Here is a 135,822-nt window from a genome sequence, read left to right on the forward strand (position 1 = left end):
TGTTACAGGATGTCAAATGTTAGTGACTCACTTACAATAAATGAAGTGTCCTGAAAAACTGGATACGACTGAATTTGGTGCTTTGTTTTCACAGACTTCTTTCCAAAGATACAACTAACTCTTCTGTCGTCGTCCTCTTCCTCCTTCATCTCCCCGGCGTACCTGGGACACATGAAATACATGCTCAGTGTATCAGACACATTCATGGTATAGATCTGATAAAAGACACATTTAAACATTTAATCCACAGACAACTGATAAAGTTCTGGCTGTCTTATTTAGGTAATTGCAAAGTTATATTTTCCCTGAGCTAAATGATCATAAAAATATCTGTTACTAAAACAGAAACAGAATCCAAACTGACATCTTGAACAATTTATCAAATATTTTGCCCCTTTATGTTAAGACGTCTTAATTAAAAACAGACTAAAGCACATTTTGTAGCTCCAGCCCCATGTAGGAAGCCTCCTGATGATAAGTGGCAGACACTGATCTGAGTTACCCTGCAGTCTGCAGCGTCATGTTGCTTGTTCTCAGGATGTTTAACCTGTAAACTGTCAGTGTGTCTGTGTACACCTAATGTACATTTCAATTAATAAAATAACTTGCATCAGTTTTGTCGTTCGTGGTTTGTTTCCATAAAGTCACGTGTTTCACAAAATAAAAGGATTAACTGAGTTAAATTCTTTATTCAGTAAAGTAAGTCATCAAATTCTTGTCTATTGTTTTGTGCAGTTGAAATTTCATACAGGAATAATAAACGCAGGAGCTTTTAGAACTAGCTTGAAGCAGGATTTTGGAGTTCAGGTGGTTGTTTTCTGGAATCACTAGAGCACATGTGCAACCTAATATATTATATTATATTGAAACACTCAGGTCACCATAATCTCTTGCCTTTACAATGATCTTATTGCACCCCTGACAATAGAAGCATAGCTGGATAATTTAGTGCAGTTTGCCTTTAAACACACCCAGTCACCAGCTCCAGAGGGCAACTATCCCACAAACATGAGCCGCCCTGCCCCTTTTTCACAGCACAGGTTTCAGTTGACTGAGGTCCCTCTCAACACAATAGGGATGGTTCTGGTATTATCTCCAGTGACCTGTGAGCAGTATAGTTTATCATTAATGATACTGTGGAAACATGGAAGATGATTCAAAAGGCCTTTCTATGAGATATGCACATCTTCTCACTCAGCCTTTATAACATTCAACTATAGGAAACATTCTGAGTTTGTTTATACAACATTTCTTACCATAACTATAGATTAATTATTGTATAGTGTCTTTATGACAGACACATTTGTCTGTATGTTTTTCTTGTTCTTTTTCAGCCCATCTCACATTGAAATGTCAATTTTTTCTGGTGTTAAATTGTCGACATAGTTCTTATGCATGTTTAGAGAAAATTGCAATTCAACCATTTGAATGAAACATGTCTGAAGGCAGGGATTGGATGTTTAGGGCGAAGGAGTTTTGTGTCCAGTGGCACCTCCCATTGCAGGTAACAGCATTAACAGGTAACAGTCTGGGCAGGGTGTGTTTATTTGGTGATTTGCAGGTAAAAAGACTTTTGCATAGGAACATGAAAAGTGAAAGTTTTTGACACATTGTTGTGGCAAAACAACCGTTGGATGAGCAATAAAGAGAGTGCGGACCGACTGTCTTCTATGAATATATTTCTTGCAAGAAAGGAGCAAACATAATTGAACACAATTGATCAGAGTCTCCCCATGTTGTTCCCCAGTTGCTCAGCCCCAACTAGGCTGAGGCTGCTACTTATACAGACATGCAAAGTAAATGCAAATAATCATTCACATAATCAGATAATTAAGTCTGTACTTCCCTATTGTTCTACAAAGTGATTCCCTAATAAGGCTGTATTCTAAAACTCTATATTCTTATTCGACAGTTAACCCTCCATCCTGGACGTGCTCTGTTGTACTTGTCCCTTCCTCACACCTAGTGTCCTAAGGAACCTTTCTCCCAGATGCTCTTCACCAACATCCTTGAGAACACTGTGTCCCTTAGTGTCAGACTATACTGGGTCAGGAAGAACATAAACATCAGATATGATTATGAAAAACACAAGTGTTAGTGAACTCTGTGAATCAACCTGTAAATGAAAACCTGTGAAACCGAAAAAACCAAGAATACAGTAAGAAACAGTAACAATGATAATCAGTGAGAATAATCAATCATTAAAACTCATTTTTTCCATTACATTTCCCTCCTCTGGATCATATATTGATCCACAGACTGACCACAACATCAGAAGTACAAATACTGCAACATTTTAATGTACCTCGTCACAAAAGGTCATAGAAATATAGCAGTGCTGTTTTTGCGTAACACAGACATCCCTGAGTGTAAAGCTAAGCAAAGTCAGAGGGAATAATACTCGTATACCTGTAAAATGAATAACAATAAAAAAAATGTACTAATATGGAAAAATCAGAATCACCAATAACTGTTTACATGTGTGTTAATCACCGGTGTTTACATGTCAGACACACTGCAGACTCACACAGTAGAGGCAACTTCCCAATCAGAATCAGAATCGTACATGTCAAGCTCAAGCATCTCAGGCGGAGAGAGGTGTGGTTGATCGATTCGCACATATTAAGCCGAAAAGTTGGAAAATGCCCGCTTGAGCATACACTTCACTCACAACAGGGATCACAATGCACGTGAGAAGGAATAACCCTATGATGACAGTGACTACAGCCATCCCCACAGATCTTAATTTACCAAAGCAACTTAATGAACTCATCCAAGACCAAAGATCCCAACCCTCATAATCATACTTAACATCTCTGGACTGCTGTGTGTGAAGAAGACGATTCAGATGAGAAACCACATCAGTAATGTTATCAAAATCAGATGGGACTAACGTACAACACTCTTGGCCAATTACATGACATAACCCCCCCTGAGCAGCCACTAGGTGGTCTAAGCCCATCCTGTCCTGTAATTCAGAATTAGCCACCATACGCATCAGGTGGGTCAATTGAAGCATGCCATCTGTGACTAGACTAGTTAGATTTTCCAAATCCTGGCCCAAGGCGTCAATGTTATGTGCATTGGCTACCGAACCATACCAAGGTAATATTCCCATAACAAATTTCTGTGATGGTGAAGAACAAAGAGTCTCCCTCTTGTTCCTGCCCCCTGGAACATAATAGTGCGAATAGTACGTGTGGTGGTGGGTCAGATTTTGTACAAGGCGGATACCTGACAGCAGTTTTACCATATGGCAGGTACCACACCAGTCTACTTTGTTACCACATTGCCAGGCATGTTGTGTTAAACTGGGATAACCATCTTCTGAGGGCCAATAGACCTGAGGTGATGGTCTTTTGATAGCTAACTGTACTGTACTGACTGGGTACCTTCTTCTGAAGTACTTATTTTGAGTTTACTGTTCACGTAGAGTCTCTGATAACATTTCTGCATCAGAAATTCCCCACCTCAAAATTTCCTTAAAGCTTCTCCACTTGTACAAGTATTAGCGAACAGGTGTGGACAGCTCTGTGACATCAGTGACTCGAGAAATTTGTGGTTAGTTGCATCACTAGCTCTTTACTTGTGACCTGTAACATTGTCTACTTCAGGACACTTCGCAGGCACATAAAAACACAATGAAATCTCAAGGCGCTCACACATCACTTGTCCTTATTCACCACGTTTCAGAATTGCTCTATTATTCATGCTGGGCAGCTAAAGTTACCTGGAAATACTGTGGCCCATATCCATTTTCATGTTGACTTCCTTTTTTCTAATACGTGATGAGAACTAGGAGGTGATAGCCCTTTGTCCTCTAATCATAAAAGCTCCCTTTCAGCCTGGCATGTTTCCTACACAAAGCCAACTCAGGGATTAGTATGTCTATGAGGAAATTAAGTTCATTTTCCATCAAAATCCATGACCAAAAGGCCTTCCCATCCTCAACAGCTGACAGTTTAAGGAAGATCCAATTATTAACAGTTCGATGAAATTTGTAAGTGCATCCTACTTTGACACAGTCCTATTTCTCAACCTCGCATTCTTACTTGCGGTTTCAGTGGCACTTGTCTTCTGTGCTAGGATGGCCCCTCCCAAGCCTTTATCTCGGGTATTTTTACAGAGGGGAAAAACAAAACACTTAACCTAGAAAGATGGACATGTGTGAAGTCACAGCATATGCTCAGATTTTTGATACCCACAGTGATAAAGAATGGAAAGAGAAAGAAGGAAAATATAAAAATATTAAAGGTAAACTTTTCCTTTTGCCACAAACTGTTGGATGAAGGTGACAAATGATGTTTGAGCATTTTTTACACCAAATGAATAAGTTATATTTATTTTGTCCCATTCACAAAAAAATGCATATTGTCATATACTTATATTCTCATATACTTATATTTGGGATCATCTTGAGCACAAAGGTATGGTGGCCCTGAGAGCTACAACGTTGTAAAACATGCAAATAGACAAATCCAGGTGCAATATTCAGATAATGTGCAGTTCTCAACTTTGTAAAGATGTTTTCTTAATTTTTTAAAGTTGCACTGGAACTTTAAGACCAACAGAGTGTAGATAGATACAGAGTATGTGAAAATCTACTTTAATTAACCTTGTTCAACTCTCTGAGAGCTTTCTGTAGTGAACGTCAGAAATACACTGATCAGCCATAACATTATGATCATTAGCAGTTAAAGTGAATAGCACTGATTATCTTGTTCCAGTGGCACCTGTCAGTGTTTGGGGCATATTAGGCAGCAAGTGAAGCTGATTTGTTGGAATCAAGAAAAACAGGAGAGTACAAGGATCTGAGTGACTTCGACAAGCGCCAAACTGTGATGGTTGAGTGACTGGGTCAGAGCATCTCCCAAACCGTGGGTCTTGTAAAGTCATTTGTGCTTAAAATTTATTTGTACCTTTGTCAAATGGGTGAAAATATTGATATACTGAGAAATACTGTACACTGTATAACTGTATAACTCAATGACACACAGATCTGTGCTCTTTCACACAGTATATCTATGGAAGCCAACAGATTCACGTGCTGTGAACCTCAGCCTATTGCAAATGACTCCTGTGTAAACAGTATTAGGCAGAGCGACATAATGTTATGTGTTATGGCTAAAGGAAAACATTATGAAGTATCAAACTGATAAACCAATGGTAAGTGTGTTTTTTTTAATCTGTTACAAGCCACATGAGCCCAAAGTAGGAGTGTATTAGAGTTAGAACAGAGAAAAGTGTACAATGATTTGCAGATTTGTGGTACTCTCTACTATGAGAGGGAGACAAGAAATAACACACAGTAGCACGTAGCACTGCTGGAAATGGCTGTCTAATTTCAGTGGAAGTTATGGAAACTGTAGATGTGAGAGACAGAAAGACAGACTCTGTGTCATCCATCTATTAATCCATCCATCCATCCATCAGTCCCACCTTCATCCCTCCCTCCTGTCATGTTCTCAGGGCAGCTCTGAGTGCTTGGGGCTTTGGTGGGACAGCCCATCCTCATTTGGGGAATACTGATTGGTTCCCATGCACACTGGACTAAAGCTCAAAAGAATCCAGAACACCTTTTGTGTTTGACTCCCTTGTATACTAAAGTAACTGTAATCCTGCAGTCAATGTCATTAAGATGGGACTGTTGGGAGCTATAAGCTTTTCTTTAGCATTGGTATCTCTAACTCAGGTAAATATCATTTCTATATTAAAACCTGTAAAACTGAGCACAGTAAATTGATGTAATGTGGTATCAAAATATTTACACCATTACTGATTTCATTATTTTTATTTACAGATACCCAGTAGTGCACAAGGTACGTAGACAATGGAAATTTAGTTGGAAATATATTTAGGCCCTTAGCGTGGGTCTGCAAGACTTAAAATATATGTTCATTTCTAAATCAGAATCGATTAACCTAAAGATGTTATAGATATAGTCATTGTGTGTAATTCAAATATGATAAAAAAATATTGGCAACTATGCTCTTTTTTCAAATTGTAGTGATTACCATTTGGTAACTTTCAAATATTGTTTTTTTTTTTTTTTTTCAAACAAAACTCATGTTTTCAGTGTCTTGTATCTCCATCTCTTAAAGGGTGTAACATCTTGTCAGCAAGGCCCTCAGGCCCCTCATCGATTCTGGTAAAATGGGAAGCATATCCTGGGGCAACAAGCTATTTTTTGGACCTTCGAGTGAAAAACAATTTAAGTTTTGCACCGGTTGTGGTGAGTGTTCCACCGACCGTCACAGAGAAGGATGTGCAAGGTCTGCGACCTGGATCCGAGTACACTGTGACTCTTAAAGTCTTCCAGTTCTATTTTGTAATGTGCGTGACTACAGCTGCGGCATCCACAGGTAAAGTTACCTGCATAACCAACAACACAACAAACATATTTACACGTTTAAATCTAAATATCTAACAAAGTCCCAGAAATGTAGTAAGCCCATACATGAAACGAGCTGTATTAAATTTTACTTTAAGCATTCATGCGTCTTTACGCACGGACGCAGCGCTGTTCTACACCTTCCTTACACGACGCTTTCCCCCTGCTCTTCCCTCAGTCCCCGACACATCGCAGATAGACAGTGGCCAGGCGCTGTCCAGTACTTCCATCTTTGTAAAATGGTCTGAGGTACTCTCGGCGCAGTACTACTACCTGCTGGTGCGCTCTCAGGCCACCGGGCAAACGTTGAACTTCACCTACACCAGCACCTCCGCCACAGTGAGAAACCTGCAGCCCTCCACAAACTACGACTGCTACGTTTACACAGCGAACCAGGCAGGCCTGGGAAGAGGGAGCAAAGTCAGGACCATCACGACATGTGAGTGAGCAGTCCCAGTCCATGTGGAGCTTTGGAGACTTTAAGGATGGATGGATGGATGGATGGATGGATGTGATGTCTCTACATTTAACCACAGAAGGGCAAACCATTGCTTATGTTAACTAGACGTTTTGTGGATAGTTTTTATTGGAACTACTTCAGACGAACTAATTTCTTAAAAAGATTATTATTAAAAAATAAATACTTTCAACTGATATATTGTATGATGCCCTGTGACCCTAAAAACAGCAGGTAGATAATAGATGGGTCGATGTTGTATGATGTTTCCCTCTAAGTAAGTCCCTGTATGTTTGTCATCAGTGGTGCCACCTCCGGTGAACATCAATGCAACGCAGACAAGCCGGAGCACAGCAAAGGTGACATGGCAACCAGTGAAGGATGTGCTGTTATACCGGGTCACCATCCAGAACCTTGATCAACCCAGCAGCAGTCCGACTGTGCAGAACGTCACAGATACCCAGATGGATGCACAAGGCATCTTCCCATGTTCCACCTATCTGATATCTGTGTCCTCATTCAGCAAGTTCCTGGTGCCGAGTGAGCCCACAGACTACTTGTACACCACCAACAGTAAGTCCACAGAGTTAAACCAATATCAGTAAGCTGGTGATTAGGATCTAGGTCAGCTATTCTCTTTGAGGCTTTCCTTTCAGACATGCAGAATATGATCCTGAGGGGAAAAGGATTAAGGTGCACAACCTACTTGTTGTCTCATGTAAAATAAACCTGCAAAAAAACAAAATCAGAAGTGGTTTGTTGCCCCTTTTACTGTGTCTTAATTATAAGATATGTGACCTGGAATTGCTCTTAGTTTGTCGCAACATGTTGGCAGTTTATGCGTTCCACCCAGGTAAAAGTCATCAACACATAGTAAGCAATAAATCCTACCTTCATAGAGGGCTCAGTGTTCACTTTTAGAAATGCATTGATTCAACTGTATGGTCATTCTGGGGGCTGTAGTTTGTGCTGCTACTGAAATGAACTGCATAATATAGTGTTCCGGAGCTTCATGGATGGGTTGGACAAAATAATGGAAACGTCTGTTAGTACAGTTCATTGCAACTGCACCACAAATGACGTCTTCAAAATGAATAATACACATCTTTAAACCACGAAAAACTAAACATTATCGCCTTCGAGGGAGGATTTATTGCAGGACGTTATATTACGCAGTATTAGTTTTAGCTTGCTGTTCGTAATAAATTACTATGTTCACTGTCCATTACCCCGAAAATAATATTAACAGAAATAATGTGATATTTGTAACTGGAGCAACATCACGCCTGTGAGTTGAAAAACAGCTGACGACTTTAGAAGTGGGGGAAATATGAATAGATTGATGGTATAGTGTTAAACTGTTTTTAGAAAACTAAAGCACACTCAGTAATGATCTCCACTATGTTGTCCAAAAGGTGGCATTCTCCCATCTTCACAGATTTCCAGCATTTCTATAAAGTGTCTCTCTATTGGACATCCTACTTATGCAGAAAAACAAAACAACACAAAATAACTACTCTAATGTATTGTGTTATTTGCAGAGCTGAAACCAGTCTCATCAGTATCAGTGGACTACTTCTGCACCACTCAGTCTGTTGTGGTGTATTGGTCAGCTGTGTTTGGGGCTGACTCCTATAAGGTCATGGCGACAGACAGTACCGGCACGCAGCTGACCTGCAGCAGCCAGGACCTCAGCTGTGAGCTCACCGGACTGACCTGTGGCCAGAATTACACGGTCAGCGTGACGCCAATATCAGGCAACTGCCAGAACACGATTGATGCCACCTCAGCCATTTTTGAGACTGGTGAGACAAAGACCTAAGACCAATCAGACACAAACATCTATGAATACATATACAAACAAGAAGCTGAAACAAAAACTCACCCACACTGACATCTCCCACAAATGTGAGCTACAGAGATAACATGACTCTTTCACAACCAGCTAACTGAGCTGAACTGTTTGCTTAGGACTTTTGCTAATTATTCCACCAATCATTACGTGCTGAACATGTTGTAAGTATATGTATAATACATGCATCAAATCTGTTTAACTTATATAAAATCAATTCAGGACAAAGAATCTCCTTCACATTGAAAAGTCTGTGCCAGCAGGGTGCAGAGTGCAGAAGTTGATCAGAATCAACACTCAACAGAGGGTTTCTGTTGGTCTTTAAGCCCAAACTGAGAGAACCTAATGGGAATATACAAGTTTTCACATGTCAGAGTTGCATGACTCATGCCAACTAAACTGAAAATGATATGTAAAATCAGTGCTCCTTTAAATCTGAGGTTAGCACATTACAAGCTGAACCTCAGGATAACGTGTCAGCAACGTAACATGAACAGCATGGACAGCATTAAAGACTGACCACAGATGAATAATCATGTGACAAATGTCCCAAATTTGTTTTGATTTTACTTTTTCTCTCAGTTTAGGCTGACTCAGACACAGGCCTTTGATTTATCACTTTTGGTTTTTTTTTATTTAAGAAAAGCAAATTTGAAAAACTACCAAAGATGAGAAGATGCAGCTTTCTAAAAATGCATGGAAATAATAGACTACACTGAAGAAAGTGGAAAAAAATAAGCTCTGGATTCTATTGTGATTTTGCAGAAGCAAATGTCATCTGATTAAACAAATTCTTCACTGCCAATCAGCTGAACAGCATTATGACACTTACGTTTGGATGATGAACACTTTGACCACTCCACCCCATCATCTATATTGTGCAGGCAGTTAATCTGTTCATCTCATATATCGCTCCATTCTGTCAGAGAGATTCTATATCCAACCCCACCTCTGATGCCACATTGTGCACCACTCAGCTGTTGTTGCATGTCAAGTATACAGCCATTTAATACCTGAGAGAAAACCTTAAATAACTCAATCTGGTGATGTAAAACCTTTCTGCAAAAGGTTAAAGATACAAGAAAAAGGAAACGACGTCATGTTTAGCCGTATTTGATTTGGTGTTGTAATCATAAATCTTTTAGTGGGCTTCATGTTCTTGGATTGAAGTTTGATTATCCTCTGAAGACATATACCTGTCCTAAATATTACACATAATCCAAGCAAACTGGTAATTTAATGTAAGACTACTCTGAATATTGGACTGTTAATAAAATAATAAAAATAGTTTGTTTTTACTGCAGGATAAGGATTAAAAATCAGGGATTAGTCATTTAGGAAAATATGTTGACAACTTGTTTTTCCTAGTTTTGTTGGGATGTTTCTATGTTCACATTTATTTGCGTACATCACTAGGTGTCTCCTTCGAAAGCTGGATATCATATTGAGCGCCACTGTCTCTATCATATTGTGCTGTGTTCAGCCCGTTAAGAATGAGCCAGTGTTTGTGGTAAACCTGAAACCTCATGCAGTGAAAAGCAACATTGGAGCATAATCTTTGGTATCAGGGCGTTTTTACCTGAAAAGGGATTTGAGATGCTTGATATTTAACACTATTTACTTGTTTTTTAACCTTTTCTGTCCATCATGTTATCAGCCCATGAATCTATCTGTCTACGTATCTTTAATAGATAGATATCTTTATATCTATTTGTTAATCTAAGGTGGTACTGACGGTGCACATGAGATTTTGAAAACAGGTTTACTCAGTTAAAATGAATGAATAAATAGTGAAATAAATATTTATTTCCTTGTCTCTAAGTGCCCTGTCCGCCCAAGAACCTGACGTTGTTGCGAGATTGTTCCAGTGAAGTTATCGTCTTTTCATGGGAGCGGACAAGGAATACAGACTACTACAGGGCCAAAGCTGTGGACTCCAAGGTATTGTGATCTGGATTAAATTATTGTTCTTATTATTAGTAGTAGTAGTATTATTGAGTACTGTATAGATGGTGAAATTAAAGTTATATTGTGACCGGAAATAAAGGTAAACAGCCAGTGCTAAACTACACTAACCAGCTATTTATGAAATACTGTGTACTTTGTCTGTGCCCAGGGAATAGTCCAGGAGTGCCTGACTTTAGACAACGTGTGTTATTTCACACAAACTGTGTGTGGACGACACTACTTCTTCTCAGTGTATACGGTCTCTGGGGATTGTAGCAGCCAGGTTAGCTCCACTGTTGACATTCGCACAGGTAGGACGGTGCATTCACTCTATAAGGATATATTTACAGTATGAACATGAATGTTATTGGTTATATTTATTTATATAATGTTTGCAGCTTGAAGGTGTTGCAATCTTTGTACGATTGTACCATTAATTATGCTAAAAAAAAACTAAGGAAACACTTAATAGGTCAGTTAATCTCTACGTTTAGGAAGCAAAAGCAAATGTGAATCAGTTTCATCTGCTTTAGTGCAAATGAAGGTGACAACAGGTGCAATGGAGAGGCAGAAGCAAGACAATCCTTAAAAGGTTTTGCATGTGGTGGCCACAGACAATCGCTCTCTCCTTATCCTTCCTGGCTGATTCTTCTAAACCTCTGACGCAGCATGAGGCAGCACCTGCAGCCAATTCAGTGTAGGCAGTTTCTGGATGACGAAGGCCTTGATGCCACTGACTGGCCCTCATATTCCACTGAGCTAAATCCAGTTAAGCACCTTAAGTCTCAGTTCATTCAACACCACCAGACCGTCCAGGAGCTCACTGAAGCCATGATCCAGGTCTGGGCAGGGATCCTCCAGGACATCATGTGCCACTTTGATTTTTAATGTGATTTTGAATACAGCCCTCCATGGGTTGATGATTTTGGTTTCCACTGACTGTTGCTATGTCAGTTTGTTCAAAACAAATTTTAATGCACTTTAGTAAAGATTTTCAACTTAAATAGTTAGTTTATCCAAAACCAGTATGTGACTTAAGTGTTCCCTTAATTTTTGTAACAGGATATTTACTGAGGAGTTGAACCCAGCTCTTAGACAGAGCACTCTGATGAGAGTGCCCTCTACTGGACATTTTTGGTAAAATCCAATAAGGCAGCTATATATCTGGATTGTATTATCCATCCATCCATCCATCCATCCATCTTCTATACCCGCTTTTTCCTTGTTCAGGGTCACGGGGATCTGCTGGAGCCTATCCCAGCTCTCTCTCGGGTGGAAGGCAGGGGTACACCCTGGACAGGTCACCAGTCTGTCGCAGGGCCACATATAGACAGACAAAGACAGACAACCTCACACACTCACACTCACTCCTACGGGCAATTTTAGAGTCACCAATCAACCTAACATGCATGTTTTTTGGACTGTGGGAGGAAACCGGAGTACCCGGAGTAAACGGATTGTATTATCATTAAGTTAAAATACTTCATTTTTATTCCTATTCACAAATTTAAAAACGTTAGTAAAATTTCTCAAAATACAATAATGCCTTTAAATTTTAGGGAGACTGAGAAAAGGTGAGCACACACCTGCTGAGCCCGACTTTGGAGTTATTGTATATGATCAGCAATGAGCTGCAATCATTCCTAGGATTGCTCTTAAGATCCAGTATTATACGTCAAATACATGCCCAGTATTGACCAAGTTATAAAGGCCTGTCCTATTATGATATGATGAATGGAATCTATATTTACCTATATACCTTAGGTTTTGTTGAACTACAAATAAAACATAACATACATTATTCTTTGGCTTCTTTGCCTGTGTCCAGCACCCTGCATTCCCCAGAATTTTCAAACATCAACCAGCTGCCATTCAGACCTTCTGCTCAACAAATGGGACCTTGCGGAGGGGGCTCTACGCTACACTGTGGAGGCCTACGGCAACAAGGGAAACAGCAGCCGCTACAACTGCAGCTCAGTCTCCAATAGTTGTGCTATAGAGGGCATCCAGTGTGGAGAGTCCCTGACCATCTACATCACAGCATTCGATGATGAATGCGCCAGTCCAAAGTCACTGGGGCCTGTGGCTGAGACATGTGAGGATAAGATATTAATTTCTGTTAGATTAGACAAAAGCAGTGGTGGAAAAATCTTCAAATCCCTAATTCAGGATACTCCAATACAAATAAAGTTTTTCAGGAAGAATTACTTATGCCTTATAGCTGAGCATCCTGACTGATCATATTAGTACATATATATGTTATGCATTGCTGTAAATACCGTGGTGGTAAAAATACAATCTTTGTCAAAGAAGGAGGTAAAATAAAATAGATAAAATAGAAATATTTATGTTCCACCTGTTCTCAAAATAGGTTGATGCTTCTTTTTTACTGTTTTATATCATAATGCAACAAGGACTCTGGATTTCTGACTGCTGTTTGAAAAAAAAAAAAAAGAAATCCAACCAGTAACCAATCATCAATAAAGTAACTGGCAGATGAATCAATCGTGACATTAATCATGAGTTCAGGTTCATTATTTATCAAAGACAAAGTCATTTATGTTTGACTAAGTGATGAGATTAAATTGTGGGGTGTCGACTCAAGTCACCAACCTTGAGCTTATCAAATTGGAGGTTTCTCATCCTGGTCTCCTGTCTTTCAGCCCCATGCACGCCACAGAACGTATCAGCAGTGAAGAAATGTGGATCGAATGCTATCACAGTGACCTGGGACCTGTGCAGCGGTGCAATTTTCTACATGGCCATAGTGAAGGACAGCAATAGCATCATTAGCACCTGTAACACCATGGATCTGACCTGCACGATTGAGGGACTGATGTGCAGCACTAACTACACAGTGTACGTCATTGCCTCCAACCTGGAGTGCAACAGCTCTGAGAGCAAGATGGTTGCCACAGAGACAGGTACTGTGACAATGATGGTTTGTCTTCTTTTGGGGTATTTTTCTGTAAAGCCACTAAAGTAACTTCTCAAATTAACTACAGGTGGAAGTAGTTACATTTATTTGCATCAGAAGGAGGTTTTGAGTCATTAAGGATCAAAATATCAGAATCTGAAATGACTGAACAAATCTATGCCCATGATGTATAAAATATCTAATAAGCTGATCAAATTTCAGCAAAGCAAATTATCAGAACATTTCTATATTTATTACTATTATATTTGTCAGTTAAATCAGATTGAATATAACATGATTAAAATAGTTGTTTTATTCTGCATCTTTCCCTCATTCCAGCTGCTTGTCTACCTGACAACATTTCTGCCACCTTGGACTGCACAGCCAGTGAGGCTCTGATTTCATGGCGTGGTCAGCCCAGACTGAACTCCTACACCGCCATCATTGTGGATGAATACCAAGGGCTTCTCAGCTGCAGCTCCGCCACAACCAGCTGCAGGATACCAAACTTGAAATGTGGCAAGCTCTACAGTGTCACTGTCTGCTACCATGACGGTGTCTGCCCCTGCATCCCCTCTAATGCCATCGACTTGGAATCTGGTAGGTCAAGTGTATATTCCAAATTTCTTCTCCTCAGGAAAAAATGACTACAGACTATAAACAGCACAAATAAAATTTAAAAATGGCCCCTGAGACCCCTAAGAGCTCAGAAACCCCCAAAATACACTGTTTTTTGCAGTTGTGGTTTGGGATATATCCCAGTAAACCAACTGGATTTAATCAAATTTGGGTTCAAACTGGTTCTGCAGCAGGGACAGGGACATAAAAATCACAGCATAAGATGTTTTCTCACATACACCTACTGGGATCTAGTGAGGTTATGAAGCAATATAATTAATAAAAAAAACGCTAAAGGGGTGTAGTAAAGACATATGAAGACATCAAAACTCTCAGCTGCTGTCATGTCCATAGCAACATCTGTTTAGCTAGTTATAGTCAGCTCAGGCTACATACAACAGAAGCTAACAAAGTGCACTTTAGACTAAAATTCTGCTCTGATGACAAATTTAAGAAACAAAGTCTCCCCTGGTCTCAGGATAATTCAACATGTAACAACATGTCCTTTCATGTGGTGCCATCCTCAGGCAATAAGGATCTGATAAGTACAAAGATGGTATTCTGTCCATAGTTACTTTCTCTATATAAAATGGGCATCACACCCTTGTTATTTACAGCATGTACATCAGGATCTCAGCCTATCCACATTACTCTAAATACTGTATCTGTATCTACCTCCGAGTGTACGAAGTCACATGGAAAATGTTAGTGTATTTTAACCGACTCCTTTATTCTTCTCTCTGTCTAGTTCCCTGTGGGCCGGCCAATGTGCAGGCCAACGTGGACTGTGGGACAGGTGGACTGACCATCGGCTGGAATGCATCCAGAAATGCAGAAGGCTACATAACCGTGATCTCAGACGGCAACAAGCAGAACTCCTATAACACCACACAGCCAAAGCTGAGCGTTAACACACTGGACTGTGGACTGCAGTACACTGTGAAGGTGTCGTCTTTCAATCGCACCTGTGTCAGTGTCCCCTCAGTCTTACCTGTCAAGGAAGGTACATATGTAGAGCTTTCAGTTTTTTATGTGAAACTAGTTTCTGTCTACTTATTCTGGTTAATAGTAAACGTCTCTACATTTTGATTTATGTGACTTAAAGTGGCCTGATTTCACATTCTCCATTCATTTAAGATAGTATCCAGTGTTGACTTATGAAGTGTGCTTTGTTTTTCATTAATAGCTGTGCAATAAATCCAATATTAATCATTCCCAGATAACTGTGGAAGCTGTTTTGCAGCTCCTCTACAATAATATTAAACATACTGAGCTCATGTGAGATTCTCTCTCCCACAGCCCCATGTGTGCCTACTAATGTGGTGGCTATAAGAAACTGTGGAAATGTGAGTTTTGTGGAACTGTCTTGGCAACTAAGCCGTGGTGCCAAAAACTACTCTGCAGCTGCTTTGGGTAGAGATGGTAGTCGCTTGGCGTGTGTGTCCAATAGGACGTCATGCAGGTTGGAGGGCATAATATGCAGCCAGGTGTACAACATCAGTGTGGCTGCTGTGGATGACACCTGCACCAGCATAGGAAGCCCTGTGGTGCAACGAGCAACAAGTAAAAATTAGCATAAATCACAGTTTGGCAATTCTGAAATATGTGTATCGTCTCGCAGGCCAACTCATACCATCCAAATGCTCTGTGTTGTTCCTCTGCAGCTCCCTGTCCTCCTTCTCAGCTCAGCGCCTCAGTGAACTGTAGCAATAACGCTGCAGTGTTAACCTGGAACAGCAGCCCCAATGCTGTGTCATACGCTGGCAAGGCAGTGAGCACAGACGGACATAACGTGACCTGTTATGCAGGAGCAAAGCTTAGTTGCCAACTGGAGGGTCTGCTCTGTGGCAAGGAGTATGCCTTTACTGTGTCGGCCTCAGATGGAGACTGCTGGAGTCCTGACAGCAAGCCAGTCATCCAGACAACTGGTGAGAGCAAGTGACATCTCTACTTTCCTAAATGCTTTCTCACTAATCCTTCTTTACGTATCCCTGTGTGTAACTATTTTATATCACAAATGTAGCAACAACTGTAAGGATTGTGTACCTGTTTTTGAAGCTCTTCGGCCTCTAGGTGGCCAAAAAACAAAACCAATAAATGCAACTTTAAGTAATACACTAAATACAGGAGCTCTTTCTTACATTTTCAATTAAATGGCTTTGCCTCCCATTTCAGCCCCATGTGCTGTTCAGAATGTGCGCAACACCCTGAACTGTAGCACCAACACACTAACCATCAGCTGGGCACCTAAATCTGTCCCATTAAACTACAGCGCCACCGCCCTGGCCAGAAATGGAACTGCACTTCAGTGCATCACACAGGACTCTAGCTGTATGCTGTCGTTAAAGTGTGGACAGCAGTACACTGTGACAGTCCAAGCCATCAGCAGCACATGTACAGGACAAAGTAGCATCCCAGACATTGTTAATTCTGGTAAGTTTGCCTGTTGGCCTTAAAGCACAAGGTGACACCTGTAAATATAGAAAATATTTTGACTCTTTTCTAATCATTTACTGATGCTTCTTCATCTCTCATGTCTCTCTTTATAACCACCATCATTTCTCTTTCAGTTCCGTGTGTTCCTGTGAACGTCCAGGGCACCGTGGCCTGTTCCACTAACGCATTGCAGGCATCCTGGGATGCAGCTGCTGGTGCAGTTTCCTACATCTCCACATTAAATAGAGTGGGAGATTTCTCCACTTCCTGTATGACAGCTGACCTAAGATGCCTCTTCCCCAGCCTACAGTGTGCTCAGACGTATGTGCTCAGTGTGGTAGCCCTCAGCGACAGGTGTAACAGCTCTAAGAGTGCTATGATCTCAGCAGGAACTGGTAAATTTACATTTACATTCTAAGGTTCCTAACAAATTGACTATTCCCTCCGGTTTGAATGACATTTACTGAGAGCTACAGCGCTTAGCTGTTTCAGGGTACTGCTTACAAAATGTTTGTGACCTGTTCTTAAGATTTGCATAAGTAGAAACCAATAGAAGTCATGAACACAGAGCTACAGACTGAGAAGGGAAAGTCAATGAAAGTATAAACAACCATTTGTGGTTTTGTTCTTTTCATGGGATTTTTTGAAAATTTAAAAATACAGAATAATGCCAGCTTTATCCTATAACCATCACAAAAGTTGAATAATTAGTATTAGTATTTTTTTAGTATTACATAGTATTTTTTTTAATCAACATACTCTGTCATTATTAATTAGTTCAGTTAAGAGATGTTTTTTTCTTTATTGGTCTTTCTGCACAGCACTGCCAGAGATCAGAGATAAAATTAGCATAGTCATAACATTCATCTCCTCCGCCCTTTTCCAGCACCCTGTGACCCTACAAATGTGACCGCTGCCCTGCGCTGCCTCTCTGGTGTGGTGACAGTAACGTGGAGGGCCAGCGCTGGAGCAAATTATTACACAGTCCTTGCTCAGGCCAATGGATACACTGACTCCTGTACTTCCAACAACACGTCCTGTGAGCTGACCCAGCTGCACTGTGGGGAGGACTACACTGTGACTGTGTTGGCAGGAGATGCGAAGTGCAACAGCTCCATACTCGCCAAGACTAATGTAACCACAGGTAAAGAAAGACATGATAGAAGTGAAGAGCCCTCTTTTTTAATTTTCCTTTCCTTTTACTTTGAATACACTGAATAGCCAATGTAAAGGTTGTTAGTGCTGGATATCTTTAAGGTGTTTTTTAATGAATATACAATATGGCTTTTTATCTTGTTGCGAAATCATTTTATGGTGCAATTATTAACCAGAAACTGTAACAACTATATTCACAGTTTTAATTTATAAACATAGTGTTATGCAGAATACTAAAAATGTGGCATAAGGTTGTCAAATTCTAAAAAATAAACAAGCTTAAACATACTGTATCTCACTGGAACGATTCACCCAAAAACTGTTACTAATACGCAGTGTAAATTACTTATGTGCAACAATCCTGTCTTTAGCTCCCTGTGCTCCAGTGATCCAGAACTACACCCTAGACTGTGCTGCCAACAACGCCTTGGTCACCTGGGTTCCGGACATGGATGCTCTAAGTGTCATGGTCAATGCGACCTCCAGTCTGGGACACACAACATCCTGCAGTTCCTCCACCAACAGCAGCTGTGTCCTGGGCAACCTGCTGTGTGGACAAAACTACTCCGTCAAGGCTGCTGCACGAGGAGCTCAATGTTGGAGCAAACCCAGCTCTACCTTTCAGATTCTCACAGGTAGGTTGTAATTTAGATTGTTTTGCTAAAATACTCATGTCAAATGATGGTAATTACTTATTTTTTCTTGCATACAATAGGTAGTTTTTATAGGCTGTTCTGTGTTCATGTTCATTGTGTGTGCACAGTGTTAAGTGCTGACGTGGGAGTTAACTCATGTAATATATCGACCATAGTTTCTCAATTGTGGGGCCAGGCTGTAACTTTTTTTTTTTAAGGTTTTGGTTAAGGTGAGGTGCTCTTACTAATTGTACCATCCCTCATCTAGCGCCTTGTACCCCTGCAAACGTGGAGTATACGTATTCCTGTACGACTGGCATCGCCTTCCTGAGCTGGGATGAGACTTTGGGCAGGAAGAGGTTCTATGCAGAGGCCCAGTCTGGAAACAACACGGCCTCCTGCAGCACCAGCCAGACCGACTGCTCCCTTCCCTCCCTGCTCTGTGGTCGCACGTACAATGTAAAAGTGATAGCTGTGGCTGACCAGTGCAACAGCAGTGTGCCAGGGGTCACACAGCTACAGACAGGTGAGAAGCATCTACAGGGTTACTTCAACCCAAAATATTTTCTGTGGGTTTACTCTCCGGTCCACCTTAATCTAAACCAGTGTATTTATCTTCTTAACTACAAACCAAGTTATTTGTGATCAACTCTTTTTGAATGCAAGAAATATGTGTTTAGATGTTTTTTTTTCCCAATGAAAAAGCTATAATTAATATCTAAATTGGATTAAGAGCTACAAATGTGAGTCGGAGATATTCCTGTGATAATTTAGAAAAAGCATCCAGTTGCATTACTTGCAAGCAAACGTGTGCTTTGCCTTTAAAGCTCAGTGGTGTTTCCCCTCTTGTTTTCCATCAGCCCCTTGTGCTCCAACAAACGTGAGCGCCTCCCTGGTGTGTGACAACAACACGGCAGCAGTAAGCTGGCAACCCAGTTCCATGGCAGTTTCCTACACTGTGACGGCACTTGGCAGGAACGGTGATGTCAAACAGTGCACCACAAATAGTACAAGTTGCTTCCTCCCCAACTTGTACTGTGCCCAGACCTATTTGATCACCGTCACCCCCTACTCCAATGGCTGTAAAGGCTTTGACAGCTACCCACACACCTACATTGCAGGTGGGAAAGACCACAATAACTCCCTTTCACAATTTGCACAATGCCATTACAATATTTAGTACCACTGTCATTTTACAAAGGTAAAGGTAAAAAAACTATGGTTGCTTTCACTTCACAAAGACTGACTGTTCTCCTTTCTTCCTCTTTCTCACAGGCCCTTGCCCTCCCACCAACGTTTATGTGTCCCTGCAGTGTGCTGGTAATGTGGGCCTTGTGACCTGGAACGCTGCACCCTATGCAGATCGGTATGTGGCCACAGCTGTGGATGACCATGAGCACAACTGCACTTCCAACGGAACAAGCTGCTCCCTCACAGACCTCCTCTGTGGAGAGACATCTGTTGTCACAGTGGTCACCATCGACAGAGGCTGCAGGAGCAAACCCAGCTTGCCCTTCACATTTCAGTCAGGTCAGAGAATAACTGCTGATCGTAAAGGGAAAAAACATGTTTCTTTCCAAGAGTTAGATGAGAAGATTGGTACCACACTCTTCACTGTACATCAGATAAGGAGTTAGTGCAAGAAAGCAGTTAGCTTAGCATAAAGACCAGAGCAGGTTCTGTTGAAAGTTTAAAAATACATCCAGCAAAAGTTTAAATATACACATTTAAAACTAGCTAATTAACATATTGCATTCTGACTCAGACAAACTGCTTCATCCTTACACAGACATGACTGCATCTACAAAATAAGTGTATTCATTTAAGGTGCAGTGTGTAAAGTGTAAAAGAGTGGCATCTAGTGGTGAGGCTGCAGAATGCAACACACAGGGCATCTTCTCTATTAAACATAGAACCTTTAATGTAATGGCTCTATATTTAATCTTTTCATTTCCAGTATTTTGAAAGTATCTCTGTCTTCACCCCTCCCTTGCTTTCAGTCATCTGCCCACCCACCACTGTGACTGGAATAACAAACTGCACGAACAATGACATCAAAGTAAAGTGGGACCCAAGTCCCAGAAGTGGTGTTAACTACTTCCTGTACTCTCAAGAAGCTGGCGGCGTCAAAACCAACTACTCCACAATTCAGACATCCTATGTGATCACTGGGCTGCCATGTGGCAAGTCGTATAACCTCACGGTCGCTGCCAGGGACTCTGTGTGCACCAGTGTCCCCAGCAAGCCGGCGCAAACTGAAACAGGTTCATATCTGTGTTGTTGACCTACAGAAACAGATAAAGTAATTTGCACTTTACCAGCAATCAGTGGTAATCCATAATACTGAAGAGTTAAAGGAGTAACACATTTGAGAAGCTTGAAACATTTTTGTCATTTTTGCTTCAGTATTAAATCGATTATCAACTTAGTTGCCTGTAATTTTCAATTGTCTCAATTTAAACTGTTGAACAAATTGTTTAATTAATTGCTTGTTTTATCCCTAACAACAGTTCTCTTGATATAATGCTGGATATTTCTCTTTATCCAATGATATTTATCAATAATTGGAAACATTTTTGTTATACCAGATGGAAAAAAAGCCTTAGCCAGGATTTTAGAAATACAGCCTTGTCTAATGGACACTAGTACAGAGGGCTGTATTTTGATGTAGGTACATAGGACTTGTTTGTCTTCATGTTTTTCACTGGAAAACCAATTCCTTCCACTGTAACCAATAATGTGCTCAGCACATTTGGCATACATATGCATTTTATGTTATATATCTTCCCATGAATTATAAAGCGAATACCTATGTCTTTAAGCTACATTGTACATAGAAGCTGATACTAATGATGGTTTGCTGTGTTTCTGAGGAACACAAAATGATTTGTTCCTAAATTTCTTTCCTGACAGCTCCGTGCCCACCACCCAACCTGACTGTCAATGTCACGTGCGGCACTAACTCAGGAAGGCTGACCTGGGCACCAAGTGCCTACGCTGTCTCCTACACCGCTATAGTGACCAGTACCCAAGGTTCTGTAGATTCCTGTTCTTCCAACACTACAACCTGCTCAGTGAAGCTGGACTGTGGACAACAGTACTCAGCAGTTGTGGTACCTTCCAGTGCGACATGCAACAGCAGCACAGGAGCAACTTTAACATTTAACTCTGGTAATCCAAGCCTGTACCTCGGTTGATGAGATACACTCTCAATGTTTATATAGTTTTGAACGTCAATAGCAATGATGCCTGACGCAGTTAATCTTGCTCCCCCCTCCCACAGCTCCCTGTCTGCCTGACAGGGTGGTAGCAGATGTGAACTGCAGTGTCAACTCCTTTGCTGTGCAGTGGAGGGGAAGCACTGGCAACACTGGGACTTACACTGCAATGGCCATCAGCAGTGATAACACGATTGCAACTTGTAACTCTACCAAGACCAGCTGCACCATCAACAACCTAAAATGTGGCCTCGCCTACAGCGTCCTCGTCACTACAACATCAGTCAACTGTGGCACAATATGGGGCGCAGACTACAAAGTGCAGTCAGGTGCCAGAAGTTCAGATGTTTTCATTAATAAAATAGCTACCAATGGACATTAAATTACTGCTGCGTGGCCACTAGAGGGCGCTGTTGTATTAAGGCATTACAGGCAGTGTAGTAAAAGAGACTTCTGTATTTTTAAGCTTTTAACCATATAACTTCTTTAAAGCAATAGTGTGGAAACACATTTAGAAAGCATGCTTATTCAGAGATTTGAGAATGATGAATACCACTCTTGTCTGTATGGTAAATATTAAGCTACAAACAATAAACTATTTAGCACTTAGACTGGAAACACTGCCTTATAGACCTTACAGTCTATTGTCTGTCATTCATTAATGAATCTAACAATGCACCTATTTATCCCCCCCTTCATCCTCAGCTCCCTGTAAACCAGACAAGGTACTGGTGAACCTGCAGTGCAGCACTAACATGGCATCTGTGACCTGGGGAAGCTCAGGCCCAAACCAGACTCACATGGTGTCAGCGGTGGACAGCAGAGGAGGAATCGCCACCTGCAACTCCAGCATCTCCAACTGCACCTTCACCCGGCTGTCCTGTGGGGAGAGCTACATTGTCAGTGTGGTCGGCTATACAAATTCATGCAACAGCGAACCAGCTATTGCCCAAAGACTTGACACAGGTACAGTCAGAATTTAGCAATGAATAAGCTACTCTACAACAGGCCACTGCACCAGCAAGGTCTTTATTTTTAGACACATTTTACAGATCGAGTCAAAAATAACTGGTGGAACTGGAAGTGACTGTGCCACATATTTCCTTCCTTTTTCCCCCTGACCAGCTCCATGTGCTCCCAGCTACCTCGCAGCACGAGTGGACTGCCAGACGGGCATCACCACAGTCACATGGGACACTGCACGTGGCGCCACATCCTATACTGTCTATGCTCGGGGGAGTCTTGGCTACAACGCTGAATGCAATAGCACAGACACCAACTGTGATTTTCCTAATCTGGCTTGTGGGCAAGACTACAACATTACAGTGGTGGCTCGAAACAATGTATGCGTCAGTTTGATCAGCCAGTCCATCAAAGCCACTACAAGTAAGAAAACACCAACCACACCTGCTCATAAACCAGGGTGTCTGCAGGTCAGATTGATTTAATCTTCAAGTGTTTAAAATAATTTCAAGCCTCCAATAGGCAATAACATTATATATAAAATTTTAAATAATTAGTATTTGGAATAAATGTATTATATAAAATTAACAGCTATGTTTAAAGGGTAACATTTTCCTCTCTGTCAAGGTCCTTGTCCTCACAGTGGTCTGAAGACTGTAGTGGACTGTAACACCAACACGGCCACAGTGTCCTGGACTCCTGGTACTGGCATCCGGTACTACAATGCCTCGGCTGATGCCTTTGCCATCGTACAGCAGCAGACCTGTTCCACCAATGGCTCCTCCTGTAACATCAGCTCTCTGAGCTGTGGAGAGAGTTACAGGGTGAGCGTTATTGGACAAGGACAGAACTGCCCCACTCCTGCCCAGGACTGGCAAATAATCAAGACAGGTAACAACAATTAGTTCAAGAGCCCCTTCATCAGCACCATCATCATCAGCTCAATTACCGTTCAACACGTTGTGAATGTTTTACAAGTTAATGCTACCACTTGTACCTTTAACTAGCTAATTATTTCAGCATTTAACTATTAATTGTGGGTATTTATGTTTTTCTTCTCTTTTGAACAATATCAATTTTTGGTTGTTTAAACTATTTCAGTTATTTCAACTGATAAAAACTACTTTTATCCTCCTCAGCATTTCAAGTTAACTATTTCAACTTCTCCGCTAGGTTGCTAACTAGTGTTAGTCTGCAGGGCATGAGAGATAATCTCAGCATGTCGGAGCTGTTTTTGCAGCATTCAAAACATCAACATGTGCAAATGGTGTTCATAACATTTGTTATTATCATCATATATGCTCTTCTATGTATTATGCATATAAATAATCTGACCATTCTTCATTCATTCCTCCAGGTCCCTGCCCTCCCACCCAACTAAGGGTTAACTTTTCCTGTAATTCAAACGACATACTGGTGTCATGGCAGGCCTCAAAGGGCTCAGTCTCCTACGTTGCCTTTGTGGAGAATGCACAGGGTCAGCGATGGTTCTGCAACACCAGCAGCACCAGCTGCCAGATATCTGCACTGCTCTGTGGACAGCAGTACCAGGTCTATGTTGTTGGTGTTGATGAAAAGTGCACTGGAGCCAGGAGTAACGCTCAAGTGATGCGTACAGGTAGGTATTTAAAGTTACATTTGACTTGTCTATGGCCACTTGAAACTGCATATTTACTCTTAAAGGAGTTAAACCACAATAACTTTACAAAACATTTTAATAGTGATTGATTCAGCAACAAGATTTAAAAACAATTTTTTTTTTTTATTTAAAAGGGACAGCGCATATTAATGAGCATATCAATCTAAACATGCCAGAATTAGCCAAAAGGCTACATTACATCTGTAGTCCCCTGTGAATGAGGAAAGAACATGATGAAATTATGCTCACACATATCCCTCACTTCTTCATTAAAGGATAGCCCCAGGATATTTCAACCTCAGGTCAGCCGGTAGGTTGCCCCAAATGTAGATGCCTAAGTGAACAGAACAACAGTGAGGTCAGAGTCGACTTGCAAGTCTTTGTTATACCTTTTGCTTTAGCAGTTTTTTGATACAGACCATAGGTTCACATTATTTTTGTGATAAGTGTAACTACAGTGTCTCCCTCAAAGAGTCACATTTCTGTGGGGAGGACCAAACCTGTGATCAGCATGTTTCCTCTCTTGCCAGCCCCTTGTGTGCCGCAGAACGTTACCACCAACCTCGACTGTCTGTCTGCTGTCCTCAATGTTACCTGGCAGTCGACAGGTTACTTTGTACAGTTTCGTGCCTCTGTGATGAGCAACAAAGGTTACATCAGCACCTGCACAACCGATAAGTATTACTGTATAGTAAACAATGTCCAGTGTGATCTAACCTACAACATCACAGTGGTGGCCGAGGACAGGATGTGTAACAGCTCCCAGAGTCCCACACAGCAAGTCCTTACAGGTAGGAAAAGCAAATCTGCTTCCAAACAAATAGGAAGTATAAAGGCTACATGTCTATGTGACTTTATGTGAACTGTGTTATTTGAATGTTGCTGCTCTGCAACACCTTGAACAATGTTAGTTTTTTAAAATCGTTGTTCCTTGACCACCATAGGTTTGCCCAATCAATGGTTTAGAAAAGACAAAGTTAGTCTCGATTTTAAGAAAACTAGAAAATCATACATTTGATTTGAAATTGTATTTCTTTTATCTTTTCCGATTTTCTGTCCTAGGGTCTTCCAGCAGTAAGATTTTAACTTGAACTTCTCTTATCCTCACTTTATTTAATTCACTTTAATTATCATCTGCTCTCAGCTCCCTGCCCTCTCCAGTCCTTCCTTCCTGCGGTGAACTGTAGCTCTGGAGTTGTATCTGTAACCTGGAACAACAGTGGGGCAGGAGTTGTGCAGACTGTGTTAGCAGTCGACAAAACAGGCGGTCGACACAACTGCAGCAGCACAGACAGCCGCTGTAATCTCACCACATTGAAATGTGGAACACAGTACAATGTCACTGTCACACCGTCGAGGAATGGGTGTGTGGGCAGAGAAAGCCCCACAAAAGTGATCACAACAGGTGAAGATCAATCATATTTTAGTTTACAATGGTTTTTCTGTAGAAATGTTCTTTTGGACTTTGGTTCTGTTTGTGCTTTCACATAGTCACTATTTCAAAATGGTGCAAAATACAGGAAAGAACAGGAACACAAAGGTATGTCTTAACCTGACCATAGCTGCAAGAGTATGGAAGACTATCTAGTAGAGGATGAAGAAAGTCTATGCACAGCTAAACAGTGGCTGCAGCTTCATATTTACTGTACAGATGTGAAAGTGGTACTGACGTGTGCGTTTAATTCTCTCCCAAAACTGATGAATAAGCATTTTTAGATGTCAAACCCATCTCCAACATATAATTTCAGTTTCATGATTTAATCTGTAGCATACTGTTAAAACACTTGAAATTGACATCCTAATTTCCTAATCTATCACTGTTTCCTTCCAGTTCCCTGTGTACCTCAGGTTTCTAATGTGGAGATCGACTGCCTGACAAACTCAGCCTGGTTAATATACAAGAAGTCTGCCGGGGCTGAAGACTATATGGCCACAGTGACAGACAGCCAGGGTGGCATCCAGACATTTCAATGTAACTCCACATTAAATGGGATGTGCGCGCTGCCGCAGCTGAAGTGCAGCCAGAACCTCACCTTCAGCCTGAAGGCCCGCAACCAGCAATGCCCCAGTGCACCCAGTAATGCTGTCACAACTGAGGCAGGTAGGCGATCTAGACACTGAAAAACAAAAACAAAGCTGTGGCAGACAGAAATGCATTCCTCCTGACTTACTGAACCTGAGAGGAAGTGGAAGAATTCTTCTTTCCTAATACAAAGAGTAAAGTGTAAATGCTTTTGCAGGATGGGAGGGATTACAAATATTTCACCCTGTACGTCAAAGTTTTTTGTCCTTCCCAGCTCCCTGCCCTCCTGCGGCTGTACAAAGTTCAGTGGGCTGTGGTAACAACACAGTCAGCCTCGCCTGGTCAGCTGTCCGTGGGGCAGTAACATACACAGCCACACTGGAGCAGATAAACGGAAGCACCAGCTGCTGCACCACAGCAAACACCAGCTGCAACATCACCAATCTGCCGTGTGGAGAAATGTACATCTTGCTTGTTACGACTGAGGGACGAACCTGCAACAGTTCACAGAGCGAGGGCAAAATCGTCAAGACAGGTATTGTATGTAGAGTATATCTGAGACACAATACATGATAGACTGGTGACGTGTCCAGGGCGTAGCACAAATGTCAGCTGGTATCAGAACCAGCCCCCCTCAACTTTGAATAGGATTAAGCAGTACATGATGGATGGAGTGATCACATACATGACCATACAGAATTGGGAAAGTAGAATTACTACAGCAGTAAAATAAAAACTTTTAAAGTAAATTTCTTTGACCTCTTCTCCTCAGTGCCGTGTGTTCCTCTGAACCTCAAAGCCAATCTGAGCTGCAGCAACAACGTGGCCTCCATGTCGTGGAACTACAGCAAAGGAGGACAGCTTTACAGAGTGAGAGCCGTGGGTCCCGACGGCCATGAGGACCAGTGCATCTCCTACACAAACCGGTGTGATCTAACAGGCCTGCGCTGCGGACAGTACTACACAGCTACTGTAGTAGCAGAAGACATAGACTGCAAGAGCAAACCGAGTGACAGTGTGACAATCAAGACAGGTAAATCTGTATATGGTTATTCTGAAAACCAACAACTTAGTATGTAAAAGTACTATTATTTACATGTTTTCTTACAGAACAAACTCTCCTAACCTACCTACAGGTTATCTCAGACTTCTATGGCAATGGTCACATAATTCTCTATAAATCAAAAACTACACTTTTAAGAAATATGTGTAAAAAAAAAAAAAAAACACCTATTGTCAGTTTCAGCAAGTGAGGCTTGTGTCTATTCCTCTTTATTGTCAAGTGTTATTGCTCATGCTGATGTCAGGTGGTCAAAACAAAAATACAGTAAAGGTTTTTCACAAATTTTAGGACATCCACTGGTTTTTAAAGGAACAGTTTGATATTTGGGGAAATACTTGCTTTATTTTGAGAATTTCACAGGAAGATAAAGACTTGTCTAATAATATAGCTTCCTTCTTTAACCTGTAAAAAATCTAATTGTAAGAACGTTATATTATAGGTGGTAAGCAGTCAACCAGCCAGTTTTCAAGTTGGTCAAGGCATAGTCTGGTTCATATACTGCTTATGCTTTTTTGGTGGTTTCTTTGGGCAGTGCCAGGGTAGCTGTTTCCAATGTTTATGATAATCTTAGCTACCTGGCTGCTACTGCAAGCTTCATATGGTGTAGGGTACAAGCATAACAATAGTGTTGATATTGCCAGAAAACTTTCAGGAAATAATCAAAAATCACTCACAATCCCTAAAATACAATTTCAGTTTTATTTCCTATTCACTTCTAAGTAGAAGTAAAAAGATAAAATCTTTCAGCCTGACACTAATGCTTTTCTCTACCTCTTGTTAACAGTGTCATGCACCCCTGCAAACGTCTCCTCTGTGGTGGACTGTAGGGCCAACTCTCTGATTGTGTCCTGGTCCAGGAGCCCAGGGGCTGACTCCTACATCGCTGAAGTGCAGAACAGCTACGGTCAGACTACAACTTGTCAGGACTCAATGGTGGGCTCCTGCAATGTGACAGGACTGGGCTGCGGTCAGGTCTACCACATCTCAGTGGTCGCCTCTGATGGATACTGCAACAGTCCACCCACTGCTGTGGTAGCCACAGCCTCAGGTAGAAAAGAGAGCCAAGTGTAGCAGAGTACATTTCATCAGCATTTAAATTAACACCTCTTTAAAAACATTTCAGCATGTTAAAGAAAAATACCTAAATGAACAGGGAAAGTGAATTATGTAAACTCAAAATCTATATACTGCAGTTACTTTTATTATTAAGAAGCTTTTTGTAATTTATGTAGAAATATATCTGAAGCATGTTTAAAGTCTATAGTATCATGTTATTTTGCCTGTCCTTTCTCAGTCCCCTGTGAACCAAGAAGTATGAAGGCCGTGTTTGATTGTGACACTAAGATGGCCATGGTGACATGGTTTCCAAGTGATGGGGCTTTGTTGTACAAGGTGACAGCCATCGCCATCTCAGGCCACAATGTCACTTGTGAGACTAACACCACCTTCTGTCACCTGGACAGACTGCTTTGTGGTCACAGCTACTCAGTGTCTGTTAAAGCTCTGGGACAGACATGCAGCAGCATCGCTTATCTGACAGGACAACTGGTCACTGGTGAGGTTTGGCACACGTACTTAATGCTGCTGCATTCTTGCCACATGTACATATCAATAAACAGACTGTGACTAAACATGACTCCACTTTGTCTGGAATTTGAAAATGCCAGACTGGTACTTTGCAGTCACGGGCCTTCCTGAAAATGTGCTGATATTTACTGTTATGATGATAAAATGTGATGTAACAGTGTTCATCTTTCAGTGCTCATCTGCAATAGTCTGGACAATCACAATTATTTTAACAAAGCAAATATAATCATTTATTTATTTTTTACATTATCTATTCATCCATTCTGTCAAGTAAAAACAAAACCATATTTCTTTTATTCCTAGGCCATTTAATGCATTTGTAGTACTCATCATAAGCGGACTGCATGTATTACCTGAATTTACATTCACATTATGTGTTTGCGACCCAGAAAATTAAGGAATAATAAATTTTCTCCATTCTTTTTTGCAGAGCCATGCATCCCTAAACAGATCACTACTCAGTACAGCTTGTCGATCGGCCAGGTGGTGTGGGACCTGACAGCTGGTGCTGATAACTACACAGTGGAGGCAGTAACAGAGCAGGGCCTCTCAGCCTCTTGCATCACCACCGACACCTACTGCGCCTTGTATAACTTAGAATGTGGCCAGGTGTATGACATCAGTGTCACAGCAAATAACTATGTGTGCAAAGGCACATCTGCCTCAAATGAAACAGTTAAAGTTGAAACAGGTGAGGAAACATGTTAATGTAACTTTGATTGATTTGAAGAAACAGTATACTTGCACTTAGTTGGTCGTTAATACTGTTGAAGACTTTCTTTGATGCTGTCTGCATAGATAGTGCCACTACTGAGAGGACTAAAATAATAAGTCTGCTCTGCATCATTACACCTGTTCTGCCTCTTGATATGCCCACAGAGCCCTGCCTGTCTAACAAGGTGGAGGCCAGTGTTCAGTGTCAGCAGAACATTGGGACTGTGTCGTGGGAGGCCAGTTTTGGTGCAGTAGGCTACGAGGCTCATATCGCTGGACGTGATGGACACAGTCTGTCCTGCAGAACTAATGAAACTTTCTGTAATATACAAGGTCTCCGCTGTGGAATTGTCTACTACACAACTGTCATTGCCATTGGAAAGACACGCAACAGCACTGCCTCCACCACGGTTCTGCTGGTCTCAGGTTAGTACCTTTAGACAGTGGTTTCAGTTTAAAAAACAGGCTTAATTCCCTTTCTTAAATTTTGACTTTTACATGGTCTCTGCTGCAAAAATGAATGTGTTGCTGGTAGAAGACTTGAGCATGTGTATTTTAGTACTTTCATGTATGACATTGAATGGGAAAGATTAAAACAGCTCATTTTTTAATCACATGAATTTTTTAATGGACCACTTTCATTCTTTCTGTAGCTCCTTGTGCAGCAGAAAATGTTGTGGCAAACATAAACTGCGACAACAGCACAGCTGAGATCTCGTGGAGCTTAGCCAGGGGGGCCAGCTCCTACATGGTGACTGCTGTATCGGCTGATGGCTACAGAAGCTCATGTGAGACCAGTGGACACCAGTGTGAACTGACTGACTTGGAGTGTGGTCAGACCTATAATGTCAGCCTCGTAACAACCAATGACTACTGCCAAACTGAGACACGCACTAACGTCACCTTCAGCACACGTAAGTTGACCTACATTTCGTTTGAAATTAGGTAAAGGGGAAGTGATCCAGAATTTATTTTTCAGTTAAAGCTGGAATCATAAATTTCTCTTTCATACCAAACGATTTAGTTGGTTTTTCATGATAATAAATTACACATCTTGTCCAGGTCCTTGTAAACCATTGTATGTTGGAGTTGATCTGCAGTGTGGGACAAGCACAGCCAATTTGAACTGGGAGGAAAGAAATGAAGTGGAGCTCTACCTGGCCACTGCCTCCTGCAGCCAGGGAATATCTCTGCAGTGCAACTCCACCAACTCCACCTGCCAGTTCTCCAACTTGGTCTGTGGAGAAACCTACAAACTCTCTGTAACTGCGTATAGTAACAAATGTTACAGTGAAGTCAGCAATACTGTGGAGATTCAGACAGGTATGGGGAATGATCAACTAATTAACTAGTTAAGGAGTTGAACTTTACTTGTTCCAGCCTATGAAGGAAAAAAAAAGTCTTTATGATAGTAAATTGACCACATCTGGGTTTGAGAGTGTTCATTCAAACAAGCAGTGTGAATATGTCAACTTGAGCTTCCAAAAATCTTCAAATGTGCTGTTTTGTCAGGTTAACAGACAAAAACAAAAGCTATTTCATTCTCAATTATATAAAACATATATAGAAAATACTCACATTTAAAAAATTGGTAGCTGCAGATATGTAACATATTTTTCATTTTTGGTTGAAAGGAGACTCATTAAAAAAATAATGACCAATTTCCAGGACTAATAAATTAATTAAACTCTAAAGGAGTCAGCACTGTCAATGTTACCCTGAAGAACCATTGGTTTAATAATGTGATGTCTGTGTCCTTGACTAGAACCGTGCCGGCCGACTGCTCTGACAGTTAACGGGTCTTGTTACAACGAGACGGTGGTGTTGGATTGGCTTGCGGCTAAAGGGGCATTAGTCTATGAGGTGACAGTGGCAGGAGACTTGGGATACATCACATCTTTTGAAACCAATAAGACAATGATAGAGACTGAGCTGCCCTGTGGACACCTTTTTACCTTCACTGTAAAAGCCAGAGATGATCAATGTGACAGCACTGTGAGCTTGCCTAAAACATACAAGACAAGTATGTGACTCATTTATATTTTTGTCAAATCAATTGTGTAGTGGATTCTCAATGATTCCTGATTCATGCACCATTTCCTTAGGGCCCTGTGTTCCAGAGTATGTACAGAGCTCTACACAATGTGAGAACAGTCTAGGCACGGTCAGCTGGGCCAAGAGTGACGGGGCAGAGTCCTACTTGGCCACTGCAACAGGTCAGGATGGCCACTTCCATGTGTGCAATACAAACAATACCAGCTGCACCTGGAACAACCTGCACTGTGGAGAGACGTACACCGTTCGTGTCGTTGCCAATGATCACCGGTGCAGCAGCTGGCCGAGCAACAGCACTACAATACGGACAGGTAAACAAGCCTAAAGACTATGCACACTGAGAAATCAGATTACCCAAGAGCATTAGGTGAAAACCTGGAATGACTGGGGGTGATCCTAGAAATGTAAAGGTTAGAGACATGCAGCAAGACTTCAGTAAATAAATCATAATTAGTGTTATTTTGAAATGATATGGTTAATTATTAAAAATTGATTATTTCTTGGTTTTAAATTGTTAAGAAGAAAAAAGCAAATTGCAATAAAGATTTTATACTACATTAAAAATAAAGAATCAGAAGATTGAAGATTACAAATAACTGTAATTAGCTTCTCTAATCACAACTAAACTTTGTTGTGTTGCGTGGTTGTGTTGTTGTTTTGTTTTAGCACCATGTGTACCACAGAACTTGAAATCGTCAATGAACTGCACTAGAAAGGTGAATATTTTATCTTTTTCTTTCAGCAGTTAAAAAGTTTCTCAAAGTTTCTATTCTGCCTTAGGTCCCACTCTGAAAGAAGCAATACAATTTACACCAATTACTGTTATTATTGTTAAACAAATTAAAATGAAATCTGTTTCTAAGGTGGGATGGCTTACCTGGAATGCCAGTGAAGCAGCAGAGCTCTATATTGTTACTGCAGAGACTAACAGCGGCCACAAAGTGCAGCTCAGCACCAATGACACCTGGACTTTCATTTCTGAGTTTCTGTGTGGCCAGGAGTACTTCCTCTTTGTACAGGCGGTAGACTCTGTGTGCACAAGCCGCCCCAGTCAGCCTTCAAAGCTGAAGTCAGGTAGATTTCTGTTTCATACCCTGAAATATGGGTTTTTAGACTATTTACATTTTTAAACACAGTTCAGCTCAGCTCAGCCAAAGCTTAAATTACTCCGTTTTTTGTAACTGTAAAATTAGTGTACACAACGTTTGAATGACCTACTGCTTTTTTGGAAAGTATTTTACTGTGGAGATGTAGCTGACAACAGGTGATTAATGATCTATTATTAAACCTATTTACAAAACACAATCATAAATTTGTCTCTGAGGGATTTAAGATCTGTAGAGCCTGCAACATTCTCTGTAATATAGGGAGAAATGAAATAGAGGAGTTAAAACAAACAAAATAAAAACTTTACCCCATAAGTTCCACACACAGTTACACATCTGCTTATTATAACAGTAAAGGCTTTCCCGTTTTTACCCAGCCTTTTCTTCTTTCTTGCCTCAGAGCCCTGCAAACCTACTGACATCTCCAGCTTCACAAACTGCCTCTCAAACATTGCTGTGGTGTCGTGGATTGGTTCTGCAGGAGCGGTGTTCTATATCGCCACGCTAACACAGGATGATGGCCAGTCACTGAGCTGCTGGTCTGACAGTGAGCAATGTGGCATGCCCAATATCAAGTGTGGCCAGAACTACACAGTCAGTGTCGTCGCCTCCAACCAGGAGTGTAGCTCTGACCGCAGTCAAGCCAAGACCCTGCAGTCAGGTGAGTTACAAAAACAGGTTATTTAACTTGTAAAGCACAATTATTATTCACTATTCAACTTGATTTTTCCTTGTATCCTACAGACAAGGTGGCTTGAATGTATTTCAAAATAACTAACACCTCTCTTAATCAGTCAGCCAATAAATCTCCAAACAGCAGGCTAAATTTTAGAAAGAACTGAGCCGTTACAATAACTTGCAAAGGGCATTAAATATAGAATTTGAAAGTCTTTTAGAACAAAACAAAACAAAACCAAAAAAACTTATGAATGAATGCTATGGTTTGTTTCATATTATTAATACAAAGGTAATCAACAAACACTTCTTATTTTTCATATTCTTCATACTACCCATATTATTTTTATGTCATATTCAATTTTTATTTAAAACCATAATAGTCATTTTCTTATCACCATTAATGAAGAAAATAATCAGAGATGTCTTTCTTGACAAATGGGACAAATTCTGTGCAAAAGGAGAAATAAGAAATACAAATACAAACTATCCCCGGTCTTACTGTTAACTGTTACTGTTGTTGTAAATAGTTATTTGTGATTTTTTTCTATGCTTGGTGTATTGGACATTTACAATCTGGCACCTTAAAAAGTTGCAAATTAATACTGCTGTGACTTCTTTTAACAATATTTTCACTATAGCATATGATAATCACTTTGCCTTTCTCCAGCACCTTGTGTTCCTACCGGTGTGGATGTGAAGATAGACTGCACCAAAAACCAAGCTATTGTGTCCTGGAATGCCAGCAAGGGGGCTCTGTCTTACAAAGTGACAGCTCAGAGCAGACAAGGAGTCACCTCCTCCTGTGATAGCACAGGTTTGAAGTGTACTCTGACCAACCTGACTTGTGGGCAGTCCTATTCTGTCCAGGTGGTGGCACAAGATAATTTCTGCTCAAGTTTGCCCAGCATAGCTACAAAGTTCAATTCAGGTAGAACTGGAAAAAACACATTTTAACAGAATGTCATAATGCTGCTATGTGAACATGTCCCTGACTTATTGTGTTTCTTCCCTTCCTCTCTCAGTTCCCTGCACACCCAGCAATGGGTCACTGGTTCTAGATTGCTTCACCAACTCAGCCCTCTTGACCTGGTCCTACACTGAGGGTGCCCTGTACTACACGGCAACAGCTGAATCCTCTAGTGGCCATGTTTCCACCTGCAACTCCAACCTTACTAACTGTGAGCTGGAGAACCTGCAGTGTGGTCAGACCTATAATGTGATCATTGTGGGCTCAAATGAGAAGTGCAACAGCCCTCCAAGCACAATGCTGCAGGTTCAATCAGGTAAATGTAAAGGAGCTACCAATGTAAAATAGCAATAACTCACCATTTTCATTATTATTTTTAAAATTTATTTTAAATATACAGCAAAAAGTTGAATGAGAAGAAAAGATTTGTGGAAATATAAGATAGAATAATTTAAAACCTGACCTGCTTGTTTTAAAAGATATGAATGTTTTATGATGAGTATTATGTACATATATTATGAATTATGAATGTATGATGTATGAATATATGAATGTATAAAGTGTGTATAAAAGAGTGTATAAATATAATGAATTATGAAAATATATTATGAATATAATGTACATACAATATTATACTTACACAAACAAATCACTTGGTACCTTTAGTATCTCGCTAAAGTGCACAATTAGTCATTTACGCTGATGTAAAATCTTTTTCTAACATTTCTTCCTCTCACTTCCCTCATTCAGTGCCTTGTCCTCCTGAGAATGTTATGCCCATACTAAATTGCTCTACTAATACGGCACTGGTGACATGGCAGGCCAGCAGGGGAGCTAATTCCTACATTGTTCAAGCCTTCGGCATGGAAGAACACGAAGCTGAATGCAAAACAGACTCACAGTCCTGCGTCCTCACAGACCTCATCTGTGGTTTCACGTACAACATCAGTGTGATCGCCATTAACAACATGTGCAACGTGTCGGAGAGTGCAATTAAACAGCTGCAAGCAGGTATGGATAGGGAACATATATAAGCCTGGCAGCAGGATAGATTGTTATGTTACAAAAGTTATATAGTAGTTGTGTCATGTTTTCACATAGATGCTACTGCTAATAATTACCAGTGAGGGTTCTGTATGGCTGATTAGTGGACCTACATTGCTCCTGACTCATTTTGGAAGATTAACATGCCTCTGTGTCTGTTCAGTACCCTGTGTACCACAGCAGGTGGAAGCCCGGGTGGTTTGTGAATCTGGTGCCGTGGCGGTCTCCTGGGAACCGAGCAAAGGGGCATCATCATACACCACAGTCGCCCAGGGCAAAGGAGGATATGCATCAACGTGTAACAGCAGCGACACAACATGCCTGCTCAACAACTTGCTGTGTAGTCTCAACTATTCCATCACTGTTAGTGCTTCACATGAGACGTGCAGCAGCACTGGAAGCACTGCTGTGAAGATTAGCACATGTAAATATCAAAATTTTATATATCTTAATGATGTTTGTTTTCACATCACTTTCAGACAGAAGTATTGCTTGTTATATTAGAGCTGTAATCCTGCCTTTTTAAATTCATGCCTGTGTGTCTGCAGTGCCATGTGTACCACAAAAAGTAACTGCAAACACAGTGTGCAGTAATGACACAGGCCTGGTGATGTGGGAAGAAGAAGAGGGCACGTCCTCCTATACAGTGAGAGCTTTTGGACCCAATGGTCACAAGACTGGATGTAACAGCACCACAACTAGTTGTCAGCTACCCAGCTTGTATTGTGGTCAGATCTACAACCTGACAGTGACAGCTCAGGATGGACGGTGCAACAACAGGAACGCTTCCCTCAACCTGCAGTCAGGTCAGTGTAAAAAATTATGGTTTAGTCTAGTATAGTATAGTACACACACAAACATGTTTACTACTTTAATTTAGTTAGACTTAAGAAAGAATCCGAACAGATCATTAAACAGTGTTGCTGAGATGTAAATTGTCTCATCTCTTGTACAGTAGATCATTAAGCAAAAATCCCTCATCTGACATCTTACTTGTGGCTTTCCTTTCTTTCTTTCTCCCAGTGCCTTGCAAGCCCACCAGTGTCAAGGCCTCACTACGGTGCAACTCAAACTCTGCTGCAGTGACATGGGAGCCAGCCAGTGGAGCAGTGTCCTACCTAGCGGTGGGTGTCACAGCAGACAGAAGTCGAAAGAGTCAGTGTAACAACACCCTGCCCTACTGTGATCTGACTGACCTGCAGTGTGGACAGACCTACAGTGTGGTTGTGTTTGGCCAGGATGACTCCTGTTCCAGCATGGAGAGCGACAAGGCTTATCTGCGGACAGGTATTGTAAAGGGGGGTTAATATGAACTGGTGCCAGCATTATTTACTGTTATACTGAAATGGGTGAAGTGGCTGGTTCCAGAAGTGTTTTAAAGTTTTTGTTGAGTTTGCCTTAACAAAAGAAAATACAAATCTCCTGGGCATTTTAGCAATACTGCATTAACATGTCCCCTTATTCCCTGTCCCCAGCTCCATGTACACCTCAGAATGTGACCGTCAATGCACAATGTGCTAAAGGGGCCATAGCTGTGTCCTGGTCCCTCAACCCTGATGCCCAGTACTTCCATGTGGTTGCAGTGAGCAACACTGGGGCGAGACTCCACTGTAACACAAGTGAAAGCACTTGCACTATAAACAATCTACCATGTGGACAGAAGTACAACATTACTGTGCTGTCGGTAAGAGATGGCTGTGAGAGCAAACTAAGTGCTGCAGTCGAAGCTTCCTCAGGTAAACTTCAAAGACAAAAATGTGGCTCAAACAGAGCACTCATTTCAGGAACAGGTTTTATATGTATCACCTAAATGTCTTTGCACCTAACACTATGCTTATTCCTTCCCATTTCACTGCGCAGCTCCATGTGCACCCAGGAACACAAAAGGCAGTCTGGACTGTATCTCAAACTCTGCCTGGGTGACGTGGGATGACACAGAAGGAGCACTCAGCTACTTTGTGCAAGCTCAAGAGACCAAAGGGCACAACTCCAGCTGCACTACCAACTCGTCTCCCTGTAAAGTGCCAGATCTGAAATGTGGGATGCTGTACACCTTCTACGTCATAGCCATCAATAAATACTGCCAAAGTAATCGCAGCACCACGTTTGAGCTTGAGACAGGTATTCAACAGAAATCTCCACTCATAAGACACCAACCATGTAGTCATTGCTTCCTTTGAAAAGTTACCTAGTGAGCAATTTACCACTGTATATTTAACACTGAATGAAATGATCCTATATTTCCCAAGATAAGAGTAGAGTAAAAATGGCAAAAAGTGAATGCAAAAAAATTATTTTCTTACTTTTCTATATCCATAATCACCTTGTGACCTAGTGAAGGGGTTTTTGTTGCACCTGACTATCTACAATATAGAATTAGCTCTGTGCTTTCATATGAACCACATTAAATGCATAAAATTCAGCACTGAAACCACAAAGGTCTGGAAGAGGTAAACCTCTACTTTTTAAACTTGTTTTTAAGTTCAGGAAAACAAACTTTTTGGAGTAAATCTTGTAATGGGATATGGCTCGTCCACTAGGTCCTTGTGCTCTGAAATCTGTCAGAGCAGTGGCCGAGTGCTACAACAATACCATCCTGGTTGAATGGGAGCAGACAGTGGATGCACCGCTCTATCTGGTGACCGCAGAAGGCTACGACCAAACCCTCATTTCCTGTAACAGCTCCTCCAACTCATGTGTACTCCAGAATGTCCTCTGTGGCACAGAATACAGCATCATAGTGTCAGCTTCCTCTAATAAGTGCAGCAGCCTCAGAAGTCCACCAAAGAAGATTAAAACAGGTATTTTGAGTTTACTGGGCAATAACCTCAAATATATTACAGATACATTATCGCATATCAGCTTCTTAAAAAAACTCACTCAACACTTAGGGGAATGTTTAAACCTTCCACATGTTGACTGTCTTCCTCAGCTCCCTGTATCCCAGATAATGTGACAGTGGTACCATTATGTCAGGAGAATGGGGCTGCAGTGACATGGAGATATTCCCCTGTTGCCACATCCTACCTGCTGACAGCCACTGGACTGGATGGGCAGGTCACCAGCTACAACACTACACTTAACAACTGCACCTTGAATAATCTGCTCTGTGGGAAGACGTACAACTTAAGCATTACTGCCAGCGGAGACAGCTGCACCAGCAAGCCCAGCACTTCGTCTTTTACAACAGGTACAAATATATTAAGACAGTTGACAGAAAATTCATTGATAACAAGGCTCTTTTTTTGTAAACCTTCCTTAAAAATACCAATGATTTGCTGATTCTGATTCTCAGACAAGAACATTTTACGAACAGGTTTGACTGAAACAAGTGCAAATTTGGCATTATCAGTTTTCTGTCATTGTATAAACAAAGCAATCATCATCATCACATCATCATAACTCACCTTATTCGAACTGTTACTTGCACACATAAAAAGCTAGCTAGCGCTGGAGAAGCTAGCTAGTTGAATCAGAGCCCTGAGAAAAAACTATGCATCATACATCATGATGGAAAAGTACTGCAAAAATGTTTTAATACTGCAATTAATAATCAGTCCTTGGTGTGTGTGGTGATTGTAAAAATGACTTTGTATTGTTCTTGCTGTTACTGTGGTCAATAAAAACATCACTATCACTATGATAAGCATTAATATTATCATAAAAATGTATAAACACCTTTGAATCTCTGACAACACTGCTCTGTCATTCCTCACAGTGCCCTGTAAGCCCGCCGGGCTATCAGTGGATACTGACTGTAAGACCAACTCTGCCATCCTGTCTTGGAATGCAAATGATGGCACCGAGTTGAAGTACTATGGCCAAGCCCAGTCTATTGATGGAAAGGTGCTCTATTGTGAGAGCATGGTTTCTTCATGCACCTTGAAAGGACTGCAATGTGGTGACATATACAATTTCTCCATTAAAGCCTCCAACAGCATCTGCAACAGCTCATTTAGTACACCTCTGAAGGTGGGAGCAGGTAAATATTAAAACTAAAAAGTAAGTCACAGCAGTATGTAATTATAACAACACTTATATTAGTTAAAACTGGATAAATTCATTTCTGCATAGCTAAACTGGGTCTGTGAGAAAGGTGTTTTTGAGTTCTATGTACTTGCAGAAATTATAATTCTTTTAATGAACAACAGGCCGAGAAGTACTATATTAATCAGTTGGCTGTTAGTTCACAGTCATTTGGTCTAATTTTAGCAGTACGATGCTACTCAGAGATCTGAAAACAATTAACTGGGCTTATTCCACTGTTAAAATACTCTCCCCTACCTCCTCAGTTCCTTGTCCTCCTACTGCTGTACGCACCCGCCTGCAGAAGATAAATCAGACTTACTGGATCATGACAACATGGGACAGAGTCAACTGCTCTAATATTGAGTATATGGTGGTGATAACTGGTCAACTCCAAAACAACCCACAGGCCCTGATAGAATTCTATTCTTACTGGCTACCTAGGAGATACTTTGAGTTTCCGATGCCTTGCAGCACAGCTTATAACCTCACAGTACGTGCTAGAAACTCAGCTGGGGCCGGTAAACCTTCCAATGCCCTAACTGGAGTCACAGGTAACTTCACACTGTACTCATTCTTGATTTTATACAAAAGTATTTAGCATTTAGGGTTATTAAATCTGGAGTCTTTATAGCATTAATAGTTAAACACATTTATGGTTAAAACAATATAATGTAGTTGCAAGAAGAGATACTGTATGTTTTCAATACACATTTGTCAAAAGCTTTAAATCTCATTGAGCCCAAAAAGTAGAGAAGTAAAGAATGTTTTACAAACAGAAATGACAATACCATGAAACACAGCTTTGATAATCTAAAATATGTTTTTTCCATGAGAAAATATGATTGTGTGAATCTTTTATAAATGCACATTTTTATTATTTTTATTTTCACTAACAATTGTCTAAACAACCTATATAGACACAGGTCATAGACTTCCCAGTCTACTGGTTAACAAACTTTATCTGTTTCTTTCCCAGCCCCCTGTGCTCCACAGAATGTAAAATACAGTGGTAACAATCGCTCTGCTGTCCTGTCCTGGGATGCGTCTGTGTTTGCCACCAGCTACACAGTTTACAGTGTGTCAGGAGGAGACCCTGTCAAGCTTTGCAACACCACTGGGCTCTCGTGCACACTCACCAACTTCAATCCTAGTGCTACTATAGTGACAGCCAGCAACGCTGTGGGAGAGGGCAGCCCTAACCAAAATATTACAGGTCAGACACACAGGACTTGATTTCATTCACATGTTGGTGATGTTACAAGATTCACTTCCACATTGCATTTTGTTTTGCTTTCAGTTCAGGCATGGGACATATGCACTTTACAGCAATAAAAGTGGCAGATTTGCCATTAAAATCCCTGTTAAGTTTTCAGACTGCCTTCTCAGTAAGAATTTCAACAAAAGCAGCCTTCTCATTTCTAGGCTGCGACCAGGGATTTGGCTGGTTGATGGCTATCAGATCATATCAATCTAGCTACCTAAATAAATGTTGAAAAAGCAGCATATTCCTGTAGATTCATTATATAACAGCTTCATTTTCATTTAATATGTATACATAATTAATTTGAAATTTCAGTTTAATACATTTTTAACACTTATTTATCATCCTCCTCAGGTCCGGTGGGAACTCGCAGAAAGAGAGCTTTGCAGGCCACTGAAGTCTATGCAGCTGAAGGTATATGTAGTGTCATTACACATTGTAATTAACATGAATCTAAGTTTATCAAAGTGGAAGGGCTGGCCTATTAAACAACTGTCCTCACCCAAATCAATGTCTCCCTCAGATCTTGAAACTCCAGAAGTGCTGATTTTAACAGCAAGTGGACTGTCTTTGTATGTGAAGTGGATGACAGTGAATGATGCAACTGAGTACAAACTTGTCATTGAGGAGGAACAGGGAGAGCAGCAGGCTAAAGAGACACCAACAGTGAGAACCGTGAAGGCTAATTTTTATAGAGAGACTGACCTCAAGCCCTGGACCACCTACTGCATCAGGATTGCGGCCAAAAATGCCATCAACCAAAGCAACTACTCCCGGCCAAAGTGCAGAATGACTGGTGCCTCCTAATGAAACAGCACAGATCAATTTAAACACAAACTGGACTCAGCACAAATACAATTATATGGGTTATATATATATATCTATATATATATAGATATATATATATTTGTTTTCAGCTCTAGCATTCATAACAAAACACTTACCAGTTGACTCTCTAAGAACTTTAAAGCAAAGGTATAAAAATAAATTATGATCAAACCTGATGGGAACTTTAGATTTGAATGCTTATGAATCTTTATTAGCAATAGCATACATATAGCAGATTATGATAATCATGGTTGGTATCACAGCGACACGTAGCATTATAGATATCTGTCCGTCTACCAAGGTATTGCTGAAATGATATTTATCAAACATGGTTCTATTTTTGAGGAAAGTTACTAAACTCTCTGGATGGTTTCAAACTAAAAATGTAGAGTAAAGAAATTAACCAATAATTTATCAAGCAATTTCTTAAAAAAACAAACTGTATATTTCTTTACAATGTACTATATGACTTCTCATTTTGTGAACAAAGCTTTTTTAACAATGCCAGAAATGAAGGAATTAAAAAAGTCACAGAAACATTAAAGAACCCCTCTGTAATAACACTGGTGTTGAAAATATTAACTTTTTGAAAAACTCAGTGTCTGCCTGGTTTAATACTCTACATTTATCTAAGGTTGCAAATAATGGTCATTTTCATTATTTCTCAATATAGTGATGGAGAGAGATTCTATGTCCAAAAATAATTAAAACACAGCAAGGAGCCACATCACTGCACTGCCTGCATGGACAAAAGTAGAATAATTTTGGGCAAAGAGAACTCTCTCTTTTACTGGTTATATTGGCCGGTAAGATGTACATAAACTGGTCAAAAGTACTGTGTGGTTTATAGCTTTTAAAATAAATAAATAAAAGTGAAATAAACATAATCTAAGTCAGAAGAAACTCTTTCAGTAAAATATCAGTGGCTGTTACACTTCCATTTGTTATACTGGCCCATTAAAGGTATTTAAACTGGCAAAACAGATTGGGTGGTTTGTAATGTCTAAAATACAACGCACAACAGAGGCAGTTAACGTTAGCTGTCATAACTTTTTGGCAAGAATACTGTATTGTTCTGTTTACACTGTCACTAGAGGTGTTTTTACTAGTAAAAGATACACATCGGAGAGATAATAACCAGATAACTCAAATCCACAAATAAAACTAGCTTAGCTAAGCAAATACAAGTGTGTACAAAACGAGAGCTGCGGACATAAACTCGGTTAACGTTAGCTTACGTTATATGAATTCATGAACATTCAAATAAGAGCCTACTGGACGCGGACACATTAAAACGCTAATAGATGCAGACAGAAGGTAAAAATAAAATAATCCCCACCTTATTGCGATCTCTTACCCTTGACATGGGCTTTCGGCTCCCTCCAGAAAGGTCCAGAGATTAGCTTTCTGTTCGAGTAGCATGCTAACTCCACGTCCCTAGCGAAGCATCTTCCATCCACATCGTTAGCACTGATGCTATCTCAGACCGCTGCAAAGTCTGAATGAGAGACAGCAATAATTTCATACTTTACTAGTGACAGAATGAAATTTGAGTTATAGTTATTTTCAGATACCCGTCTTTGGGGAAAAAAATTCACTAATTACTTTTTACATGACGTTAGCTAACTCCATTAGAGCTAGAACACTCCCGCCCAAATATAACGTTACAACCTACCGTTGGGCTAGCAGTGTCTACGTAATCACCTGTAGGTGACACCCATATACTGGAATTGCTTTTTAACGATTCAAATATTTATATATATTAACATATTTTCACCAAACAGCTATGTTTTTATGTCATTTTCAAATTTAGGTTAAATAACAATAAGCTACATTTGGAAGCATCTCGAATGTAAACGAATGGGCCCACCCGAGCTCCGCCCACAGCGCCGTCTTAATTCGGTAACGTTACTCGGTTTTGTCCGTCCGTAGTCGGAGCGAGGTTAACGTCAACGTTGCTGAATACAACAGACAGATGGAGCCGATGTTCAGTCCTGCGCTTCACAGGCAGAGACACCAGTTTGTTATCGACTTTGTAAGCCGGAACAAACCCAGAAAGGTAGCTAACATCTTAATGAGAAACAGGTTTACTTAAAAAGCCTCAAAGTCAGAGTTTGTTTCAGCGACGAGTAGCTTTTTCACCGCACGCCAGGAAGCTAACGTTAGCGTCCATTATCTTTTTTATCGATAGAGTTAGACTGTTTAGGTTAGTGTAACGTTAGCTTCAAGTTCATTGCTCTGGCTTTCACGTACATCTTGTACCTTTCCTTCTCAGGTGGTGGACTTGGGGTGTAGTGAGTGCAGCCTTCTCAGTAAGCTCAGGTTCCGCCGTGAGATTGAACTTCTGGTTGGAGTGGACATCAACGGTGCCAAAGTGAAGAAACATATGTATGTCCATACATGGAAGGCCCGGCCAGACATCAGTCGTGAAATAATATTTTTCGTTCTCTGATATATAACGTTTTTTTAGTTCTGACGAAAGGTGTTGCAAAACCATGTATTTCATCATGTAATTGTATGCAGAAGTTTGGAATTAATTAATTTATAATTATTATTTTGACTGAAGTGGAGACCAGTAAATACAGCCCCTGTTATTGCTCAAAAACAAACAGTAGTGGCACACTGCATCAGTAGAGGGAAGAATGGATGCCAATACTTACCTGCAAAGTCTGAATGCAAATATGATGCCAACAGTCAAAGAAGCATAACTGAAGAGGGACGCTTCTACAGCAACACAGCAAAATATATCTACAAACTGCTTCAAGAAACACAAGCTGGAGCTTTTAGGAAGGACCCTCACAGCCCATTGTGCATGCAAGACAGCCAAAAATATCTCATATCTCTGCCAAAAGGGGGCTACTAATTACCAATGTAGTATGGTGCCCTGACTTTTATACTTCGTTTTTTTTTAAATATGTATTCTTATAACTTCTTTCAGGCATAGATTAGCTCCTATCTCAACTGAATATCTGCAGCCAAGTTTTGATCAGCTGCACATTGAGTTGTACCAGGGTTCAGTCACACAAAAAGACACGCGCCTCAGAGGATTTGATCTGGTGACCAGTATCGAGCTGTAAGTGACTGTTAATATAATGTCAGACTGTCTTGTTTTTCATCTTTCTGTTTCCCTTTGACATTATTCATCACCATGTGTCTCCCTGGGTTGTCTCCAGCATAGAGCACCTCACTCTTGCTGATGTGGAGTGCTTCTCTGAGGTAGTGTTTGGTTACATGACTCCAGTGGCTGCCATTGTCAGCACCCCAAACTCTGAGTTCAACCCCCTTTTCCCAGGACTGGCTTCAGGTTTCAGGCACCGTGACCACAAATTTGAATGGACCAGAGCAGAATTCAGATCTTGGTACAGTTCATTGCTTTTAAAGATTCATTTTCAGGCTTTTTTGATCAGAGTTTGGAAATTGCTGACAAAGATGGCAGTGAGAGAAGAATGTACAGTTAATGGATAAAATGTACTAAAAACACATTACGCTGTTAAATTTGATTTGTTAAAACTTTTTCCTCCTTAGGGCTCTGAAGGTGTGTTTGAAGTTCGGTTATGAAGTGGAGTTCAGTGGTGTTGGAGAGGCACCATCAGGTCAGCAGGAGCAAGTGGGATTCTGCTCTCAGATTGGTGTGTTTCACCGGCTTGGAGGGAGAGATGGTTTCAGCATGCTTTTGGATGAAGATTCAGAGGATGTGTTTTCATACACACTGGTAAGTAGGTTTATTTTGTATGTTAATGACTCTCACGTTTGTTTCTCAAATGAATCAGATCTCCATAGGTGCTTTCCATCTGCCGTCCATGACTTTTTGTTGTACCATCCATGCTGCTGAGTAGCTTGCTAATATCCTAGAGGACTTTGGATCATGAACTTGAACTCTTATGATTATACTATATTTTGTCTTTAAAGTCATATTCTGAAAAGTACATATTAAGTAACTACTTTTCCTAAGCTCCTCTGAGGGCCATCTACTCCTTACTTTCTTTCACTGTGGACTCTGTGGCAGAACAAATATCACACATCAAACAGTAAAAGTCTCTGTGATAGTCTTTGTATACATCTGGGAGCTGCAATGTTTTAGCCTATATTTGTGTATGTTTCAGTTGCATAGCATTAACTACCCCAGCCTGCGTGACAACAACATCTTGCAGAGGGTTCTGGTGAGTGAGGTGTTGTACCAGGCAGAAAAACTGAAGAGAACGTGGACAGTGGAGGAAACAGATGTGAGGAATGACATCTGTACACTGTACCAGACTGAGCGACAAGGGGAGGCGTGTTTCTCAAAGCAACACGTGCAGACAGGTGAATATTCCTACAGTTGTCAGTCCTAAAAAGTTGGGCGTATGTTTGGTTTGATAATACAGAAACTAGTATTAAACGGAAAAAGACATTAGTAAAGTTCTATAACATTTATAAATGTTTTTTTTTTTCCTCTTAAAGTGCAATAAACTGGAAAACCCAAATCAAATCAGTATTTGGTGTGAACCAGCCTTTGCCTGAAGTGCTTAAAACCTTTTGTACTGTATGTGCTTGTGTGCCTGACTAATAAAAACATGAAATGTGTATAACATGTTTAACTTTCACAGCGGCATGTGGACCTGAGATGCACTGCAACACACTGGAGCAGTGTAGGAGAGGTGTGTTAGTGTATCAGGAATGTGAAGGTGAACAGGTGCTCTGGACAAATGGCCAAGAACGGCAGGAGCCTGGTACATTGCACAGGTGAGTTTATATATAAGCTATACTACGAGCTTTATTCTTATTATTCATATCTTTATTTTATTCTTTCTTTCTTCATTTTGTTTGTGCTGGTAGGTATGTGTCCATACCCCTGGCTGTTCTGTGGGCCTGCAGTCCCAAAGTGAGTGCCCTGAGTGGAAGTCTGAATAATCTGAGACATCTACTGCTTGATGACCCCAGAGTTAAACTGAGCACGGATGGCTCTGCTGTGCTTGTAAATTACGAGGAACAAGGTACTGTTAACATTTAATAAGTTTAGTATGTTTTACTGAATGTGTGAAATGTCTAAAATATTTGAAGGAGAGCAATGTATTGTGTAAAATGTGGTAGTTAGTAGGCAAGTTATTCTAGTGACCTATATATTTTTTTCACATATAATGATGTTGCACAGCATTTTCAGAGCAGAGGTGTCAAAGATGTGCTGATGCCACCTCACATCACACCCACATCAGTCTCACAGTAGTTTTTACTATGGAAGCTCAATTTTTTTTTTTTCAGGAGTATTCTGGTTGAAGTAAGCAGCAGTAATGGTGAATTACAGAAATCATCAAAATATGCTACAGGTCAATAAGATGTGACGCTGTCCCATTGTAGTCTTGGATTAAATCCTTCCATGTAAAATGCAATACTAAGGGTTGTTCAGCAGATGTCGCCATTGTGACAAGTCCTTCATTTGTGTTCTTAGATATTGAAGAAGAGGGTGATGATAATAATGTGGAGGACAGTGGGCATGCAGAGGCCAGCCAGCACTCCCACAGCACTGTGTTAGAGGAAGACTGGGAGACCAATGTTTAACCTGGAGGATGCTCCTTTGTTTTCAGGACAAGTAGGTGACATGTTCAAATGCACAGTAATGAGCGACAGCCTGACAGTCCATGTTAAAATAACTTTTTTTGTTTGTTTGTTTTGAATATGAAACAAATTAAAACTATGAGCTTCTAAAATAGGAGTGTACAAACTTGAAACCACTTAGAAAAACCAAATGTAAATACCACAATAAAACTGAATGTGAGAAAATGCATAGAGTGAATTATATATACATTGTAAGACATTCAATATATGCTGAGGCTTTCAAACCATTTTATTCAACAGTGCAAGGTACACATTTGAAGCATCCAGTACACTTGTTAAAGAAGCAAATGCTGGTCAAAAGAACAAGTCTGTAACAGGAAACACTGAACAGTGTCAGAACAGTGCAGAACATCACTAAACGGGAGAAAACATTTTACAGTTTCATATTGACAACAGCTTCACAGAAGAGAAGAAGCAGCCATGTTTGTAACAACATGATACGTACCAAAATGAACATACCTGTCTCACACAGGTAAAATAATGGTTTTTATCCAAAAAGAAAAATCCAATAATTTGGTTGCCAAAAATCAAGTTGTAGTGTTAACATTTTATCTCCTAACCATAAAACATTTAACAAAAACATGGCAAAATATTAGCAATGAAAGATTTAAAAACAGACAATTATACACTATGGATGTAATTTTCACAGAATATTTAAAACACAGAATATTTAAAACATGACAAAATTTTAAAAACACAAGAACATTGATTTACAGTTACACTCTTTTTGTGCAATACTGGTTTTGAACATCAAGTAATGAGAACAAACTGGTTTCCTACATGCTAAACAGGGAACATGGTTCAATGTGAGATGTTTAGATTAAAACGTAGCACAATACTAAATTAGGAAAAATGTGTCAAGTTCTGTAAGCTAACAAAATGGCATTTTATTCATGCAGAATGTAAAATATTTATACTGAACACTGAAGTATAGTTAAAACACCATACAGTGATGACACTTGTGTGGATATTGATATAACAGGCCAGTTTATCCAGAAGAGGCATTTGTCCTACATCTGCGATGGCTTATGATAGGAGTCCTAAGAGTGCAGACACTGTACAGTGCACTAATTATGTGCCTATGTTCTCATTACATTTAATGCATATGCCTGACAGGGTGCCAAGTAATGACAGTGTATACTTCTGCTAATTTGCTGAGTCTAAGTTGGGCATTTAATTCCCTATTAGGCTAGAAATGCAACTGGCCATGCAGGATTTCAAAACTCTTAGCAGATTTATACTGTTTTAGTTTAGATTTCTATCTGTAGCTTTAATTACTAACGTACCTGATTGCTTGAGCTATGACTGTAGTCACTTCTAACAGTTGATATGATGCTAGGAGATATACACACTCAAAAACTACTGTATTTCTCTGGGTTTTATTGGATACTGTTGCTGTATTGTTTGCATGGCAGTGGATTATCTAACCTAGTCATTCACCATATAGCTCTAAAGCTAAACTACACTATACATCAGTTGCACATACAGTATCAGTCAAACGTCTGGACACAATGGTCTCCTTCAATTCAATGGTAAAGTGTGTCCAAACTTTTGACTCATAGTGTCTGTCAAATTCTTCATATGTCAAAGAATATTTCTTTTGTGTATTGATGTAGGCCTCCCAATCACTGGGTCAGCTTAGATAGATGTAGTTGAGTTAAAAAGCACAGGTATACAACAGATAAGCATGTAAAACACAAAAACTTACATATACCATTTCTAGCATATATGAACATCATAGAAGCCCATATTCTATCAGACAGGTACTGTCCTACAGAGGCAGACAGCAGGAACTACAGAAACAGTGAAGTACAAACCGTATAGCACATGGAAAGGTATTAATACCTTTTACCCCCAGCAAGCCCCGTCACAGAACCTATAATACATAGAAATAGAGATTCTGCACTCTGCATTTGGACCATTGTTAACGAATGTGAGTTGAAAACAGTAATTACAAACTAAATGTGTTTGTTCAGCTTGCCTTTTTAAACATTTGCTCCAGATAAGACACTACTATCATTACTTATAGCTTAAAAGAATCAGTTTTGTATCTGTAAATTAATAATTTAACATGCACTTAATCCTGGCTTTAAATAATAATTCAGTTTATTATTTAAATTATTGATATATGTTTAGAGGTAGTTCAACCACAGCAAATCATATGAATTAATTAACAAATATTGCATTTAGTGAGATCAGCTAGTTAGCTACTCTTAGCAGGGACAAGCTGTTTATTTTCCCTCTGCCCTGACTGCATTTACCTGCAGCCTCCTTTAGTTACATGGAATAAGAAATTCAGTGTGCAGCTTTGCAAAAGCTAGCTCTAAGATTTTAGCTTTAGCTCAGATTAGCTGTGGCTCCCCAGCTAATTTTATTATATTATGTAATAATAGTATGTTATTTAATATACTTTGTGAAGCTGTCGCTTCTTGTTGCAGAGTGCAGACTGCAGCTGCTGTTTGGGCTGGTTGTTAGATCTAATTTCTTCTATTTCTAACAACTGATTTAACTGAAGTTGCACATATACAGCAATATCAAATGTTTTGGCCTCAACTGGATTTTAACCAAATATGATGATGTGTTTTGCCAGAGTAGGGCATAATTATTACTTTCTAAAGCAATCCTCTTATCCTCAAATAAGAACAGGGACCTCTGAGTGAGCAAATTGTCTCGTTTTCTCTTTGCAAGTACCAACATAGAAGATCTTAAACAAGTTCACATATCACATCCATACACTCATCTAAGAAAACAGGACAACTGTTCATACTAATAAACATGGTCTTACCACATAGCATAGACACACAAACACATACACACAGTTCATGTTCACACAACTACTCCTTAAGTCTCACGCCTTACCTGTGGTAAAACAGGAACAGCTGTAGAGTGCTAAAAACTACAGCTTTTTAGCAGCTTACAGGCGAATCTTAAGCAGACTGTCCTGTTTAAGAAGGAAGTCAAATGCAAACACTAAGAGATAAAAGGAATGTATCGAAAGCACGTCATTCTCCTCTTCAGTGCAGATTTCACTTTGTTTTCATGATGCACATGTCCTCCATTAGAAGTTAAAAGTCAATCATTTTCCTCCAGTTCCTAAAAGTTTAAATGGGTTCAGTTTGAATGCTGGGTGACACAAAGTTGAACTGAAAAAGTTAAGGCTAATCTAAACCCAGAGAATGAAGAAGTGGACAGTTTCTCTTAAACACATTAAATGTTTTGAACAATGTTGTCAATGTTTCATTTTCATTAATTCACAGCTGTCTGTGTTTACATTGAGATAACCATTCACCTCTGTCTGTTAAAAATCTGTCAGGAAGCCTCATTCTCATGTATTAGATGAACACAAGATGGCGTTGTTGTAATGCTGATAGTGATCAGGTAAAGTGTGTGCTGTAGGAATGGACACTTAGACAAAACCTCATTTCCAGTTTTTGTGATATAAGTGGCGTTGGTCAGTCACAGAGACTGGAGGTCTAACGTTTTATCACCACCTGCTCATACGCTCCGGCACCAACCCTGGCAGGAAAAGAGGGGATAAAATTAGCTACCATATGTAATGACAGAAGTGGCTATAACAGAGTAGCGCTCATGTAATATAAGGCATGTCATTTCCTGTATTTTTATTCTTGAAATAATGCTTAAAGTTACAATATACACACTGTGCAAAACTAGCTAGTCCTAGCATTAGACTGACTAGCACACCTCCCTCTCCCTGCTCTGTTACAGTCCACTCAGGCCTTCACCCACAGACTCATGTCAACTTGTGCAGAAATTGGGAGCATGAAACTTTAGTGTGAAAAAAGCAGTAGACCAGTAGTGAATTCAAAACTATCTTGATGCATACAAAGTGACTGAAAAATGAAAATAAAATTAATGTGAAATAATCTGAACTTTATCCTCAACCATTTCTATTTGAACAAACAATTTAATATGACTTCAATTCACTGAACATCTCAAGGTTTATGAAGCTCACCTGGTGGGAAGGTGATGGCTTCCGAGAGCTGTGCTTCCCCCAGGCCCGACAAACAAACGCAATCCTTCCTCTGAAACAGACAGTTGTGGTCAGTGCAGAGACCACCAGCATCTTCCAATATGAGGAGCAGTGAGTTGCTAGGCAATCTAAAAATAATCCTGTATTGACAACAGCTTTCTTTTTCTTGCTTTGAGCAGGATGAGACCTTGGATAGGAAAACAATGGCCTACCCAATGTACAATGTTCTGTTATCATGAGAAAACAAAAAACTGTTGGGTTAATTATTGTGTTATGCAAACTTGCTCTGCCCTGAGCACAGTAGCTAGTGCAGTAGCACATGCAGTAGTACTGCACAGCAGGACTGCGACTTAATTATTTTCATTATCAATTCAGCTTTTTTAGATTAATCCTTGTTTGGTTTGATGATTCCTTGTTTGGCAACTATTTCATGAAATGATCAATTGTTTGAGTCGCTTTTCAAGCCACATACACAAAAAACTGGACATCTGACTGTTCATTAAAATTTTAATGGTCTGGATTATTGGTCACATATTTAATAATCTCAGGTCTGAGAAATGTTCCACAAATTTTATAAAATAAAAAAATGCAGTCTGTTAATAGAGGAAACTGATTTGTAGCACTAGGTACATTTTAGGGTCAAAAGTGATCCATCACTTCTTCCTTTTGTCCCTCCCTCCATATTTTTTGAATTTGAATGTCTCTGTGCCTCTATTGCCACCTGTCTCTCTCCTCCCTTCATCTCTCCATCTGTCTCTGTCTACCTTGCTCTTTGCTCCTTCTCACTCACTAACTCTTTTTCCTACCTTCATCTGTTTCTGCCTCTTTCTCCATCTGCCTTTTTCTATCTCCCTCCCTCTCTTCCTCCTCCTTTCTAACTCCATCCCTATCTTTCTCTCTTCCATTTTTTACATTTTTCTCCATCTGTTTCTTTTCCCCTCTCTCTGTCTGTGCCTTCTGCTTCTCCTCCTCATTTGGTCTCTCTCTCTCTTTCTAAATCTGTCTCTCTCCCTCCCATGTCTCTCTTCCCATTTCATCTCTCTTGCTTTCTTTCCCTACCTCCTTCTCTCTCCCCCACCATCTGTGTGTCTGTGTTTACCTTCAGCACTGGAGTCCAGAAGGCTGGGTGTGAAGTCTTGACTCTGGAGAATCTTTTCAACAACATCGTCAGCATCCACTCTCGTGTCATCCATCCTCTTCAGCTGAGACTCCATGGAGTCCTGTTTTACAGGGTGCCTGAGGGGAGGGTATAGGAGAGTCTTTTTGTCTCTTTGACCACTAATGGCTTTCACATAGAACTGAAAATGCTGTCTGTTTGTCATGCTTCTCATTCATTTAGTTCACTTAGTGCTCAGCAGGGATATGGCCAGCTTAGGGAGCTTGGCCTTGCACCAGCCTGCTGTGCTTCCAGTGAATGAATAAGTCCAGCCTCTGGGGCCCTTAGACATGCAACTTGTAGTTGTTCTGCAGTGCAGGACAAAATGTTTGGTGACACAGCTTTTAATTTGTATTCTGACCCACTGGAACAGACTGCCTGAGGATGTGAGAGTGTTGATTTTTTTTTTTTTTTTTACATGTACAGGCAAGATTGTAATCGATCTCATGTAACTTGACAGGAAAATGAAAAGGCAAATTTCCCCAAAATTTCAAACTAAAAACAAGTATGTGAAAAAAGTAAAACATGCTACAGTGTCTAAAATAAAAAGGATATGAGAACTTCAAAGAGGTTGTGTAAAAAAGTGTATATTAGCTCACACACACTTCAAATTTTCATCGAATTTCAGTAGCCCCACTTGATTCAAGGTTGAAGATTTTTTTGATACTACAACTAACGACTTTCACTTTTTATAAAGTGCCTCTATTAAAATCACAAAATGAAACCACAGATTCTCTTCAGTCACTTTGTTGTGTAGCATTTTACAGCATGACAGCTGCTTCCTGAAATGTGACAAATAACTTCCCTAAAATAACTTACTCCTCTAGTTAACACTGCTGGCCGACCTGTGGACTTTTCATTACTCTTCTTTAAATAGGACTGACAATAATTACACATATGTACTTTTCATAAATGATATTTGTTTGCTTTCTTGACTCACCTATTGAGTCGTTCACAGGAAGACGCGCTCCGTACCGGTGTGCCTTGTGGGTTGGTAGTGGTGGCAGTGGGGACTGGGTGTTCAGGCAGAGCAGGACAGGGTCTGGACTCTCTGTCTCGGTCTTCGCTGGGTTCAGGGATGCTTCCGATGCCTGTTGAGGTGCTGCCCACCGAATGGTTTCTTCGATGGCTGAACTCTGACATGCTAGAGGAGCGGGAGTGACCAGTGCTATAGCCTGAGAAAGGTGGGCAATGATTTTAAAAATTATACAATAGCATCATTTTTAAATAATATGCTCTAGAGTTTCCTCATGGGTTCCTTTCAGATTAATGTGCTCATAACTTTCCTTTCTAAAAAGTGATTACAACTCATCACTGATATTTGACCCTCAGCTCGTTATACTCTTCCCTATAGGCTCATGCACCCCATTCGTCAGTAATGTTTGGGTAACTATACTCTGAAAATCATGCAATTATATACTGTGGCATTCAGGAGACTGAGATAAAACTCCAATTTTGCTTTACTAATGGAAGATAAATATAGATTTACTACCCAACAGTAACAAACACTATACAGTATTATTTTTCTGATAAAACCCATTTTGCAAGATTTGCAACTTGCAGTGTGTTCAAAGATTTAGCAGTTCAGTAGAGCTGTGGTGACACTCAAGCACTTAAATGCTATTCATGTCTGTAGTAAGTCATTTAAACCAAGAGACATCAGAGCAGTACAGCTATGGAAGAGCAAACTTCCCACACACTCATACGTGGTTCAAATAAATCTATCAAGAGTTGTATGAGGCAGGAAATACATTTTCAAATTGAGAGTTAGAGGGCCATTAACTTTCTCACGTCATCTCTCCACTTCCTCAGATCTTTTATTACCATCATCTGATCTGCCTCTAATGGAAACTCCAGTCTCAGGTCTGAATTGCTCTGGTTGAGTCTCACAAGAAAATTATTTTAATGTCCTTCTGATTCAAAAGCTCTTCACAGTTTGCCTTTAAACACACATTTTCTCCAGTAAAAATGATTCACTTACCAAGCCAGCTGGTGCAGTTACACACAGTTACACTGCACTTGAAAAAAAATGGTTTGTATGATTGCCTGCCATCCATGCCAGGGCAACAACAGATCTAGAAAAAAAATCTAAATGTTGGTTGTCCCTACCTGAGAGTTTGGACTGTTGGCTGGCGTAACTGGATGTTCGGGAGTGGCCGCAGCCTCCAAGCTCATCAGAAACAACGGGACACTTTCCTTCTCGACTCTCTACAGGATCAAAAAGAACAGACGAAAAATAAAACAGAGGACAAAGGTTTGAAAGCTCTTTGGTAAAAACATGCCCTCATATAGTCAAGAGATATTGAGGCCAAGTGAGCACTGAAACTCATGCTATGTCCTTATAAAACCATGCTCAGCCCTGCTCAAAACACAAAACTGGTTGAGATATAACAGGAACAGCTAAACAATTTGATCCAATATGTTAGTGAAGTGAAAACTGTTGTGGTTTTAAGTCGACCAAAATTGAAACTGCAGCACAAAACCCAACACCACATTTGAAAAGTGTCATGTCAAGATAAGACTGACAAAGTAGGTTATTGGTGTAAAATGTCAGTACATACACCAGAAAAAACTCCCCTATTTTTAAAGAAATAGAAATAAGATTTGACTGAAAATCACACAATAACTCCTGACGGGTTTTGCCCGAAATAACAACAGTATCAGAGTTTACGTGTGGCCACCATTTTAATGTCAAGTAGCCCAAACTGGAAAAAGGCTGAGGTGGCAGAAAGCAAAACATTTCAGAGTTTAAAGGTCTGCAGGAAAGGAAGTAGCCTGCCTCAGCAGCACAACAGAGAATACACAGTTGCAGGATATTAACCCAGACACATGTGAGTCAGAAACTACCAGGCTACTCCTGTTTCTTTCAATATAATGGGGGGGAAGAAAAAAAAAAAAAAAAAAAAATCAGCACATCATATTCCAAATATTCCTCCAAAATATTCTTTATAATATTCTCTAATAGTCTCTACATTAAAAAAAAAATGCAACATTTGAAATTAATGACCCTTTTAACTATTTTCTTTTAAAATGAGCTACAAATGACAATTATCCTACATGTTCTTTTCATACGATTTTTTACACAATCAAAATATTGAAAATTGCCTGCCTTATTCTTTCATTTTTGTGCAACTGAAAAATATATTCAAAGCAAAATTATAAAGACTGCACTTAATTATTAATTTCTAAAAAGTACATTTGAATGTAGATTTAAATGACATATACATCAATAGGCAATGTGATATTATAATAAGATATTAATAAATCTAATATCTCAAGAAGACAGATTTTGAAACAAAAATCCATCTACAAAATAATACACAATTGTTCATAACTGAACTTGAAACGCAGCTACACAGCAAACACACACAACCAGGACACGATGAGCATCACATGCTTTGCACATGCCAACATACAACCCCCCTGACAGACTTGCACACAGTCCTATTTTTAATCATGTAAGAGCCTACAGGGTTAGAGCAGATTGTAGCTAATCTAAAAGAGAACTAGTTTAAATTATACATGAAAGAGCTGCTACACTCTGAAGCTTTCAGGAAGAAGAAGCATTCAACTTCAATATGTTCACACGTGAGTACACACACATAGAATGAGACAAAGAAGGGGAAGAGAAATGCAGCAGAAAGAAGCAGCTGGAAGAGAAACTGTTTGTGGATGCAAGATAAATAACACATAGCACAGCAAAAGTGAATCATGCTATAGAGACCGGTGCGCACACAGGAAGAAAGACATGGGTTTCAGATAATTATCTTCAGTTTTGTATTTTGTCTTGATCCTTGGTCTGATATGTATATAGAAATGAAGGTGATGTAATAATGACATGTAATTAAGTAAGGTTAAGTAAGCCTACTCATTCACAATGTGCAGATGGGATCAATCCAAAATTGGCTGCAGCCTTGTGATACAAACCAGAGTGATGGAAGAGGAATTCTAGGATGATTTCAGGGTAAATCTAGTCCAGCCATTAACAACAGTTTAATGCAGGGAGGAAGAGCGGATACGGAAACAGCAATCTTGTTATTGCATTTGTTAGGGACTCCAAAACTAACTCTGGCTCTGCATGCAATGGTATGGCTGAAATGTACTCTACCAAGTCCCTATACAGTAAATGTTTTGGAAGTCAAATAACATGATTATGCAGAGCAGGGAAGTGTAACGTGGTGTGATTAGTCTCACCCGAGCAGCCTTTCTGTGCATTTCCTCCCCTCCTTTCTTCCAGCAGGCTGTCTCCATCACCCTGGATCCCGATCACTGTAGCTGTGGAGGGAGGCCTGAGAACAGAGGGAAAACAATGAGGCCTTATTTTCCCTTGTATTTCAAATGGTCAGGTTTTTTTTTAATGAATCCTAATTTTAAAAGGTGATACAATGATGATTCAAAATTATTTTCAAATATAGATTATTTGAAAGAAAGACTAATCAGGTCATAAATTTAGAACAATATTCAGCTAAAAAGTATATTTTGTACACATGAATACAAGAAAATGCATCTTTTGGTATAAACATGCAGCTAAATAATTATAGGTCAAAATTTGACCTTAGGGAAAGCAGCATTTATCTCTCTGTATTGACACTGTCTCTGAAATGCATTTTTCTACTAGAAGAACTGGTCCAACAACCTACAATATACCAGTCACTGCTTTTGACATGTGAATGTCTGATATGCTAAAAGTGTTGCGTAACCTTGTGTTGTTTGATTCCCATCAAACTTTCCCAAGGCTGACAATGAGCAGCTGTAAGTACCACACCTTCTGCCAGCACTGCTGGAACCAATCCCAAACAAATGCAGTCAGATTACAGCAGCACATTTGATGCCATAGCTTTGACGAATAACTCAATTAAAATTGATTCATACAAAAACAGAGTAACACGAAGTACAGCTCAATGCTTCAAGTACACACAGATGCTAAGAGACAGCAGAGTAGTTTTAGTTTTACTAATGTACCATAAATATATCAATCTGGGCCAGATCACTGTCGTACACAAGCATGAGAGTGTCATCTTCATTTCAAATGTTTTTAGTTCACTTTGAAAATTAAACTGTTTTTCCAATCCAATAACATTTAAACATTCTCCAGAGTCAAGACCTTCAACAAACAAAACTACAAGTCAGCTGACACCAACCATGATCTAATGCGACACCAGATTTAGCAACATGTTAAAGGTAGAGACAAGTTAGTTTAACTTACGTTTTAAAACAGGGATCCCCTGACATAAGCTGTGTACTAATGACAACCTGCAAAAAGAAAGAGGAAATGCAAAACACAATTAGTTTTGTTCCTTTTCCTCATTTTTCCCTGCTTCGTTCCCCATCGAGAAAAACACCACATGTGTATTCAAAACACTAAGGCACCTTTCCTAAAGAAGGCAAGTCAGGGTGCTGTGGATGCTGTACCATGGCTCACTTACCTTGAGAATGGAGTTATCCTGACGAGTGTTTTTGGTATCGTAGCCTTCCAGCAGACATCTGCGTGTTGTATTCCCTGAGCCAGCAAACTCTGCTAAATTCAGATCTGCAAAACCAAGCTGCAGGACAAAGAATGACATGGTGTGAACTTTGTCTCTTTGTCTCAGGAGACTGATCTTTTGCCACTCAACACTGTGACAATCTCTGACAGTGCTGACGACATAAGAGAAATTTCAGAGAAATTCAACATTAGTAGATATTTAAGTTTTCCAGGATAATACAAGAAAAACAATGGAATTTAAAAAACATAATTATCTACAATCTACAGTTATGAATGAAGACATAAATTACTAATCATTATTAACTTCAGCACATTTTGTTTGTTTATACTTAAATTACTATCAAGTCACATTTTATGACATTAGGATAATTAATGGGTCTCATACTTTTACATATACAATAAAGGTTGAGCTGAGATCCAGAAAACTAAAACTGAGACATATGTACTGTATATCCTTTTACCTAGAGAGACAAGTACAAATATTAACACACCTGGGGACTCTTGTAGTTTTTCATCATTTCTCAAATAAATATTTTCATTTAATCTAGAAAGTTGGGCATGCTCACCGAATAATAACTTTAAAACAGTAAAAGCATGTGACAGTCAGCCAACCTGCAGGCAGTGAAGACCATCTGTTTACCATGGGCTGATTACTGCAAATCTGGGTGACCTAAAGTTGTGCTAGGGGATGGGGTATGGACAACAGACATATGTGAAAAATTACCTTTGCATATGCCTTCCCACCTTTCAGCTCCTGGAGAAGAGAAGCAAAAACATATCAATTAAAATATTAAACAAAGTTCCCAAATGTTACTCATTTCCTTATTTTTGCCACTGCTGCATCTTTATCCTGATTGTTGACATGCAACAGTTCACATAATACTGTACCTTTCTGACAGATACACGACACACACATGGGTCCAGAACACCTGTTCCTGCATTGGCACTCATCTTACAGGGGAAGGAGAAATGCTTCCTCCATCGAACACAATTGGCCTGCACTGCCTCCCTGGAAGAGGAAATCACAGACTTCTTTTAGCACCATTCATGCTGTGGGCTTGAAGACACTTAAACAGCTGAATTTTAGACATGTTAGACAGCTCTGAGGAAAATTTGTATGGGATAGTTTGGACAGACACAGGCAGGGTTTGTGCTTTCATGCTTTATGGAGCTCCATCACTGAAAGGTGTAACTAAGGTCACATCATTAAACTGTCGATGAAAAACCTAATTTTATTAATTCACCATTACATAACAATGAAAACCACTTAGGTTACATGACTACTAGATCCACAATTTCTTACGTCTCATCCCAGCTTTAGGCTACTGATTCAGCTGTTGATATGAGCTTATATGCTTATCCTCAGATTGTCAGGGCACTTAACAAATGAGCTAATTAATTCCAATACTGTTTCCATATGTTGATTCCTTTAACTCCTGAATCCAAAGCTTTATGGGAGCAGATGTGTACTGGCAAAGTGTAACAGAGAAACACACATCCTCCACCAACTAGAGGTTAAAGTGATTGTGAGGTGTAGCCTGCTCTCAGTGAAAGCATGATATTAAGTGAAAGAGAGAGACTGTGTGTGCGTGGGCAGCATTACGATATCCCAGATGGCCTTTCTTTCACTGGCATCCTCTCCTCTCCCACTCACCTAACCAACTCCCTTCTGTCAAGACAGCCCACATGCCATGTATTTTGATCAGCTGTGCTGAATTTGAATTCTCCCCAACACAGTGGAAGTGAATAGGATGCAACAAGTAAAAGATCCTGATAAGGGTTTGCATCTGAAATAATGACAAAAAGGAGACAGAGACTGTGGATACAGGGTGTAAACATTGTGTGTTGATGATATACATGATTTACAGGGTGTTGGCGTCACTGTTGAGACAATTACGTCGACATGACCGAGTATATGTGCAGCCCTGTGTTCTGCAGCACATCCCTGTCTGGCTGTAAATAAGAGCAGCAGATGTGTGACCAATGTCTTACAAATGCTGACTTCATCCTGAGGCTGATACATTTCAGGGAGTGAACTACCAGCCAGCTGGACACTGTGTGCTGCGGGAATTCTGGCTCCAACACATAAATTATACTGTTTGCACCATTTCTTAGCACAGCAACATCCTATTAGGGTGAATGAGCAGGTCTGGTTTTAAGCAAAAAGCAGAGGTCATTGCTCTCATCTCTCCACATGGGTCAAATATCTTGTTACACGACAAGGCAGTTTTTCAGACTTCATACTGACACTGAAACTAATTCTTACACAGAAAACAAATCTATCTGAAATGAATTTGATGTAAGGTTCTCTTGTCTACTTTCAATGATATGACCAAGTCTGAAGTTGCCAATAAAACGTTATAATTGCAAATAAATAAACTTGTGCACCAAGGAAAACTAGTTAGGGGCTGAAACAATGCTGTAATCCTGATGACAAACCACACCAAAGGACAAAGGGCTCATAAAACAACAATCCCCACTTCCCTTAAGCTCACAGCTGGGATCACTCAAACGGAGTCCGAGGTGGAAATCTAGTTTGGGGGTTTCTAACAAATCAAACTAATGCACTATTAAAATGTCATTTAATTACTCTTGAACTGCGGCAAAAAATCTATAGGATATGACATAATAACAGCCAAGGGTTGGAGCGTAAAACACTACTCAGGCAGAACAGGACACTTTAATTAGAGCCAGAAGTGCAATGACTGGGTTATGGGATTAAAAGAACCTCATACTGTCTTTCTTGATTTCATTTAGCTGCAGTGGTTACTCACATATGAGAAAACGCAGAAAGAAACTGTAGCTATATTAAAAACCCTGAATGTCATGACCTTACAAGCATCCAGATTCAGAAAGGCCAACACACACACACACAGATTGTTCTATTTATTCATTTTAAATGAGCTACTTACTGTAGAGCAAACAGAAGCCTTGTTATATAACCAGGGTGAAGCCATCTAATCTCTACAGCCTCCCTCTGAAACAATGTTTTTCCCTTTGTGCAAAGTCCAACACCAGTGGAACTTAAGAGTAAAAGCCCAAAACAGATGACAAAGCAGACAACAATCTTTGCTTTTCTCAACTTAACAGCAATGATCACAGCATCATTATTATTATTCCTTTGTAGTGCTGTAGAAACTGTATATTTTCTAAACAGGTTGCACCACATCACCAAGAAAAAACTCCTATGTGAAAACTGTTTCTGATTCAGATGACACTGGCGTCGGCTGCAGGGCGACACTAAATAACAGATGCAGGGTCATATCTGTTCACACTGAAGGATTTGCTTTTTTAGATTCCTTTAAAAGAACTTACTAATAATTGTCTTAGTTGAGGATAAATATGTTGTTGATTAATCCTTGAATTAATTAGTCAATGGACAGAAAGTTAATCGGCAATCATTTTAATAATAGAATAATCATTTTAGTTGTTTTAAACATGTCAAATATTTGCTGTTTAGGATTTTATGCTTTTCTTTGTCACACATGATAGTAAACAGAATAGCTCAGGATTTAGGGCAATCACAGAGAATGAGACATTTGAAGATATCAACCTGGTGCGAATTACAATGTCTATTATGTAAAAAAACAAAAAACTCAGTGACTCAATCAATCAGTGTTGCAGCCCAACACTCTTCCCATTCATTTACACAGGACCATCAACCAGAAGAAACGGTCTGGAGAGCACTGTCCTCACTTATAGGAGTCTCGTGTTTAGAAACTGAGCCCTGACTGTGCATTTGGACTTAGGTATCTGTTGGCACCAGTTAAAACCAATAACAGGCCCCAAGGCAGACACCTTTCACCTACTTCAATGAGGATCCTATCTAAGTCCAAACCAGGACATAACTGACACAGTACCAGTAAAGGAGTCATATTTAGCTTGAAAGAAGTCCTGTGACAAGTCAGTCAGTTACTCATAGCACAGTAATCAAGTCCACATCCCAGCAGGGAAGTTAGTCTGTGAACTGGAAGCAGATGTCGCCTTGAGCATGAAGAAAAACGAATTAAATTAGTTAATGAGCATTTCACAGCACTAACTGCCCAATATCGAGCTGCTTAGTTTAAAAACCTAAGTTAAAATACGTGTGGCTGACAATAACATTAATGTCAGACTAGTTTCTACTGTCATGTAGCCTGCTAGCTAGTTAGCTAGCTTTCAATGGTCGTTTAAAACGCTTAAGCTCCTGAGACCTTTGAGCTAAAAACAACAGGCATCAGGTGCAGCGAGTGTTTTCGTGACTGCGTTAAAACCAGAGACCCTCACCGAGAAGACTCCTCGGAGAAGCCGCCGTCCAGCAGGCGGACTTTACAGAACAGGACCCCGTTGACAAAGGGGACCGACGACAGCTCGTCCAGCTCAAAATCCACCTTGAACTTGAATTTCTTCTTTTTCATCATCATTAAATCCATGCACAAAATCAGGACTCTCTCGAAGATGCTCCAGTCTCAGCCCGAAGCAAACACTACAGCCCCATTGTGCTGCAGCGCCGTGAAGCTTCTGCTGACAACTCAAGTGACGAAGAAGAGCAACTTCCTGTTGGGATTTTTCAAAACAAAGTTGAAACGTTACAGCGAAAGATTCAACAGGTACAAACATATCTATCATTTTAGTACCTGCACTTGGGTTTCATTTTAGATTTAACTCGTCTTTTTGGTTGCTTAGTGGTTTTAAAGAATCTGCTCATTATTTAGTTTCCCTGTATTTTTAGTAAGTAAAAGACTAGCGTTACAACCGTTTCCATATTTGTTCCGTACAGTTACCATGGTTACAGGTGTTATCGTGATAACCTCTAGCTACGTGAATAAAAAACAAATCATTTTAGTTAATTCACTTGCTAGTTTGCTTACCTTAGCATCAACAATCACTTGCTGTTTAATTAAGAGAATAATTAACTCGATTGTAATGGATGTAATTCAACACATATCGTAGGGTAAGGACTTACTTTCTTTTTTATATAGTTATTTAAAACTTAATAATTTAATGTATCTGTATCTTATGAAAGGAAAATCTGTAACTGTGCAAATGTGAAATCTTCAAATTCTATATGCTAGTCGACATATGTTACATTAATAAATAAGTAACAATGAATATATTCTTCTAATATAAAACATCATATATAATCTATAACTGATAACAAATATAATAATAGCAAATAATAACAAAATAACCGTGTGACTACAAGCATGTCCAAACTGGGGTTTTGTGAAAATATGCTGGAAGATTAGTGTTTGTGTCTGTTCTTTTATTTTGAAGTCAGTGTTTTTTAACGCATGTACATTGAAGTCGGCTCTTTGTTATCAAAGTCGGCTATTTTTTAATTGTTATCAAATGACATCGCCTCCTGTGTCTGTTGCCACCTGGATGTCAGTCTGTGCAACAGCAACACAGACGGACTCGATCACAACAGCTGCTGGTAGATGACGTTTGTCGCCACCCTGTGGTTCAATGAGGACATTGCACCTTCTATGTATTTAATTTGAAAGATTTCCTTTTTATTTATCCGCTATTTTCTTATACATATCATATTTTAAAGTGAAAGGAAAAAAGCATATGCCCAATTGCAAAAACTTAACATGCATGTGGTTACTTGTTTTACCCAACATGCCATTATTTCGTGTAACTGGCCTACTCTGAAGCAGCAGAAGACCCCCACGGTCTCTCTCCGCGTCCACCTCCGTGGAGCCCTAAATAAAGACCTTTGGTTGCCAGGCCCACGCGTAGCCTGGACCCGCTGCCACATTCTTGTGGGCATGACTCATAGATCTGCAACAGATTACTCACGTAAACTTTGTACCATGATGGAGCTCAGTGCGGGACCAGAGCTTTCGTACTGACACTGTTTCCGTCTTTCACAAACAAACATGTTTCCCACAAATAACTGACTACAACGGCCTCATTAACACCAGGTGTAAAAACGCCTGATAGGTTCTACAGCGAAGTCAACTATTTGAAGGAATCTGAAAGAGTCACTTAAGGAAACACACGGTGTTAACAGAGCAGTGTGTCGCTGAAGGGTGTGTCTCTGCGCTGTGGCTGCGCAGTACGAGAGGAGGGTTTCTGAGACGAGCTGAACCGACTCTCTCCTCCCTGTTGCTCAGCGCTACAAACCTACCTCATCTACAAACAGCTTTCTGTAAATTTGCGTTATAAGTTGTCGGATCGTTCGCTGCACCGACTTAAATCTTTTCTACGAGTTGTTTTCCAAGCAGCGCTGCAGGAATCTGTTTGAAACCACACTGGACTATCCAACTGCGTAAAACCAGAAGTGCCAGCCACAGGAATCAGTTTGCGTTTCAGAAGAAGTTTAATTGCCCTTTGTGTGTGTGTGTGTTTGTGTGTGTTTGTGTGTTTAAGTTTTCAGTTCCAGTTTAACCATGTATCAAGCGGTGAGGAAGCTGTTTTTTACGGACTGCTATTGTGCAGAAGATGCGTCGCCAATCTACGAGCAGCTCTTTGCCAAACTGGACACCAACAAGGATGGGAAAGTGGATGTGTCCGAGCTGAAGGCAGGCTTGGCAGCTATGGGCGTGAAAACCACGAAAGAAGCTGCTCAGGTAGAGTCCTGGTTAAACATGCAAACCGTTCAGGCCTTAAGGCGAGGGAAGGTTGGCACAGATACTTCATGTAGTACCGCATTCCTGGAGGAAGTGAGCAGGCTGCAGCCACTTTTTAACCCTAACTTTCCCTGACACTGGCATACTGTACAGAAGTACTGCCCTTAAGTACTGGTACTTTGTTTGCTTTAGTTCTAGACTGTTGCTCTGTATTATTCACTACTAGGATTATGTTAAATTATGTTTAGCACTACCTGTTTAGTACTACAGTACTGTGGAAATGTTTTAGGTAAAAATACACAGAGGATGCCTTTAATATAAAGGACACAATCAATTAAATTGATACAAAGTGCAGTAAACACTGATGCTCAGTGAATGAATATATGAATGAGTGAGGAAAGAAGGTCACTGCTGTGTGAGCAGGTGCTATGAAATATGGGAAACATGCACAGGTGCTGCTTTTTAACAACCAACAGCCGTTTTCAACCAATAGTTACCTTATTAGTCACAATAATTAATATGTTGACATACTCTACTGTTAATGCATTAAAACTGGCATGATATTAAGTTAACTTTTTCTTTATGCACCTTTCCATGCTGTGGATACTCGATTATATTCTGAATCTGGTCAGTAGTGACACAAAGGTTTAGGTTTGCAGAGTTATGCAGTGGTGCAAAGTTATAAAACACATTTAATCAAGTATTGTATTTAAGGATAATTTGAGGTATTTGTATTTTGAGTATTTCTATTTTATTACTACTTCATATTTTGACTTGAGCATTTCAGAGGAAATTATTGTACTTTTTAACTACACCATATTTATTTTATAACTGTAGTTTCTGAATCATATTAATAAAACAAAATACAGTATAATCATAAGACTTCATTGATTCCTGGTGGGAAATTCACAGATTACCCAGCAGTAATTTCACATACAGTGTATCATTAAGGTGATCAGTACAATAAAACATCAATAATTCTGGTCCAATATCGTGATATATATTAACATGAAATGTGGCATTCTGCAGCATGGCTGCTTTTACTTTTGGCACATCAAGTAAATTTTATTTTTTAAAATTTTGAATGCAGGATCTAGTATTTTTGTACTCTGGTGTTTCTACTTTTACTTAAGTAAAAGATTTGAGTACATCTTCCACTACTGGCATTATACACCTGCAGATTAACACCACAACTTTTTGGATCTAGGACAATCCTTCTAAGACGTTACAAATAATAAAAAGTAATGAAAGTCAGAGGGAAATCAATAACAGCAAAGCAGAAAATATAAGATCAAAAGGAAACAGCATAACCTGTGTCTGAGAAAGATAATGACAGATCATTAGGCAGAGAAAAGCACTGTGCACAGGAAGTGAGTTAAGACAGTATGTTATTCTGCCACCAATTGACAAGCAGATGGCAGACATACCTCGGGTCGCTGCAGAGCCGAAACCTCTCCCATCACTCACTAAGGTCAGACACCTTGCATGAGCTCTGGTAGCTGACAGATGCTCCAAGACACTGGATTTGCTAATATTCTGTGTTTCTTGCAGAAAATTGTTTCCTCTGGAGATGAAAACAAAGATGAGGGGCTTGACTTCAACGAGTTTTCCAAGTACCTAAAGGATCATGAGAAGAAATTACTGCTGACCTTCAAGAGCCTGGACAAAAACCAGGATGGTATGGTGCAGTTTTATTATCCAGCAGACTTTATGATTATGGCTCTGACAATGCCTCAAATAGTAAAGTAATTCATGCAGAAAATGTATCTTAAAGAGTCAAACTAAATGGTGGAAATTTTATATACTGTACCATACCTGTAGCAGCTTGTGTCACATGTCGGGACTGCTGTGTTTTTCTGTTTACCAGGTCGAATAGACTTGACGGAGATACAGCAGTCGCTTTCTGATCTGGGGCTGGAAATCACCAAGGACACTGCAGAGAAGATCCTCCAAAGGTGTTTCTACTTTTTTGTAGTAGCTCATAAATTAGGTCCCTTTCTCACTGTGCAACCAAAATATGAGGAAAATGTCACAGACACTGTTTCATTAAAATGTGACCCACAGTGGAAAACCCATAATCTTAAGCTAAAAGTAAAAGTAAAGCAGTTGTTTGTGGTGCTGTTAAAGGTGGGAACCAGTGTGAGGGGCTGATAACCAGTTCAGGCTGATGGTACGTGATAAAGAGCCTGGCAGCAGTATGCTAACACGTTATATTAATAAGGTCATTAATAGGAGAGCGTTTTCTCTTTAACAAAAACAGCTTGGTTAATTCTTAGCTTGGTTAAATTCATTTGTCTTAATATTGCTCCATTGTCACAGTGTCCTAGGTATCCTGGATATTAAATTCATTTCAAAAGGAGCTCACACAGTTAAGACTCTGCTCCCTGCTGACACAAATAAAATAGAAGTTAAATAGCTTAAAGGAACTAAATATAATACAAAAGACATAAGGGTGTGGAAAGAGGCTCAGCTTGTGCCTGTGAATGTAGTAATGAGAGCTACAGTAGAGTTTTTAGTGGAGAGAGTGTGGTCAGACTGAAATGTATAATATTTTCTGCATCTCTTTCATTCAGTGAGTTGGATTTGTTGTGGAGTATTCCTCAGTTTATAGGAAACCCTCTGCAATCTAAAAAGGGACTCGTGAGATGTAAACTTCTCACAATGATTTAAAAGTTTTATTATTAAATATTAGAAAATATCTTTTAAAGCTGCTGTTTAATATATGCAGAGCAGCTGAGACTGTACTTACTGCAGGTGTTTTACTTATTTTAGTTCACTACTTGTCCTCTGGGTTCATAAATGGTAGCTTGGGTGGGATGTTGCAGCACTTTGGGTTTTGATAGTGGTAATGGTATTAACAGTGAATAAATGTTGTCACTCAGAAAGGAAGTTCTGGGATTTACGTGTGTGTGTGTGGGTGTGTTAAGCTTGTGGATGTATTCATTTGTCTTTTTGGCCAGAAACCCAGATGTACTTGGCAGCCTACAATGAAACTGACATTAAATATGTCGTAACGCTTTTTTAAGTGACCACAGACAGAGTGTTGTGCAGTGTTAAAAACGTTTCACCACAAATTAAGAAACAATCCTCTAAATTTCACTGTTCGGCTTGAAGCTTAAACATTTTTCACCTTGTTAGTGTACAACATGAAAACACCTTGAACTGAGTTGGATCCTGTTTACAACTTCATGTAGATTGTTGCTCTGCAGGTTGGTCCAGGTTTGTACATGCAGCTGTACACTGAATTATGGATCTGAATCAACACAGTTTTAAGCTGCAGTTATACAGGCGCACACATGAGAGCGAGATGTAGAAAAAGAAGTAAAGCAGAATGCACATGACTGTGAATCAGGCAAAGATATTTTTGAAAACTACAGTGATGAATGTTTCACTAAGCTTCACTGACAGAAAAGAAACAAAGGATGCACAGTTCAGGAAGGTGACGACTGTAGAGATATGAGACATGGAGAGTTGCATGATGTTCATTTGCATTATTTACTGCATTTATTTTGTATGAGTCCTTGCTTAAAAATATAGATAATATATGTCATGCTTTTTTATTTTTTAACTGTTACAGTGGTTTGGCTGCCTTGTGACCTAATTCATTTGCATGCTCGCTCACCAGTATCAGTTAGCATTAGGCAAATCTCTCTGTCTCTTTCTTCTTCTAACTGAGCAGAAGAGAAGAAGTTATTGTCTGAAAAGCAAAAGGGATTTAGAATGAGAGTCTGCATCATTCCTAATCCAGCAGTCCCTTTTCTCTGGCACAGGCTTTGGTAATAAGATGTGACATTTACCAGATAAATTCAAGATAAACAAATTACTTGCTTACTTAAAGTATGGCCAGGTAAAGATGTGGACTTTGGGGCGATTTGTTGGTTAAACTTTGGTTTGATATTACTGGTTGTTGCAGCTATTCCCATTTTGCAATGTATTTACTGAATATTGCAAAATTCATCTTGCTGTTGTAAAGAAACTGCCCAGTTCAGTTCCAACAAAAGGCCTTTGCAGCTCGTCATCCTTCATCTCTCTTTACTCATGTCACTGTCAGCTCTCTGCTACACTTTATCTAATAAAAACAGAGCAAACATTTAGAAGGAATTGCTTTGATATGAGGCAAAAAGTGGACCCTAGAACTTGAATCTTAATCTTCATCTTCAATCCTCATCTTCTTGGATTGTTGGTTTAGAGTTTAGATAAAAACACAATTCAAAAACTGACCTTGTTTTCTCTCCGTTCCTCTACAGTATTGATGTGGACGGCACCATGACAGTGGACTGGAATGAATGGAAGGAGCATTTTCTGTTTAACCCGGCCACCAACCTGCAGGAGATTATCCGCTACTGGAAGCATGACTCTGTAAATATACTGTCTGTGTCCATGTGTTAGTGTGTATGTGCTAGGGACAGAGCAGTGGCCACACTAAAACATGGACCAAGATATCTGCCACTTACAGCCAAAGATGGAGCCAAAAAAAACTGTGCTCAGATCAGTTTTGTGACACATTTTAGTTAAAATACATGTTTCATGCAGTGATTTCCATTTGGAGTCACATGTTCTCTATAATGAACAGAAGTGCTGTCAAAAGTAAAATGAAGAAAAGTATTTCTTACACAAAGCATTTTCCTTTGGGCCCAATCTGAGCAGGTTTAAGGTGGTGCCTCTGGAAAATAAACCACTAATTAGAAACTCAATTAAAATGAAAAAAGCTTAGGAAAAGCAACCTGAGCCTTCATTGTCCTTTGAGTGTCCCAGGCCTCACTTTAGAACTGCTGCACTAAACAGGGAGGCTGTGAAGGAGAGTTGCCAGCTGATACTAGATTTGGACGAGGAGTTTGGCAAAAGATCAGTACGTCTGCGTCAACAGAATAGACTCATTCATTTCCAGAGAAGAGGTGAGAAAAGGACGGAGAGTGGCAGAGAAGGACTGTGATGAGAAAGGGACTATGAAGAGTTTGAAACTTCTGTAAACCTTTGTAACAGTAGAGGTTTATATTGGAAAAGAGGCTTAGAGGGTGACTATCAACACACAAACCAAATTACTATTCTGGTCTGGTTCTAGAAACACTAGTATCAAAGGAAAGAGTTTAATCTGGTTAAATTACCGAAAGATTTAAATCCTAGTTTTTACTTTTAATGTATAGGTTGAACAATATTGTGACATGTGCAATGATCACATGCCAGAAACAGCCAGTTTCAGTGAATGACAAATCTCTGACGTTTGCGTCTGTTTGCTGGCACAGCATCAGCGATTAGATACACCTGTAGCTGCTAAACCTGGCAGAGATAAGCTAATTTCAGTCTGACCTGCAGGGGGTTTAGCTGTCAGTGGGATCAGGATAGGTCAAGGAGAGAGGAAGTGAGTCTAGAACAGGCTGGAAGTGGGGAGGGTGAGATGAGACTTTGGTGAGACGAAGCAGTGGTTTAGTTACATCTATGGCAGTGAGACCTTCCCATCACCTCCAGCGTTCATACTGAGGGTTATTGGTCTGCTGGTATTCAACATCCCTCACCACAGACTGGATTGGATCTCTAGACCTTCAGTAATTATCTGAGGACTTTATTCCCTGGCTCCTGATCAGTCTGTGAGCCTGTGAGTCTGCAGGGGCACATACTGTGCTGGGACTGTATTGAACTGGACCAATAGCTCTGTCAAAGGCTTGAGATGGCCATGGCTCTGCTGCAGCCTCAGAGGCAGCAACAACAGACAGGCTGGTTTTCCCTTGATTTTGAAGATGATGGGGGGATCTATGACGTGGAGGTGGACATGGTAGGTTCTTTAATTTAGAGTCTCAGGATAGTTTCTAAGGATCAAAACTTGGTTTACGTGTCTTTGTGGTAGAACCAGACCATTGTCAAATATTGGCCTCTGACGTACCAGCCTTCATATGATGAGCATGTGTCCATGCAGTTTTATTTAGCCAGACTGTCTGTTTAATTAGACTGCTGCTGATTCAGACTGTTGAAAGAGAAAAACAGTATTTGTGATTCTGCTGAAACAGTTGGTGCTGTACAGTGATGTAAGTGACCTCAGCAGTGACCTTTTATTATGTAAGATTGCTGAGGAAGACTTGGCATGTGTCCAGTCCTGCTTCTAAATTGAAGAGAAGCTGTGAGCCACATCGTTTTGAGGGTGTGTGGAAATGGTTCTCAAAAGTAGTTTAGGGTTTTAAATCACAGTTGAGGCAGATCTTAGGAACCAAACCACTTATGTTTTGGCATAAGTTTGAGGGTCTACAGGGAACTCAGAAGTTTACATTTATGTTTACAACTGACAAACTGAAGAACCATGTCATTGTGTCTTGGATTTTTGTTGTGATGTAACTATATTGTCTGGTGTGTAGGTGCTGGACATCGGTGATAGTCTTGCTATTCCAGATGAGTTCACAGAGGAGGAGAAGACGAGCGGTCTGTGGTGGAAACAGCTGTCAGCGGGGGGCATGGCAGGCGCTGTGTCCCGTACAGGCACCGCACCACTGGACAGAATGAAGGTCTTCATGCAGGTGTGTTATGGCTTATTATTCCTTATTTTCTTTATTAATCACATTTTAAATAATACTCTGTGTCTCAGCCCAAGTCCAATCACGAGGGAACATAACAAAACATTAGTAAATGTAGAAAAACAGGACAAATTAACTGAGGAAAACAGATAATCTGGACCTAAAAAGGGGGAAAGTGACAACTGTTTATTTTGATGAGGAAACAGGAAGCAGGTAAGAGTCAGGTGACTGGAACAGACGGTCGGGGAAGGAGTCCAGGGACATCTTATGGCTGGATGGGGAAATGACAGCTCTCTGAAGAAACAGAGCAGAGATAGAACCAGAACTGGGATTGAAACACTTCATGTCTGTTATTTGAATTGACTCTTAAAACATGGTTTACTCAAAGCAATGTGAGGTGTTCACCTGGTTTTAGTTTACATGCTGCTTTAAACACATCATAAATATGTTTCCTTCCATAAGACCTTTTTTTTATTTCAAGCTGTTTGTATTTACAGGTTCATGCCTCCAAGAGCAACAAAATCAGCCTGGTCGGTGGTTTCAAGCAAATGTTAAAAGAAGGAGGTGTGATGTCTCTGTGGAGAGGAAATGGTGTTAATGTGCTGAAGATCGCACCAGAGACGGCTATTAAATTCATGGCCTATGAGCAGGTAGATTCACTTCACTTCCTTTATGCCAGTTACAGTGTTTGCCTCAGGTTTAGCTAATCCAAATCAAATGTTGTATATGCTGTTTCATTAGTACAAGAAGTTGCTGTCCAGTGAACCAGGGAAGATCAAGACACACGAGAGGTTCATGGCTGGATCATTGGCTGGAGCCACAGCACAAACAGCCATCTACCCCATGGAGGTGAGCACAGTGGAGACATTTACAGATGCATCTGAGCTCATGGTTTGTTTAATGTCTGCAGATTCTGAGTACTAATAGAGGCATGTTTGTGGCAGACAAAAAATATTGAGGTTGAGGATAGAAATATGTTACTCTGAAGAAACTCAAGACTAAAGATTTGTTGATTTAAATGTGGAAATAACCAGAGCTAGAAAACAAAATTATGATAAAAATCATGATCAGTAATTTTCCAGGTTTACTCAGACTTGCAGCCCTCCTTCTTGCTTGGAACAATAAATAAATAAATTGAAAAAAGTGATGCCTGGTGAAGACCATTGAGTTCATTGAAGGTTTTTGTTCATCCAGGTGATGAAAACTCGTCTGACCCTGCGGAAAACCGGACAGTACTCAGGGATGTTTGACTGTGCCAAGAAAATCCTGAAGAAGGAAGGAGTGAAGGCGTTTTATAAGGGCTACATTCCCAATATTCTGGGCATCATTCCCTACGCTGGGATAGATCTGGCAGTCTATGAGGTTCGTGGTGATGAATCGTCACTTCTCCTTGCTTCTTTAGATCTCACAAACAAATTTTGTTAAACATGATACAACTTACATACATCTTCTTTTTCTCACCAGAGCCTAAAGAACGTCTGGTTGTCCCACTATGCCAAAGACACAGCCAACCCTGGTGTTCTGGTGCTGCTGGGCTGTGGTACCATATCCAGCACGTGTGGCCAACTGGCCAGCTACCCTCTGGCTCTGATCCGCACCAGGATGCAGGCACAAGGTATGGTCAATTTGGATAAAGTTTTAAAGTATAATTTCAAGAATAAAATTTAAAAAAAACCTTACTGTCACAAATCCATAGTGTTGCCACAAGGAGCCAAAACATAAAATATCTTGCTGTTTATATATTCTATATAAATAAGCATTTAACATGACAAGGACCCAGAAATTTCACGAACATCAGTTTCCACTTATCGTTTGATTTTCATGTTCTTTTCTCAGCTTCTGTGGAGGGCTCAGAGCAGCTGCCTATGAGCCAGATGGTGAAGAAGATTGTGGAAAAAGAAGGATTCTTCGGACTTTATCGTGGCATCTTACCAAATTTTATGAAGGTCATACCAGCTGTCAGCATCAGCTATGTGGTGTATGAGTACATGCGGTCTGGCCTGGGTATTCAGAAGTAGGCAGCAGTCATCTGTGAGTGTGTGTCTGTGAGAGTGTAGGAGGATATAGTCATCTTTTTTAAAATTTTTTTATTTCTAAACACTTCCATCATTAGGGAACCTTTCTTGTTAAGCATTTGTTTACCTGTAGGCCACCAAAGGCTGGACTCAAGCTGCTGAAGGTGGCGCCATTGTAGAAGTTTTAAAATGTCTGCTCTGGTTAAATTGTCAAACCATTATAAGAAGTTAATTGTTTGGATTGGTTTGCATGAGCTGATAAAAATACTTCTACAGTGTTTCCAACTGTTAAAGAGTTTGTCCAGGTTGTGTTTACGATATACGCACAGCTTTAGTGCACTGTCCAAAGAGAGAAACAAAAGAGCACTTTTTATTTCAAAACATTTTTGTTGGATTTAATTGTTGGTTTGAGTAGAAATGCCAGTGTCTTATACCAATTTGTTAAGTATGGGTCCTGTTATGCCACTTCACCAGAAAAGTTTGCTCTTCCTCTAGTAGTTGACCAGAAACCATGTTATTGTACCAGTAGTGATCCTCATGGGGAATTCAGGATATCTCATGCTGAAAAACTAATTCTTAGCACATTTTGGTTCTTTTTTTGTTGTCACTATCATCAAAATAGTCAAACCAAAAGCTGAAGTCACACCATTCATTTCCAAACACTCCAATTTAATCCAGCTTCCAAAAATATTGTGTAAGCCGTTCTGTGTGAGTGTCTTCTTAAGGTGCAATACTGTAATTACACATTGGACATTCACCAAGTCTTTTGAGGAGGAACAGAGCTCAGTCAAATGTTGGTGCCTTATAATTTTTTTTTTTTCAGATATCTGTGGATTTCGTTCCCCTTTTCTTGCCTTTCTTTCAAACATTTGGTTAATAGATGCTAGTGTTTACCTTAATAAACTTTTGAATAAAAATGAGATGTGAGTGCATTTACTGTAGCCTAGTATTTTGTAATTGTCTTTACAGTTGCATATCATTTTGAATAAAGTAAGTCCACTGTGATCTTGAAACCCCTTGAATGTTCCGTGTATCATAAACAGGGACCAAGCTTTGGTTGGTTGATGACGTGATTTGACTCCTGAGGACTTAAATACAGTACAGATTACTCCACTTTAAATCTTATGTAATAAAGTTTGATGCCAGTACTCCTGGCTTGAGCTCTCTAATCCCAAGATTGTGAAAAGATACTGTAACTACTACTGCTCTGGAGTAGTATCAGCTATCCAATTCCTGCTGAACAACCTCAACACATTTACAGCATCATTTTGGACTCTGGAAAACTGCTGATTTGAGAAACTATGAAAAGAAACTATCTACATTCTGTAAAAAATAAAAAGAACACTATGTTAAAATGTGCAAGTGCATTTATTGGACGTTCATCTAATATGAACTTTGCAGTCCATTGTATTATTTTGCTTTATGAAAGTAAGAAGAAAGACTTGATCACCAAAATAAAGTGTGATGTCCAGCTTTGCAGTTACATATTTTTATATTAGTTTTAAAAAAACTTCTTTTCTGGGTACAGGCCATTAATTATGAGTGTACCAACAAGAGAAAAACACGCCACAATGGTGAGGACAGAGCGCAGGGCTTTGAACCAGCTGGGGTAAGTAGGGAGCAGAGAGAGATCATAATGCAAAGAGATTCCTAGTCCCATGATAATCATGGTGGCTGCAGGAATAAGGCTGTCGCTCATCAGCATGGCCACCCAGGCCAACAGAGAGGGAACCACACTGTTGGCCAGGTTTATCCAGTCAGGTCTGGCTGGGCTGCTCTCAGGAAGAGCAAATCCCCAGCGAGATCCACCCAGGAAGGACATAATGGAGGCTCCATAGGCTAACTGTGCATAGGCCAACTCTGGGGAAAAGCTCTCAGTCATAGCCATAAACAGAGTAGGGGACACAAAAGGGATCAGCCCTGCGAACCCCAGGTAAAGCGCAGGTTTGGGACTCTCCCACAAGTTCTTCATGTCATAGCGCAGCAGATCCAGCTCCCTGGGTGAGGGTTCAGGCTGTGGTCGCTTCTTCAACCTCACAGCAGACGAGTGGAAATACTGGTTCCTCATTAGAAACGGAGCAACATGGGTCTGAGCCCTGAGGAAGGGCGCTGTCCTCATGAAACCAAGCACACCAGGAGGTTTTAAAAGTCCAGTGTCTCCATCTGTGGAGGACACCCAGCAGGTCTGCAGGGACCCACATACGCCATCAGAAACTCCAGTCACAGCTGATGCCCAGTGGAACAGCTGAGGAGAACAATAAACACCCAAAATTCAAATTCAAATTTACTTGAACACTTTTTGACAAATCGTGCTTTTGGAACTGGGATATAAAAATGGTCTTTTACCTTCTGGGCTACAAATGTGCTTCTTCTGAATGAAACAGAGAGCATCTGAAAAATGAACCCAAAAATGAGGAGTTTAAAAGAAAAAGCTAATTATTATTTCATTTGTGTTTAAACACTGGTCTGTGAAGAGTCAAAGAAAGGTCAGTTAGAATAGCCAAAGTGGTTTTGTTTGACCCACACATATTCAGTTTACCACCACAGACCAGAAAACAAATATTTGAGAATCTGGAACCAGCACAGATCAAATTAATCAAGTTGAGCTTAGAAATGAAAAAACAGCCTACCCACTACAGGGACCAGTCAAACCAGTCTGGCTTTACTGGTTTCATCTCTCTGTTATATTGACATTAGGAAAATGTCTCTGGGGCACCAAACAATCCAAATATGGACAGACAGTGAGTCTGTTCGTACGGCAGAGACTAGCACAACAAACACAACAAGCACAACGTTACACAGACTTACGATATAAACCACAGTCCTGTAAGACAGAAATCACACTCGTCTCAGGTTAAAACCCTCAGACGGCACTCTGCCGTTTATCCACAGGTTCAGTCAGTAGGTCAACCAGCTGGTAACACGCTTGTACGCTGTGTTTTTCATTCCGTGTTCGTCCTGGTCTCTGTAAGGTCTGTTCCGCTACGATACAGCGGGTTCAAATAGAAAATAAAACAGACTTCTGTTATAATATACATATGAACATGAACAAAACTGGTCGCGTTTTGATTTTTTTTTATTTCATCAACATTTTGAAGCTGCTCTGTGATCGATTTGTAGGACTGATATATGGCTTTTTATATTTCAGTGAACAATCATAATTCATTTTTCTGCTGTATCATGAGCTGAAAATGCCACAAATGTTTTTCTATCCATCCAACCGTTCATTCTCAATACCACTTATCCTGGAACCTCCAGGGTCACGGGGGACTGGAGCCAGTCCCAGCTGATATTGGGCAAGAGGTGGGGTAAACGGTGGCCGAGAAACGCGTTTCTCTTTTGCAGCGCGTTTGCCCTTGTCGGCCACCGTAGGGGTACACCCTGGACAGTTCTCAGTCCATCACAGGGCTGACACAAAGATAGACAAACATTCAAACTCGCATTCACATTTATGGGCAATTTAGAGTCACCAGTTAACCCAACCCCAAACTCCATGTCATTGGACTGTGAGAGGAAACCAGAGTACCTGGCAAAACCCCACACAGACAAGGAAAGAACATGTCAACTCCACACAGACACAGAGAGGGCACAGGGTTGACAAATAAAAACTATTTAGCTAACTACATAAGTTAATGATGATGATGATGATGATGATGATAATTAGAATACTAAGTAAACCCACAAAATAGCGGTCACAAGTTTTACAGAAAGATTATCTTTAATAACACATCAGACAATTTTATACTTCATGACAAGGTAAATATTTGTAAATGTGTATTAAACAAAATTGCAAAAACTGTTCTGTACATCAGTGTGTAATTTGGCAAATGATGTATCACATCACTGACACCAAAGGTTTTGACGTTCAAAGACACTGCAACACATTTGTTTACAGCCACTGATTACAGCAGAGTGCATATTGCAATAAAAACTGTTTTTCACTACTTTTGATTCCATTACAAAACTAAAATGCAGCAGTGATGCAACAAAAAACATCTGAAGAAAGAAACTCAGCGTCTTGGTGCAAGGACATATTTGTGTATTATGTCTATGTTTGTCTAAACATATCTCATGGTCACACTTTGCTTTTCATCCATGTATCAAAAATAACCTTAATTTACTGATTTAATGCAAAAAAGTAAACGGTAAACCCTTTAAATAAGAGCTCTGTCATTTCACGTGTTGTTAGATGATTTACACACTGTAATCAGTGAGCTCTAATTACTGTAGCACATAAAACAACAAACTACTGCCATTCTCTAAAAACAGAATAACTACAGGAAAAACAACCAGCTTCAGACTCACATCTGCAATTAAGTCTCAGACATTTCCATCACTCTGAAAGACAAAGAGTAACATTTTAGTAAGATTTTCATCTAGTTCACTCTCAAAATGTAACACTTACACCACCCTGCAAGCAAATACATATAATTATAATATAATAATTTACTAGACACAAGTTTTATGTGATAATAGCAAAAGTACAATAGAGATTATTAGTAATATTTAATTCTTATCTCTGAGTAAATACTGACCCCTCCACAGCAGTCCCCACACAGCGCTCCCAGCAGGCCATTCACTACCTGCACAGCACACAGTGCCATCTGGATTAAACCCATGACCAGCAGCACCGAGAACAGAGACAGATGCCAGGACACAACCCCGGGTGGCTCTAAACACTTTGACCAGGCAGTTTGATTGCCCAGGTAGTCTCTGAGGAGGGAGAGTGAGAAGAGACAGTATGTTTATAATCTATGAACGCTCAGGTTTGGTGAAGCACAGGGTAATAAGTGGGAGAACACAGTAGTTTATAGACACTTTATTAGTCTTTAGTAATGTGCAGTAACTTTATTATTAATTTACTGTACATTAGAATAAAAGAGTGAACTACATCAACAGTAGCAGCAATAACTATGTTTGTTTCTAAGAGCAAAACACTTGAAACATAACAAACAATGTACCCCATAAAAACCACACGCCTCACCATGAGCAGTTTCTTTTGAAACAGCTTTCTACCAAAGAAATAGATCCTTTACGGAAGTAATGAGGGTAAAATGAACCTCTCATTTCTACCCTCCTCCATGCATTGTATATTTACAATTTAGTACATAAGGGTTAAGTGTTTAAATACTTCATCATTTAGTTTGTCTCACCCATTTGAGAAGGGAGTGCCCCACTCTGTCCCGTTGCCATCCATGGAAATCACACACTTAGGCCCATGGTTGATGCCCACAGCAGAAACTATAACCGAGTAACCAGCCCCCAACACACCCACAGCTGCAAACAGGATGGAGCTCAGCATCTGCAGACAGTGCAGAGAATGAAGGAAAGAACCATTAGTCATACTGGGAATCAATACATTTAACACTCTCCCTTTTAACATATTAATCAATGACAACAATGGTGTCTGTGTGCAGAGACCAGGCTGAGGGGCACGAACTGAGCACAGCCCACACAGAGCTCCTGACATGGTGTGAGGGTGTGTTTCTGTGACAGGTTTTTGTTTGCTGATTCTTTCCTCACACACCTACACATTCCTGAAGTATCGATCAGATTTTGCGTCTACAGCAGCACAAAACCTGCTCTGTGTGAGAAACACATGAAACTCCCATCAGAGGAATGTCACTTAGAGTGATGGAAATCTCATCAATTTGTGCGTGTATATGTGTGTACACATTTATTGCTGTGTAAATCATAGTGTGTGTGTATGTGTGTGTGTACACAAAGTGCTTTTGTATTTTTTTTTTCATTTCCATTGATTAGATTTTACAGTTTACAGGTGATGTGTTAACCCAGTAAAGGCTTTCACTTTTTTGTTAATGCTTTAAAAAGGCTTAATATCCTCATTTGTTTTGACCCAATTTTACTGAAAATACTTTTAAGAGAAATAAGTGTAAAGATCTTTTCATTCTCTCTACACATTTTTGCAACAGCTGGTCACTGCAGTTTATAGAGCCACATCTCAGAAAAGAGCAATATATAGATAACATTTATGTCCTTTAATAATATTTAGTATTTTAGCCTTTTTTTTAAACTACTAATGAATTACAGAATCAACTGGTCCATCCTGTTCAATGTCCATAGGCCATTTTTACAGCAGACACTTTAACTTGTAGTAAAAGCACATAAATACCATTAACAGCTGAAAATAATAATTTCTTGATGATGAGAGGTTGAAGGTGAAATGTCTGCTCACCGCAAATCTCCGCCCACAGCTTTCGTTGCCACAGCAACCGCAACAGTCATTGTTCTTCAGACCCAGGAAGACCAGAGCTGGAAAAATCATCTGGTGACAAAACACACACACACACACACACACATATGCACACACAGTTATGTGACTGCTGGGCAGATGATGACTTGCCTGTTCCTTTCCTTTAGGAGGAAATTGAACTAATCCCCCACTGTAAACATTAAGATAAAATATTATATAACTGGTTCCTAAATATCTCATTGGTTCAGGCGTCTCCAATTCTCACCAGGGCTAGCCTCTCTCATTTTGTTGCAAATATGCCCCCAGACACATTTGAAAGGTGCGATAAACTAAAATAAATATATAATGTCTTTAAACTGATTCGTATATTTATTCAAAAGCATTTCTATGATAATGTTTTATTACCAGCATTTTTATGTGAACTGGCTGTACTGTACAAGTTCTAATGTGATCATTTACTCTTTATTGATGAAGCACAACATTATCTAAAAAAGAGCTGAAACAATTAGTTAATTGATTAAATAAATCAATAAAGGAACTTTAATTTAAAGACATTGTTCTTAAAATATTTTTTCTAACATTTTATGGAATGAAGGACTACTAGATTGAGCAGGGAAATGGCAAATTGGTTTATTGAAAACAACTGTCAGTAGCAGCCTTAATATTTTTTTGTTGAGTAGTAATAATAATTCACTGTGTCCCTAAATACACACGGATGCCGATATGACATCAACATTTAGTACGTTTGTTTGAAGTTATTAAAAAAATATGTTGCCAGCGATGATAAACGTAATCCTGTAATGAATGATCACTTATGTAATTGTAAGGTACTGACCAGCACTCCAGATCCCAGAATACCTCCAAAGTACCAGACCTGCTCAGTGATGTTTTCGCTCTCCACAGCCTTTCCACCAGGAAAGAAGAGCAGAATGTTGCACAGCACACACACAATTGACAGAGGCATCAGACTGATCCCCAGACACTTGGCAAAACTGCCTGAACACATTCTGACACTGATTCTTCGGTCTCCTCCACTAAAACTCCACTTAGCTGGTCTTTCAGTTGACGTATCTGGAGCTGACAAGAGATAGATGTTTTAAAGCTGAAGTTTGGACTTTAATCTGGTCCAGTTTGTCCACTCCAAGTCAGGTGAGAATAAAAACGTGTTCACTTTTAGGTCTATATATTGTCAATAACTAAAGCTTCCCACCACCTGCTAATATTTTTTTGGTAGTTTCTTCTAAAAGCTCCGTACTTGAATGATCCTGTCTGCGTCACCTGTCCTGTTTCTGACATATGGTTGCTGCTACAGTTGAGGCTTTATATCTCCTCTCCACCCATTTGCGTGCTCTCACTGCTTCACTTTACAGTAGGCAGCTGCAACACACACACACACACACACACACATACAAAGTGCACATGCACACACTCATGGCTGCATGAAAACACATATGAAGCCATTAATGTAGGATTGTGCACAGGGACACACTAGTGAAGACACAGTGGTTAATGTTCTACCAAGTGTTTTGAGTAAACGGAGACATAAAAGGAAGTGAGAGGCTGTTGGTCGATACAGCAGAGCCTGTACGGGTGATCTGCACCTACATGGGTTTAATGGGTAACAGAAAAATTAAACAATTGAAAATCAAAGAGTATTAAGACAAAAACCACCAGTGTTTTCCCTGATAGGCTGCTGAACAACTTACAACTTAAGAACAAGCAGACGTTTCACACAAATGATCATCATGATCACTCTTGAAGTACATTTGGTGTAAATATAAAACAGTAATGAAAATTTGCCTTTAGTAAAATAATACACAGTTTTTTTTTATCTGAATATGAAAGCTTTAATAAAACAGCATTCATGTGTAGCAGATTCATATTAACATGTCTATAAAATGGAAGTTTAAACATCTAATAGGTCATGTCAACTTCCTGCACTGTGACTGAAAGCTCTAGAAAAACTAATAAAATGACATTGTGTTGAGACTATTGTTTCCAAGGTAAGAAATAAAGTTTGTACCTGTGACAGATCATGATACCTTCCACTGAAACATTAAAAGTGATTCTCACATGTTCTTACAGCTGGAGGGATCTTGATTTGAGCTATTTGTCCCATCTAAAACTACATTTGACGTTTATCTCTGCTGCTGAAACTTCAGCATCCCTTCCATCCATGTAATCTGTGATCTGCTTTTCTGTTCTGCAAACTCAATCGACATCAGCGAAGCCGATGAGAAGTTGAAAGTCCAAAGCGGTTCAACTTAGCCTGGTTTTATAGCCCCGATGGCTGCACCAGTCACCGGTAGTTAAATCAGGATGGATACCGACTTGACTTTCTCCTCTCGTCGGTCTCCGGTGCTGTGTTTACACGGCTGTGTAGCGTCCAGTCAGTCGCTACCGACCGGGATAGGACTGGGTGAGTGTTGGCATGGAGATCTGTACATGATAATCAGCATCTCTGATATAATCTCCCCCTAAAGTATGAAGACAAGGATCATTTTGTGATCAGAGGCGGTTTTTACAAGATTAAACCTTCCCATATAAGTGTAAAATCCAGCCTGACTGCTCACATTCATAGGCTAGCACTGGGTTCAAGTAAGAAAAAATGTGAAGCAGTGACTGTCTTGAAGGTAAGTTAAACACAGTTTTAAATCTGAGGAACTATATAATATGCTGTACAAATTGGCTCAAGGTGTAGTAGATCCAGCTACTCTAGTGAGGCAGTTTTAAGCAATCACCTCAGTCACTCATAGATACGTGTTTGTGTCTAGATGTCCTGAAGCGTGGTGGTAATGCAGCAGATGCTGCAGTTGCCATAGCAGCTGCTCTGGCGGTAACAGAACCATGCAGCACAGGTCTGGGTGGGGATGCATTCTGCTTGTTCTACGATGGAAAGACCGGAGAGATCAGGGGGATTAATGGCAGGTGGAGACCCTTCTCTCACTGCTGCTGTTGTCTTGTTACCTCAGAATGATTAGCTGAGCCTCTCTCTGTATCCTCAGTGGTCGTTCGCCCAGAGCTCAAACCCTGGACTTCATGGAAGGATGTGGTTACACTGCTGAGGCTCCTCCGTTACCTTTTGATGTCTTGAACATCACAGTTCCAGGGGCTGCAGCGTGCTGGTGTGATACCTTACAGCTGTTTGGTAGCCACAAGGTTTGACTTTTTATGAGTGTGTGTGTTTCATGCAACACTACGCTTGAAATAAACATCCTAAGTGAAAACACACTTAGAAGCAGCTGTGTTGAACATAAATCATGGAGATATAAATAAGGACTGAACAAAACACTCAGCGTTAATATAGCAATCTATGGTAGGGTTTCCACACGTTCTTAAAAATATGGGCATATATTTAAAGCAGCATTCTTGAGTAAAATTAATTTGGGACCACTGGCCATATTCTCTCCACGGGGGTCATTTTGAATACTTGACACTACACACAACTTTTTTTGTCAATAATAGCTTAAACTGTACTGCAAAGTCATTTTTCTTTTTCCTCTCCCTTACAACTAGTATTTTACACTAGTTTAGTAGAATAATCATACTTGAAGTAGTGTCCCTGGAAAATAACATCTTTCTCATTTCAGATGCAAAAGTCACATATCAGTCCATCAGTCCTTGTCTCTGGAAACCAGAAACTTTAGATATTATGGCATCTGATGTAGTGTGGTAAATTAGAGTATTATTGGTGACAGCTTGCTAAGCCAAGCAATCTTGCAGTCTAATGTTGAAATGTAGTCAAAAGCAGTTTGTGTTTATTTTAGGACTTTTCCTACATAATACAATCTGTCCAAAACAATACAGTACATGCATGTCACAACAGACGTGCTATTATTCTTTAGATGTTTATGTCATGGCATCAAATTAAAGCACTTTAATAACATTACATCATCAGTGTGACATAACACTAACTTTTAATGTCGATGTTTTAACTGTTGGACATTTGAAATTTTGTAATTACTGTTAATACAATCAAAATATAAAAAGTCTATCAGCAAATACACCAGTTTGTCCAAATGAAAGGCCTATCAGAATGTGTCTGGGAAATGTGAAACTTACTGAGGTAGACCTACAGTATGAATTCTCAGGAAAGCAAATAATACTTTATCCCCACATATCTATTTGGGGATTGTCACGTTTCAGGGGTTATTTAATACTAGGACCAATAATTACACCCACTCTGATACTTCAAGTGCAAAAAGGAAACTTTATTCAAGCAAAGAACCAAAACAAAGCAAGGAGCAAGAATACAGGGCTAGGCAGGAAAAAGGTCAAAACGAAAGGCATGAAAGTCTGGGTCACACACAAGTTAGGGGACTCACCAGGCTACAGGGAGACACGGACATGAACAAGGGGAAACAAAGCATGAAAGTCTGGGTCACACACATGTTAGGGGACTCACCAGACCACGAGGGACACATGAACATGGACAGGGGAATAACACATGATGGTCTGGGTCACACACACATTAGGTGACCCACCAGACCACAGGGAAACATGAACATGAACAGGGGAACAAGACAAGATTAATGCATGAACAAAGGGAACTGGACATGAACATGAGACATGATGAGGAAACTCAGAAAACACATACAAAGAGGAGAAACAGGAAACTCAACTTAACCGAAACAAGGTAGTCCATGAACCAAAATCCAAAAAGGGAAAAGCAACGCAGGCTTAGATCGTGGCAAGTCAAGCAAGGCATTTAGTCAGGCAGGGGACTGTGGTTCGTCTTCGGCAGACAACCCGGCAAGAAACTGTAGTTGAACAAAGGTATATGAAGCAAAAGAACAAAACAAGGCACAGGTGAAACAACTCAAATAATCAGGGCAAAGTAAAGAGAAACAGAACAGGACAAAACTAAATCCGTCATGATCCTTCAAAATAAAGGCACAAAACAGGAAACACAAAATACAGATCATGACAGGGATAAGTGGGGATGAGTGTCCTCATACATTCTCAGATGTATAACAATTAATTGAATGAATGTTATTTTCTCTCTCGTTTAAAACCCGCCTTCAGAAACCAGTTTTAGTCTTCTGAGATTGCATTTCAGAACAATGGGCCACACATCCTGCTCTGTTATGGTTTCTGTGAGGTAATAAGTGCTGGATTCCTCTGCCTTTTCTATAGCTGTCCTTGCAGGAGGTGCTGAGTGGGGCAGTGGAGCTCGCAGAGGTGGGGTTTCCTGTTTCTGAGGTAACAGCCCACCAATGGACAAACTGTGTGGCTGCACTTAAAAATGCTGGGAAAGAACTGGGTGGAGACCTGCTGATGGACAATAAACCACCCAAACATGGACAAGTATTCAGAAACCCTGCCCTGGCCCGTACACTGAAGGTAAGTCCTTGAAACTAAAATAGAAAAAAAAATTAAACACAAAAAATGTTGGCAGATTATGTGAGTAGTATTGTTTTCTGTGAGTGTAGACAGGGTTATATTTATGAAACTATGCTCATTCTGTAGTTTCCTGTCAGTGAGACTGCAAACAAACTCTGGCTGACCTCACTGTGTTTGACTGATTCTGTATTTCTGCACCAAACACTCATTCTTTAGCAATTCAGTAATGCCGGAAAAGTCACACGCATACACATGCACACACACACTCCTAGAAACAACAGCAAAACAATATCTGAGCCCTCACCCTTGCTGACTAATCTTTTCCAAGGCCATTCATTAGTGATGACATTGTGTCACTTCCTTCTGGTGGAAAATCACATGTTCTCACCCATCCTCCTGTCCATTCATGAGCACTGATTGCACTGACACTAATAGTTATGTTAAATGTTTTTTTGTGGCTTGAAAACCTGTGGGTGGCTCGGCAAGTTCAAAAGAGGTTGGATTAAAGTGGTTGATTGATTGAACAGTTGATTGATTGATGGACTGATGTGACGACAGAAACTGGGTGAGGAAGGCAAACCAGCTTTCTATCAGGGCAGAGTAGCCCAAGCCATTGTTGATGTCATCAAACAACATGGAGGAGTCATGACCCTAGAAGACCTGAGCAGCCACGACAGTGAGGTCATCACTCCCATAAGCACAGATTACAAGGTGCAGTCAGTGAACAGAGATGCTGATTGTATCTGTATTTTAATAATGCGGTCAGCAGGGTGAATAACTTGAATGTGTGTTCAGGGTGTGCGTCTGTGGGAGCCTCCTCCTAACAGTCAGGGACTAGCTGCTTTGCTGCTGCTCAACATCCTGGAGAACTTCTCTCTCAAAGGTAAATGCTATGGCACTGAAGAAGCATGCCACTGAGTCTGGGGAAATTTGACTCAGGACACCAACCAAGTGCCAGACTCATTGTGTAGCCAGAGGACATGAATCATGTGTCTGACTCATGTGTATGTCACTACTGGCTCTCATTCACCTCTGGTCACATTCAAAGGCAACGCAGGAATTAGTTGAAAAGATTAAAAACTCCACATAGTCATTCTTTTAGTTTGCTAATTTCAGGGGGCGATATCGGATACTCAAGTCAGATAAGAAACAAACAATATAGATGACATGTTGATCTTGCAAATGACACAAAATTATATAAATGTAGTTATGTACAGTATACATCATGTACATTTCTGAAATTTTCTTTTTATGTCTAAATAAGTAGAGGAGGAAATAATTTCATCACAATAAATGTGTAAACTTTGAGCACCATGGAATTTGATTTGCACAAATTTATTGGCACTGAAAATTAAACCATTTTTGTGTGTGTGTGTGTGTGTGTGTGTGTGTGTGTGTAGCTTTAGGCCATAACAGCTCTGACTATATCCATGTTTTGGTGGAGGCTGTGCGTCTGGCACAGACAGACGCTCTGTGTTACCTGGGGGATCCGGACCATGTAACCCTGCCTGTGGATACCTTACTGGAAAAGACCTACAGCCACCAGCAAGCCCAACACATCAGCATGGACAGGTGTGTGTTTCAGTGTTTTTGTTGGTACCAGTGTGTACCAGTTGTGCTCTGTTGATTTTAGATAGCACTGTAGACCTTTACCTCTACTCCAACCTCTAAACCAGGCCCTTCATGCCTTCTTCCTCCTAAACTGTTACATGTGTGTGTGTGTTTTGGCAAGAATGTGTGGTTGCTGGCCAGTACTGTAGACTTTGGACTTTAGGCCTTTATCAGTTGCAAGACAAATAGACTATAAAAATGTAAAACATCATAATGATCTCTTAACATACACACAAACATAACTCATCGTGAGTGATTCAACTAAAAGTACCGTAAATTAAATATGAATTGAAATCCAGTCTCTCAGAGAAAACATGGTAAATATTTACATAAACATATTACACCAGGTGACAGAGAAAACAAGTGAAAACAGGAAATTACAGACAGTTTACACAAACTGCAATAATATGATTACCGTAAAACCTTACATGCAACTGTTCCTTAGTGAGAACAAACAGGGTTTAAACACAGAGCCCTCTTGCTGTGAGGTGACAGGTAACCACTGCATCACCATGCCACTCTAGTGTGTATTCTGCTTCTGAGGTACCATGTTTGCCTTTTGCTTTGAGCCAGAAATGATTGATTGAGGTCTCATCGCCCTCATGTCAAGACTTTGAAGAATTTTGAGTCAGTTTTCTGCTGCATAATTTAGTTGGTGAGTTGACACAGGGCCTGTTGTGTTGTTTTCTCCATTCGTTGTTTTTGTCATATACATTTGTTTTCTCTGTGTGTGTGTGTTTGTGGCAGGGCCATGGAGGGAGTGAAGCCTGGCCTGATGACAGGAAGTGACACGGTCTATTTCTGTGTGATTGACAGCCAGGGGAACGCCTGCTCATTTGTGAACAGTAACTACATGGGCTTTGGTAGCGGGCTGGTCCCTAAAGATTGTGGATTCTCACTACAGGTCTGATGGGTTCAAAAGAGTGTGTGTGTGTGTGAGACTCCCAAGTTCAATGTGATGTTTGGTAATATTTACTGACAGCTTGACGTTAATAAAGAAGCATTATTTTATTATGCTGTTTTGCATATTAATGCTGCTGTATCTTAAAAGAAAAGGAATGAATGGTCTATGTGTGTGCTTGTGTTTTTGTGTGTGTTTATGAAAAGCACAGGACTAACTGGAAAGGCTGATTTATGCCTTTATATGTAATGATGGAAACTCTATGTCCTTCACAGAATCGTGGTGCCAACTTTTCTCTGCGTCATAACCATGTTAACTGTGTTGCTGGGGGGAAACGACCATATCACACTATAATCCCTGCACTCCTCACTGACTCTGCAGCCAAATCACAAAAACCAAGACTGCTTGCTGCACTTGGGGTGATGGGAGCTTTTATGCAACCACAAGGACATGTCCAAGTATGCAGTACTCAAGAATAGATGGATTTCAAGCATGACGTGTAGCAAATAAAAGACTTTTGTTTTTAATGTTATTGCTGTCTTGTTATTGTTTTTTTTATTATATGACTAATTAAGTAAAGCAAAGGGGGGCTGGATATTAGTCACATTAGTTGCCAGACTGACCTGAATGTAACTTGATGGTTGTGGTTCAGCCTTAATTGTGTAATGAGTGGTGTTTTTGTGTTTAGGTGTTGTTGAACATGTTGGAGTTTGGGATGAATCCTCAACAGGCTCTGGATGCACCAAGAGTCTACGTACATTATGACAACAAAAGTATGTACAGTATAAACCCAGCACACACCCACTGTCAGCTACAGTTGAACATTATGTCCTAATATTTGTGTTGTAAATGTGTGCTTAGCCAAAATGATGGTGGTACAATATACTTCCTGTTGCTCTAGTCACTGATTAGAGAAGTTACTCAGACATTAATTTCATTTCATTATAATCCTTCATATATTAGAAAACTGTGGTATAAATATGATTTGTATTCATTTAAAATAGCTCTATCTAATGATGAGCTCTTATCTGGCTGTATGCTATTCTGCCTACAATCATGTTAAACAGATTTATTTTCAAATGAAGCATTATAAAATACTAATATAGCATTTTATAATAATTATAGCAGCACTATATTTAGAAGAAAAGTTATACTTAAACACTAAAGTGCTTCATTTATAGGCCATGAATGCCTTGACATGTATGTGCATACTTCATTATGTTCACGGTGGTGGTTATATGGTAGTTAGATCAACTATTTAAGATTCATTTTGTTTTGCTGTCAAATAATATGTATTTTAATGGGGTTTGTATAAAAGCAGTATAGTGTATAAAGAACTTTTTTAATCAAAGTCATATTCTGCTCTGGTGTTGGTGTCTACTTAGCTGATGAGTGGTGTGTTAATCTGGAGGAGGGGGTCGACCAGGAGGTAGCAGAGGAACTGAGAAGACGCGGCCACAAAGTCAACTGGCCGGTCACAGGTACACGATTTCATCAGTTACTGATACAGAAACTGTCAGAGTTTTCGCTCAGTCACCTACAAGTCAAGGGTTTATTTTTACTTTGTTCATTGGTGGCGTCACGCAGGATGATCTAATAAATAGGTGTTGCCTACTTAAACATTAACATGTTACATGAATTATTTTACTGTTTTATAATAACGGCCATGAACAAATGAAATGTTGGCTGAAACAACTGTCAGCAATTAAGTGATATAAGTCCGCAGTGCCCATAAACCCTGGGACTTCCTGTTGCAAATGGGATGTTCTCATTTGTTCCTCTTCCCCACACCCGTTGTTCTGTGTGTGTTAAATTACTCGTTGGCTTTAATGAAGTGCTTGAATATCTTGTGAATTAGCTGTCAGCTGTCATTCTGGAGAAACGTTTCATGCCACATGGGATTTAAGTTATGCCACTACTCATTTCTTCTGCTAATCATTAACAAGACATTTTTATATAAAGAGGTTAACTGTTAATCACTGTGTGAATCTTTATTACTGCCAACCTTGAGGAGCAGGATTACTACTTACCGATGCATTTGAGGCACTAGGTAGACATTTTAAGTATCTGTGCAATACAGAAAAACACTGCGCTGCATAGTCAGCTGATTGGGCTGATTTATCAGCCTTTACCCACATGATATTAGCATGTTAGTGAGACTCAGAACATTTTAAAACAAATGTTGTTTTCTGTGCATAATAGTGACATGTGGGAGGGGTTTAATTTTAATTTATGCTTGCATTGAAACATACAGGCCACAAGAGATCTCAGTTTGGGCGGGGACAGATCATCACTGTGGGGGATTGGTGGAACCCGTCGGGCTCTCTCACTGATCATTCAGCCAGTGTACTGTGGGCAGGATCAGACTCCAGAGCTGATGGATGTGCTCAGGGATACTAGACATAGGTAACCTCTCATCAGTAGAGCACAGATCTAGTGGTTTCTTCTGTTAAAGGGAGTTTTCTCTCCACAGCTACCAAGTGCTTGCTCATAAGAGATTTGTTGGGTTTCTACGTAAAGTGCCTTGAGATAATTTTATTGTAATTGTTACTCTACAAATAAAATTGAATTGAATTGAATTGAATTGAACACACCTGATCCAGGTAATCAGCAGTTGGTATGTCAGGGATAGTTGGAAAACAAGCAGGGCAGTGGATCTCGAGGACTGGGGCTGGATATTCCTAGTGTACACAGACCTTTTTTCTTCAGCTTCATTATTTAATCAAGTTTAATATGTTCTCCCACGCATGTGAATTTAAACTGTGCTTCATATTTCATAGTTCCTGAGGGAGTCATTAGCTTACAGTTCATAAGTTCCCCAGCAGCTTTAAGATATATATGTAATCTAATGTACTGTGTTGTTTACTTTAATCTAGAACAGTAAATAGGAAAGTAAATCTTTGTGTAAGCACAAGACTCACAGATACCCTTCCTCAACTCTGGCCTTTGATTAAGATGACCGTTTCAATCTGTTTAATTAGTAGCTGCTGATCTGGTGACCTTGAGAAATTATTATTATTACAGATATATCCAATTTTTACCCTGGACAAATTTTATGATACAAACTGACTTTAGATAATGTGATAATGTAATGTGAATGTCAGTGTTTTATTTCCACTCAAATTCCTTTTGCATTGTTTGCTTACATTGGAAAGTGATCTGAGTTTTGTGATGCTAAATAAAATATGCTACCAATGACACATACAGTTTATTTAGCTGTTGGCAAACAGCCTGCTGCTCCTGAACCCAGCACACACATTATAAATACAGACATACAGCTGTTAAATATGATGTAAATCATTTGTACATACTCACTCAAACATGCTTTTACTTCAGCACCAATCTGTCAACATAAAAACATGATGTTGGACTTTGGTTCACTGTTGATCTCCTTACAGCTCCAAACCCTCCCTGGTACCAGCCCTCTACCTCTATAAAGCACCATGTGTTCTGTCACCCAAACACACACACTCTCCTTTTCATAATCTTCCTTCATTTGCCTGGTCAGTGCCAGATTACGGCTTGGTTTATATGCATACCAGCTGGATTATGAAGCAGTGAACATTCAGGGTCCCTGAAGCCCACATACATAGTCTTTCTTTCTGACAAAGCACTAATAGAAGTCATGTTGTGCCCTAATGCCCTACACAGTGTTAGACCCCTAGGCGTGGCACCCCCGGTGTAAAGTGAAGCTTTTTGAAATGAGATTTAATTTGTGAAATGTTTTGTAAAAAAGGAAATATTGGCAAACACCTTCATTCTGAGTCCAACAAAACAATGAAGAGCTAAGATGACTTGCTCTCAACTGATTTTCTCTATCCAAAAATAAGATATACATGACATACAGAGTTTTGCCTAAACTAGCAAAAATGCAAGATACAGGAAAAAAACATGTCAAATAAAACACTCAACCCCTACAATAACTCCCCCAACTCAGGGGTTTATAATGTGACTACTGTTTACACTATTTACAGGGCAAATAACAGCAACAAAGCACAGCATGGTAGCTAGTGGTCCAGAGGATGTGAAAAGTCTCCCAGAGGTTGAGAGGAGCTGGTCTTTAAGCACCTGTGCCAGGAGAAGGAACCAATCAGCTTCTGGGAAAACACACACACTCTAATCATCCACTGAAACTGTTGCACCTGTGGACTATTACAAATTCACACACATGCTCACACAGAGAGACATCCACAGATCACACATAGGAGAAATTAAAGTGCAACAAACCACAAAATAAGCCACAAATATGAACGAGGTCTTAACATTGGACCTACTGAGCTGTTGTATCAGCCTGTTTTTAGAGGAAACTTCTATGAGACACTTGGATGTATCGGTTCTTTTCACATCTGACTCCACTGTTATTGTCCAATGAAAAGTCTATTTTTGCCATTTTTAAATAATTGACATGAAATACATGATACTTTAATGTAGAGTATTAAAAACAATCTTAAATATTTTGGGTGTAGATTCTTTCATAGCCCATTTAGCACTGAACATTGCATCATTATTAGCAGCAGTTCACAAAATTTCTTATTTATAAATATTTATATTTTGAGGATGATAAGATTTTAATTTATGTGGTACCTTTTGTACAGAGTAGTTCAAAACAGGCTGAACTTTGGGTCTTTTGGTTAAAAAATAACTTAAATTATCATTAGACTAGAATTGTTGCCAGCCAATCAGCTAATCAAGTAATAATTTAATTCTTTGGGCTTTCGTTTGAGTTTCGACTCTAGGAGGCATGGCATAAGTGTCCTGGTGATGTCACTGGACTAAATGTTATGTTATAATTTAAATAATCTTTAGTTTCTGCTCTGATGCAGATATTGTACTCTGTGCACACAAAATAGGATACATACTCACACACACACACGCACACACGCATACACACACACACACGCACGCACACACACACACACGCACACACACACACACACACACACATGCCGTCACTTATTTTTGTTTCCTGCCTCCCCAGCTGCTCTGACCCTTCCCTGCCCTCTTTCTCTCTCTGCTCTCCTTGGCCCATTCCAGTTCTCTCCTCTCCTCTCCTCCCTGCGGTTGTGTGTGTTTTTTGGTGAACGATGTGTTGTTCGGTGGGATTCGCCAGGTCTCTGGGTCTGGCTCTGCTGCCACTGGCACTCTGCTGTATCTTGGCCAACCTGCTCCTGCTGTTTCCTATGGGAGAAATCGCCTACATCCAGCAGGACCGCCTGGCCAGCTACATCTGGTACTTTGGTGGACTGGGAGGTGGAGGACTACTGGTGGGTAAAAAATAACAGTTATGATGAACTTTCTTCTGCTTTAATTAGAAGATCAACTGCTCCAATTAGCTAGTTAGTTAATTAGTTCTGTTATATTTTTAGATTTTTTTGTAGGTTTTGTTCTAATACCTACTTTTTTAGCTTTAACTTATGGGTTTTTTAATATTTTTTGTTTACTTTTAAAGTCTTTTTTCCTCCTTCGCCACTGAAAGAACTGTAGATGAAAACAAGCACTAACTGAAAGCAAGTTATAATCTCCGTTTCCTTTGTTATTCAGTGGCAGTAAAGACCGACACTGGTACATGTTGGTCTAATTGTGAGCGTGTGCTTATAAGCAGAGTGATGCCACTTTGTTGTTCTCAGATTGTATTTGTTTTGCACAACAAATGCAGTTTATAAGTCAGTAAGAGTTTAGCTTGTTTTCTATTTATAGACTTATTTGGCGGTCATGTGCTGTATACAACAAGGTTGGAATCATAGAAACATGATTTAAGATTATATGCCAGTTGTTTCCTCCTTAACACCAGTCATTCCGAGTGTGTTTGCAGCTGTTCACTGAGAACAATGTCGTATTGTGCGAATTCATAGTTAATCCGTCTGCTCTACGTGCTGCTGATCTGATGGGTTTATGCTCCGGCTGAGCAGAAAGGAGTCGTTCTTTTAGTTAGTCTTTTTCTTAGTTTGGTTTTAAGGAGGAACAGAGGGCGGATTGTGTTTGCCGAGACAAGATTAATGCTGTTGACAGGCAGAGCACTTGTGCTGGTTACTGCTTCACTCTATAATATTTAGATACTAGTTGTAATTGTTTGCTTGTAGCATATAAAGATGAGAGTAATAAGGTGCTCAGAACATGTTTGCACATAATTCTGTATTTTACACACAACATGTTTACCACTTCACTCATGGAGAATAAACACAGTTGAACTGTTAATTTCTACAGAGATGTAGTGTCAGAAACATTCATGCTGCAATGATTTGCTATGTGTAGAACTTTATTCATAGCAATGATGATTCAGCGGGGAAATGGGAGAGCAGTCATTTTAAAATTAAAAGAGGATGTGAAACTGTTCAGATACTTTGTTTAGTCAAGTTACAAGACCTGAAAACTGAAAAGTCCCTTTTACAGGGCAGAGCTTATTTTTTAAGGGACAGGGTTGAGTGAACTGCGCTCCCCCTTTTAGTGATACTGATCAGTGTGAAATGTTCTTTCTTCATTAAGCTGCTGTAAATGACATTTCCTACAAATGGACGGATTATCTGCCATGACTTAATGGATGGTCTTTAATGTGAAACATTTTCAATATAGGAAAATTCTGAATTTGTAACAACATTAAACTGGAGCAGCAGCACATAGCAGAACACAAAGCCTCTTTCTTTGAGGTTCATTACAGGGGAATTTAGAAATAACGTCCTTTCCTCGCCTTTTTTTTTTATCTTTGGGCTTTTCCTTTCTTTGTGGAAATGACAGAAGACTAAAGAGTCAAAGAGCAAACTAAAGCCCTCTAAGGAAAATCTATCTTTAACTCCCTCCCTTCCTCTCCCTCATTCTTCCCTCCCTCACTTCCTTTCTAACTGTGCACTTCTCTCTGCATTGGATGTCCCTATCTCTCCATCTCTGCTGGTGCACATTGCTTAAGGGGGACATCCAGGATGTGTATCCCTATGATCCTTGCATGTGTGTCACTGTGTGAAACCTTGGGAACTTCCCTCGCTCTGTTATGATATGATTTAAAGTTCAACCACTGGGAGAGATGAGAGGAGGAGAGGAAAAGGGGAGGGAGACAATAGTAAAGTAAAAAGTAGGACTCTAAAACAAATAGATGTATAATCAGTGTGAGTTGAGTTGAGGATTGCAAAATATTTTTTCTAATCTAATCTAATTATTTCTAGTGTGTATTGACTGTTGATAAAGATGTTCACTTATTTAATTACAGTTTCTTTGAGTAATATCCAATTTGAACAATATTTTTTAATTTAGAAGAAAAAGAAAAAATGACTGTGGCAGCATTTATTTGTAGCGACCTGAGTACAAGGGCAAAACAGCAAAATGTGACTGAAACAACACAGGTCAAGCTTCTTAATAATCCTTGTTGGTTTTCTTAGCAGTTGCCTTCTGTAATGGATAAAACTAGAATAAAACAAGAATCAAATGTATTGTTCAGAAACCATGAAATATTTTCTGTGTTTTCTAGATGTTGGTTCCAGCTGTTGTCTTCATCACTCTGGGAAAATGTAACTGCTGCTGGAATGAGAGCTTAATGGTATGGAACTAAGCAAACTATGAATTACACACAATGCATGTGTGCTAAACTACATCTGCAACATTTCAGGTTTGGTTGCTTATTTTTTTTTTTTTTGATGGGGTTGGGTCTGGAACCAAAACTCTCTTTTTCTTTACCCTCTGCTTGAAGAATAAAACTGTACAGTTGTCATTAAACCAGCTAACACTGTGGAATGCTAATTCTAATCCTGCTATGGTAATTCAACAAGGGTCCCATTGTTAGATAACACTTGACAGAGTAATCTTGGCTCACCCCATTCAAGCCACGTGCACAGCTGCAGTTGTGTGTGTGTGTTTAGCAGCTGCCTCTATAAAAACATTCACAGAGACAAATGGGCAGTGACACAAACATCCACAATCACTTCCAAATGTGTACGTTCATCTTTCAAACCATTTTCTATGTTTGTGTTCCTCTCTAGATGTGCGGGTCAGTCTTGGCAGCTGTGGTCGGCCTGGTGGGGTCTGGTTACTGTTTTGTTGTATCAGGGTTTACCTTGGTTCAGGGTCCTCAGTGCTTCACCAATAATGGATGGACATACCCCTTTGCTGACGAGGGGGGCAGGTGAGGAGATATTCTACCATCGTGTATGTGGCGTTAATAAATCACACACAATTAATACTTTTGCCAATTCATTCATCATGTTGCCACATGTAGAAGACTGAGAGCACAAGGACATTTCAAGGATTGTCTGCAGCCCATTTCAGTTCACCATAACTATGCATTAGATACTGACCTGTTGATTCAATAGATCCTAAATATCGGGTTAAGTCAATGTGCATGTAACAGAAACATGCACATGTAATAGTGTTTCTGCTTTGTAATCTTGCTTTGCCATGTTATTCATTTTACCACCAACATGTGACAACTTTGCTTTTCTTTGTTTTATATTATATTTGACCTGTACCATGTCTCTCATTTTCATGTATTGGTCCATGTTGTTGTGTGTTATTGTCCACTAATGTCATTTTTCAAAGCGTCTAGTTAGTTTCTTTCTCTTGTATTAAGAAAGACCGTAACACATGTAGTAGTGGAAAAGTCAGCAGCCTCTTTTTGCCTCTACCTCTGTCTGTGATTCACCCTCTGCACTGATGTGTTTCAGGTATCTGTTACAGCCAGAGAAATGGTCAAGTTGCCGTCAGCCGCTCAACATCGTGGAGTGGAACGTGACCCTGCTGTGTATTTTATTGGGTTTGGCTGTGCTAGAGTTTATCATCTGTCTCTTACAGCTGGGGAGCGGTTTAGTCAATGCCGTGTGCCGACCATGCTGCTACAAACAGCAGTATAGCCTTAATGCTTAGGGAAGCACACAGACACACACAGAAAGACGCACCTGCATGTAGACTCACCAGCACAGACATAGTGTACGTGCAGGTGAACACACAGAACTTCACACAATCCAGCCTCACTGCCCAGTGCCCTGTGTGAGTATAATACAACACACAGTTAATGTTTAGACAAACATGCACTGTCACAAATGCCTACAATATGTGTACTATATGTAATCACTGCATAAAACTGTCAAGCTTTCCGGTTGCCCAGTGGCACAGTCACTATGCAGTCACTGATGACACCAGGATGTTTGTCCATAATCATATAAGTGTGTGTGTGTCCTGTATACACTGTATGGAGAGGAGGATCTACTATACTGGGTAGGGTGTTAAAGAGGCTCAGCAGACCAACACGAACACATAGCAAATAACTGACGCATGCTTGATCATAATAATTCATTAAAGTGCATGAAGGAAGTTGTCACACAATAGTATGTTCAACATCTTTCTATCTTCAAAAACAGATGTGTCCTTAAGGATTTGTTTTTATTGTGAAAGATGTAGAAAAAGAAAAAGTACTGTCACTCTGCTTAGGTGACAGTTCAATAAATCTGGTATTCTGATAGTCAAGGTTCCCACTTTCTTTATCATTATTTTATGCTGTACACTTACAGTTGTATACTTCCATAACCCCATAAACAACTACACTACCAATGTTATCAAATGAACAGGAGAACAAACTGGGCATGGATAGAGGTGATAATGACATTTCATTGCCATTCTTGTTTTTGACAAAAATGTTAATGATTTTTTTAAAAAGTGCCATTTTGTCTGTTAGCATTATCATCATGAAGCAATATCAACATTACTTTTCTGTTCAGTATTAGTTTTGTTGTTCCAACATTTGTACATTGTATAGGATCATTTATGCATTACAACATTTTTGTCTCTGTCTTTGTACAGTTGTTTCCTATTTTTAGAGCATTTTGTGTCAGTTGTTTTCTTTTGGTCTTTCAGATGCTAGTTTAGCATTAACAGACATTTTATATATATATTTTAGTGACATATTTTTATAATGTGCATTTGTGCAACCTTGAATAAAAAAGATTTTTTTCCATTTTATAACTCCAGTTTGATTATATTGGGGTGATCTTACAGAAAACCTAAAAATGTCAGTATATTCTCAGTATGCTCTCCTCCACAGAATTATTTGCCAACTCATCTGATATCAAATTTCTGTTCTATTTCTTAGTTTTGGCCCCTCTCCTTCTAGAGGAGAAGGGTAACTGACACAAATTCAATATTAGCTTATGTGTCATAGGTCATACTGTAGGTTTGTGTGTGTGTGTGTGTGTGTGTGTGTGTGTGTGTGTGTTTGTGTGTGCAGCCTGGTGTGTTGTAACCAATTCCTGCACTAGAGTTTGGTCCTGGAGTTTCCAGAGTTGCCTGTTAGCCCATATCATATCAGTATGCAGAATAAATGTGGCCTCTGACCCTCTTAGCCCAGCTCATTACAAATCATGTTTCAGCAAATGATATTATGAAATTTCAATAACGAAATTTCCTTTTTTCATCCATAGTGAATTATGAGTAAACTGAGTAAATTGAAGAAATTCATACATTTGAGTAATTAGGCCACTTGGTTTGGTTAGACTAATTTAGTGGATCAGGTCGAAACATATGTCACAAAGTAGGACAGGACACAGGCTAAACATGAGCTTGTTAGCTGCATACCCACACACACAGAAAATGTGACGTAGATCAATGCATTTTTTCAGCTAATCAGCCAATGTCACCCCTTGATATATGCTTTCTGTCAACTAGAAACAAGAAGATTTTTAACAGTTTGTTGCACAAATCTGTGCAAGGTTACGTAGCTTGAGTCTGATCTCGCCACTCTTATGCAAGTCTAACCTGTTGATCAAGCAGATTGTCAGGTTTCTGATAGGTTGGATCAAACACTGTCTGATGGTCAATGACCCCTCTGCCCTACTTGGTTATTCCCAATCTTTTTTTTCAACTCAGGGAGTATAAAGACACAGACGGTCTAAAATCTCAGACACAGAAAGGTACCTGTCTGGTGACTGCACTGTCTGTCTTCATCGTTGTGACCTACAGGACTACTTCTCAGAATTAAAGACTCATCTTCTTGTCAGTTTTTTTTGGACCTACTTCTAGCTTATGAAGTGCCAGCAGCATATTATCAAAATGCATTGGTTGGAGTTGAGGATGGTGTTGCTGCTGTGTTGGGCAGCACTATGTGTGTCTACGACAAGAAGAGAGTATTTTATCAAGATAGAAGAGGTTTCTTGGAACTACGCTCCAACTGGAATGAACATCATTCAAAACCACACACTGCAGGAGGATGAGTAAGTACATGTAAAGAACATTCCTTAAGGTCTATCCCAGCTGGGGTTTGTTCAGAACACAGCACAGCGGAACACAATATCTCCATATTGGCCTGCGTATGAACACAAGCTTTATTTTATAACTGTGACAATGCATTTAACAGCTAATCCAATGGTTCATGTATCTTAAGACATAGAATCATTTTCTCAACATAACAGGAACACTTAATCTTTCAGGTTTACCAATTCTGTACTACCTAATTTAAAGACACAGTTTTATTTGGAAAGCAGTGTGTTTCTTTTTATTTTATTAAATCTGCTCTCTGTGCAAACAGCCTTTTGACTAATTTTTATTTAAAATAATTTATTTTTACTTTTGTACAAATCCTAAAACATGTGCTCAGCATTAAGTGGTACTTTTAAAGACGTGATTTGATTTGATGCATGCAAATACACAAATATACATGAATATTTACTTCTCTGCACATGCATCATTATATATACAGCAACATTAAGGAGTTGAAAATTGTGTCAAATTTAGTGTGTTTATCTAAATATTATTCATTAACAGTCATTATTCGCAATAATAATAATTCTGTACTTTTCAATCAAAAGTCAACTAGATGTTTTTAGAAGCCTCTACATTATTATTACTGTATTTTTTCCAGTTTTCACCTATTATCAGTACACACACACACACACACACACACACACACACACACACACACACACACACACACACACACACACACTTATTCTCTCTCTGTCTGGATCTCTCTGTAGAGAAGCAGCAGTGTTTTTAAAGAAGGGTCCCCAGCGCATCGGTGCCACCTATAAGAAGGCTATTTATAAGCAGTACAGCGACTCCACCTACAGGACTGAGGTAATGAAGCCAGACTGGCTGGGTTACTTGGGGCCTCTGGTGATGGCTGAGGAGGGAGACACTGTGATCGTCTACCTGAAGAACACAGCATCCAGGCCGTACAGCATCCACCCACATGGACTGAACTACAGCAAGGGCAGTGAAGGTAAGGAATGAACTGGTGCATGAATGTGACTCAAAAGGTTGACTCATCCGTGATTGTGCAGTTTTGTGTGCTTCCCTCAGGAGCCCTGTACCCAGATGGTACAGGCCTGGAGCTAAAACACGACGATGCGGTGGTTCCTGGAACAACAGTGACATATGAATGGACCCTCCCGGAGGGTCACAGCCCAACATCACAGGAGAGCAACTGCCTGACCAGATTCTACCACTCACACGTCTTCACCCCAAAAGACATTAACTCAGGACTGATAGGACCCCTCATTATCTGTAAGAGAGGTACTGGAACCTTTTTAACTATATATAAAAATATATACATACACAGAGGTGGACCTGTGTACATTTAGTCAAAGTGTTTCCATTTTTTGCTCCAACAGATTTACTGAGGTGATTTCACAGGTCAGAAAGGTGAAATAGGTGAAAATAATGACTAATAGATGAGCTAATCACAGGAACGTGACTCAATGAATTCATTTATGGGGCACTAGTTCTACACTTTACAGCATTTTTTATTACTAGTCTCTTTATGGAAACTCATTTTTCATCTGATCTTTAAGACAGTTGAAACAATCTTTTTTTGGTACACAACTCCACAGTGAGAGACTGTTGTTGATAGGAAGCAATAGAAATACAAATCAGTTATAACATTATGGTTTTGTACCATTAAAATATCAAATACAATTTGTTAAACTTTGTGACAATCTTAAATCACCTGAAAACCTGACTAGTATTTCTCTGTACAATCAAATGTTAGCAGCAAAGCAATAATACTCAATGTTAAAGACATATTTCTGAATGTATTTGTATATTTATCTTTAAGAATCATTAATTAGAAGTTTAATACTCAAAACTAGTTGTAGCTAATCTGTTTTATCACACTCTGTGGCACTGTTTAATTAGATTTGATGGCCAGTGTCTCAACAAGACTAACATAATACAAATAATAAGAAATAAAGTAGGTTTCCCTTAATGACAAACATTACTAAACACAATGATTCTCCATTTTCCTCTCTTTAGGAACTCTGGACTCACAGGACAGGTCAGGAGAACAAAAGTATGCTCTGCTGTTCATGGTGTCAGATGAGAACTTAAGCTGGTACCTGGATGACAACATCAGGACACACGTCACAAATCCTGCCAAAGACCTGAAAGAGGATGAAGATTTTATTGAGAGCAACAAAATGCATGGTGAGGCTGGAGCATCACACCACATCCCCATAGAGTACATATACAAAGACTCCCTTGTAACCCTGAGTGTGTATTACAGCTATAAACGGTTTTCTGTATGGTAACCTGCCTGGACTGAGTATGTGCCAAGGAACCAAGGTCCAGTGGTATTTGATTGGCTTAGGAAATGAGGTAACTATTGTGTTATTATTATTTTACAGAATCTGACTGTGGAAGCTGTTTTATAACCTTTTATCTTTATTTCTCATGATGGAAAAAATCACATTGTTTGTGCAGTATTTTATCTGCATTATGCAAAAGTAAGGTAAAAACAACTAAACTAAATTCAAATATACATATTGTCACAAATGCTAAGAGTCAGTAAGGTTAGGACCCATGTGCAGGCAGACCAGAGTCAGAATGACAGAAATGCAGGATTTATTTCAGGAATGGGAAATGAAGACAGGCAAGGCAAACACAACATCCAGAGGTAGTGTAGTGAAAACAGACAGGGAACACACAAACACCAGCCCAAACACATGAGGCAAGAGTTCGAATGCAGTCCCAGAATTCAACAGTCCAGGAGTTGCAGGTGAGCATAAAAACAGAGCCCAACAAAGTACAAAGTTCAGTGTAACAGATAAATGTGACTGCAAACAGACAGAAACAAACAAGAATGCACCAAAAAAAAGGACTAGCAGGCACACACACACACACACACACACACACACACACACGCGCACACACACACACACACACACACACACACACACGCACACACACACACACACACGCACGCACACACACACACACACACACACACACACACACACACACACACACACACACACACACACAAAACCAAACCAGCACTGAGAGGAAAGTGATTTAAATATTAAAAGATATAGGACATAAGGTGCAGGTGAAAACAACTTGGACACTAATTACAGAAGTGAAACAGACAACAATAAGGGAGAGACCAGGGAATAGGAAAAACAACAAAATAAGAGTCCATAGCCAGAAAGTATATTGTGAAGCTGAAAGTTGATTGCATTCTTTTTCAGCAATAATTTAAGGTTTGAATTGTCATAAAACACCTTTTCTTCCTCTACAGTTATTTACAGTTATTCTTATGTTAAAAAGCAGATTTTTTTATTTTGCCAGAAAGCAAATATTAGCTGGTTTCAGTTCTGTTACTTTGAACCACTTTAAACTGCTAAATGAAAGAGTTTTATGTGCTTAAGCCTGTATCATGTTTTTCTCATAGCTGACAACATCTATTATACAGCCAAATTAAATGTAGTTTATCTCCAACAGGTGGATATACATTCAGTTCATTTCCATGGCCAGATCCTGACAGCTCAGGACCATCACACAGACACAGTCAGTCTTTTCGCAGGCTCCACCACCACAGCTGAAATGGTAGCTGACAACCCTGGACACTGGCTGCTGACATGCACCGTCAATGACCATCTGATGGGTGAGCTCACATCATTCATAAGTGGCTGATTATTTAAGAAAATGACAAACAAACAACAAATACTTCATTTGCATGGTCTTATGTAGGATTGTGAGTTTGTGTTTTGTGGTGTTGTGCAGCTGGAATGCAGGCTATATTTGAGATCAAGAAGTGTTTCCCTAATGTCCATAAGCCTCGGCCACATGGTGAGCTCAGACAGTTCTTTATTGCTGCTGAAGAGGAAGTTTGGGACTATGCTCCGACACTGCCAACTGATAGGTTTGTTCCTCTGCACAGCCACCCACACACAGAATGACACTGCAGCTGATGTTTCTATAAAGAAGAGTCCCCCATGTTTTTATATGTGTGTGCACAGTGAGGCAGACACGTTCGTAACCAAAGGTCGAACCCGCATTGGAAGCCACTATAAGAAGGTTCGCTATGTGGAATACACTGACAACACCTTCATAACAAAGATGCTACGCAGCCCTCAGGAGCAACACCTGGGAATTCTGGGTAATCCAGCATGGGTTGGGATTGATAGCACATTATATAATTTTAGCATTATTGTTACAAAATAAAAACCCACTGATTTCAACACATATGTTTGAAAAATGTCATTGAGATCTTGTTTCTATCCTGCCTGAACTATTTCCAATCACCTAATCACTTGTGTTTTTGTCTTTGAGCTCTCTGTAAGTGTGTGCACTGATACCAGTGATGATGTAGAAATGTGTGTGTGTTTCAGGTCCTGTGCTGAGAGCTGAGGAGAAAGACACCATCAAGGTGGTGTTTAAGAACAAAGCCAGCCGACCCTACTCTATACAACCACATGGTGTCCAGTACAGTGTAGAACAAGATGGGACGCTCTATCACAATGAATTGGAAGGTTAATACATGGATGCACACACACACACACACACTGTTATCAATGTGCTAAATCATATAGTGTAGAAAGAGCTTCTTTGTGTGTTTTCATGTCTCCCTCATCACTCTTTCTTCCTCTACTCTTCTTCCCTTCAGAGTCTTATACAGCACAGAAACTGCGGGAGCTAAACAGGCAACCAAGTGAGTTAAAAACTTAAATTACAGTACTAGTCTAATTTGGCACACATTTGTGAGCATTGTATTTTATTATTTTATGGTTTTAGGAGTAGTGACTCCTCCCCCTGCAGCTCTGGTCAGACCTGGGACAGTGCACACCTATGAATGGATGGTGCCTGTGGGTGCTGGTCCAGTACAGGGAGAGGCTGACTGTCTGACTTACATGTACTACTCTGGAGTGGACCCTATCAAGGACACCAGCTCTGGACTGGTTGGACCCCTCCTAGTCTGTCGGCAGGGATCACTGAAAAAGGGAGTGCAGGTGAGGAGAGAAGCCAAATGATGATCAGTTTGGAAATGAAACTTTTCATTGAATATTAGCTCAAGTTTTAAAAACAGTGAATCGTATCAACAAAACAATCTAGTCAATGGAAAACTAATTTAAAAAGTGAGTAAGGAAATGTTACTCAGTTTGTTCCCAACCTTCTTAGCTTGTCAGACCTCAAATAAGGCAGCGTCTACGTGTAACGCCACAGTCACTGGTTGTATATGTTAGTTATGACCAGACCAAACCAAAGTGGAATTTTTGTTTTTTGTAGTTTGAGGCTGAAAGAGCTTAAATTTCTCAGTAATTCATAAGAAACAAGATGAATCTCACAGTCATACCAGTTGCTCTAAAATAAATGCAAATAAAATAAATAACTACTTTTGCATATCAGTTTTCCAACTTACATTTACTTTTTCATTTATTATTTCACAGTATCACAGATATGTTGCAACCAGTGGCCAATCAGAATATGGCTCTAGTCAAGGAATATAGAGACTTAATGGTCCCATTACGTGATGGTACAAAAGGAGTATGATGGGATTATAAACTGAAATGTATTAATGAAATCAGGTTTGACACATTTCTCTTCTCTTGTCTTCTTTGTAGAAAAACTATGATAAAGAGTTTCACCTCATGGCTACAGTGTTCGATGAAAACCTGAGCTGGTATCTGGATGAGAACATTAGGACCTTCACCACAGCTCCCACCACTGTTAACAAAGAGGATGAGGGCTTCATGGAGAGCAACAAGATGCACGGTTTGTAGGAGATGTGCATTCAAAGACTTATCATTGGCAGTTCAGATGGAACACCAATGTTTATGCATTTACATACTCAAATTGGGAGAGACTTCATTTCCTCTTTCATTTTTCTTTGTCAATCTGCTTGGATGTTCAATATTTTCACTTCCTGTGTTTCTCTATCATGTTTGTTGGTGATAATCATTGAACTGTATGTTTTGTTCTGTGTCTACCTTCTAGCCATCAATGGGTTTGTGTATAAAAACCTCCCAGGCCTGACCATGTGTAAGGGGGATAAAGTAACGTGGCACCTGTCAGGACTGGGTTCGGAGGCAGACATCAACAGCCTTTACTTTGAGGGCAACCGCTTCATCTATCGCCAGAACAGACGAGACTCCATCAGCGTTTTCCCTCACATTTCACACACTGTCACTATGGAGCCAGACAGCATGGGTATACTATACAGCCTCCATTCAGTCTCTCTCACTTTCAAGACAATTCTAGTTCTATAATTAGAAGAATGTACAGTGCAAATACAGTACAATGTATATAAGAGTACATGTGTTTGTGTGTGTTTCAGGTCAGTTTGAAGTAGTGTCTCCTACAGTGAGCAACTATCGTGCTGGGATGAGGGCCAATTACACAGTACAAAAGTGCAGCCTGTTTCAGCGCCAGGGTGAAACAATGATGCATTCAAAGACCTACTACATTGCTGCCATGGAAATGGTGTGGGACTATTCTCCAAACCGGACCTGGGAAGCTGAACAGTTTAAGGGTCGGGACAGGTACTGTAACATCTGCACATCTACAGTACTGACACACACTAGAGAGCTGATTTACTGGTTCGCTTGGATTTTGGTCTTTAAATATTGGTACAAATATAAAAACATATTAACCTTGAAAAACTGATGGATTGAAACATGCACACAATGCAGAACATATGTAAAATAGGAAATTGAGAATATATTGAGAGATGGATTAAAATGTTTAGTTTGATACCTTCATGTAATTTATTATCCATAAGAAAAATATACTGTAGATTTTTACTTTACACACACACTGACCCTCACTTGGTTCCCTGCAGTCCTGCTGCTGTCTTCCTGGATCAGCAAGGCGGGTTTATCGGCTCCCGTTACAAGAAGGTGGTTTACCGCCAGTTCACTAACGACAAGTTCACCAAGCAGGTGGAAAGAACAGCTGATATGGAGCACCTTGGCATTATGGGTAAGCTGCAAGAACAGCACAGATACACTAGAATTCATATAACATAACATAACATTTACTTTTTACCGTAAATGCCAATCACACTGCAGTATTTATGAAACATTATGCAGTTTGACAACTTTGTAGCTCACGGCTTGATCAATGATCATTCAAACATCTCTCATCCATTCAGGTCCAATGATTCATGCTGATGTGGGGGATAAAGTAAAGGTGGTTTTTAAGAACATGGCTTCCAGACCTTATTCTATCCATGCCCATGGAGTCAAGACGGAGACCCCTGATGTTTACCACACAAAACCAGGTACAGGATTATCTAGAAATATTGGACGTGCTGTAGAAAATCATTAAGAGACAAAAGCTTATTTTGCTGTCTTAGATTGTTGGAACCTTGAATGATTTGTAAATGCTTTTAGAGCTGCAGTAAATTAAAGAATCATAAAGTAGTTGAGAGAAATTATGGTCTTTACCTTTGCTTTACTTTTTGCCTGTGTATTAGTTGATCTTAGCCGTTTCTAGCTGTACTGGACAGTTTCTAATATCCAATGGAATTCATAACCTCAAAAACAAACTTTGATTCTCTTGCGCAGGTGAAACTCACAACTACTACTGGTACATTACAAAGAACACAGGACCAACCACAGAGCAAGAGGAGTGCTCTGTGTCAGCATACTACTCCACTGCTGACATCGTGAAGGTGAGCCATAACACAACTTACACACAAACACACACATGCACACATACTGACATGTTTTCTCCCTGCTCACCAGGACCTGTACAGTGGTCTGATTGGTCCATTGGTGATCTGCCGGCGTAGCTGGGCCAGGTATCGGTTGATGCTTTTTGTGCAGTACACAGTGTGTGTTTGTGATTTCCAGGTCTGGAGAGATGGGAGGATGTTTTCTTGTGTTTATGTATGGAATCACACACTATGTTTGATAAAGTGTTATTATAAAATGTCATTAACTTCTTTCCAGGAGTTTAGGGTTGAAGAAGGAAGTGGAAGAGTTTGCACTGCTTTTCCTGGTTTTTAATGAGAATGAAAGCTGGTAAGTAAAGAGAAGTCTAAAATGTTTAGAGGTTTGGTGATCAGTTTGCCCAAATAACAAAACTGTCAACATTTTTATTGGAACTGTCTCATCAGAAGAGAAGAGTTCAAATTAAAAAAAAGCAGCGAAGTTCACAACTAGAAGCAATTTTATAGTCACAGGTCCAACCTGAATTTTTATTTGCCTTTAGACATGTTATCCTCCTAGCCCTCTTTTATCTTGATTACTTGGTATACACATATAATGTCAGTGTCATGTTGTCTGCTGATATCTTTTTGCAACAATGCCAGTAGCAAAAACTGCTGTACTTTTCTTCTGCAGTATTATAATTACTGTGAATATTATCCCAGGTATCTGGATGAAAACATCAGGACCTACATTACAAACCCTCGCGCAAATCTGAAGGATGATGAAAACTTTATATTGAGCAACACGATGCATAGTAAGATAAATGAACTGCACTAGTCACCTATGAGGTATTTTTGTCACACTTAAATGCTGTATGTGATTTTGTGCTTTTCTGTGTGTTTGTATGCAGCCATTAATGGTTATATGTATGCTAACCTGAATGGTTTGAACATGGAGGTGGGTGATAAGGTGTACTGGTATCTAATGGGAATGGGCAGTGAAGTGGACATACACACTGCACACTGGCATGGACACAGTGTGGATTATAAGGTACACTGTAGTAAAACAAACGTTATGTAAAGACTATCCTACAAATTTGCAGTTTTAAAAATACTGCAGTACACATAAAGGATAACTAAGGATAATAATCTCTTTTCTCTCCAGCTGGGTGGAGGACCACACCGTACTGATGTGTTTGAGCTGTTCCCAGCCACCTTTCAGGTAAAACCTCAAAACATAGTGGCCTGGCTTCATCGGCTTTTGCTGTAATTTCTATTTTGAAACATTAAAGGTGCTGCTTCACCTATAATGACCAGTGCCAGTGTAACCACAGAAATTGGAAAATCTTTAATTCTTTCTTTCATTTGTTTAAAGACACCTTGCCTTTCAACAGGTCAGGAAAAAGGTGCAAATAAAGCAAGAAAGAAAAGCCATAAGAAATACAAAATAATATAAACAACCAAAATTATTTACTGTTAAATGGGCGAAACTGAGGGCCAGTGAACAATGTTTAATAATGTTTTCATTTTCTTCCTGTTCAGACAGTAAAGATGCGGCCTCAGTATCCTGGTAGCTGGCTGTTCCACTGTCATGTGATTGACCACATTAAAGATGGCATGGAGGCAATATACACTGTTACTGAAAAAGGTGAGAGGCTCAGCAAACAAATCTAAGAACAGTGTTGATGACAATGCTGTGTTGGTGATAACATTTGTGTTTTTTCTCCTCACCAGCAAAGAAGAAGGGAATCTTTGGGTGAACAGTTGAGAAAAATGGACCCAGACTGAATAAAACTTAAAAAAGACCAGTGTGAAATTAATTTCAGAAGCTAATTCAATAAAACCCCTCTTAGCATAATATTAACATTTAATTGTGCATATCAGGAACACGCTTACAAAAGAACATCCAGGAGTCATTTTATATTAAAATGTGCACTTTGGAATTATCTGACTGCTTTGATATTTTTTTCAAATGGTGTGAAAATTGTATCAAATATGGTATTAAGGGCAAAGCAAAATGAAAATCTAAATGTTGAACTTCATAGTTTTATTGGAATTTTATATATGACATTACTCAGTCACCAGATGGCACTAGAGTCTGGTTAAACTTGGTAATAGACCTGTAATAGACCTATTGGTCAAGCAGTTCCATTTTCAAAATGTCAACACTTAAAGTTGCCCAAAAGTTAAAAGTAAAAACAGTATATTTTCTAATGCAAGCCATCTTATTCAGAGCAAATGTGTTATTTGCAGGTGGTTACACTTTGATAAGAGCATGTCTGCTCAACCAGTAGGTGGCAGTATTGCTATTTTAAAAGACGAGTTTAGCAGTTTGATCTTTGAGTCTTGATCATTACAGTGACAGATGAGTGTGAAGCAGCTCAGATGTGACTGACATTTCTTTCTGTAGCTGCTGGGCTGTGTTTCAGCCACTGTGATAGACTGATCTCCTACAAATATGTGCACAATAATTGGACACTTTCAGGGCCCTGCATGGATGCAGTTCCAGCATAATTAATATGTTTAGATGAAATCCAGGGAACAATTTAGAAACTAATCTTTGGTTTTCATGCAGAGTCTTCCTATGTAATGCAACAGAAAAATTGAAGACTCTCATGCTGCCAGAGAGCTGACAGTTCCTCTGTTCAGCTGATATCACCGCAAACAAGGCAGTTTGGAACCACTTTCATCTCAAACACACAGACTTACAGGGCTTCAGGGTGATGCAATGAGTAGTCTTTGAGCCTGTCAGTGTCCCAGAGAGGGACCTTTAGAGGGGTTGGTTCCACTAGAAGCAGTAGGTCTGGAAGTACTGGTGAGAAATTGACTTGCTCCATTTGTCTGTGGGTTTCCACATAATTCCTGTAAGCTCCATCTGTGCTCAACCATGCATTTTGTAAATATTTTCATAAATTAGATGATGTCATAAGTAAAAGCCTCAAATATGTATATATGTAAAAATAAATCTGCACTGTGAAAGGCTTCTTTGGACCCACTTTATTCTGATTGCACAGTTTTTACTGGTCAAAGGGGTCTGAGACTGTCAACATTATCTTTACCTATAGTCACCAAACACTTAGACAACTGACCAATATCCAAAATTTGGAAGCACACACACAAACTCCCTCGCTCTCCCACAGGCTGCTCTGAGTGCAGATCAGTGTCTAAGCAGCCACCTGCAGTCCTCCATTAGCTGGCAAGGAAATGGAATTTAAAAGATTCAGACCATGAAATGTGTCCAATAATGCCAGCTCTGATCTAAACCCGTGCTGAATCTCAATGATGTGCTTACAGCTCTGTCACATTCAACTAGTGAAACTTTACCTGACACATGCTCTCACTCCAAACTATGACAGCTTTGCCTCTCACCATCACAGTGTGCATCAGCCAGCTTAGTGAGTCGCAACTGTCAGAGTTTTATGCAGCAAAATAAAGTTTCAAAGCTCAGCTGGCAGCATGTGCGGCTATGATGCTCACTACACACAAGAAAAATACATTTTATTACACTTGGATCACAAATAAAAAAATAGTGGAAGAGTGGTACCAGAGGAAAATCTACATATTCATCAAAATCAAAATGATTGATGGTATGGGCAGTAGTGATTTTAAGATACAGTCAGGCTCAGCACCACATTTTTAGGCTCGACTTTCAGTCTTTTTAAACTTCAGTGTCTGGTAGAGATCTGTAAACACAATCAGTTGATCGGGATGTAAACGAACAGTTTTCATCACTTCATCAATGCGAATAAAGGCCCAGAAAATTGTTTGAGAGCTGGTTTTTTTTTTTGTAGTATTTTGTAATTTGAGTACGGTCACAGTGAAAATGTGCTTCCTCAAACCCTACAGACAATAGTATAGACAGCAGCTGTAAATACCCTCTGCTCTAAACCACCTACATATTAGACAGGTGTGACAAGACAAGCAATAAAAGTGGTTGTCGGTTAACTACTGACATAAAGTTCCTAATTTAATGTTACAGTACTCACTTAATGTTTCATTTAACTGTGCAGTAACTCAGAAAAACCTTATTAAAGCTTTAGTTGGTTTTGTTGGACTGAAAGTACAAAGAAAAGGGAACATGAGGCCTCATTCAACTAATCCTGCTTGTTAAGGGTTTTCAACACCTGGCACAGGAAACGCATGAGCATACATTCAAAAAAGGAAGAGGACCTTTAGAAAGCAAAGCAAACATTCTTTTACTGAAACATATAATATAATGAAATTCATCTAAATGTATTAATTGACTATAGAATCCAAACGTTAGTTAACAGCATAAAACTAAGCTTTTGATTCAAAAGGCAGGTCACATGATTAGTGACATTTGGTGATACTCTGCCCAAAACTTGGTTGTACTTTTCTGGTGGATATGAAAGTATTATTCTCAGAGGACTCATTAAGTGCAGATTATGGCACAGTATGTCTGTACAAATGCACATCATCTGTGCATCCATTTTTGAGTGTGTACTTACATTTCACGGAGGTGCTTCTTTTTATATCTGGATTTTTCCAGGCCTTGAAACTACTCTGTCAGTATACTGCTGAAACAAATTCCTGTTCTGGCTCTGGCCGGACAGGAGGCCTATTAGAACCGATCGGCTGCGACATTAGCATGTTGGAAGCAGATGGTTGGTGGTGCCTGCAGTCATATCTCTCTCCCACACCAGGCTCTCTTGGTAGATTTGACATAAGCTTAATTAATGATTTGATAACTGCAGAGGCGTTAAAAGGAGCATGGAGACAGGCGTGAATTTCAAATGTAAGAGTTAAACTGGCTGGTAATATGATATGAAGGGGTTTCTAAGCACATGCTCTCCCACATGCTCTCCCTTTCTTTCTTTGTCTCTTACACTTTCTAAGATCAGCACAGTGTGAACTGCAAGTCATGCTGCCTGTAAGAAATAAGTTGCAGATCTAAAAACTAAATGAAGCAGTTTATTTGATTTTGCTTAGTGAAAGCTGTGCTTTGTACCTTCACAAAAGATGGAGTCAACCATTTGTAAGATATTCAAGTCTATTTGTATATACAGCAGAAAGCTAGGCTGATACTCAGTAGTGTTGACTTTTTTAGTCATAAACATCATGGACAGTTACTGAACTTGCTTTCTGTGCACAGACCTAAGAGATTTGTGTGTGTGTGTGTGTGTGTGTGTGTGGGGGGGCTTCATCTACAAAATATCACTGTAACAGAATAACTGCAAAGATAGAAAGTGACCACAAAGAGATATAAACAACTAAAATAGACACAAAAATATCAGAGAGATGTGATGTGATTACAAAGACCCAGAAAATGACTTCAGAGTTAAACAAAATGACCACAAAGCAATACAAAATTACCATAGATGCAAAGTGATTAGAAAGAAACAAAATGACCAGTAGGTAAGTAAAACACACTACAAAGACACACAAAACCCCATTTACAGACAAAATAATGAACCACCAACATATATACAGCAGTACTACAGTGCAGTACAACATCTGCAAGTAAAGTTTTGCAGCTTCAGACGCCCATGATGAAGATGATGATGATGATGAGCGCCATCTTGACATTTGCATCACAGATGATGGACAGGGCCACCTCCTCTGACCAGGCTGGAAGTAAACATTCTTTTGCACTTGCATTGTTTCTATGGAAACAGCAGGTCCGGTGTCAGGGGACAGCATGTGTGATCTCTGTGGCACAATATATAAACCCTATGAAAACACACCACATTAATTCGTAGAAGACAAACACCAAACAGCCACCTGTCTGTAAATGAAAATGCCCTCAGGCCAGGTATGAGTTAGGTTAGTAAAACTACAGACCTACATTCAACAATAAATCTCTCCAGCATTCAACAGCATAAGCACCTTAATCCCACATGTATCTGTCTGGAGGCTGGAGACTTTGGCCTGAATCTGTCCTTGCAATCAACAATCCCTCTGCCTTTGAACTTCTCTGGTGTGCGAATTGTGTGCGATCTGTTGTCCAGCATAAAGCACCATCTTAATGTTAATGCTTCAAAAACTCCTCTTGCTTTGCCATCAAATAGATATAAAAACAAATACATTCATATATAGCATTCAGTGTTTTTACACTTTTTGGTCAAAAGTATGTGGACATATACTGATACAGTAGATTTACTGAAGTAACAGTATTTAAGAAGAAAACAACTACCATCTCAGCCCTTTATAGTGGAATTATGCTTACAAATTATTTTATCCTACAACATCATGTACTTCATATACTTTTACTTTGATGGGATTTTGAATGTCTGACTTTAGATTATAATTTTAATCAGTTGGCATGTGCACTTTTCTTCTGGATCTCTTTTTACAAGATTTGGACCTGGGCTCTTAATTCCAGTTGAGGTAAATCTAAATATCTCAGCATGCAGTGATAATTTAGATAATAAAGTACCTTAAAGATTGTGACTGTGATTTCCAGTGTTCACCGAGAGCATCTGCAGCTGAGTGTGAAGCCACTGGGCTGAGAGTAAGCATCACTCTGGGTTAGGGTTGAGTTGTGAGCTGACCACTTGGAAGAATCTGAATTTCACTACCGTTCTTTGGTGCATAAATCTGCAAGATAGATGAATCTAGACACAGATGGGCAGGATGCTGGACTTTCCACACAGAAACATAGAAGTAAAAGTCCAACCTCTCCGAGTCTCAAAATCCAGTCACAACAATAAGAACAGAATTTGACCATGTTTGTTGCTTCAGGTGAAGTAGCAACTGCACAGTGAAGCCACCTTGTCCTTCTGTCTCTACAAATCCAGATAATTGATTGACAATGGTTTCATTGAAAATTTGATAGACAGTCCTTTGCTGTTGTAAAAGGACAACAGTTTGTCGAGAGCCCTGATACAAGCCCTATCCAACTGAACTGAATAGCAGCTTGTATAATGGAAGATTATTAAGGCTCATACAAGAAATGTTAATCTTCTGATTTCTCTCTTCAGAAAAATGTCAGTTCCAACATAGTCAAATCAGCATAATTAAAAGATTCAATTTTAGATAAAGGCAAGAACAATAGCAACAAACATTTACACACATTTTAGAGAGATTTTTTAGCAGTTGCTGCTAAATCATTATCACAGGAATACAGTACATCTTAAAAGTGCACAAGTATTGATGAAACTGTCTTCCTGTTTGGATTTTATTCTTGTTATCCAGAGTTATAGTGACGCTGAATAAAAAGGGAAAGGCAAAAGGACTGTCTGGGGACTTTAAAGTCCAGCTGGAATTTGAAAGCTTGTTCTTCTTTAGTGCCAGCTGGTCATCCTTTCTGAAATAAGACCGTTCAAATGGAATTTAGTCAAGGACATTTATATGTTCTGACATTTCTATTCTCTGTAGTCAAATCTCCTGGTGACAAAAAACTGAGAAAAACACCTCCTGTGTGTTGTTGTGATTGAATGACCTTGGGTGTGTTTGTTGCTGTCAAACTATGGAACAATGTGCTGCTCAATCTGGGGACTTTCATTCCTAAGACTCTTTTTCAGCAACATTCAACAACAGATTAAGACTCCCCGGAGACGCAAACGTCCATTGCTGTCAGGTGTCCTATTTGTCTTTCCTTTTTCTCCAAAAAGCTACACATGCTGTATATTGTTCAGCCAATTTCAAACACACAGGCTTCATTAGCAGTTATCGTTTTCCTCTAATTTCATGTGTAAAAGAAAATTATTATTTCAGGCTCTGCTCGGGAAAAGCATCACAATATTTCCACTGAACTATTCAATTATTTCAGCCAGTTACTGTGGAAATGGTCACTCTGTTTTGAGGCCATTCTGTCCTCTGCCATAAGCCTGATCAAACTTAATGGAAACTATTTAGTGCGTTGAGGATTTCCCTCTTTAAATCCAGTACTTATGGCATGTTGCTGTTGAATGAACAGTGAGCTGAAGACATGAATATACAGCTGAGTTGGTCAGACTGGAGGGCAGAGTGTATATACAGCAGGAAGACTTGCTGGTTAGAGAAACCACCTGTCTGATTTTACTCATAGTTATTATCACCTGTGTGTCTGACTAATATACTAACCCTCAGCCACTTCATTTTTTGGATGAACAGATTATATCAGCTTGATGTAGACAGAAATTCTCTGCCTCATTCGACCTAAAACAGACTTTCAGTCATTTTTCAGCACTTATGTGTGTAACCATGTATTAAATGAAATGGTCTGATCCTTGTCTACTTGGAATAAGTCAAAAGGGACTCTTCAGAAAATACAACTGTGTTATTCATTTTCCAAATACCAGAAACTCTTTTTACATTCAAATGACAAAAGCCCTCTAGCAACTGAAGGGCTATAATCTTTGGCTCTGGAAGGCATAGATAAATGACATGTGTCACTTTGCAGCACAATTAAAATAATATACACTCAGCACCAATCTTCACAAGGCACATGTACAATTGAATACAATCCAATACAACTGCATAAAATCTACTTCAATGATGCCCTGAATGTTCAGTTTTTGTTGACACTGTCATAAAGACTGTCATGGTTTGTATTGGTGTTGTATTGCGCTCCATTATAATCAGTATTACACCACCATTATACCTTCTTTAGAAAGAAGACTAACATTTGACATACATTTAATATAAAATGTGCTGATGTCATGTTATCAGATTCATTTGACACACCTGCACTCTATTACTATTCAACAGGAAGAAAGAACTCTATGATTTGGTGTGACGTTCAATTCAATTCAGTTTTATTTGTATAGCGCCGAATCACAATACAAATCATCTCCAGGCACTTTACAAGACATGAGGCTGTTTGGTCACTGTGATTTTCATGAAAACAATATGAGGCTGAATGAAAATCAGTGGCTTCTTGGAAGGTGGGAAATATACATAGAAATTAAAAGCATGCCTTGGCAAGTGGTCAGCATTATACTGGGCTAAAATGTGCAAAAAATGGCTGTTTGCATATATTATGCTGTCTTTTATTAATTCTTTTCGCTGACTCAGAACATTTAATTTCTTTCCCTGCTAGGCTGGTGGTGAGACACAGTGCAGAGAAATATGATAATACTTTTGGCAAAATGGTCAGTTACTTCCCTCAGTTGAAGCTTTCTGGTCGAGCACAAGGTAAGAGAAGCCAGTGGAGGCTGTCATCCAAAGGTTTATCTCAGGCAAACAGCAACCAAACCTTCAGTGCGCAATGGAAATATGAAAGAGGGAAGTTCACTGACCTACTTTCTTTTAGGTTTAAACATGCCAATCCAAACTTTAACCTTATTCCAATTAAAACCATAAACCATTTTACTAATTTCTATCTTTGTGTTTTCAGAGTTAAGCCCTTTAAATAGTAAACGGTAATTTTACAGATGATAACTAACATGCTCAATAGTTTCCTCTATATTTCCTTGATCTGTGCTTGAAATGCCATTCTGAAAGCGAGAGTCACTCATATAATGGAAATCACAACCTTCTCCCTTGTCCTTGGCTCATTCCTCTGGGCTCTTTTTTCATTAAAAGCATTCTTCCTCTTTACTAAAGTATTTGTTGACTGAAGAAAATCTATACTAGAGGAATAATAGAAAACCAAATTAATTTGATCTACAAACCTCTGTATTTGCTTATTTTCTACCTCTATTTGGACAGTCTGTTATTTTAGTTTCAATCTCAAACACAGCAGTAAAGCTAATGTAATGTACAAACCGCTCTAATTCAGTTAATGACTAATATTAAACCTGATCTGCTCTATCAAGTATCCCCACATTACATCCTATCATACAGCTTGTACAAATGCTTTTTAAGTCTACAAATCTCTAAACCCTGAATTTTCCAGTGTATTTTTTCATACAGACTTCTGAACCTATTATCTCAGCAACACACCCATCCACTGTCACTCACCAAGCCAGAGTATCAGAGAAAACTGGCACCAGTGCCCCTGGTGCAGGATTAAACTGAGGTGATCAAACATTTAAAGAGCAGACACGCTTTGTTCATTGTAACATGGATCAGCAGTTTGTTATTCACTGCATATTTGACTCAGTCTCATAGGCTGTGACTTACTTTCTCTCTTTAGAAACATACCAACACAGGAATGGTGATTATTGTTGAATCAGATCACATTCCTTAATTAGAGGTAAAAAAAAAAAAAAGGGAAAAAGTGTTGGTGCCACCTCCTTATGAATTATATTCTTTTGCTCTTGATGAGTTTTTTTGTTGTTTTTTACACACGTCTTTTGTGTTTTTGAAACCTATATATCAGTAACTATCAATCATATTTGTTAATACTAAGACACGCTTGTGATTGTTAAAGCAGCCATGTTTCTTCTGTTCAGAGAAAAAAATTAGAAAGTTTCTACACTTCATCATAATTATATTCTTTCTAAAATTAAAATTTCTAAAATTAAGGCTACATTCAATCAATATTTACAACACTATTATTATAGATGTTGTTTCTTTTGTAAAACTGAAAGCAGAGTTTTGTTTCCCAGCCTAAAGCTGCACAATATACATCCATGTTTGCATGTAGAGCTAAATGTTCTGTGCAGCAAAAGATATTAAAAGCTGTATTATTTGGGGGATGAAGATCACAGCTGACTTGTCTTTCTTCCCTCTGTAGTGTCCTTACTCTAATGCATAACACTCTGAAAAGTCATTTCACCTCTTTGTTCTTGTTCATATGCTGAACTTGTTTGCCATCAGTATTGTTTCAGGCTGTTTTAAATTGCCTCCCAACAAACTCAGACAGAGAGGTAGCTCTTTGCTTGGGGCCACACTAACTCTAACTACAGTATCTTAATAGAGATCTCTGTTAGTGCTTGAATAAACTGTCAAATTGCATCTTTATAAACCTTCCTGAAAAACAAAAGATGATAATGATTTCAAACACGTCACTGGCAACAGCTTGACTCTGTCAGGCCCCATAAGCAAAAAGCTTAAACCACTCTAAAAATGCATTAGAAGACATTTCAGCTAACAGGCAGAATCTGTAGATTTTGCACTAGAAACTAAGGGGTATTCCCTCCACACAAGAACAGGGGGTTTGTAGAGAATGAACAGTCTTTAATGTGACAATATGGGGTGTATTTTAAGGGGAGCCTTGTCATGTGGTAGAATATACACAGAATAATAACATCCAAATAAAAGTCTTTCCAAAGATACTCTGATAAGCATCTTCCTTTAGGTACTTTCAATGCTAGCAGCAAGCACAGGAGACTATAAAACCACAGTAATGGGTAAAGCAGAAATGATAAGTTCTTAGCAGATAGATATGACTCACAGCAGATAAACTAAAACCAAGGACTAGGCAAACTTGAGCAACTTCAGCAAAGTGTAGGTTACAGAAAGCCAGGCACATGAGAAGAAACACAAGAGGCATGAGCTGGACAGTCTAGATGTTGACACAGAGATAAACTGGCAACAGGGTAGCCAAGAGCAGGGGAGGGAAATACTGGAGCAGGGTAACGCTGATTGGCAACAGGTGTGGCAGGCAGCAATGTCAGGAAAACAGACAAAGAGAAGGCGGGGCAGGATCTGAAGGTAGAGTGAGGCACAGAAGGTGAGAAACAGAAAATGCAACAACAAAATAAAAGCATCATGCAGAAAATATGTGACAGTGGTTGATCTTTGCCATTTGTGTGTATTTTTATTTCAGTAAAAGACGTAGTGTAAGACATGTCTAAATGTAAACTACATTTAGTGCTGGGAATAAATTCAATATAGCGTAGTTCCTTAAAGAGATTAGTGTCCACTAGTCTCAAACACCTACTAATCCCCACCAACAGTCCAGCAATGTGACGAAAGGAGATATTTGTGTTTGTCTCCAAAGACACATAGACTCATTCCTAACAAATTCACCCACATTTAGTAGTTTAACTATGAATCTAATACTGTAATAAGACACTTTAGTGAAAAACTCAAACACAAGAACAATCTTTGATGCTCTGACTGTGCTGACATTTTGTTCCTGAAAATGTGCCATTGTTATAATGTTTGGCCTATAATAAAAATGATTAATCCAACCAGTAGTGGTTTTTGTATTAATTCAAATTCTGTGATAGTCAGTGTGTCTATATGCGTTTAAGTAACCGGGTTATTGTTAACTTCCTGCAGCAACCTTATGTTCTGTAAGAAACCTGGGCACAAACCTGATGTCACCTGGCCATACACGTATCCACTTAAGTAACTTGATTTTTCAATATATGAACATACACAACAAAGACTTCAGACAAAACAAGTGTTGGAGGAACAATTTTGTCAGAACAAATTGGCTTGTTCATTATAACAACAACAAAACAAAACAGCAAAAGCTCAGGAAGAGCCAAACAGCTTTATCTAACTCTGAAGCTGCGCTGCACTTTTATGAGAGCTGACATTAGGCAGAAGTACTGTGATGTACTGTGGTCAAAATACTCTGTACTTGTCTCCTTGATGTAATGAACCCTCTGGTGCATTTAACTGCATGTCAACACATTCAACCCAGCCGACTATTAGCATTCCCACTGGGTTAAGAGCAGCAAGGTGTGCCACATAAATCACTGTCGAGGATGTAATCATCATGCAAAGCTGATCGCAGGAGTCAGAGGGGAGGGCTTGTTTGACTGTGGATACAGTATGCAAGTGTGAGTGTGTGTCAGGTTCTCCTGGGTTGGCTCCAGACCACACACACACACACACACACACACACACACACACACACACACACACACACACACACACACACACACACACACACACACACACGCGCACACACACACACGCACAAAACATTTGTCAACATTTGACTGCAGTGCTTGCCCCTTTATTACTGATGCTCTTCATATCCCTCCATCCGTCGTTGGTCTGGACAGTATATTATAAAGCTGTTTAATGAGATATAATTGGATGTGATGGAATTACAATATTATGCTTTTTTGACTTTGTCTCTGACAGTGAATTCTGATCGAGGACCAAGCAGCTGTAGCTGTAGGGGTGGTAATAATTAGTTGCTAATATAACACTATCTGTCACAGTTCTCAAAAAGCATCTTTAGCACTGAAGATATTAAGATGTGAATCATTCATTTCCTCTCAATAAAAAAAACCTAATTGACGTCTTTACGGTTTCCATTATTCATGTGTCCATGAGCTGTGGTCAGATTCCAGATAGGCTGAGAATCCAAAGATCAGTGTAATTATAGTATAAGGAATGGCTAACCAAAGCACCAGACAGAAGTGATTTTCTTCCAGGCTCCTGTGTATTATTTTGCTCTTTCATTCTTCAGCTTCCCCTCTATACCAGCTACCTTGTAGATCACACTCCTACTGTGTTACTGCTCTATTATAGAGCCTTACCTTTAATAGGTTTCATTTTCAGAATAACAATGAGCTCATAGCTAGATTTCAGTTTCCAGTGTACTGTCGTACAGAAGAACGTCCACCATGCAGCTAGTGGGTTATTAATAGGAAGCACAAAGAGCTGGTGGTGAACTGGCGCTCCAAGGTGAGTAGAGGAGCAGACCTTACAGGAGCCACTGGGGAAGACAGATTGACAGCTACAGTATAATGTGTTAAAAACATTTATTTGATTTATTCTTACATTAGAGGTCATAAAAGGTCATTTGTCAGTGCCTTAAAACTTATACATTGTTCAAAAACCAAAAAAAAGATGCAGCACCTGTCATCTCCTGAACCTATCCATTTTGTGTTTTTAGCACAGGATCATTGTTTTTCTGAGACTTCTCTCTCTTCAAATTGATGCTCTATTCATCATAATCTATTACCTTCTGTTCAGGGGCACAGAGAGAAGGAAATATTGTCAACGTCATCCAAAAAAACTTTCCTGAGTTTCACTGTCTATTTGTGATGAATGAGCCCATTAAGTGGTCTGCTTGTGTATCAGTTTCTCTTTGTGTGTTATCTGTCTATGTGTTCACATGTATGTCTGTTTATTTTACAGGCCTCTCTCTCCCTGTCAGACTGCTTTACCTTCTTGGCAATTTTCTGCCTGTCTTTTGTTGATCTACCAGTGTGTGTGTCTGCACTTCAGTCTATCTTGGTTGCCCAGAAGAATAAGATCCTATGTCAAAGGAAATCTCTCTGACAACCTCTGTTTCCTCCTCCAGACTGCTGACCTTTCACAGCTACAATATCAGCACTTATTCCTTCAGAACAGCATTTTTACCCTGCATCCTGTTTGGACTTGTGTCAGAAAGAACAAACAAAGAAAGGCTACACAGACACTAGAGACAAAAGTGTTTTCACTAGTTCTGCATCCAAATGAGATTCATGCTTGTTTCTGGCTAATTAAAGAGAAACAGACCTGAGAGAAGTGGGCTTCAAATCGAGGCTGCAGAATAAATTCACCTGAGGGTGAGTTTCAGCACGATACCTGTGCTTTGTCCTGCTCATCTCTGTCTGGGAATAAACAGCTGCCACACAATGCCAAACTCAACTAGCCAGGATGTCTGCAGATGCTAAGCAGGATGCTCTGTCACAGCCTCACAGGTTCCTGCTGAGTGCACCGAGCGACTGTTTTTCTACATAGATTAATTTGATTAGTGTCTTATTTTACACTTGTCCTGCGCTCTGAGCACTGCAACAGGGAATGTCACATCTGTGCTACACCTGAATGGGTCAGCTCCAGTGGCTTGTGGCTGAACTACTGTCATTCAAGTTTCAATTTCAAAACTAGTTTGAGATTTTTTGATAAAAGTTGACATTGACATTGAAGCTGAAAATGTAGTCTCAAAAAGTCTTGCAAACACAAACACTCTCCAATAACCTTTCACTAGATCTAACTTTTCCTTGTTCTTGGGTTTTTACATGTTTATAGCAACTGTCAGTCTTGATGACCCACTGTTTTTCATGACTTCCTAACTGTACTTTACTGAAAGCTCAAAGTTCAATACTTGTCATGTATAATGATAATGTTTTAAAAAGGTTTTTTAGACATACCAGGCAGAAGACCCTGCTTTCAGCTCAGTGATGACGCACAGTGCATTACTTTCTTGTTAAAAGGTTAATAAAAGACTGTATGCAGTGCTAGGTTTGTACTGAAATGAATGTGCCATTTAGAATTAGCAACACACCAAACATGCAGTACTTAACTAATGTCATTGTACTGAACATCGAGATCACTCAGCATAGTCTGTGATTAAAGACGTTATATGTACAGAAACTTAATACCACCTAGATTTCTGAGCAATAAAACATTGAACCGACCTACTTCACTTTAACCTCTAAATCCTATTCTTTCTGAAACAGTGGGTGTGCCAGCTGACAAACACCATCATATATACTGTATGTCCTCAAGCAACAAGGTGTGAACAAAAGTTCTGAGATAAAAGCCAACACTTCAGTGACACACTCTATAGCAGTGAACATGGTAGGGTGTCACTTCATAGGTCGCCAGCCATAAAATAAAGATAAAAAAACAAGGGAAGGTGACACTACCTCACAGTATGCCAAGGGAAGTCCCTTCAGTATAGATAGCTCCTATAGCCACTATACTTTCACTCTGCTGTGGATGTTTACATACTGTACCTCCTTGCCTCTCTGCTATCATATGCTTCACTGACCTTTGCAGCTGCTCAGCAAGTTACACAATCTCATGATTTCATGATACATGAAATGTTTTATTTGTACAAATAAGTCTTTTTTTTTTCTTTCTTTGAGGTCTAAAAATCAATCAACGAGGATCTTTAGATATCAGGCAACAAAGTTACATGATTTCCACTGGGAACGATTTGACTGACTTACTAATGAGTAGGTGTAATCAGTGTACATCAGTCCTACTTCTATTTTTATTTCCTAACCCTAACTGAGACATTTTATTTCCTAACCCTAACCAACATGTTTTAATGCCTAAATATAACCGAGTAGTTGTCCGGCCTAAACTTAAGGACGTAACGTATATAATGTACGTAATGACAACAATGAAGATCTGTAGGATAAAAATGACCTTCTGAACCTACCAGTAGTTTCCAGTAGGTGACTGACTACTGACCAATAACTGTAGTCTGATGGGAAGCCCAAACAGGTTATTGAATAACATGACAACAGTAACCTGGTGCACTGTCACACTGAAATGTGATCATCTTGCTTTTGTGAGATCTACAAATTATCCCCTGCTGTGTGGGCTGGAGAAACTTTGAGTTGAAAGTCATTTTTATGGTGGCAAATTTAATTTAATATTAATATCTAATATTTTACTTAAGTAGAACTTCATTCTTTGTGTATCCACACAAACTCTCTGTGGACACACATGCATCAGCATAGTGTGCACCTTATGTGCCTTCCTCACTGGTCAGGATGATAGTCAGCAACGGTCTCTGAAGGACTAATTATAAACCCTGTACCAAAACAATGTAATGAAAACCTGTCAATCTGTCTGCCATCTTTTGGACTCGCTGTTCATCCTCCTTCCTCATTAGAACAATATATGATAACACAAAAGAGCAGAACTGTCATGCAAAATCCATTTTTAGTCATACCTATGTTAAAGGTGTTTACTTTATCACTGACCACACTCTTATTGCCACATGAGAAAGAATGTTGCAGTGAAGGTTTGAGGCAGAGAGAAGAGAGTTTTCAGACTTTTCATGCTGCGTCCATTGTTTTGTCAAGTTTAATGATATTGTGTATGTTGGGAAAATGCACACAATCTGCAGTGCTGCTGCTGTCCTATGCTGCCTTGAGTGGTCTCACTGCTACTACTTGATAACACTTTCTCATTGACATTCATTGGAAACGTTTGAGGGAGCAAACCTTTGCTCAAAGGTTTCACAGCAACAAGCTTTTGAATTCCATATCAGTTTCATAAAACAACTGTTATTTTGTGTCTGTGATATGCTTCTGTGTGCTATTTGGAGGAACCAGACGGTTTAGCTTCAGGAATATTGATGTCTCTGGTGTGTGGTGCATCTCCATTTACTCTGCTGTGTGTGTCAATTGGTGATCTCCTTCTGTCCAGAGCAACACTCCTCCTCTAAACTCCTCTGCTGAAATTAAACTTCCATGTTGTACAAGACCCCAAAGTATCCAAACTGCTCACAGTACCTGCACCTCTGTGCTTTTCCAGGCTTCTGGATAAAATATGACAAAACAGATGGTGAATGCAGTTAGACAGAGGATGGTGCTTGGAAATAGAACATGAATTATGTGGAGCAGACGAGGTGCAGAGAATATGAGAGGCCCTGGGTTTGTCTGCCAGGCAAGTCTTTGCAATCTTCTATCATGATAGATTTCCAGAAACAATTCATGAATATTTTATTTTTCATTTCCGCCTGTATGTCTTGGCCCTGTTGTGTGACGTTTCTGTTGAAAGTTGGTGGCCATGCTCTCTCGTTAGCATCAAGTCAAGTGTTTTGTGCTGGACTTAAACATCAAATGTGAAACTCAAGTTGTCTCATGTTGAGTTTGCTCTATAGTATAACTTTAGTATAACATTTTAAGGTAATTCATAATATAATAATTTATAGGAAAAGGAAATTGATAATTTATTTTTACAGTACATGTATAAGAATTCATAAGAAACCTGTTAATATAAACAGCTTATTATTAAATAATTTGAATGTGAGTTGAGGATTGTAGGAATCATTTATTTCTCTGTTAAAATTGCAACACATTTGCCAGTGAGATCATTATTTTACACTTCCACTATACAATGTACTGTATGTCACTAAGGGTGCAAATTTAAATTTGTCATTTGAAGATGCTATACATGTATATCTTACAAACCTGTGCAGAATTTTTCAGGTAGGATTTTTACAGTAAAGCTATTTTTATATGCTATATGTTCATAATTTATAAGTTTATCATTTTCATTGTGGGGAGCATGGTAGCTGAGTGATTAGCACTGTGGCCTCACAGCAAGAAGGTTCCTGGTTTGAAACCCATCAGGGACCTTTCTGTGTGGAGTTTGCATGTTCTCCCTGTGCTTGTGTGGGTTTTCTCCAGGTACTCTGGTTTCCTCCCACAGTCCAAAAACATGTATGTCAGGTTGATTGGTGACTCTAAATTGCCCATAGGAGTGAGTGTGAGTGTGTGAGGTTGTTTGTCTCTATGTGGCCCTGTGATGGACTGGGGACCTGTCCAGGGTGTACGCCTGCCTTTCACCCAAAAAGAGTTGGGATAGGCTCCAGCAGATCCCTGTCACCCGAATCAGAAATAAGCAGGTATAGATAATGGATGGGTCATTTTTATTGTCCATACTGTAAATCTCCAAGGTATTCTGTCTGCCCTGGAAGAGGGATAACTCCTCTGGTGCTCTCCTTCTCTTTTTCAGTTTTTTTTTTTTTTTTTTTTTTTTGTTAAACGTTGTTTTTGGGCAGCATTTCCTCATACTATTTGTAGAGAATGTTATATATGCTGTACAGACTATGAGGCTAATTTGTGATTTGTGATATTAAGATATAAAAGTAAAATTTGACTATTTTTTATTGCCCCTGTATTTGTATTTGTGGAAGACAGGTTTTCTGCTTGTAGCTGAGCTTACTGTCTCCATGTTCTTCTAACAAACCCTATTTTTATCCTCTCATGCTGAAACCAGTTTCCATGTAACATGGTAAAGAAGGCTTCTGTCAGAGGAGACACTGGCATTGTGCTCAAAAACAACGGCTGCAGGTGAGATCTGGGAGCTCTGACTGGAGCAGTGAGGAAAAGCTGACAGTGAGGAAAAGAAAAGCTTGTATTTCCTTTCTCCTGGGTCCCTCCTGCTTCATTCAACATAAGGACAAAGGAAACAAACACAAGCAGGTCAACAAGTAGCAGACATTTTATTTCCGTCTCCTCCACACCAAAAAATGTAGTTATCTGAAGGTTAAAAACTAATTATCGGATATTATTGAAATTGTATCACACACTAAACAGTTGGGTCTATTTGAAAACGTGTTACAGGTTGTTTTTCTTAAAAACGTGATGTGTGATAGAATATATTCTAATAATGTTTGTTTGTGGGCCATTGCATTTACACTTTGGAGACTATCAACACAACTTGTGTCCCAGGTGAAGGAAACAATCCTATGCATAAGAGTCAGAGTCAGGTGAACTTGGTGGTTGGGGGAAATTTTTCCTTCAGAATGTGGTGAAGTTGCACAGTTTGCCTGCCTCAAATCTAATCAAAATGTAATCCATCCAGCTCCAGATATTTCCTGCCCGATCCATTTTGATTTCATTGTATTTTGCATGCACCTGATATTAACATGCATTAAGTAGATAGATGAGGAGAGGGTCCTGTATTCTGAGAGCCAAGAGGAGGTGTGGAATGTAAAGTTTAAGGAGACCAGAGAGGTAAGTAAAGGTTTAACTACAACATACAAGCTGGTGGGGACACTACCTGCTATAAATGATACATTAACAATATTTTTGCTCTCAGAGCCGAGGACAGGACGTTGAAAAGATTATCTGCAAGCATGCTGAGGACACCAACTCACACAATGATTCAGGGGTATCCTCTCGAAATGATTTGAAACACAGATTTGGTATTCAACCAAACCTGACAGTCAATGGTCCTTCAGAAAAACTCATTTTTTCACTTCTGTCCCATAAAAAAAGTCAGTAATATCAGGAATCAGGAGGTAAAGGAGGTTTAATGTCCTCTTTAATGTCCCATTTTCCAGTCTGTTAAGGTTTTTTTTTTTTTCTGTCTGTCCACAATGGAGAAGACCTAAAGAGAGTTTGACCTTTTTGAGGCTGGCAAAGATTGGGCTGCCTTATTTTGAATATTAGCTGACCTTTTGTACTGAGCTCTCCTGTTGGGCTCTTTTGCCACTGAGTTCCCCTAAAGTGTTTTGGTGACTCATTCAGCAACAATCTAGTGCTGTGTTGTCTGCTGCTGCTGAGTGGGTGTATGTGATCGGGAGAGGTAAGAGGGTTCCCAGATGGATCAGACCAATCTCTAATTACACCCTGAGAGGGATAACCAAACTCCTGTGTGTGTCTCTGTGTGTGTGTGTGTGTGTTCGATTAGGTGGGAATCTAGGGAGTAGATAGCCAGATATTCTCTCCCTTCCTGAACAAGATCTTCTGATTTTCCAAAACAGGCTGAGTTTCCACAGTAAGGCACTGGATTCTGTTCACTCTGTGAACTCTGTTCACACAGGTTCTGTGCTGGTGGCCATACACAAAGATTAAAATATCAGCAATATATTCAGTCGATCTAAGCTGCTATCACTAGAGTCATGTCATTTTGAGAGAACAGGAACAAATGGAACAAATATGATTGCTTAGAGATAATCATTTGCTGTAATTCTGGCCCTAAACCCAAAGCTACATTCTTGCTTCTTGCTAACACAGGACACAGTCACTGGTACAACCTTTGTGTCTGATACATCATTTCTGAGTTGAAAGAAATAATTCAATATTTTGGGACATACACCTGCGGAGCTGAGATATTGAGCTGTAGATCAGAAGACTGATACCACAATTACTTCTGTCACTTCATGGGTGTGCGTTGAAAAGTAGAACCTCAACACCAGTATGTTACATCAGTGTGCTATTTTTATTCAACTGAATATGCATAAAACACATGAGCCCTTTGTAAAACTGTATCAGTCTCAATATCAGTTTAAATTAAAAGGACTGTAACAGAAGAACAATCTTTTCCTATTAACGCTGCTTTGAAGATATAGGCCCAATTCAGGCAACAAAGTGTAATGTTGGGATGAATTAAGTACTAAAGTTCCAGATTGTAATCACAATACACGTAATGTTGCTGCTGTTTCTGCCTTAGTCGTGTCTTCTGTGATAGAGCTCTTTTGAACTCAGTGGGACTAATTTAAATTAAATGGAGGCTTAATCAACTATGAAAAGCTGGTAAGACACCAAAGAGGACAGACAAATCCATGTTGAAAAGTGAAAGGATTAGTTGACCAATTATGTTAATAAGTGAGCTCCTTAATGTCTGCAGTCTGTCTGCTCAGACATGTTTCTTTATTCTCCAGTTATCATGCTTATCAGAGCCTCCTTGAGAAAGCACTGATTAATTTGGCTGCCCACAGCCAGAGTTTATCTGTGTTTCTCGGGGTCATTTCTTATCTTGTATGATGATGTTCTGAATCACAAGGGCAAAATAAGGACTTGATGTTGACTCATGAGTCATGTCAAATTAAAACTCAGGGACCAGACTGATAAAATTTGTCTCTATAAACACTAATATCCTGGGCACAAATCGTGACCTCATTCTGTTTGGATGATGCCCGTCATTTATATATTTCACATTCAGAGTTTTGTTTGTTTATTTTGAAAATATGCTACATAGGAAAATCTACCCTTGTTCTGGATAGTACAACCAAAGGCATTTTTATTTTTAAGAACTGTGTGCTGTTCTACAGAACAGTGTGCATCTAATTAGTTTTAATTTAAAACTCTCTCAAGTGCATATCAAGAATAGTATTGAATCTCTTCGTGGAACTATATTCATGCAAAACCAGTAGTCCTCTCAGAGCAAAGGAAGAGATTAAGTATATGATTGTTAGTGGGAGAAGAAGATTCATTTTGGTGTGTGTAATTGTGGTAAGAATCAATTGGGAGATAATAAAGTGGGATTTTAAACAAAGTCAAATCAATAATAAATCAATGATAAAAACGCACTGTCAATAATTTGGAATCAGAGCCTCAGTATAAAACACTGAGGAGAAAATGAGAAGGATAAATATAGATTGGGCTGATATTCTGTTAAAGATTATACACCAGAATAAATGTTTCATGTGCAGATTTTGAAACAGGAGAGTTTCACACTTAAAACAAACATAAAAGTCACACTCCATTTTTATCACACTACTTGTGAATCATACCGAGTGAAAAGTCCTTCGAATTGGTTCCATTAATACTGGTTTATTAAGGTCAGCAATGGTGGCTAGAAGTTTTAGAGAGTTAAATGTTTTTGTTGAGTTTATTGTGAAAGTTTATTCTGAACCTCTGTCCACTTAATAGCTTTTCCTGGAGCTTGCCACTGCAGCTACCTTAACAAATGGAACTTGAGCAAGAGGCAGGGTACAGTACGGGATTATTTCGAAAGACAATTCAAATCTTAGTATGGAAAGCATAATCTAAGTATACTTCATAAAAACATAAACGTCTATTTGAATAAGCTGCAAGGCCCAGATGGCTGACACTAACTGCACATGATCTAGCACAACAATAACCCTTTAAGAGAAGGCCTTCAACTTCAGTAGCTGTCCATAAATCCACAGATTAACTTCACAAATGGTCCACACCCATTGCCTTAAAGCATTTATTCCAAAACATTAACCAAGAGAGTGTTCTTCATCACTGTAAATTACTTTTGTTACTGCAGCTCCTTTTCCATGGGACTCTCTTCTAAGCACATCAAGCATAACAGTAAACAATACTCACACTAGCCCACAATGCATCTCTCCTCTCATAAAGCGATGCATCATAACATCCTGAAATATGTTTATATAAACTCAAGCAGTGGAGAACATAAATTCTGGAGCCTGAAATGTATCATGGTGGCAAAGTCACAAGTATGCAGAGCTATGCAAAACCCTTATGAGAAATAATAAATAGGAGGGTGATAGATAGTGACTATAGTCAGCTTTATAGGCAGTTGTATTGGGTGGGAAAGAAACTCCATTTTACCCCTGGCATTAACATAGATGGCTGACATTTGAATTAGATATATATCCAGGCTTAACTATCTTATTTAAATAAGCTGCATTGCCCTATTTTTGGATAGTTATCCTTCTCTCGTTGGAATAAAATACACTGGTGGGTTGTTTAACAGCATCCACACAGAGACAGCACGATTTGGCTCTATACAAATGAATAGACAACTGTGTTACAAGACATTGCAAATACCATAATTGCACCAGAATGTGGACCTGGCAACCTTGTGAGATATTGTTTACCTTGCGAAAGGATTATCTCCAGATATAATTTAAAAAGTAATAGGTCTCAAGGCTGAGAGGCTACACAAGCCTCATGAAATTGATGCAGGCTGTCTTATTAATTAATTTCCATTGTAGCATCGAGGAACCAAGTAACAAGCAAAAACTAAAGAAAAGAAAGGAATCCATACAAAAGAGAAATGCTGCTGCATGTCCTGATGGGAGAAATAGGAACTCTCTCTAATCTTTCTATATCTTTATGATAAAGAGGATTTCAGTTCTTGGACACAAGTTCATTCACTGTAATGTGGTCATCAACACAGAAAACACAGAAGATGTTTAATATGGGCACTGTTTTATTAGTATTTATATTTTCTAGCACTTTCGAGAAAAAATTATGCTGATTGCTTGAAAACAGTCATGTTACATGACATTAGATGCTCATGAAATATGAAACACATTGGTGACTTTGGTTATTATTAAAAATCAGTCAATAAATTCTGGGTGTATGAATTTAAATGCACACTCCAAACTTGTGAAACAGTTGATGTATTAAGCTTATCCACACAGTAGCTCAGTAACAACTGAACTTTACAAACAGTAATTAAACTTAATTTCACGCATCTGCAGTTTGTGATCCAGCAGACATGGTAGCATTAATCATAATTACTTGAGATGCTCAGATGCCCTCTAGACGTATCAATCAGCAGGCCACCTCTGGCCCCGACACTGAGCTGGAGAGTTATCTACTCCGCTGAGCAGGTCACAAGCCGTCAGCAGCTGTTCACTGACAAGTATACTGCCACTGGTGGGAAGAAAAGGGCAGCAAGGATTGTCACCATGCTCTCCAACCCCAGCAACCACCTGTTCAAAAAACCTTCTTCAGGGAGACAGGACCTGTCTACAAAGATCACAACCACCTGTTGTCTTCGAAGTTTCTTGCCAAGAGCTGCCACCATCTGACACCCAGCTCTTTATGAATTCACCCAGTGAAAGCCCACAAAGGCTAATCCTGCCAGTTAGTCTTGTTGCTGTCATGGCTTACATGTCATAAATTTTAACCTAGTATTATTGTTTTGTAAACTACTTTGCATTGAGCTCACTGTAGAAAACCTTCACTACACTGTAATTAACTAAAGTGAGTATTAATTTCCTCGTCAATGCAGGTTCTTTCACTATCCATGCTAAAATAAAAAACATGTTTTTGTGGAATGGCTAACAATAAATTAAAAACAATAGATTTCAACGGAACACAAAAATAACCCAGCAATTTATTTATTTAGGTCAAAATAAGAGCCTGACCATATGTGTAATCTTAACTACCTTCAAATTAAATGGAATGAGCCAAAAATCTCAATAAATGTCTACAGGACTTATGATGTAGTTGTAGCAATGATTACCTTCAGAAGGGAACACAGGAAGGATTTTTGTCATTATAACTTATATAAAAATACTCATGAATAGTAAAAACAATGTAATATGATTACACATTACTATGTGGTACACTGCAGCCTACTGTTTTGATGTTCTTTCGCGCAGCCATCATTTTTAAACACAGAGGGTGTAAGTTTGGCAAAGGACTGAACTTTTTTTCCATCACCAGAGAAAGGTCAGATATAAAAAATTATAACATCCAAACTTTACCTCATACCTAAACACATTTTCACCTCATCAGCAGAATAAACTCTTACAGACTGGATTGTAGACTCTAACACAGAACCACAAATGCCTGATGGAGTGCTATTAAAGGAATGAGCTATTGTTCGAATACAGGACTCCAAAATAACTTTTTTCCTTCCTAAAATAAAATTGAATGAATTTTCTGTGTATCTCTTTTTTTAACAACCTCCTCCTTTTTCACAGCCAACCTCTGTAATACCATTGGTTTGGATTCCTGGGTTAGAAAGTAAAAATGATAGTGGTTATTTTTTTTCTTTACATGTTTTTTATTCCATCAATGAGACCAATGCATTTTCCTTGTCTATACTCAGGATATTCTCATTTTTCTCCACTGCAATAGAATTTGAAAAAAGGAAACCCTGCTGTGATGCACACCAAGCACAGGGCTTTGATCTGTTCGCCTGTGGCCTTACACACATTTTACATTACAAAAGTTAAGTTATATCTCAACAGGGAGTAGTGTTGGTGGATTCAGTTGTAGACACCTGTTTTATTTTGTGCCCCAGATTGAGCTTTTTGATTTCATTAAAACAGCAAGTGATGGGGAAAATGAGTGTCTGCTGTGTGTTCTGTGTCACATGGCCCTGAGCTGCACTGCTAGGTTAGGTTCAATGTCATTTCCACAACAATGATTCATTAGGTCTTCACGCTACTGGATTGGACTACACCTATGAAAAAAACAAAAAACAAAAACAGAACCAAATCACACACAAAAACAAACAGAAGAGCCAGCTTGTCTCTGTCCTCCAGGCTGACATTACAGTCTGTGGAGGGAATCATCCTGAAATCTTCAGCAGTGACGACAGACGAACAGCAGAGTGTATACATATCTATGGATTCCAGAATAACAGTGTCAGCCCAGTCATCATTTCTTATAGGCAGTCGGTAGAGAAGCCATATCACCAGTGACAGGAGTGTATATCTTATGAGAATGTATATATGTGTGTGTGAACTTAGTGTTACTCACAATGTGGGGACTAAAACCTGTCTACACAGTCACACTGATTGGACTGGTCGATGTAAGTCAATGTAAAGTCTCCATGAGGAATGAAAACAAATGTGTGTGTGTCTGTGTGATATTACAGGTATACACATTTCATGTAAGTTCAAGTCCATTTCTCATATTTATCTATCCAGAGTATAATCTGCCTGTGTGTCCATTGTTCCATCTGTCCACAATACATGAGACTGTGCCTGACCTGAAACAGGTCTGGATAGGTAAGGATAGGTTCTGGATAGGGTCAATAAGTCATGGTCACCTGCTTCATAGTCCACTTACCAAGGTCTACACACAATGGCTTTAAACAATATTGTTGAAATTTGAGATTGGTAACCTCATTTTCCAAATGTTTGTCTCAGGTCACATAAAACAGCCATTTGCCTACTAACACAGCTGAAGCAGGTCAGTGCACATACATTTTTTGATGCCAGGTGTGCAGTTAAAACAATAAAAATACTGGTAGGAGTCACATTCTGATGATACTGCAGTTTTTCCCTACTTCTCTGCTGCAGCAATTCTTTTTGCACTACAGGTTTTGTCGCCTGCTTTACTGCTGGTCAGGGAGGGGTGAAAACAACCATGTGCTTTCTCTGTGCCACATGTTTTTTCACCCATAATTGATGAACCTCAGCAGTAATGTGTAAGACATGGAAGGTTGATGACAGACAGTACTATATTCAGGCTCTGGTGTGTAGGTACAGTGACAGGGACTAGAAATGTTGCCAGGTCTCTGATCCTCATGAGGTGAACAACATTCCACAACCAGAACTGGAGCCCCAGGTCTCTGTGGTAGGCTAGGACAAAAAATATTGAAAATAACTTCTAAAAACTCAATTGTTCTTGATATAGCTGAAGTGTTATGAGCACAAAACAATTGTATATGTGCAAACTGTGGTTCTATTTGCTATTGAAATTTCAAAATCTATAAAATGTACTTTTTGCTTTGTGTTATTGCTGCATTGAAATGCCAGCCTGCCCTTCTGTGGTTCTCTGGTTATAGTCAGAGCAGGCACACAGGCTCCAGATGAAGGTGGGAAAATGTACAACACTTAAGAAGCAAGTGCCCATATTAAACAATATCTATCTTATGATAATTAAGGTTAGAGTTTGACTTATTGTAGGTACCAAACGTTGGAAGTTATTTAACTTCATCCATCACTAATTTCACGCACAGTGGTTGATTTCTGCTAAAAGCTAGAGGCAAAGCTAAAGTCTAATTGTTTTAACTGGATTAGCTATAAAATCTTTACATTAAAAAACAAACCAAATGATGCCAAAGCTACAGAATGACCATATGAATGCATTGGGGCTGTTTTACTCAGCAGATTTTTGTACAGGAGACTTCAACCTCTTCTCCCCAAAATATGTGACTTTGAAAGAAATTACCCTGAAATTAACAATCAGGAGACTGGTGAAGAAACACAGATTTTAAAATGGTAAAATGGAACCAATAGGATTTAATTTCATGTACTGAGCAAAACAGATAAAATGAGGTTCAGCTTCTGCTGTGCTCTTATGAACTAATGTGTAATCTTGAGAAATGTCCTTTGTCTGATGATATAAGACAAAAGAAGCCATTGTTACACCTTGGGGATGTTGTGATGGTTCTGACAGTTCTTTTCAAGTCCCATTCTGCAGCACACAAACCTGTAGCTCCTGGCCTGAATCCAGCATCAGCTCTGTCATACTGAGCTTTTGCACACCATCACTTCTCAGCCTCAGGCTTCTAATTAGCATTTTCTTTACTCACCAACCCTCTGCACTCTCAGATTTCTCCCCAAGTCCCAGATTCATCTTAAACCCCAGCCCTCACCTTCAGCCCTGCATTCAGACTACTCTACGGGGACCCATCCCTATAGGTCTCACTACTAACCCTCTGTTGTTATTTTCCTTTCTCTGTACTCACAAAACAATCTTCTCCATTGACCCTTGTCATTAGGGGTCAAGCCGGGAGGAGATTTTACAAGAAGTGCTTTTTATTTGTCCCTGGACTGCGGAAACTCGTGTTCTTTGTTTTTAGTTCTACAAAAGCTGTATTTATCCTCTTTTTTAGGTTGTCGTCACCAAACTGAAGATCTCACAGACGATTCAGAAAGAAGAAGACTGAGAAAGAAATTCATATGAGTTGTTTTCTATCTCCAAATTTTTGTTCTTTCAGTGATTGTTGCCTGTTTTCTGTGATGAATCTGTGGTCTAGTTTGGTGTATAGCCCCATCAGGACAACTCATAGTGTTTTATTTTGGAAAAGACATCGTGAGTGGTAAATAATGAATTATCACAAACTACTACATGTAATGAATGAACCTGCAGCATTTTATTGTTGGCTGTGAGTAATATTGCTTATTGTTTTTTTTTTAAAGTTGATAGGAGATGATTTAACAAATGTTTTTATTTCTACCAAAATCTTACTGTGATGGAAAAGAAAATCAATTGGTACCTACAATAAGTCAAACCCTAACCTCAATTTTTTCATGGTTTCTCCAGTAGAAACAAAACGGACAACTGAAGGTCGTTCAGGCTTTCCTGCACATAAGAAACTGCACCAGATAGGCTCTGCGGTCTGATAACAGGTTCATGGTGAGGGCAAAAGCTTTTGATTTGCTGAGACGGCCCAATCTGTCAGCAAGCCTGAGGGAGGATTGTTTTCGTATTTTTACTCCCAGAATCGTCAGCACTGTGCTGAGCAGAGGAAGAAAGTTTAAAGCTTTAAACTCAACTTTACAGCTCAGAGAAATTAATGGATTAGAAGGTGTTTTAAATCACCTTCTGAAATGATGTTTATTTATCATCTGATCCCATTTACACCCAACATGAAAATGCAATCTATCTCTGCTTATATTATCTAGATAAGAAAATACACGTTTAAGTTACATATAATGAGTATTTTAGAGACTCAAAGGCAGAACAGGGAGAACTGGCCGTGTTCAATTACATTTTACCGGAGAATGATTGAGTAGATGACTGTGAATTGAGGTGCTGGGTGGAGGATGACTGGCAGACGGTAGGTTCATTGAAGTGAGTGGAGCAACAGACCAGGGAGGAGAATGACAGATGAGTCAAGCAGGGTGAGAAACAGAGCAGGGCAGGCAGAAACTGAGCAGAGGAGATGAACCACTTAAGCAGACACCATGATCTGGCAGAGAACAGAGTGCAAAGTGTGGTAAAAGTGCAGCAGAGCTTGATTGCAGAATGAGTGACAGGTGTGTAGGTGAGTCGGAACCAACGAGACACAAGGAGGTGGACACGGGAAACTGAAAAGTGAGAGGGAACCTCAGCCAGGAGCATGACAGTTAATCTCTTGTGCAAATGTATATGGAATGCAGTGTGAATGAATTGTGACTGGAATTCAATCGGTCTAGCCAGAAACCAAGTGGGGATTGTCAGACTTATGAAATCTAAAAAATGAACAAACTACACAAATTAAAAGAGCACTGCATTGCACCTCTTCCAGGCATAAACTTTATAAAGTAGCATCGTCTGATCATATGTGACCCTGCTGTCAAAAACAACATTTTGACATGACAGTTTCTGACATGACATTCAAAATCAGTCTGGACAGGCAGATTCAGGTTTAACAGTCTTGAGATCAACAGTTAAACTGGAAGATGACAACTTGACATCTGTCCTCAACACAGGCCAACAAAGACATGCTGCCAAGAGACTGGTGTAACTGTTGTAACTGTTTGCAGCTATATCTGCTGTGAGGCATTTGCTGCTTGCTATTTCCCTTAACTGATTGTTCCTGACTGGGTCTTTGACTATTTTCCTTTAATCAATTTTCATTTTAACATTCTTTTATAATTATTTTGTCTTCATTTTGTGCTTATTGTAGTTAGTATTGTTAATGTTTTGCATATATAAAACAAACACAAATTTGTGTTTGAAATGCGTTATGCAAATAAAATCTTTGTCATGCAAAGAAAACGCTCAGAGGAAAGGAAGGAAAATCCATAAGACTTTTTGTTTTGATGGATTTGTAATATTTGTGATTTGATATTGTAATAAAGTAAAATATTCCTAGAACAATTCCAAGGTATTTATTTACCTGGAGTATGAAACTTAGGTAGTATTAATAATTTTACTTAGTTTGTTGTAGTAGAACTACAAAATTGTATCAAAAGTGTAATGGCAGCTGCAGTAATTAAGATGTGATATGATGAGAATCTGGATGTCCAAATCAAATAACATCAAGAGAAAATGAACTAGTTTAAACAAAGCTGGTGACTTGCTGGCTTGATGGTTAGTTGCTGGGAAAGTCATACATGCACAACACTCACAAACTTACAAAACACAATAAAGTTTACATATCATGGTCGACTGTATTGTATCAACATATCACAATTGCAGCTACTCACCTGAGACATGAGACTGCATGTAGAAACAGGTGTCAAATGTCAAACCAGCAAATGAATAAAATGAATTAAGTAGGACAAGTGAAGGCAGAGCTGCCCTTCTGCTGAATGTTGCCTGCACCAACTACTACAGTAGACTTACTGAACCCACTTGTAAATTTAAATGATACCATGCATATTCCAGACCAGCTCAGCTCATTTTGCAGTGCTATGCATTTGTATGCCTTCCT

The 135,822-nt window shown here is 39.5% G+C and overlaps 9 protein-coding genes across 14 annotated transcripts; 6 read left to right on the forward strand and 3 right to left on the reverse strand.

The window, feature by feature from the left end:
* Positions 1–31,525: 31,525 nt before the first annotated feature.
* On the forward strand, positions 31,526–41,610 carry fndc7b (fibronectin type III domain containing 7b). The gene is made up of 20 exons (XM_026322903.1): positions 31,526–31,638; positions 31,721–31,981; positions 32,337–32,386; positions 32,534–32,744; positions 33,177–33,437; positions 34,122–34,382; positions 34,477–34,737; positions 35,172–35,432; positions 35,629–35,889; positions 36,014–36,271; positions 36,489–36,752; positions 36,941–37,201; positions 37,326–37,586; positions 38,006–38,266; positions 38,398–38,655; positions 39,184–39,447; positions 39,758–40,045; positions 40,471–40,707; positions 41,110–41,169; positions 41,279–41,610. The coding sequence occupies exons 1-20, from the start codon at positions 31,533–31,535 to the stop codon at positions 41,560–41,562; spliced, it is 4,629 nt and encodes a 1,542-aa protein (XP_026178688.1). The 5' UTR covers positions 31,526–31,532; the 3' UTR covers positions 41,563–41,610.
* Positions 41,611–43,557: 1,947 nt separating this feature from the next.
* Positions 43,558–47,118, forward strand: henmt1 (HEN methyltransferase 1). The gene is made up of 9 exons (XM_026323639.1): positions 43,558–43,642; positions 43,859–43,971; positions 44,522–44,656; positions 44,757–44,942; positions 45,109–45,295; positions 45,687–45,900; positions 46,170–46,305; positions 46,399–46,556; positions 47,009–47,118. The coding sequence occupies exons 1-9, from the start codon at positions 43,559–43,561 to the stop codon at positions 47,116–47,118; spliced, it is 1,323 nt and encodes a 440-aa protein (XP_026179424.1). The 5' UTR covers position 43,558.
* A 1,422-nt stretch (positions 47,119–48,540) lies between these two features.
* fam102bb (family with sequence similarity 102 member Bb) lies at positions 48,541–63,718 on the reverse strand. The gene is made up of 12 exons (XM_026323835.2): positions 63,592–63,718; positions 62,074–62,343; positions 58,696–58,816; positions 58,532–58,561; positions 57,749–57,865; positions 57,529–57,575; positions 56,517–56,611; positions 54,432–54,530; positions 53,263–53,497; positions 52,266–52,402; positions 51,149–51,218; positions 48,541–50,691 (listed from the first exon to the last, which is right to left on the reverse strand). Exons 2-12 carry the CDS (start codon positions 62,217–62,219, stop codon positions 50,649–50,651), a joined length of 1,140 nt encoding a protein of 379 aa, XP_026179620.1. The 5' UTR covers positions 62,220–62,343; positions 63,592–63,718; the 3' UTR covers positions 48,541–50,648.
* Positions 63,719–63,866: 148 nt separating this feature from the next.
* Positions 63,867–73,790, forward strand: LOC113140094 (calcium-binding mitochondrial carrier protein SCaMC-1). 2 transcript variants are annotated; one of them, XM_026323833.2, is made up of 10 exons: positions 63,867–64,364; positions 65,916–66,042; positions 66,232–66,319; positions 68,612–68,723; positions 70,709–70,867; positions 71,362–71,514; positions 71,606–71,713; positions 72,059–72,226; positions 72,329–72,479; positions 72,701–73,790. In XM_026323833.2, exons 1-10 carry the CDS (start codon positions 64,185–64,187, stop codon positions 72,880–72,882), a joined length of 1,428 nt encoding a protein of 475 aa, XP_026179618.1. In that variant the 5' UTR covers positions 63,867–64,184; the 3' UTR covers positions 72,883–73,790. The 2 variants fall into 2 exon arrangements, with proteins under 2 accessions (XP_026179618.1, XP_026179619.1); XM_026323834.2 differs by lacking the exon at positions 63,867–64,364 and adding an exon at positions 65,696–65,835.
* On the reverse strand, positions 73,651–75,815 carry LOC113140096 (transmembrane protein 69-like). Its single transcript, XM_026323836.1, has 3 exons — positions 75,688–75,815; positions 75,226–75,270; positions 73,651–75,124 (listed from the first exon to the last, which is right to left on the reverse strand). Exons 2-3 carry the CDS (start codon positions 75,268–75,270, stop codon positions 74,381–74,383), a joined length of 789 nt encoding a protein of 262 aa, XP_026179621.1. The 5' UTR covers positions 75,688–75,815; the 3' UTR covers positions 73,651–74,380.
* Positions 75,816–76,824: 1,009 nt separating this feature from the next.
* On the reverse strand, positions 76,825–80,135 carry tm4sf4 (transmembrane 4 L six family member 4). The gene is made up of 5 exons (XM_026323696.2): positions 79,929–80,135; positions 79,076–79,165; positions 78,033–78,181; positions 77,415–77,592; positions 76,825–77,217 (listed from the first exon to the last, which is right to left on the reverse strand). The coding sequence occupies exons 1-5, from the start codon at positions 80,097–80,099 to the stop codon at positions 77,200–77,202; spliced, it is 606 nt and encodes a 201-aa protein (XP_026179481.1). The 5' UTR covers positions 80,100–80,135; the 3' UTR covers positions 76,825–77,199.
* Positions 80,107–91,285, forward strand: LOC113139996 (glutathione hydrolase-like YwrD proenzyme). Of its 5 annotated transcripts, XM_026323691.1 has the most exons (13): positions 81,297–81,512; positions 81,868–82,021; positions 82,099–82,252; positions 84,230–84,436; positions 84,995–85,147; positions 85,232–85,319; positions 85,837–86,008; positions 86,795–86,951; positions 87,224–87,406; positions 87,637–87,721; positions 88,334–88,429; positions 89,203–89,354; positions 90,347–91,285. In XM_026323691.1, the coding sequence occupies exons 1-12, from the start codon at positions 81,413–81,415 to the stop codon at positions 89,346–89,348; spliced, it is 1,695 nt and encodes a 564-aa protein (XP_026179476.1). In that variant the 5' UTR covers positions 81,297–81,412; the 3' UTR covers positions 89,349–89,354; positions 90,347–91,285. The 5 variants fall into 5 exon arrangements, with proteins under 5 accessions (XP_026179480.1, XP_026179477.1, XP_026179476.1 ...); XM_026323692.2 differs by lacking the exon at positions 90,347–91,285 and having other exon boundaries at positions 81,296–81,512; positions 84,995–85,117; positions 89,203–90,148; XM_026323690.1 differs by lacking the exon at positions 90,347–91,285 and having other exon boundaries at positions 89,203–90,148.
* Positions 91,286–91,926: 641 nt separating this feature from the next.
* Positions 91,927–96,884, forward strand: tm4sf18 (transmembrane 4 L six family member 18). The gene is made up of 4 exons (XM_026323792.2): positions 91,927–92,212; positions 94,405–94,473; positions 94,913–95,055; positions 95,594–96,884. The coding sequence occupies exons 1-4, from the start codon at positions 92,033–92,035 to the stop codon at positions 95,790–95,792; spliced, it is 591 nt and encodes a 196-aa protein (XP_026179577.1). The 5' UTR covers positions 91,927–92,032; the 3' UTR covers positions 95,793–96,884.
* Positions 96,885–97,860: 976 nt separating this feature from the next.
* cp (ceruloplasmin) lies at positions 97,861–107,583 on the forward strand. Its single transcript, XM_026323769.1, has 24 exons — positions 97,861–98,131; positions 98,894–99,138; positions 99,219–99,431; positions 100,170–100,340; positions 100,420–100,511; positions 101,637–101,799; positions 101,919–102,057; positions 102,155–102,294; positions 102,527–102,667; positions 102,802–102,846; positions 102,930–103,144; positions 103,757–103,907; positions 104,130–104,342; positions 104,470–104,674; positions 104,974–105,113; positions 105,286–105,414; positions 105,701–105,807; positions 105,881–105,936; positions 106,088–106,159; positions 106,510–106,601; positions 106,698–106,837; positions 106,952–107,008; positions 107,329–107,434; positions 107,521–107,583. Exons 1-24 carry the CDS (start codon positions 97,944–97,946, stop codon positions 107,544–107,546), a joined length of 3,246 nt encoding a protein of 1,081 aa, XP_026179554.1. The 5' UTR covers positions 97,861–97,943; the 3' UTR covers positions 107,547–107,583.
* Positions 107,584–135,822: the final 28,239 nt, after the last annotated feature.

Source organism: Mastacembelus armatus, chromosome 4 (assembly GCF_900324485.2).
Source record: "Mastacembelus armatus chromosome 4, fMasArm1.2, whole genome shotgun sequence".
Lineage (NCBI taxonomy): Eukaryota > Metazoa > Chordata > Actinopteri > Synbranchiformes > Mastacembelidae > Mastacembelus > Mastacembelus armatus.

Coding starts and splice junctions, on each gene's coding strand:
- fndc7b (XM_026322903.1), top strand. CDS start 31,533: ATGATAGAGACTGAGCTGCCCTGTGGACACCTTTTTACCTTCACTGTA. Junction 32,387..32,533: donor CAATGAACTGCACTAGAAAG/GTGAATATTTTA, acceptor TCTGTTTCTAAG/GTGGGATGGCTTACCTGGAA. Junction 40,046..40,470: donor TGCCCTAACTGGAGTCACAG/GTAACTTCACAC, acceptor TTTCTTTCCCAG/CCCCCTGTGCTCCACAGAAT.
- henmt1 (XM_026323639.1), top strand. CDS start 43,559: ATGGAGCCGATGTTCAGTCCTGCGCTTCACAGGCAGAGACACCAGTTT. Junction 44,943..45,108: donor AGAGCAGAATTCAGATCTTG/GTACAGTTCATT, acceptor TTTCCTCCTTAG/GGCTCTGAAGGTGTGTTTGA. Junction 45,296..45,686: donor ATGTGTTTTCATACACACTG/GTAAGTAGGTTT, acceptor TGTATGTTTCAG/TTGCATAGCATTAACTACCC.
- fam102bb (XM_026323835.2), bottom strand. CDS start 62,219: ATGGATTTAATGATGATGAAAAAGAAGAAATTCAAGTTCAAGGTGGAT. Junction 57,866..58,531: donor GTGGGAAGGCATATGCAAAG/GTAATTTTTCAC, acceptor TTTGTCCTGCAG/CTTGGTTTTGCAGATCTGAA. Junction 53,498..54,431: donor CCAACAGTCCAAACTCTCAG/GTAGGGACAACC, acceptor CACCTTTCTCAG/GCTATAGCACTGGTCACTCC.
- LOC113140094 (XM_026323833.2), top strand. CDS start 64,185: ATGTATCAAGCGGTGAGGAAGCTGTTTTTTACGGACTGCTATTGTGCA. Junction 72,227..72,328: donor TAGATCTGGCAGTCTATGAG/GTTCGTGGTGAT, acceptor TTTTCTCACCAG/AGCCTAAAGAACGTCTGGTT. Junction 72,480..72,700: donor CACCAGGATGCAGGCACAAG/GTATGGTCAATT, acceptor TTCTTTTCTCAG/CTTCTGTGGAGGGCTCAGAG.
- LOC113140096 (XM_026323836.1), bottom strand. CDS start 75,270: ATGCTCTCTGTTTCATTCAGAAGAAGCACATTTGTAGCCCAGAAG. Junction 75,125..75,225: donor GCACATTTGTAGCCCAGAAG/GTAAAAGACCAT, acceptor TGTTCTCCTCAG/CTGTTCCACTGGGCATCAGC.
- tm4sf4 (XM_026323696.2), bottom strand. CDS start 80,099: ATGTGTTCAGGCAGTTTTGCCAAGTGTCTGGGGATCAGTCTGATGCCT. Junction 78,182..79,075: donor GCTGTGGGCGGAGATTTGCG/GTGAGCAGACAT, acceptor CACTGTCTGCAG/ATGCTGAGCTCCATCCTGTT. Junction 77,593..78,032: donor GGCACTCCCTTCTCAAATGG/GTGAGACAAACT, acceptor CTCCCTCCTCAG/AGACTACCTGGGCAATCAAA.
- LOC113139996 (XM_026323691.1), top strand. CDS start 81,413: ATGGATACCGACTTGACTTTCTCCTCTCGTCGGTCTCCGGTGCTGTGT. Junction 85,320..85,836: donor GGAGAACTTCTCTCTCAAAG/GTAAATGCTATG, acceptor GTGTGTGTGTAG/CTTTAGGCCATAACAGCTCT. Junction 86,009..86,794: donor CAACACATCAGCATGGACAG/GTGTGTGTTTCA, acceptor TGTTTGTGGCAG/GGCCATGGAGGGAGTGAAGC.
- tm4sf18 (XM_026323792.2), top strand. CDS start 92,033: ATGTGTTGTTCGGTGGGATTCGCCAGGTCTCTGGGTCTGGCTCTGCTG. Junction 92,213..94,404: donor TGGGAGGTGGAGGACTACTG/GTGGGTAAAAAA, acceptor TGTGTTTTCTAG/ATGTTGGTTCCAGCTGTTGT. Junction 94,474..94,912: donor GCTGGAATGAGAGCTTAATG/GTATGGAACTAA, acceptor GTTCCTCTCTAG/ATGTGCGGGTCAGTCTTGGC.
- cp (XM_026323769.1), top strand. CDS start 97,944: ATGAAGTGCCAGCAGCATATTATCAAAATGCATTGGTTGGAGTTGAGG. Junction 102,058..102,154: donor CCGACACTGCCAACTGATAG/GTTTGTTCCTCT, acceptor GTGTGTGCACAG/TGAGGCAGACACGTTCGTAA. Junction 102,847..102,929: donor GGAGCTAAACAGGCAACCAA/GTGAGTTAAAAA, acceptor TTATGGTTTTAG/GAGTAGTGACTCCTCCCCCT.